This window comes from Nicotiana sylvestris, chromosome 4 (genome assembly GCF_000393655.2).
Source record: "Nicotiana sylvestris chromosome 4, ASM39365v2, whole genome shotgun sequence".
NCBI lineage: Eukaryota > Viridiplantae > Streptophyta > Magnoliopsida > Solanales > Solanaceae > Nicotiana > Nicotiana sylvestris.
The window spans coordinates 26,659,330-26,803,508 of NC_091060.1; the positions used below are offsets into that span (position 1 = coordinate 26,659,330).

Sequence of the window (144,179 nt, forward strand, 5' to 3'; positions counted from 1 at the left end):
TAAGGTCACAGTCTTGGCATGACAGTCCAAGATAGCGTGGTAAGGTGATAACCAGTCTATCCCCAATATAACATCGAAATCGACCATGTCTAAAAGCAACAATCTACACGAGTCTCAAGACCCCCAATCACCACAATACAAGAACGATGGACTCGATGAACTAAAATAGAATTACCCACCGGTGTAGACACATAAACGGGAACACTTAATGAATCACTAGGCATAACCAGATACGATGCAAAATAAGATGACACATACGAGTAGGTGGACCCTGGATCAAATAACACGGAAGCATCTCTATCACAAACCAGAATAGTACCTGTGATAACTGCATCTGAAGCCTCAACCTCGGGCCTGGCTGGAAGAGCATAACATCGGGGTTGGGCCCCACCACCCTAGGCTCCATCTCTGGGACGGCCTGCAGCTGGCTGGTCTCCACCTTTAGCGGTTTGAGCTCCACCTCTAAATCCTCTACCTCCACCTCTAGCACATCTACCCCCACCCCTAGCTGGAAGGGCAGTCTATGGAACACCTGGTGCCTGGACCATATCACGGAAACCCTGCTGCTGCGACTGAGTACCCACCAACCTCGGACAAGTCCTCCTAATATGACCATACTCAACACACTCAAAACATCCACCTGAGTGTTATGGCTGGGGAAACTGAGACTGACCCTGGCGACCCGAATGACCACCCCGAAAACTCTGGAGCGGTGGTGCACTGATTGGAGTTGGTGGTGCACTGTAGGACTGCTGATCGGAATATCGCATCTGCAGACCACGACTACCTGAAGCACCGTGAGAGACCTGAAGAGCTGATTGAAAGGGCCTAGGAGGATGGCCTCTACCATATGAATCCCTGCCTCCAGACGAGGCACCACTAAATCTACCTGAATGACGGGGCATTTTATCCGACCCATGACCACCTCCTTACGACAGGACCATCTCCACTTTACGGGCCACATTGGCTGTCTCCTGAAAAGTGATCTCACTCCCAGCCTCCCTAGCCATCTAAAGGCGAATCGGCTGAATAAGACAATCAATAAACCTTTTCACCCTCTCTCTCTCTCTCTCTCGGTAGGAAGTATGACAAGAGCATGACGAGCTAAGTCGATGAACCTGGTCTCATACTTGGTAACCGTCATTGAACCCTGTTGGAGGCGCTCAAACTGCCTCCAATAAGCCTATCGTTGAGTAATGGGGAGAAACTTCTCCAGAAATAGCTGTGTGAACTGCTCCCAAGTCAAGGCTGGTGATCCGGCTGGTCTAGCTAAGCAATAATCCCTCCACCAAGTCTTGGCGGATCCAGACAAGCGAAATGTAGCAAAATAGACCCCATTGGTCTCAAAAATACCCATGTTCCTAAGAACCTCGTGGTAGCAGTCTAGATAATCCTGGGGATCCTCAGTAGATGCACCGCTGAGAGTGGAAGTGAAGAGCTTGGTGAACCTATCCAGCCTCCACAAAGCATCGGCAGACATAGCCGCTCCATCACCGGTCTGAGCTACCACACCCGGCTGAACTGCTCCAACTGGCTGAACCACTAGAGTTTGAATCCGAGGAGCTACCTGCTCCGGAGTGCGAGTAGCACATGTCCGAGCCCCTTCTCCAGCCTGAGAGATGGCTGGTGCTACAGGAAGTAGGCCCGCTCGAGTAACACTCTCCATAAGGCCCACTAATCGGACAAGAGCATCCTGAAGGACTGAGGTAGCAATAAACCCCTTTGGGACCTGAGCTGGGCCCACCGGAGCTGCTGGGGCCGGAACCTTGTCATCAAAGTCAACCTGAAGCTCCGCTACTGGGGCTGCTACTTGGGGTTGAGATCTACCCCTACCTCGGCCTCTGGCACGGCCTCGCCCTCTGGCACGGCCTCGCCCTCTGCCCCTCGTGGGAGCTACTGCTGAGCGGTAGATGAGGAAGTGCGTGTTCTCTCCATCTGCGAAAGAACATAGTAGAAGTTCAATTAGCATTGAGAAACAAAACCGCACGACGAGAAAGAAAAAATGTGAAGTTTTCCTAACTCTATAGCCTCTGGGGGTAAATACAGACATCTCCATACTGATCCCTCAGACTCTACTGAGCTTGTCCGTGAATTGTGAGACCTATGTAACCTAGAGCTCCGATACCAACTTGTCACGACCCGGAATTTCCACCCTCGAGAGTCGTGATGGTCCCTACTCGTAGAAGCTAGGCAAGCCACGAACTTAGAAATCTTTAACTCTTCTGTTCTAATCCTTTTTGCAACTTATATTAACAAGTGATGAACATCTAAATGACAGCGAATACGAGATTTAAGCGGAAGTCTTAAATAAATATAAAACCAAAATGTTTCAAAAGTCAACACATGGCTCTACCCAAAAAATAGTGTCACGATATCCACGGACTACTAAGAGTACTACATACAACAGTTTGAAGGAAGAATAACACTGTTTGTCTCAGATACATGAGATAACAGAACAAAATAAAAGATAGAGAAGACATTGGGCCTGTGGATGCCTGCAAGGCTACCTCGGTGTCTCGGTGGACTGAAGGCTAGCTCCCCTAATGTTGCTGACCAAGTGTCGCTCTTGTATCTGCACATAAGTGCAAAGTGTAGCACCAGTACAACAGACCCTATGTGCCGATAAGTGTCTGGCCTAACCCCGGTGAGGTAGTGACAAGGCTAGGACCAGGCTCCAGATAAACCTATGCAGTTATATAATATACAACAGAAATATAAACAGGTAATAACAGTTTAAAAGGGAGGGGAAAACATGCTTCGGGGAAACATATCAATTCTATCAGAAACTTAATAAAGTATGAAAGAACACTCGATATATACAATCAATACAATGACAATACTGTTGCGGCGCGCAACCCAATCCCTTATCATTTAACATTGTTGCGGCGCGCAACCCGATCCACATATATAATTGTTGCGGCGTGCAACCCGATCCAATATAATATCTGTTGCGGTATACAACCTGATCCAATATAATATCTGTTGCGGCGCGCAACTCGATCTAATATATTATCTGTTGCGACGTGCAACCCGATCCACATATATAACTGTTACGGCGTGCAACCCGATCCAATATAATATCTGTTGAGGCGTGCAACCTGTTCCAAATATACAGTCAACAATAATCATAGTTAACCGTCCTGGCAAGGGATCAACAATAGACTACACTATCTCGGTAAGGGAACTCAATAGTACAAGTATATACGTCCCGGCAAAAGAGAAACAACCATAACCAAACTTGTTTCAACATCTAACTATCTCAACTATAACTCAACTAGTTTCAACATCTAACTACCTCAGCTATAACTAAACTTGTTACAACACCTAACTACCCAGCTATAACCAAACTTGTTACAATACCTAACACGAAGAATCATCAACCTAAGCGTCCGTAATATCAATTAAGAACACAATGCAAGGGAACCTCAACTCAATAATAGCCCGACAAGGGGCAACATAATGATCTCTTCTCTTTCTCACTTTTACTTCACAATTCACTTCACAACTCGAGCCAATGCTCTAGAGTTTTGATTATCACTTATACTTTCACAATTCGTTATACAACTGGAAGCAACGCTCCTCAATGTTCATAGGTCACAATTCTTTCCACAACTTTACACAACAAATAGAAATCTTCGCCAAGGCATGAATAATACAACGAGATCATGAAAATCACAATATAAGACTCACGGTCATGCTTGACACCAACGCATAGATACTCGTCACCATGCCTATACGTCATACTCAAAAAGAAACAAATAGCAAATATGACACAACTCCTAATCCCTCAAGCAAAGGTTAGACCAAACACTTACCTCGATGCCACGAACACAACTCAAGGTTCAATTATAGCTTTACCCCTTGATTCCACCGCCAACTCGCTCGTATCTAGTCACAAATTACATAATTACATCAATAAACGCTAAATGAATCAACATCAATGCATGAAAATGAGTTTTTCAAAGTTTTACCCTAAAAGTCAAAAATCACCCCTAGACCCACATGGTCAAAACCCGAGGTTCGAACCAAAATCCGATTACCCATTCCCCCACGAACTCAAATATATGATTTGTTTTGAAATCGGACCTCAAATCGAGGTCCAAATCCCTAATTTTTGGAAAACCTAGGTTCTATCCAAAACACCCAATTTCCCCCATGAAAATCTTTGATTTTAAGTTGAAATCATGTTAAAAGATGTTAATGATTGAATGAAACTAGTTAAAAATGACTTACAATTGATTTGGAGAAGAAAGGCTGTTTGAAAAATCGGCTCTTATATTTTTTTGGGGTTTTGAAAAATAAAAAATAACTGAAAAGTCCGTTTAAATATACTCCTCTCAGACCCTTCCGCGGACCGCATAAAAAAGACTGCGACCGCGGAGCTCCACCGCGGACCTCAAGAACTCGAACGCGGCCGCGAAGGCTTGGCCTTGCTCACCGCAGACCACACAAATCCCACCGCGGTCGCGGAGTCCCCACTGCGGCCGTGAAGCTTCCACTGCGGACCGCGAGACCTGGCTTAGAGACCTACAACTTTTCTGAATCTGCAACTTTTTCCTAAGTGTAAAAACATCCCGAAACTCACCCGAGCCCTCGAGGCTCCAAACAAAATGTTATACTAACTCAAAAACATCATATGGACTTACTCGTGTAATCAAATCTTCAAAATAACCTCATGAACATCAAATTAAATCTCGAGATCAATGAAATTTTCTCAAAACCATTAATTTTGTAATTTAAGTCCGAATCACGTCATGTGACATTTGTTTTTCACCAAATTCCACAAAAATATCTTAAATCATATATAAGACATGTATCGGGTGACGGAACCAAAATACGGGCCCGATACCATCATGTTCTAATCAAATTTCATTTTAAATTTCTTTAAATAATTCTAGAAAACAATTTCCTTTAATAATTCATTTCTCGGGCTTGGGACCTCGGAATTCGATTCCGAGCATACGCCCTAGTCCTATATTATCCTACGGACCCTCCAGAACCATCAAATCACGGGTTCGGATCCGTTTACCCAAAACATTGACCGGAGTAATTAGCTCATTTTATAATCAAAACTTATCGTTTTTCACAGATTATCATATTTAAGCTTTCCGGATACACGCCCGAATTGCGCACGCAAATTGATCTCTAAATGAGGTTTTCAAGGCCTGAGAATACGGAAATTTCATTTTAAAACAAGTGCTGACCTTTTGGGTCTTCACAGTGTATGAACTCCAGCATATTATGTTGGACCAGTATACTTTGCTGACTCCAATATAATATACTGGAGGCTGGAGCACCGGTGCTCCAAACTCTAGTACATTATACTGGACAATTATACTTGCTGGAACTCCAGTATATTATGCTGGAGTTCTAGCGTACTTATGCTGGAACCCCATCATATTATGCTGGAGTTCTAGCATACTTATCCTGGAACTCCAGTATAATATACTGGCGTATTTTCCGGGTTTTGAACAGTGTTTTCGCTCAGATTTATCTTTACATGAAAAGTGGCTAAATTTCGATTACTTTTGAAACTGGGCTATTTTTGAACAACTAGTTGTAAATCTGACTATTTTCGAATTTCTCCCAAATATTTCTATATTTTTTAAAGAAAATTTAATATAAAGTCTTAAAAATATATATATAAATTATATATTTATATGTCGGCTTGGTTCGGATTTTTTAACTCAATATAATACAAATCAACTCAAACGAAACATAATCAGATTTTTTAATCGGGTTGGTTTGATTTTTCGATTTGGTGCGATTTTTCGGTTCGGCTTGTATCCCTACTCTAATGTATATATATAAAATGCATCACTCCCTATAAATGATAGCCATGTTAAGCATGTAAAATACACATCAAAACCGACAAAATTCACAACAAATGCTAGAGCAGGTTTTAAAATGCTCTATTTTGTCTCTAGCTAAAAATTAAAATCTCATTATTAGCATATTGAGAGTTAATTTTTATATAGAAATACCCTAGAAAAGTTATTTTTTTTGTTTTTTTCACGACCCGGATTTTCCACCCTTGAGAGTCGTGATGACGCCTACTAATGAAAGCTAGGCAAGCCAAACGTTTGAACAATTTACATGTTTTCCCATTTTTAACCCTTTAACAATTATGAAACAATAGCTTATAAACAGCGGAATTTAAACAAGCGGAAGAAACGATAAAACTATTTGAATATATCCAATACAACTTCTTAAACAAAGACTACCCAGAAATGGTGTCACAACTTCACAGACGGTCTAGGAATACTACAAACAAAGTCTGAAAGATAAACAATACATTATTTCTGAAATACGTAAATGAAACATGATGAAGGGATAGAGGGTGACGCTAGGGCCTTCGAACGCCTGCAGGACTACCTTGGATCTTCGTACAGACTGAAGGCAGTCACCCAAGCTAAGGTCTAAAAGCTGTTGCTCTGGGATCTGCACAGAGTGCAGAGTGTAGTATCAGCATAACCGACCCCATGTGCTGGTAAGTACCTAGCCTAACCTCGGCGAAGTAGTAACGAGGCTAGGACTAGATTACCAACTAAACCTGTGCAATTAAATCATATACAGTGAAAAAGAAGAACAGTAATATACAGTTAAGTATGGAAGGGGGAAACATGCTGCGGGGAAACATCAATTAAGAATAGAAAAACAACGGGTAAATACAAGGAACACCATGTCTTAATTATCAATAAGAATCAGGAATCAAACAAGTGCACGACATCACCCTTTGTGCTTTTAGTCTCGTCCTCACCAAAAAAATAATATAAATTGCACGGCATCACCCTTCGTGCTTTTACTCTTGTCCTCACCATAAAATCAATATAATCAGCACATAATTGTACATTATGCGGCACGACATCACCCTTCGTGCTTTACACTCTTCCTCACAAAATCATACATCGGATCACCCTTCGTGCTTTGACACTCTCTCACCAAAATAATATACGGTATACCCTTCGTGCTTTAACACTCTTCCTCATCCAAACAACAGTCACAAGCAATAAGGCAAGGAAATAAGTAAGATTGCAATAAAATCCCGGTAAGTGAACAATAGTTCAACAATTAAATCCCAGCAAGGGAGACAATATAATAATTCTCTTCTCTTTTTCACTTTTACTTCACAACTCACTTCACAACTTGAGCCAATGCTCTATAAAGTTCAAATGCCAATTATGCTTCCACAAATCATTATACAACTTGAGCCAACGCTCTTCGATGAATAATACAAGACTCACGGGCATGTTTGACATCAACGCATAGATACTCGTCACCATGCCTATACATCGTACTCAACAAATATCACATAGCAAATAGGACTCGACTCCTAATCCCTCAAGCTAAGGTTAGACAAAACACTTACCTCGATGCTACAAACATAATTCAAGTCTCAACTATCGCTTTACCTCTTGATTTCACCACCAATTCGCTCATATCTAGCCACAAGTTAGTTAATCATATCAATAAACGCTAAATGAATCAATTCTAATGCATGAAAATAAGTTTTCTAAAGTTTTTTCCTAAAAAGTCAAAAATGCCCTCGGGCCCACATGGTCAAAATCGAGGTTTGAACCAAAACCCGATTACCCATTCCCCTACGAACCCAAATGTATAATTTGTTTTGAAATCAGACCTCAAATCGAGGTCCAAATCCCAAAATTTGAAAAACTTAGGTTCTACCCAAAACACCCAATTTTCCCCATGAAAACCTTTGATTTTGAGTTGAAATCATGTGAAAAGATGTTAAAGATTGAAGAAAACGAGTTAGAAACGTCTTACAATCGATTTGCAGAAGAAATTTTCTTTGGAAAATCGCCCAAGAGAGTTTATGTTTTGAGAAGATATGAAAAATGGCTGAAAATGCGTCTAAGTGTTAATTAACTGGTTTCAAATGTCGCAATTGAGACCAGGGTTCGCAATTGCGATGTAACACCCCAGACTTTAGACAGAGTCCCACATCAGCAAAACAAACGAGGGATGCTGGGTATATAAGTTAACAAGCCTTAGGCCCTAGTAACGCGTTTTAAATCCGTGAGGGCCTAGGCCTAGAGCGGACAATATCACTAGCGAGCTGGGCTGTTACAGATGGTATTAGAGCCACTCTTGTATCAGCCATGCCGATGGTGGGTCAGAGTTCAACTGAGTTTAGGCAAATCCTGGTTAGGCGGGGCAAACCTCAGTGTTGAGTTTAGGCGAATCCCATGTTGTGGGGCAAACCTCAGCGAGGACGCTGAGTCCATAAGATGGGGTGTATGTAACACCCCAAACTTTAGACAGAGTCTTACATCGACAAAACACAAGAGGGATGTTGGGTATATAAGTTAACAAGCCTTAGGCCCTAGTGACACGTTTTAAATCCGTGAGGGCCTAGGCCCAGAGCGGACAATATCACTAGCGGGCTGGGCTGTTACATGCGAACCCCTCAGAAATCTGTTGTTGTCGCATTTGGACCAAGTATCGCAATTGCGAAGTCGCTTTTGCGACCAAAGGGAATTCCAGGCCACTTCGCAAATGCGATGGGCCCTTCGCATTTGCGACACCGCTTTTGCGATGACCACGTCGCATTTGTGACCCGAGGTATACCAAGTCTCTTTGCATTTGCGATAAATTTTCTCGCATTTGGAGCCAGGCATCGCAAATGCGAAGCCTGCAGACCTGCAACATACCAGCAAATTCCTAAGTTAAAATTCCACCCCGTGGCCTATCCAAAACTCACCCGAGCCCTCAGGGCTCCAAACCAAACATGCACACCAACCTAAAAACATCATACGAACTTGCTCGCACATTCAAATCACCAAAATAACATCAACAACTATGAATTTAGCATCAAAATCATGAAATCACTTAAGAACATCAAAATTTCCAATTTTCTCAAATAAGGTCTGATTCACGTCATTTCAAGTCCGTTTCTTATCAAATTTCACAGACTCAACTTAAATCACATATAAGACCTGTACCGGGTTCCGAAACTAGAATACGGGCCCGATACCATCAAATTTCGAACACATTTCATTTCTAAAAATTCATAAATATTCCAAAAAATATTTTTCTTTAAAAATTCATTTTTCGGGCTTGGGACCTCGGAATTCGATTCTGGGCATATGCCCAAGTCCCATATTTTTTTACGGACCCTCCAGGACCGTCAAATCACGAGTCTGGGTCCGTCTACCCAAAATATTGACCAAAGTCAACTTAAATTCAATTTTAAAGGCCAAATTAACATTTTCATTATATTTTCACATAAAACGTTCCGGATATACGCACGGTCCGTGCACGCAAATCGAAGTGAGGAAAAAAGAGGCTTCTAAGGCCTCGGAACGCAGAATTTATTTTTAAAACAAGTAGGTCATCATAGTTTTAGGACAACAAAGTCAGAAAATACCCATTTTTTTTAATTTTTTTTAATTTGTACCCACTTTTTAAACAACTTCAGCCCCCTTTCTCCTATTGTGCCACAACTGCTGAACATTCTGCTTCTTCAGTAGATATTAGAGGCAATTGGATCAATGAAGCAGTATTTGATTCTTTTGTGTGTAGAACTGAGAGTGTTGAAGCAATTGTCCGTGAAGCGGGTGGGAATGTGTGAAAAATGTGAGGGAAATCTATGTTGCATTACTAGTTTACTGTTAAATGAAATGATATTTTCTATGCATCTGTTACTATAGCTCAAAATAACAATCATACTTAGCATTCAAAAAATTGCTCAACTCACATTCTTGGTTTTCTAGAAACTGAAACTGATCAACTGGGGAGACGACGTTGTCTTAAAACTTTCATTTTTTATAAAAACTTCAGCACTAAATAAGCTGAAGTTTTTACAAATGAACTAAATAACTTCAGCATTTTTGCTGAAATTTTTTAAAAAGCTTATCCAGGACAAAAACACTTCAGCTTATTTAGTGCTGAAGTTTTTATAAATGAACTAAATAACTTCAGCATCTTCTGCTGAAGTTTTTGAAAAAGCTTAATAACAAAACTAATGAATCCAGGACAACAAACTTCAGCTTATTTAGTGTAATTACAAATAAAAATTTCAGCAAATAGAGAACAAAACTTCAGCTATTATGCTTAAGTTCAGCAATTACAAACAAAAACTTCAGCAAATAGAGAACAAAACTTCAGCTACTATGCTTAAATTCAGCAATTACAAACAAAAACTTCAGCACACTTGGTTCAGCACACTTGCTACTTCAGGCCCGTCTACTAGAATGCTGAAGTTTTGCATGATTGTCTTTGCTACTTCAACCTGTATGCTGAAGTTATGCGAAAAATCGGGTACGTTTGCAATTTTTTTTACAAAGCGGGCACAAATTAAAATGTGACCCAAAAAGCGGGTATAGATACAAATCCCGCAGCAAAGTCACCCAACTATTGGCTTTTGACTCAAAAATAAAAAGCCCATATTGACATGCCATGTCATATTAAAATAATAATTTTAATAATAAAATCCATTTATTTTTTTTCGAAAAAAAAAAGAGACGAGGTGTATTTTTCTGCAACCCATTTCAGAAAATTTATATGCAGGCAAGTAAGATAAAGTTCACTTTTTACGAAGTTGAGCACTGTATTTTAAATTAATGTTAGTATCAAAGAACCTATTCCTTTTGTTTTTTTTTTTTTAAATTTCACTTTTTTATATTTTCTCGAACGAATGTATATATGTGCAAAAAAAAATTATGTACATCATTGGAAAAAAAGTTTTAAATTAATGTTTGTCGTTTCTACTGGCCAAATTATTAATGTTTCCTCTTTCCCCGATTTAATCACATAATTTTAGGTTGCAATTCCCTTTTTATTATTAAAAATATGATTTTAATATGACATGATATGTTAAATATGTGGTTTTTATTTTTTTGAGTCAGAGGACAATAATTGGGTGATTTTATTGTCCTACAACGAACAAACTTTGATAGGACTTCTTTAAAATGAGTAACCATCCAGGGAATTAACTCGCATATTCATTAAATAACCTCTCTTTACTCTCGCAAATTCTGAATTCTCTTCTTTGTTTTTGCATTATTTTCTAACAAATAAAAAATAAGTGTGATTTGCTGCCATCTTATGAAGTTTGCTGAACCTTGGCGTTTGAAGTACCGTTACACGGCCAGTGAGATTAATCCTTTCTTTCCTAGAAGGAAACAATTCTAAATCTTGAATATCATGGGGGGATTAAGTTCTTTAAGGAAACACTATAAAATTAGTGAGCTCAGATTTAGTCTCACTTTCTTCTACATTTCTATTTCTATTTTGCTTAACGGTACAAAAAAATAATAATAATTGCAGGACATGCAGGCCTGCCATGGAGCATCTCTCCATAACTCCATTGAGAAAAGTGAACAATAGAATTTGAGCAAATAAGGGGATGAAACTGTACACAAAATATCACATGCTTACAAAAGCAAAGAGTGTTAGAACCATTTTTGTTTTAATTTCAAGTACGTATCATCGTTTAACTTACCCACTATAATATTAAATTCACAAAATCATTTTTTTTATCATATTACAGTAACTAACAGCTGACCACCAAAGGATGTGGTGCAGTGGATGAGACTGTTCTTCCCTTGACCAGAGGTCTCGAGTTCGAGCCCTGGGTATGTAAAAATCCTTGATAGGGAGCGCTTCCCCCGAATGAGGTCTCGAGTTCGGGCTTCAATACGGGTACCGAACACTGGGTGGGAAACAAAAAAATAACTAACAGCTTATTTGGATGGTTGTTACCTATTATATTGTATCATATTGTTACTTTATTAAATACAATGTGTGTTTTGATTGTTACTTAAATTTTATTGTATCATATCGTCAAATCCATCATTATGTAACGACAAAAAGTGTCACTTTATGGAATGATAAATTTGGTGTGGTGGCGTTGTTCCTTGTTTTTTTTGTTTTCTCTCATCTTGGTCCTCCTTATTATTAAATAATCATATTTTATCAATTACCGTATTTTTTATATAATAATTCTACTATGTATTGTATTTTTTCTTAGTAATGTTGCAAGTTTATTCTTCATATTGTTGGCACGTGATATTATAAAATGACGGCAAACAATACAATCTATTGAAACATGTATTCATCAAACAATACAATATAATACAATACAATGTAATATAATACGATACATTATGAAATGACATTAACAACAATCCAAACAAGTTGTAAAGGTTGTTTGTCAAAAGATAAAAATGACTATAAATGTTAAATCACGCCATTGAAGCATGAGATTTGAGCTACTGGATGTATCGAAGAAGAAGAAGAGGAGAAAGTTGGTTCTAGAAGGGAACCCTCAAATTGTATTAGAAAGACTACTGAATCATTTACAAAGCTAATCTATATATACTACACAATTTGAAAGCTAATTAACTTAACCTATTGGCTATTAACTAACTAAGCTAACATTACATAGCTGTCATCCTATGCCTTGCTCACCCACTAAGCTGTGAGATTCATAGTTATCACCAGCTATTATCTTCTTCATCTCAACACCCGTCCCCTTCAAGCTAGGTGTTATAAAAATGTTCAAAACAGCTAGCGTGGACAGTAAATGATAATGTTGCATGCTGACAAGTCCTTTGGTCAATATGTCTGCTTCTTGATCTTCTGTTGGGACATATACAGGATGGATCAATCCTTCTTGTACATTTTCCCTTATAAAATGACAGTCTATCTCTATTTGCTTGGGTGTGCTCATGAAATACTGGATTGTGTTGGACTTTAAGCCATTGGGCTTTAAAAGAGAAGAAGTGTGAATTGGAAATGGAAGAAAATAAAATGGAGGGAAAATGAAAATTTGAAGAAGTGAACTTTTGTCTTGCACTTTGTCCCTCATTGGTGAGGGACAATCACATTTATGTTCTTATATATAGATTCACTTCTTAAAGCTCTTAAAAGGAGTTGAAGAAAATGAACCCTCGCGCCGTCGTCGTCGCTCGCTCGGCTCGGCTTTGGATTTGGATTTGGATTTGTCAAATGATCGATCGAGAAAAATAGTGACTCTAAATCAAGTCCTTCATGTTCCAGAAATTCGCAAGAATCTTGTGTCTACCTCACTTCTTGTCAAGAATGGATTCAAATGTATTTTTATTTCTAATAGTGTTGTACTTAGTAAGAACGATGTATATGTAGGAAAATGTTACCTAAATGAGGGCCTTTTTAAGCTAAATGTAATAGCAGTTCCTATCAATAAAGTGAATGTTTCTTCTTACTTACTTGAGTCAAACACTTTATGGCATTCGCGTTTAGGTCACGTAAACTTCAAAACATTGCGGAAGATGATAAATCTAGAAGTATTGCCAAAATTTGATTGCATTAATTCCAAATGTCAAATATGTGTGGAATCAAAGTATGCTAAGCATCCTTATAAGTCCGTTGAAAGGAATTCAAGTCCTTTAGACTTAATTCACACAGATATTTGCGACATGAAGTCAACACCATCTCGCGGTGGGAAAAAGTATTTTATTACTTTTATTGACGATAGCACGAGATACTGCTATGTTTATTTACTTAATAGTAAAGATGAGGCAATTAATGCTTTCAAGCAATACAAGAGTGAAGTTGAAACGCAACTAAACAAAAAGATCAAAATGATAAGAAGTGATAGGGGTGGCGAATATGAATCTCCTTTTGAAGAAATTTGTTTGGAAAATGGCATTATTCACCAAACAACTGCCCCTTACTCTCCACAATCTAATGGAATTGCGGAGAGGAAGAATCGAACATTGAAGGAGATGATGAATGCATTGCTAATAAGTTCTGGCTTACCACCGAACTTGTGGGGGGAAGCTATACTTACAGCTAACCGGATAATCAATCGTGTACCTCATAGTAAAACACAGTCCATTCCTTATGAAAAGTGGAAAGGAAGGAAGCCTAGCTTGAAATACTTCAAAGTGTGGGGGTGTTTAGCTAAGGTACAAGTTCCTAAACCTAAAAGGGTTAAGATAGGTCCAAAAACGGTTGATTGTGTGTTTATTGGATATGTAACCAATAGCAAGGCATATCGTTTTCTGGTTCATAAATCAGAAAATCCTGAGATTCACATTAATACGATAATAGAATCAGATAATGCTGAATTCTTTGAAACTATTTATCCGTATAAAAAGGAAAGTGAAGTGACCTGCCAAAAGTCAAAACGACCTCGGGAGGAAATAACAGATGGTATGCCTAATGAAGAAAATCCAAGAAGAAGTAAACGTCAAAGGATATCTACTTCATTCGGTCAAGATTTTCTGACTTTTCTGTTAGAAAATAAGCCTCGTACCTTCAAGGAAGCAATGTCTTCCTCAGAAGCACAATATTGGAAAGAAGCTGTCAATAGTAAAATAGAATCCATATTGAGCAACCATACCTGGGAATTGGTTGATCTTCCTCCAGGTAACAAAACATTGGGTTCTAAATGGATTTTCAAGAAGAAAATGAAGAACGATGGTACTATTGATAAATACAAGGCAAGACTTGTTGTCAAAGGATTTAGACAACGAGAAGGTCTTGACTATTTTGACACATACTCGCTGGTAACAAGAATTACATCTATTCGGATGCTAATAGCGTTAGTCGCCTTGTATGATCTTCAAATCCATCAAATGGATGTAAAAACAGCCTTCTTAAATGGTGATCTTGAGGAAGAAATTTACATGAACCAACCTGAGGGGTTTGTGGTTCCGGGAAAAGAAAAGAAGGTGTGTAGACTTGTTAAATCTCTTTATGGACTAAAACAAGCACCCAAGCAATGGCATGCGAAATTTGACCAAACAATGTTGTCAAATGGTTTTAAGATTAATGAATGTGATAAATGTGTTTACATTAAGAACGTTCAAAATCATATAGTCATTGTTTGCTTATATGTTGATGATATGATAATAATGAGCAAAGACATTGCCGACATTCAAGCTACTAAGTGTATGCTTGCTAGTAAGTTTGATATGAAAGACTTAGGAGTTGCCGATGTAATTCTAGGAATTAAAATCCAGAGGACTCCTCAAGGTCTAGCTTTGTCTCAATCACATTACGTGAAAATGGTACTTGAAAAATTCAAACACTTGGAATTTAGAAGTGCAAGGACTCCAATTGACTTAAACCATCATCTTATGAAGAATAAAGGCGAAAGTACGTCTCAATTGGAGTATGCTCGTGTGTTGGGAAGTCTAATGTACATCATGAACTGTACACGACCCGATATAGCTTGTGCAATAAGTAAACTTAGTCGATTCACAAGTAATCCCAACAAGCATCACTGGGTGGCTATGAAACGAGTTCTGGGATATTTGGAGTATACCCAAGACTACGCTTTGTACTACAATAAATATCCTGCGGTTATTGAAGGATATAGTGATGCTAATTGGATAACCGGCTCATCAGAAACAAAGTCCACAAGTGGATATGTGTTTACTGTTGGTGGAGGAGCAGTATCTTGGAAGTCTTCCAAACAGACATGTATTGCTCGCTCTACAATGGAATCAGAGTTTATAGCATTGGATAAAGCCGGTGAAGAAGCTGAATGGCTTCGGAATTTTTTAGAAGACATTCTGTTCTGGCCGAAACCTGTGGCTCCTATTTGCATACATTGCGATAGTGAGGCTGCAATAGGACGGGCAGAGAGCGTTATGTATAACGGAAAGTCTCGTCATATACGACGAAGACATAATACCGTTAGACAACTACTTTCTAGTGAAATTATCACTATTGATTATGTAAGATCAAAGGATAATGTTGCGGATCCACTTACAAAAGGCTTAACTAGAGAGGGAGTTGAGAAATCATCTAAGGGAATGGGACTATGGCCGAGGACAAGCCAACATGGCGGTAACTCTACCTAGAATTTTGGTTGTTCCGAGATCTAGGTTCAAGGATCTCAAACAAAGTTATGATTGACATGTTCAACATTGTCAAAATAAAAACTTTGGTCCATTCTCGTGATGAAGACAATGTTCAGTAACAAGGATAGAACTTTACACGTTCTTTAATGATTACCTAAGTTTGATGAGGTATTTATCAAATAGTGTCAATCTAAAGGATTACACGTTTAGGAATCACCTATGTAAGTGTGAAGTAGAAGTCGCTTCAATGAGAATTCTGTAAGGCCAATTCTCTACGCACTTATGAAACCAGGCGGTGTTCATGGCTAAAACGAACACAACAATGAGAACCAAAAGACGGTTAAGGGTTGGTTGTGTGACATATGGTTGCCTAGGTATACACTAAAGTTCGACGGTTCAAAGATATCAAATCTACCGATTGACCGAGTATATCCGACATATGTTCACTACGAAAAGTTCAAAGGGAAACCTACTTATCCATATGCAATTAATCCTTACTTGCAAAATCACATAACTTTCATCTATGATCTTTCTTGATACAGCCATTCTCATTCATGTGGGGGATTGTTGGACTTTAAGCCATTGGGCTTTAAAAGAGAAGAAGTGTGAATTGGAAATGGAAGAAAATAAAATGGAGGGAAAATGAAAATTTGAAGAAGTGAACTTTTGTCTTGCACTTTGTCCCTCATTGGTGAGGGACAATCACATTTATGTGCTTATATATAGATTCACTTCTTAAAGCTCTTAAAAGGAGTTGAAGAGAATGAACCCTCGCGCCGTGGTCGTCGCTCGCTCGGCTCGGCTCGGCTTTGGATTTGGATTTGGAAAAATGATCGATCGATAAGATTATTTTTGGACAAAATTTATTTAATTATTTAATAATTAATTAAATGCCAAATCACTGCTGAACGTTCAGAGGGCCTCGCTGGCCGCGGTTCTGCCGCGACCGCGGTAGAATCGCGGCAGTCAGATTCAGAGAGGCTCTTTGGCTGCGGGTCGGCCGCGATCGCAGTAGAACCGCGGCAGGCCGCGTATTTTCTGAAAAGGCACCTTTCCAGACACATCTTCTGATATTTGCCTATAAATTCTGAGGCAATGTTGCATCTTCCATATACGAAAAACACTCTAGAAGTTCTTTCTTTCTGAATATACTGCATCTTAATTCGCAGTCTCTCTCTCTCAAATTTGTAAGTGTGTTTTTGCTCCGTTCTTTGAGTTCGTTGGTATCCTGCAGTTTGTATTGCCACTGTTGCAGGAAGGTTTATTCCGTTTTATCCTGGGAGGATTTAATCCATTACCTTGGCAACGTGTGAGGGGGTTAAAATTCCTTAAGGACGCACAAGAAAATTGTGGACTCGGAATATTTCTAATTCTTTACTATTTTATATATTTCTTTATTCTTCTAACATTTTTCTGATTTTTTGTTTCAACTCAGTGACGATCACAGATTGTTGGCTATTTGCATTGTTGTCTTGCTATCTATGAAGAGCTGAATTGGAGTAGCAACTGCAATTCCTAGCTCTTTGAACACTCCTAATAACCGGATCAATTCAGAAACTGTCAATGCCATGCTTTTATATTCTGACTCTACTGAACTTCTTGCAACTGTATTCTTTTTCTTTGATTTCCATGATATCAATGAGTCACCAAACTTCACCAAATACCCTGTAACAGATTTCCTTGAGTTTGGACAACTGGCCCAGTCTGCATCACTGTATGCTTTCAAGGTCATGTCACCATTTGCACTCATTAGAACGCCTAGCCCTGGCTCACTTTTAATGTGCCTTACCAATTTGTATGCTGCTTCTAGATGAGATCTCTTAGGTGTTTGCGCCTTGTCAGTGTTAAGTAAAGAAGCTTTCCTATGAGCCTTTGATACCCTTTCACATTGTAACGACTAAATTTCGCTCCTGAAAAATAATAATCAAGACAAGAAATATAGCGACAAATATTATATTCAATTTCAAGTGATGGGGTTACAATCTCTAAAATATCTCTAAATCTAAAGAGATATAGTCCTCTGATTCTTCTCCTCACGGATGATGGTTCAAGAGCTTGAAAGCTTGATTTTGAACTTGACGGATTTCAGATTTGTATTACGTCACGAACAATTTGGAGCTCGTCACGAACCAGGATTTGATGTTGGGTTATCACGAACGGAAGATTTGAAGCCGCCTGCCTATGACTTGAGTTCGCCTTTGGAATTTGACCACAGACGGCGATTGCAGATATGGATGAAGACCTTGATGCTATTCTTCAGAGCTTCTTTAGCCTTTCCTTCTGCTTACTTGTTTGTCTCTTAGCCTTCTCCTTTGACCCTTTTATATAGGTGTGAGGTGGAGTAGTCTCCAAGAAAACCCTAGTAGATTATTGGGCTTGAGGCTTATGGGCCGACCCATTTGATAGAAGACCAATTGACGGGCTAGCCCAATAATATATTGGACCTTTATTTAAATCAATTTAATTGGATTTAAATAATAAACCCATTTATAACAGTCCACGTTACTTAATTGGACCAATATATATTTAATTTGTGGTAAAATTCAAATTTCTTATGGATTTAAATTTAATAAAATTTTAATTATCTATAGATACCCCCTACTTCAAGGCTTGGCGAAAGTCGAAAACGAGGCTTGAAGTATCCTCGGAAGAAAGTAACTATTTTTTCCGTGAGTGAACTTTCAAGTACTCCTGAGAGTTACTCCTTCAATATAGGCATGTTGTCATATATACCTGTGTCTTAGATTCTACTAACAAAAATCAATTGTCACGTGACTTCGAGATTTGTATGTAATCAACTTGACTTTTGTCCTCTCACAATATGGTATTGATCCCAATTTAAAAAAGTCAATAAGTAGCCTTTAATGAACTTCATATCCCATTCTTTCCAAAAAATTCAAGTCAACTAGGAAATTTCCTTTTATACAAGGAATCCTTCGTCTTCTTGGAAAAGAAAATACAAGACCTTGTTCTTTTTTTTTTTCCTTTTGAATTAGCTCCTTTTTTAACAAGCAACCCAATTCCATGAGTAACCAAATAAGGAAAAGCTCAGCATCTTTTTCTCTATAAATTCAGCAGTGGGTCTTGCGTTTACTTTGCATCAACGGTCTTCTAAATTCAAAAGGAGAAGACTTATTTTGAGTTTTTTTTGACTCCTTTGTCGACATCACTGCCATCATTTCGGCTAATATGTAAACTGATGTTTATGGCTGATTTATATTTTTACCTTTCTTCTTTTTCTTTTCACAACTTTGGCTTAATTTCTTTTTTTTTTCTCAGTAGTTTCCAACTTTATGCGTTTGTGTAAAGAATCCGCATCTTGGTGTAGGAGCATCGAAATCACGAGCGGTTTGCGGCTACAGAAACTAGACTCGGAGTACTACAACATATCAAAAATTTGGATTTAAATTCGTATTGTATCATCCCAGGTGAGCTTTGTAATCTTGGTTCAAGTTCTGTCACGCTCAACATTTCAGTTTTGCACGTCTTAACCAAAAAAATCATATCTTGGTGTAGGAATGCCGAAATCACGAGCGGTTTGCGGTGACAGAAACTAAACTTCCGGAGCTACTACATAGGTAAAAATCATAATCAGAATATACTGATATATTCCTAGATGTTTTCTCGAATTTAGGCAACGTATTATGACATGCTGCCCCATTCTGTCTTGCTATTTTTTTTTTCATAGATTCTTCCCCCTTTTTTTTTTCGCAGACTCTCGGAGCAGCACATAGGGCTATGAATTCCATCAGCAAGGATGCGTTTCATCGACCATGATACACCATACCCACACCTTGAGATTATTAGCGACAAGCAGAATCCGCGCGCCCAAGTTCTAACTTTAAAAGTTCATCCTCCGGTGATAGGTGCTTTCCCGCTCGCTAGAAAGTCGTTTGACGCCTCCCTTGATCTTGCGGAATGGTCGACTAGAGAGACGAAGTATGCATTGGATAGATTTTTGGGCAAAGCAACCAATATGAAGGTCCTACTTTTGAAGTCCTCCACCCATCAAAAGGTCGCGTCTGCTAGTCCTCTTCATCGTGATTACGATGGACGTCTCGCCACTTGGAGTGTTCCTCCTTCCGGCTTTGGTGAAGTTCGCTATACGTCCAAATATTGGGAGTGGGTAGAAGATGTTCTTGTCCGCAACAAGTTGACTCTGGACGGCATCAAGGTCTATGATGCCATCTTTGCTTCGTTGTTCACATATGACTACAATGAGAATGTCCTCCGTGCCTTTTGTGAGCTTTGGCGTCCATCTACCAACACAATTTCTACCTCCATTGGTGAACTCTCCATCTCTTTGTGGGATTTGCGAGCAATCGGAGGCCTTCCGGTGCATGGGTCTTTCTACGACGAAGTTATCCCCTCGGCTAAGGAGTTGACACAAGAAGACGATCAAGGAAAACCTTTCCTCCCAAGAAGTTGTCTGCACCTGTTCTCGGCATTCTACAAACTCACGAAGGATGATGTCCACGAGGTCTCCATTTGTGATTAGGTGGAGTTTTGGTTTCGAGGCCCGAGTAGGTATGCCAAGCCTCCGCAAAAGTCATCAAGGAATCGGACTACAAGGCTGAAGTTGAATCATAATCCTTCTGGGAATATTGACGCGAGCTTCCTACCACGAACCGATGAGGAGAATGCCCCCTTTATTGAGCTTGGCGTGGAGGAGTCACTTAGAGCTGAGACTTATTTTGCGGCTTTCCTTGCATGTTGGCTTTGCAAATTTATGCTCCCCAATAAGAAGATCAACTACATTCGTGCTAGTGTCTTCAAAATCGCGAGTCTGATGGCTCATGGAGAGAAGTTTTCCTTGCCGGTTCCCATCCTTGCAAGTACTTATCATGGCTTGAAGGAGGTCTCCACTTCCCATGATTTGGGTGCCTGCAAAGCACTCTTTCCTATTCATTACGTATATGGATGGATAGGAGCATATTTTGACACCTACTATCGTATTAAGCGTCCACAACGAGGTCCGCAAATGTGCAAGGTTTCTGGCGAGAAGATGGCCAAGCATTTTGACCTTAGTAATGCCCGTGAGTTGTTTCAACAAGTTAGTGCGCGACAACTTCACCATTTGGCTATGCTACAAGGGAGGGAATTGCATCTTACCGATCGTGACGAACAATCGAATTCTTGGAGTGACTTTTTTATAAGTCTTCGCTCAAGCTTCATCACCCTTAGGCATGACGACATTCATATTGTGGAATCTTATAGCCTGCATAGGTTTAGTCGTCAATTCGGCTTTTGTCAAGATGTTCCTGGCAACCTCATAGAGCGACCCTATAACGGCTCACTGAGAATGTTAGTGCAATTTTGGGACTCCTGTGTTTGTCTTGGAGGTTCATCAAAGGTTATTGTCCTTACGCGTCCATCAGAAGAGGGACCTCTAATGACTCGTGAGTATGCAGATTGGTGGTCAGCTCATCGAGTGCACTCTTCCCGACAAAGTACTCATATCATTTTGAAAGTTCCAAGGAAAGATGATATTCCTTTACCCTCCAAAGATGATCAACATCAAAAGAACACTCACGAAGGGTCTTCCAAGTCCGAGTTAAGATCGAAAGATCCTTCGCCAAGCACCAAGGTCTTACCCAAGTCTACCCCTTCGACGGGCGGGGAAGCCCATGTGGACAAAGGAGCTAAACATGTTTTGTTGACTTCCAAGACAACTACTGCCACTGTAAAGGTGATGAATAATCCTTGCAAAAGGAAAGCGCCTCCTACTTCACCAAACAAAAATATTGCGAAGACAACGAACGTCGTGCCAACAAACAAGGAAAGGACTCGAGCTTCTGCTTTGCCCAATGAGATTTTGAATGTTAGTGCCACTTCCAGTTCGAACGAGAGTGATGTTAGTCAAGACATACATTGGAATCGTTCAAAGAAGAAGGCTAAGGACACGAGCCATAGTGAATTTGCTGACTTGGATGCTCTTAGTATCGATACTGGATTTTTCGTAGAGGGTGACCCTAGTTCAATGATGTTGTTGTCTGAACTGGAGAAACGAGTAAATATTATTTCCTTCAAATTTACTCCCTTTTTTTAACACTAAAGTTTGCTGTTTTTTTTTTTTTGTAGTTGGGCGTCAATGAGTTGTATGATGACGTACTTGGTGAAGACACGATGGAAGACTGTGTTACAAGCCCAAATTCCCTCGGTGTGGCCACAAAAAGTCCTCACACTTTATTTGATGGTGTTGAACATCATGCTGCAAACAATGCTCCGTCGACAGATTTGAGTCTACCCAAAGAGCCGCACCTCGTTCTTCCAGAAGATGTTGTGCTTTCCAAGCCAGCCATGACGAGTAAGATGGAGGTTGCCGCAAGTCAAGCAAAACGTCTAAAAACCTTCGAGCCTACTCCATGGTCGTTGCATCTTGATGCTCCAAACTTTAAGCCACAAGAGACTATTTCCCGTATTAAACTTTCTTTTGTTACCACAATGTGGCATATCTTGTGTGAATGGATCGAAGAGTTTTCTCTTGATTCTCTAGATAGCTTCACAAAGTTGGAGGAAAGTATTGCTTTGAGTCTTGAGGAAATTAAGAAAGAAAACTTATTGATACTTATACCTTAGAGGCTCTTGTTGAGGCTTTTTTCAAGACGTACGCAGATTACGATGCTTTAAGATCGTCCAAGATGACTAAAGAATTTCACCAAGAGTCACTTTCTGATGCACGACGACGCCTCGATGATGCAACACAGGAATATGAAAAAGTGAGCGAGTCCGTAGAAAAACTTCAAGCCAGTCTTGCGAATGTTGAACAACAACTAGCTTCCTTGGCCTCCAGAAAGAAGAAAATCGTCGCACTCTTGGACAAACAACAGATGAAGTTGGCTAAAAGTCAAGAGAACGTTGACGTTACCGAAGGGGAGATTTATACCATTGAAGCCAATCATCCATTATCTGACGATGAAGCAGAGAAATTATCCCTCCTGAAAGGGGCAGTTGAGACAAACCGCCAGCAAATCCTTAGCTTCAAACCTTTTTCATGATTTTAGAGTTTTTTTTTCTCTTTTTTTTTTCTTAGGATTCTCGACTTGCGATTTTTTTATAACTAATATCATGTAATGGAGTACTTATGTCTGGAGCAATAAAAGTATCTTTATTTTATTTTTTTTAATATGTGATATTTCTCTTTGAGACCTGGATTCCCTCTGTTACTCCCAATTATTTCCTTCTTAAATTTCAGCATATGTCTTGTATGTTGGTTTTGTTGTTTCGCGAAAAAGAATTCATATTTGCTGTAGGAGACTTCAAATCATAGGCCGCTTGCTTCTACTAAAACTAGACTCATAGGACTGAAATATATCAAAAAATTAGCACGAATCTCCTTTTGTATCGGTTGGAATTAATCTTCAAAGTCGATCTACACGTCTGGCCCGTGTTTAGCTCACAGCTTTGCGCACTCTGTGCAAAATAAATCACATCTTGAGATAGGAGCATCCAAATCACAAGCCTTTTGTGATGTGACAAAATAGACTCAGAGATCTAAAACTCGTATAAATTTCGTAACAGAACTCTTTTCGGACTGTGAACAGAAAATTCACGAAGTCGACTTAACTGCAGTGAATTTTCAGATTTGCGTACCTTCGGCGAAAATAATTGTATCTTGAGCTTGGAGTGTCAGAATTGCAATCCGTCTGTACCGTTAGAAAGAAGGCCCAGAGATCTAAAACTCATATAAATTTCATAACAGAACTCTTTTTGGAATGTGAACAGAAAATTTACGAAGTCGACTCAACTGCAGTGAATTTTCAGATTTGCATACCTTCGGCGAAAATAATTGTATCTTGAGCTTCGAGTGTCGGAATTGCAATCCGTCCGTGCCGTTAGAAAGCAAACTCAGAGACCTGAAGTATCTATGGATTTCATGGAAGAACTTTTTTGGTCTACCAATAGAAAATTCGCAAAGTTGACGCGACTGCAGTGAACTTCCAGATTCGCATGCATATAGGAGTCTTTGCGGCATAAGACCTTCTGGATTAGTCAAAGTTCCAGATCATGTATTCCACACTTTTTTTGAAGCTTATGCGACTGAACTTAGAATAAAACTCTAAGCTGCCTACGTACCTTGGTGAAGAGGATCAAGTCATAACGTAGTTCAAAATAGGTGAGTTTTTTTTTTGGTGTCTTAACTTTTGCCGAGGCCGCCTCTTTCGAGGTTTTCGACCTAGTGGACTCCTTTTTTTTTGGGTGCCGTTCGCAGTTTAGGCTCATGCGAGCCAGGAGCATTGCAATATGCAGTTTAGATTCTTGTGTCAAGGAGCGTAGCAGCATGCAGTTTAGGCTCGTGCAGTTTAGGCTCGTGCGTCGAGGAGCGTTTATCCTTCAAGGATAGTACCTCTTCAAAAATTTCCCATTGATAGGGCCAATTCTCATGCCATCTGCATCAACTAACTTGTAAGCTCCACTTGAATAGGCTTCTTGCACAACATATGGACCATCCCACTTTGAAGTGAATTTACCCCCAGATTTGCGAGAGGTGATAATAGGTCTTCTTACTGCAAGAACTTGATGGCCAACTTGGAAGGACCTCAAGCGAACCTTTTTGTTGAAAGCACGAGAAAGTCGAGCTTGATAACATTCAAGACTTTGTTGAGCTTCTAGCCTTTTTTCATCAAGGGATTCAAGTTCTTCAAGGCGTAGGCGAGCGTTTTCTTCCTCAATAAGACCTTCTTGGACAGCGAGTCGCAAGGACGGTATTTGACGCTCAACAGGAAGAACTCCTTCGACTCCATAAACAAGAGAATAAGGAGTTGCTTGTGTCGACGTGCGATGAGTCGTACGATATGCCCACAAAGCTTCTTCCATTCTGTCATGCCAATCTCTTTTAGACTTGGAGACGACCTTCTTTAACAAGTTGCAAAGCGTCTTGTTAAATGCTTCGGCTAGTCCATTTGCAGCAGCATAATACATTGACGAATTACGTTGCTTGAAGCCAAAAAGTTCACAGATCTTGATCATCAATTTGTTATCGAACGGTTTGCCATTATCTGTGATTATATAACTAGGAATGCCGAAATGATATATGATGTTCACTCGAATGAAGTTTGCAACATTCTCTTTCTTCACTTCCTTGAGAGCAACGGCCTCTGCCCATTTTGAGAAATAATCAGTTGCGGCCAAGATGTATAGATGTCCTCCAGAAGATTTTGGAAGTGGTCCAACAATATCTAATCCCCAAGCATCAAATGGTCACGATGCAACGGTAGGGTGTAACATTTCAGGAGGTTGGTGCATAAAATTTGCGTGAAACTGGCAAGCCTTGCATCTCCGAGCATAATCTAAGCAATCTTTCACCATTGTCGGCCAATAGTAACCCATCCTCTTAATGTGGAAGTGGAGCTTCGGCCCGGATTGATGTGATCCACAAACTCCAGAGTGTGCCTCTTGCATAGCTTGAGTTGCTTCATCTTCCCCTAAACAACGTAAGAGAACTCCCTCAAATGATCTTCGATACAAAGTGTCTTTGTAGTAAAGGAAGCGAGGGGCACGCCAACGAATTTCGGTCTTTCTTATTGGATCTTCTGGAAGTATCCCATAACATAAGTAGTCAATCATGGTTTGTCGCCAATCAACCTTCACAGCTTCAGCGACGGCTACCAAACACTCGAGCTTGCTTTCTTCATCCTCGTTCTCATCTGGCGGTACTATCCATTTTTGGCAGATAGTGATTTGTTTTTGGCCGAGCAGAGTCAATGTTGAAGCTAAAGTAGCTAGGGCGTCAGCCTTCTTATTTTCCTTCCTTGGCACATGCTGAAGAGTTACATTGCCAATCCATCCAATCAATTTCTGTGCATAATCATAATAACGACGCAATTCTAGCTTTTTGACCTCGTAGCTACCTAGCAATTGATTGATCACTAACTCAGAGTCTCCAAAAATATGTAATTGGAGTTGTCTCATATCAATGGCCATCTCAAGCCCAAGTATGAGTGCTTGATATTCCGCAACGTTGTTGGTGCAATGTTGTGTTAAGGTGAAGGAATATGGCAAGACTTCCCCTTGAGAAGTGACAAACACAACACCTGCACCAGCTCCCTCACAATGTGCGGCACCATCAAAATACATTTTCCACGGTGGTTTCACTTCGATGACCATCGCATCCTCATCAGGTAGTTCATCAGTCAACTTCCAATCATCAAGAATTGGATGATCTGCCAAGAAATCTGCCAAAGCTTGTCCTTTCACAGCTTTTTGTGGGATATACACAATCTCGAATTGTTGAAATTGGAGATACCACCTTGCTAATCGATCATTGAGGACGGGTTTTGACATAACAAACTTGATCGGGTTCGCCCTTGAGATGAGAGCCTTTTGAATTGCGAAAACCAATGCCAAACATAACTTTTCGATCGGAGAATACTTTAGCTCATTTGGGGTCATCATCCTACTCAAGTAGTAGAGGTAATTTTCTTTCGTTTCACCATTTTCCTGGGCCAAAAGGGCTCCTACTGACCTTTCTTGGGCTGCAATCTATAGAATCAATGGCTTTCCTGGTATAGGGGCTGCCAGAACTGGAGGTTTCATCAAGTAGGATTTGATGCTTTGGAATGCATTGCTACAAGCTTGGTCCCAATCAAAAGGTATACCCTTCTTCATGAGCCGGCTAAAAGGTTGGCACTTCCCTGCTAGATTTGAGATGAATCTTCTAAGGTACGCCAATTTTCCTTGTAGACTTTTCAGTTCATGTATATTTTTGGGCTCGGGCATCTTCAAGATGGCGTCAACTTTGGCTTGATCTATCTCAATCCCTCGATGTCGAACAATGAAGCCAAGGAATTTTCCAGAAGTAACTCCAAAGGCACATTTCAACGGGTTCATTCTGAGTTGATATCTCCGGAGTTGTTCGAACACCATTCTTAAGTCTTGTAAGTGGTCTCCTCTCTTTCTTGATTTCACCACTAAATCATCCACATAGCATTCCACATTCTTGTGGAGGATGTCGTCAAAGATATTCTACATTGCCCTTTGATATGTGGCGCCAACATTCTTCAAGCCAAAAAGCATTACTTTGTAGCAATAAATGCCTTTAGGAGTGCGAAACGCAGTAAGCTCTTCATCTTTTGGTGCCATACGTATTTGATAGTAGCCAGATGATCCATCCATGAAAGACATCGCCTCGTATCCGGTGGTGGCATCAATCATAAGCTCTGGAATGGGGAGCGAAAATTCATCCTTAGGGCATGCATTATTGAGGTCTCTAAAATCGACACAAACTCGAATTTGGCCATTCTTCTTCTTCACAGGAACAATGCTTGAAATCCATGAAGGATATTTAACCTCCCGAATGAAACCAGCTTCGATGAGTTTATTGACCTCGGCTTCGATTGATGGGATCAATTCTGGCCTGAAGCGTCTTTGGGCTTGCTTAACAGGACGAGCTCCTTTCTTGACTGCGAGATGATGAACTGCTACCTTAGGATCTAAACCAGGCATCTCTTTGTAGCTCCAAGCAAAGACATCTCTATATTCTTTGAGTAGCTCCACATAAGTGTTTTCTTCATCTGTGGTTAATTGGGCACTTACATAGGTGGGCTTGGAGTCTTCTGCAGTGCCAAGGTTGACTTCTTTCAATGCATCAACAGTCATTTTAATTCCTTCTTCTAGTTCCGCAGGAGCATCCTCGACATCTTCGTCTTTTTGAGGATCACCATCATTAAAAGATATATGGCCACACCAAGAGGCATTTCCCAAATATTCGTCAAATTTCCTTAGGGATGAAGTGTATTGCTCCTCATTCGCAGTAATGTGATATGAAGATCCTACACTTTCTTCATCTTCGTCATGCTCTCTAGTGTGGACCACTGTGCGAGTCTTCACTTTGAGTACCTCTCCGCATGAAATCAAAAGTTCTGATTGTCGCCTCATTCTGGAAGGGACCAGGCTTTGACACTCTTTGGAGATACTTTAGACTCTAGATGGCAAAGGTCTTCTTATTTTTTCATGATTTCTTTGGGACTTGTTCTTCTTCCTTTTCAATGGCCCCAACCTCTCAAATACAGAAGTTCTTGTAGTTGGTTCTCCAAGTCGATCAAAGACAGAAGTCCTTTTATTAGGATAAGCAGGTTCATCTTCCGTCGTGATATAGTTAATATTTGCTCTTCTAATGGATATGCGAACTGGTGGGAGTTATTTGTAACCTAGACCCTCGCGTGATTGCTTCACCGCACGCTCATTATCCTTCATCGTGTTTGCTTTCCTAGTAGCTTCAGGTGGGAGCTTCCCTAACTTAGATGGTTCATTGGGATCATATCCAGCCTTTGCGAACAACCTGTAAGCATTCAGATCAAAACCTTCATTTGTGCGTTTCGTAGGGAGTGCCTTATTTTGAGGCATGTTAGGGGCCACAAAATTTTCCAGTAGCTTTGAAGATAACTTTATGGTATCAATCTGCTTGATAGGAAGGGTTAATTCTCTTAGTGCACCTTTTTGGAGGCTTGATGATTCTCCTTCATCTTTCTTCACTTTTGGGACGTAACGAAATAAATGAGCTATTTTCATGCCTTTGGCCTTCGTGATGTCATGAACTTTTACTCCCTTCATGATGTGGTTCTTCAAGTAGAACTTTGTATCAGCGAAGTATGCCTCGGCTTCATAGAACGGCTTGTCATCAGCAACTATCTTATTTTCGACTCCATCTTTATTATATTTCAAACATTGGTAGTAAGTTGATGGGACAACTTTGTTCTTGTGTATCCACGGCCTGCCAAGCAACAAATTGTATGAAGTCTTTATATCGATCACATGCATCCATGCAGTTGATTGCATATCTCCCATGGCGATTTCCAGCTTGATAGCTCCTACGGCCCTTTGTCCTCTTTGATTGAATCCTTGAATCATCAGTCGGCTTTCAGAAAGTTCTTCAGTTGAGATGCCGAGTTCTTTCATTATGCGAATGGGAAGAATGTTAACTACAGATCCGTCATCTATCAAGATTCTGTTTATCCTCCTCTAGAGCACATAACCCACCATAAACAAAGGGCGATTGTGTGGTGTCTCACTAAGTAGGAGATCGTCTTTAGTGAAGGTGATTTTTGTATTACAGACATCGGCTTCTTGGAAGGAGGACTCAACAAGACTATTAGACAATGATGATAAGAGTGTTGACTTGACTTCATTCTTTTCCTCTTCTTCTTTATCAGCATTACAGCACAAGGCCTCGTCATTATCGTCAGAAATCCTCGTGCGAAACCAACTCGGCAAAAATTCTCCCAAAGTCACCGGGTGGCGTGGCTTTTGGTGATGGTGTGTCTCTATCTCCTCCTTATTTAGGTTCTTAATAATTTGTAGCTTCTTTAGTCTTCTCACCATCTTATTCCTCGTAGGTTGCTTCGTTGATCCTTTTTGTAGACTCAATTTACGGCGTCTTCGACGAGTCACCAGGGTCCATCCTTCTTCATCAGGTTGGTCAACTCGGACTTTGTCATCCTCCAACAATTCTTCATCTTCATTCCCTTCACAGGTGCATATCTCAATCGGATCTAATGAGCCAAAGGTAATGGACACATGGTTTGTGCTTGCTTTTTCGACTTCGAGCTCGATCTTCTTTTGACGAGCCAAATCCATAACTTTGTCCTTGAAAACAAAGCACTTCTCAAGAGGGTGACCTACAAGCCGATGGTATTTGTAGTAATTCGGGTCATTGCTTTTTCCAGCTTCATCTGGTCGCTTCATCTCTGTCAGCTCAATAAGCTTTAACTCGAGGAGTTCTTCAAATATTGCAGGCACATCGGAGTCTAGAAATGGGTACTCCTTTTCTTGCATCTCTTTGAGAGTCAACTTCCGATTTGCATTGTCTTGAGAGGAAGTTGTTTTTATACTCTATCTCTTGCTCGCCTTGGTAGTAAACTTCAAAGGAGAGGCATTGACGTTCATGGATTCTTTGCTTTCATTTTTGGGTACGAACTTGCTCCATTTATTGACTTCTTGCTTATCTCTTCCCTTACGAGGTTCGTAGATGGGCAGCCCTTTGTTTCCCGCAGAAGCCATGCTCAACTCCATATCATGAGCACGATTGGCAAGTTCTTCAAATGTCCTGGGCTTAATTCCTTGCAAGATGTAACGAAGTCCCCAATGCATGGATGCACATCTCTATGCCAGAAGCTTCGCTTAACCTATCTTTGCAGTTAAGGGTTGCATTCCTCCATCGATTGATAAAGTCAATAACTGGTTCATCTTTTCGTTGGCAAGTGTTTGTAAGTTCCACCATGCTCACAGTATGCCTTGTGCTATAAAAGCGATTAAGAAACTCTTACTCCAATTGGTCCCAACTATCAATGGATCCAGCCTCGAGATTGGTGTACCAATCAAAAGCATTCCCCTTAGTAAGCGGACGAACTGCTTGACAAGGTAATCTCCATAAGTCCCTGCATTGTTGCATGTCTCAACAAAGTGCGCAACATGTTGCTTTGGATTTCCCTTGCCGTCGAACTATTGAAATTTGGGAGGTTGATAGCCATCAGGCATCTTTAGGCTATCGATTCTTGCAGTATACGGTATTGCGTACGTGAGAGAAGACTTTGAAGCGACCTAATACTTATCCTTGATAGTTCCCATAATGAATTCCTTCAATTGTTCTATGGGAATTGATCCTTCAGAGGAGACATGAAGTTCTTTGGCGGATGACCCTTGTTTTGTTGGAGGATCAGCCTTCTCGCGGACTTCAGGAAGCTTTCCAGGTGCATGACTTGATTCTCCATCCATCATGCTTTCAACTATGCCTGTCAATTTTGCGATATGGACATCTTGATCTTGAGCATACTTTGTTAACCCATCAATCGCCTTTGTCAGGTTTGAAAGTTGCTCCTCCATTGTCGAAGTGTTAGTCATCATTGCCTCCATGATTATTGCAAATGATGAAGAATAACCGAGACCTTCCCACGGATTGAACTCAGTTTGGAACATGTCATGTGGTGACATTGGCATAGAGACAACACATAAGACTTTATCATCAGGTTGGGTAAGTTGACCCTTGGTATTGTATAAAGTAAGTTGAGCAGGAGCTTTCTCCACAACTTCTGCAATATTATCCCATCTCTCTGACTTGCTAGCAGAGGACCTTTCTTCTTCGAATGATGAAGATCTCAAACAATGCATTGGTGCAGACGACACTTAGAGTGCTTATTGCCCCAAGACGCTCGCCTTGCTCCGGGTGATTGGCCCAAGACTCCCTATAGTAACGTTCAGGATACTTTCAACGTTAGAAGAAAACTTGGAGTCAGCAACTTCGATCTTCTTTGAAGCCATCTTAGTGATCTTGAATGTTGAGAAGAGATGAGAGATAGAGATTGTCCCACTGGGCGTGCCAAAATTTGTAACGACTAAATTTCGCTCCTGAAAAATAATAATCAAGACAAGAAATATAGCGACAAATATTATATTCAATTTCAAGTGATGGGGTTACAATCTTTAAAATATCTCTAAATCTAAAGAGATATAGTCCTCTGATTCTTCTCCTCATGGATGGTAGTTCAAGAGCTTGAAAGCTTGATTTTAAACTTGACGGATTTCAGATTTGTAGTACGTCACGAACAATTTGGAGCTCGTCACGAACCAGGATTTGATGGCTATGGGTACATATTTAGAAATCTAATAAAAATCACAGCTTTATTAATTGAAATTATTTTCTCTTGCATTGTGTGATGTAATCAAGTCGTCGTTGGCTAGATTGAGTCGAGCGGAGGCGAATTTGTAAAGGTAAAAGGCTAAATTGGGTGTTGAGTTAGCCGAATTGAGGTAAGTGTTTTGCCTAACTTTGTTGAGGGAATTTTTTCTCCTATTTGTCATTGTTTGCTACATCCGAGGGTGATACATATATGAGGTGATGAGCGTATATGTATGTGCTAGGGTAATCATGCTCGGGGTGTGGATTATGTTACAATTGTATTTGTAAAATTATGTGACCTTCCTGCTTCATGCCTTACTTGACTCTTAGATACTAAGAACATCGTATTAAATGTTAGAAATCAAGACTTGGCTTATTATAATTTAATCAAATTTGACGGAATTCTGAAAATACATTGATGTGTCTAATTCGGTCACATATATGTTTAATCATTAATACATTGCTACAACCGATCTTCTTGAGATACTAGATTTTATACTTGTGTTGTGGATCATTTGTAGGGTTCGTGGAAGTATTTGAATAATACGGTTCTTGAGGGTTTATTGAATCATTGTTGTCTTAGAAAGTTGTGATTGGGATTTATTTGGAATATCCGTTAAAACACTCTCCTTGATGTTATTTATGCTTCCTGCCTTGTTTGTCATTGATATACATATGCTTGGTAAAGAAGAGTGTAAAGCACGAAGGGTGATGTCGTGCCATTGTATATACATTATCATGTGAAGGAGAGTGTAAAGCACGAAGGGCGATGCCATGCCATATTATTGAGAGTAAAAGTACGTAGGGTGATGTCGTGCCACATTATTGAGAGTAAAAGCACGAAGGGTGATGTCGTGCCATGTCATTTGAGAGTTAAAGCACGAAGGGTGATGCCATGTCATTTCATTTATATTATTATGCTTTTATTAACGTGAGATCATAGCACGATGGGTGTTTCCGTACAGGTAAGGACTAGGGACATGCATTATGATGTGATATATGTTCCCCGTGTATACGTTTATGCCTTTACCTTAAGTTGTTATTGTCGTACTTATAGATCTTGTGTGACTTGTTGTTATTGTCCTGTACTTGATCTCTATTTCAATTTTTGTTGTGTTGCCCATGTCCTCTACTTGTTTAACTTGCAAATACCATGTCTACTTCTTGCTGCTATAATCATGCCTATGCTGTATGTATTCGATTACACTTTAGTACAAGCCCTTTTTCTCAGTACATTCATACCTCTACTTGTTAACTTGTAAAGATTATGTGTTTCATTCTTATTTGCTATACCTATATTTAGGCCTTCATCATGCTAGTTAGTTGAAGTTGATATCCTTATTTCCAATTGCTTTCATCACTCACATGCGTTCCGCCTAGTCTTTTTACTGTTGCCCATATAGTTATCCTCGTTCATTATTGTTACTTGCATATTTCCTACCTTGTGATTTTTGTTATGGTACTTTTGTCATCTGGTTGGTTCTGTTATACGTATATTGGGTGAGGATGAGATAAAAGCACGAAGGGTATTGTCGTGTAATTGACTTGATATATGAGTGCATTTCTTATGCTATGAGAGTTATGAAGTGACTTTTGTGATTTATCGGCTTCATTCTAAGGATTGCTCGTGGTATTTGAAGATGCCAAATTGTGATCTTCGTTAACACTCGGTTATTGTTTTGCATATCCATTTCATGTATTCTTCTCTATTATATCGTGGTATAGTTCTATTACTGATTTACGGTGCAAGTTTTATCAGAAAGTATCTTTTAACTAAAAAGCCTCGTCACTACTTCGACGAGGTTAGACAAGATACTTACCAGTACATGGGGTCGGTTGTACCGATACTACACTTATGTACATTGCGTACAGATTTTTAGAGCGGAGCTGCTGGTGTTGTCGGGTGTTGACTCTGAAGATGTTCGTGCATTCCGGATATAACTGCCGCTTGTCCTTGGTAGCTTAGGTTTTTCTAATTTATTATGTAAATTTCAATCAGACCGTGTAATTTTTATACCAGATTTGTGAATTCCAATTCTTAAAAGCTCATGAGTCGTACTACCAGTTATTGGGTAAATTTATAAATGTTCAGATAATTCTTTACTATTTTTCTATAATTTCTTTTGGATTATATTTTCTGTTAGTTGGCTTACCTAGAAGATCGAGTTAGGCGCTATCACGACTAGTGGTTTTTGGGTCATGACAGATTAACAGCAGCCAAGGCAATGACTGCCCTTACTGTAACCATTTTTACCACTGGAGAGAAGGTCTCCTAATAATCTAGACCCTCTTGCTGGCTATAGCCCTTGGAAACCAGCCTATCTTTGAACATTTCAACCTACCTATTTGATTTGTATTTTATCTTGTACACCTATCTACACCCAATGGGAACTTTCCCTTTAGGTATGTCAACTACCTTGCAGGTATTATTTAGAGCAAAAGCATCAACCTCTACCTTCATAGCCTCAACCCATCTAGGATCCTTTATAGCCTCCACATAAGATGTAGGTTCTTCCCCTGATATAGCAGCTAGGAAGGACTTATACCTTTTTGAGATGGAACTGTAATTTAGGTAACTGGACAAAGGATATACACAGTTTAAGGAAGAACTTCTTGTGCCTGGGAAAACATAATCTTTCAACCATGTTGGTTGTAGTTCATGTTCTGCAATGGATTGTTGGACTTCAGAGGCTTGATCAGCATCTGCTACTGCTCATTCTCATTAGTCTGCTCAACCTGTGGCAGATGTTGACTTTCAAGTGATAATACAAGTATGTTGGACGTACTTTTTATGCAGTCACCTCCTCTGCATGTTGAGTCTCCACATGAGTATGAATAGTTTGATGGACTGTCCGATCATGGACTGTCTGATCATCATGCAATTCCAAAAACAAGGGAGAGTTTGTAGTTCTCTTCATAGATTGAAAAGGAAAGATGTCTTCCCTGAAGGTCACATCTTTGTTCACAAAAAACTTCTTCCCCTTGAGATCATTTAGCTTGTAACGCTTCTGTGATTCTGAGTATCTCATATGAATTGCAGCTATTGCTCTTGGTGAAGACTTATCAACCTTCTCTATGATTGTAGCATAACACAAACAACCCATGGTCCTTAGATGCAACAAACTTGGCTTTGCCTTATAAAAAAACTTCATATGGGATTTTCCACTTAAGACTGAGGAGGGTACTCTATTGATGAGGTAGACTACTGTTAGTACACAATCTCCCCAGAAATACAATGGGACGCTTCCCTAAAACTTTAAGGCCCTTGCAACTTCTAAAATGTGTCTGTGTCTCCTTTCCACCACTCCATTTTGTTGTGGAGTGTGTGGACAACTGTTCTGATGGATGACACCACAGCTTGCTAAGAAATCTTTACATTCTGTGCTAAAAAAAATTTGCACCATTATCAATTCTTAGCATCTTAACATCCTTTCCAAATTGCACATGCACTAATTTACAAAATGATCTCAACAAGACAATGGTGTCACTTTTCAATTTCATCAGAAATACCCAAATCATCTTTGAGTGATCATCTACAAGTGTTAGAAAGTACCTATTTCCATTATATGTAGGAACTTTATATGGTCCCCAAATATCTACATGTACTAAGTGAAAAATCTCTGCAGCTCTACTGTTACTAAGAGTAAATGGTTTCCTTGTTTGTCTAGCCAATGGACATACAATACATCTTTCAAAACTACAACTTGATAGCTCCTTATTTTTCAAAAAATTCAACTTCTTCATGACCACTGCAGGTATGTGTCCAAGCCTTTTATGCCAGGTGAATATATCAGTCTTCATTTCTGTTGCGAGACAAGTTCTAATTCTTTGTGCTTTCTTATTCCTGTCAATCTTCCCTGGGATCAAGATATAAAGGCCATATCTATACTTACCAATCCCTTTCACCCTCCCAGTGTACAGGTCCTGGAACACACAGACTGTTAGAAAAAGTTCACTGAGCACTGCAACTCCCTTGTTAATTTTGAAACTGACAAAAAGTTATACTTAAACTCAGGCACACACAACACATCATAGACTGTATCATTTCCTGTGAGGTTGTAACTACCCTGATAGGTGACAGGGATAGACCTACTATTTGGAAGGTGTACATTACCTCTCTTATATCCAGGTAAATTGACCATATTATGCAACAAATTATGATTTGAAGTCATATGATTAGTTGCACCAGTATCTACAATCCAAAGATCTCTGCAATTTTCAAAAAATTGTGAAGCATAATTACCTGCCATGTTAGCCATGTGATCCTCTGACTTCTCCTTGTTCAAAAATCTCATTATCTGCCCATATTGCTCTTCAGTAAAGAAATTAGCCATTCCTTGATGTCTTTCAGCTTTACTTTTGAACACAACATTTTCTTGCCCATGATTGTTGTCACTTACCACGCATTTTCTTGTCTGTATTGCTGATTTCTCTTTCCATTAAAGCCCGATGGATATCCATGTACCTTATAACAAGTTTCTTTGGTATGACCCTTGAATCAACAATACTCACAATACAGATTGGTAAATTTCTTAAATTTTCCTGGATTTTCCTTGGTACTCATGAATGTTATGGAATCATTTATATCACTTGCCAAATTAACTTGTGAATTAGACAAACAGACCTTCCTCTGATTTTCCTCATTTATTAACATTGCAAAAGCAAGACTTACCGAGGGTGATGGAGATTGCAGTAAAATTTGACTCCTAATAGCTCCATAACTCATTTAGTCCCATTAAAAATTGAAAAAGCTTTTGTTGATCTAGATGTTCAATAAAGTCTTTTGTCCTAGCAGTAACAGGAAGTGAAGGAATTAAGGATCCATATTCATCCCATAGAGATTTCAGCCTAGAATGATAAACAGAAATGCTAGAAGTACCTTGAGAAATTGTGGTTATCTCTCGCTGAAGGTTATAGACTCTAGAACCGTTAACTTTGTTGAAACGATCCTCTAAATTTAGCCAGACTTCATGAGCATTATCAGCATAAACGATACCAGTATTCAATTCTAGTAAAACAGTGTTTATGATCCATGTTAGGACTGCTGCATTGACTCGCTCCCAGTCCTCTTCTAAATCCTCAGTGAATTGACATTTCGTACAAGTTCCGTCAATGAATCTTAGCTTTCACTTTGCTCGCAATGCAATCACCATCGCTTTGCTCCAAACTGAAAAATTCTTTGTTCCTTTCAGCTGAATTGAGAGGATTACATTACTATGATTATCTGACCACTGTAGAAATAATGGATGTCTAGGGTTATCAATGTCTAGCGTCGCCATTGTTGAACTTCAAAACTTCTGAAAAATAATTGACTGCCTTCGATTTGAACGAAATCAGTTTCTCCAAGCTCAGAGGGTAAGAAATCAAATTGAGCTCTAATTGATCCACTCAAGATCTGATACCATGTTAACTCACGCCATTGAAGTGTGAGATTTGAGCTACTGGATTTATCGAAGAAGAAGAGGAGAAAGTCGGTTCTAGAAGGGAGCCCTCAATTGTATTAGAAAGACTACTGAATCATTTACAAATCTAATCTATATATACTACATAATTTGGAAGCTAATTAACTTGACCTATTGGCTAACATTACATAGCTGTCATCCTATGCCTTGCTCGCCCATTAAGCTGTGAGATTCACCAGTTGTTATCTTCTTCATCTCAACAATAATATATGAAATTGGTCATGTGAGAGGTTACTTGGTACTTTCCAAAGCCAATAAAATCATTTAAGTATACTTTTTTCTCAATTTTTGGCTTTTCTTCCTATATCTTCCATTTATTACGTGCCATATTGAAAACCCAAAAGACATGACTCTTCATTAAAGATCATGATTTCATATCACATACAAACATTTATGTGTTATATTAAAATAGCCAAAAGGCATGAGTATTCATTAAACATTATAATTTCATATCAATTACAAATTTTTTCACCTCCCCTAACTTCTCCTATTTCGATCCTATAAATTCACCTTTTTTGGGTCTATTTTTCAACTTATGTAGGGTGGACCGGTGGGGTAATTCTGCCTTGGCTGTTCATGTCCCAAAAATTTGCCTACTAATTTCTGTAAAAATTGCACGGGACGTCCTATTTGGTCGCCCCCATTTAACCTATACCCATTTTTTTAAAAACTTTTAACTTGTACCCACTTTTAAAATAACTTTAGCCCCTTTCTCCTCCTTCTCCTCCTCCTTCGTTTTCTTTTTCTTCTGAAATAAATAGCTGAAATATGCAAACAAGCAATTGACTGAGTTGTCAAGCAAGAGGACGACCATCCCGTATGCCATATTTGATTTTCCTTTGCCTTTTTAAATATTAATTCTTCTACTGTCTTCCTATAAATCTGAAGCTTTTCTGCTTCGACGTTATCTTCTCTATTGAACTGGATGAAACAGTAATCTATTAGTAGTGACTAATACATGAATCGGTATGCGAGGATTATTTAGTATTTTGTTTAATATATTACAGATTGTATACATTATAAATTAGTATACAATACATAATTTTAAAATTTAAACAAAATATTACAACACAAAAACTTCAGCTCTAGAGCTGAAGTTTCCCAGTTACAACACAAAAACTTCAGCTCTAGAGCAAGCAAGAGGACGACCATCTCGTATGCCATATTTGATTTTCCTTTGCCTTTTTAAATATTAATTCTTGTACTGTCTTCCTATAAATCTGAAGCTTTTCTGCTTCGACGTTATCTTCTCTATTTGAACTGGAAGAAACAGTAATCCATTAGTAATGACTAATACATGAATTGGTATGCAAGGATTAGTTAATATTTTGTTTGATATATTACAGATTGTATATATTATAAATTAGTATACAATACATAATTTTAAAATTTAAACAAAATATTACAACACAAAAACTTCAGCTTTAAAGCGGAAGTTTCCCAGTTACAATACAAAAATTTCAGCTCTGGAGCTGAAGTTTTCCAGTTACAACACAAAAACTTCAGCTCTAGAGCTAAAGTTCGCCAGTTACAAAACAAAAACTTCAGCTCTAGAGCTGAACTTCAGGCCCGGCTACTAGAATGCTGAAGTTTTGCATGATTGTCTTTGCTACTTCAGCCCTGTGTGCTGAAGTTATGCGGAAAAGCGGGTACGGTTGCAATTTTTTTTGCAAAGTCGGCACAAGTTAAAATGTGGCACAAAAAGCGGGTATAGATGCAAATGTACCCTAATTTCTTTGTTCGCCCCATGTTTTTTCGTACTTATTTTTCTTTACATCTAAAGAAGTCAAACCAGTGAGTAAGTCACTATAGGCTTTATGAAAGATTAATCTTTACTCTTGAAATGGTCAAATTAACCGTGAAATACCTAGTAAAAATTACTCAGTAGAGTAACAACTATCAAAGGCAGAGCTATGATTTCAAATTTATAGGTTTGAGATTCTAATCCTTTTGAGTTACTGGGGTTATATTTGTACATAATTAATGAATTTTAAAAAATAATTACAATGTTTGAACCAAAGCTACTGGATTCGGCTGAAACTCATAGCCGGCAGTTGGCTACGCCCCCGACACCTATATATACATAATATTTTGGATAACGAAAGATGGATTCCTTTAATTCCTTACTTTTCCTCCCATCTCTCCTAGATTTGGCTTTCTCTTTTTAAAATTATGTTATTTTTGTTTTCGGTTTATAATTGACAAAATTCATTAAATCCTGGGAGATATACTTAGTTATATTATTCATTGTGTGGTAAAAATATTCTTAAGAATAATCTCCTTGACGTTCCTCAAGCTAAAAAAAATATAAAATATCTTGTAAATTTGGACTCTTGAATCCGTAGGAGCTTGTCATGTGACCTGCAATTCTTTCATTGTTGTTCGCTACTGTGAAATTAAAACATTTAATGAAACAAAAGTTTTTTTTATTTTATATTTCATTCGTTAGAATGATTACAACGCAGAGAGGGGTTGATTTGAAATTTTTATTGTACTGGACGACCTATATGCAATAAGTTCTTTTTTTATAGATATTTGTAATTATTTTTGTTTTAGATATTGTCAGATAAAATTTTTATTCGATAATTTTTTACTTTTATTTTTTAACATAAAATTTACAGAATGACAAAGCTTTAATCAACGAATTATTTGTGATACAAAAATAAATTGCAACAACAATATAATTGTTTGCAATAAATTAGCGCAGAAAAAGAAATTGCAATCACAAACAATTATAAAGAAAAAAGGATTCTATTGATGAACATTGTAGGTTATGACTCTGTTTATCCCTTGATTCTTCCCTCCGATTTATTCTACGTGATTCGAGGGCCTTAACGGCATATTTCTCGAACGTATGAGCAAGACATATTTGACATGTCTTTGATCTCTTAATGAATATTCCAAGAGTTTCATGGAATTTCAGAGATCTCATATTTGATCTTTTTGTGCATATTCCGAGAGTTTATGGAGTTGCTGAGATCCTCTTTGAAGGACATATGTAGCCTTATTTATAGGCATGAATTAGGGTTTGAGTGGAGTAGCCACCAAGTAACTCTAATAGACTCCTAATATTTCAAGAATTGTCTTGAATTCAGGATTTATCTTGATCTGCTAAAATTTCAGTGTCTACAAATGCCCCCTACTTTAAGGTTTATCGAGGTGTAGGCTTGCTGATACTTGAAGACGAGACTTGAAGTACCCGACCATCACAATAGATAATCTTAAAACTTGTAGTTTTCGATTTGCAAGAGGAAGAGATGAAGGGCAGAACTAGTCCCACTCGGCGTACCAATTTGTTTGCAATAAATTAGGACAGAAAAAGAAATTGCAATCACAAACAACAACAACAAAGAAAAAAGGATTTTATTGATAAACATTGTAGGTTACAACTCTGTTTATCCCTTGATTCTTTCTTCCGATTTATTCTACGTGATTCAAGGGTCTTAGCGGCATATTTCTCGAACGTAGAACTTTAAGCAAGACATATTTGACATGTTTTTGATCTCTTAATGAATATTCCAAGAGTTTCATGGAATTTCGGATATCTCATATTTGAACTTTTTGTACATATTTCGAGAGTTTATGGAATTGCTGAGATCCTCTTTGAAGGACATATGTAGCCTTATTTATAGGCATGAATTAGGGTTTGGGTGGAGTAGCCACCAAGTAGCCCTAATAGACTCCTAATATTTCAAGAGTTGTCTTGAATTTAAGATTTATCTTGATCTGCTAAAATTTCAGTGTCTACAATAATTATGAAGAAACATAATTTTATTGATAAAATGATGCGGCTACAATTCTGTTTGTTCCCTTAATTCTTCTATCCTGATTATCTCCGTGATTCGAGGGCTAGAGCAGTGTATTTCTCGAACGTAGGATGATGCGGGCTTTAATGGATTTGTTTGATATCCATGAAGTATGTTGTGGATCTTCTTGAAGTATTTGATTATCAAGAATTATCCGGCCACTTCTTGATCTCTTTGTGAATATCCCGTGAGTTTATGGGATTTTCGAGATGATATCCATTTTTGAGATGCCTTTGTTAAGGGAACGTGTAACCCTTTTTATATGTGTGACTTAGGGTTAGGGTAGAGTAGCCACCAAGATAGAGTTTCGGTAGAGTAGCCTCCAAGAAACCCTAATAGACTCTTAGAATTTTAAGAGTCGTCTTGTAGTATCTTGAATTTAGGATTTAGCTTGATCCGTTAAAATTTTGATGTCTACAAATGCCCCTACTTCAAGGTTTGTCGGGGTGTAGGCTTGTCAAAACTTGAAGACGAGACTTGAAGTACCCGATTATCGCAACAGATAATTTTGGAAGTTGTAGTTTTCGATTTAGAGGAGGAAGAGATGAAGGGCAGAACTGGTCCCACTAGGCGTGTCAATTTGTTATCAACGGATTATTTGTGATACAAAAATAAATTACAACCACAATATAAATATGAAAAAATATAGTTTTATTGATAAAATGGCGGGTTCAATTCTGTTTGTTTCCTTGATTCTTCTCTCCTGATTATCTCTGTGATTCGAGGGCTAGAGCAGTGTATTTCTCGAGCATAGGATGATGCAGGCTTTCATGGATCATGAAGTGTGTTGTGAATCTTCTTGAAGTATTTGATTATCAAGAATTATCCGGCCACTTCTTGATCTCTTTGCGAATATCCCGTGAGTTTATACGATTTTCGAGATGATCTTTATTTTTGAGATGCCTTTGTTAAGGGAACGTGTAACCCTTTTTATATGAGTGACTTAGGGTTAGGGTAGAGTAGTCTCCTAAAATTTTAAGAGTCATCTTGTAGTATCTTGAATTTAGGATTTAGCTTGATCTGTTAAAATATCGATAAGTATACCTAGTAATGTATCATAGCTGGACATCAAAATTTTGACTTTCTAATTATTGTATTTATTGGATAATTCACACATACTTCACTCATTTTAATGGGTGTAACAAATAATTTTCTTATTTTGCCATTAGTAATGGATGGAATTTCGTGATTATATATGAAATTAACTTCAACTTTGTTCAATAAGGCAATATTTACTTTTATCAAAAAAAAAATATTCTAAAACAATTACAACTAGTCTATTAGGTATTGAACACGTTATTTGGGTTGGGTTGGTCCTTAAATAAAACAAGTTTTCGAAATAATATTTACTTTTATAAAAAAAAATATTCTACACAATTACAACTAGTCCATTAGGTATTGGAGAGGTTATTTGGGTTGTTTTGGTCCTTAAATAAAACAAGTTTTCGAAATAATTTTTTTTAACAAAATCAAAATTGCAGCAATTAGACATCAATTCGAATTCTTGGAAATAAAAAAACATCAATTGGAATTAACGCCGGAAAAAAAGAAGTTCAAATTAACGAGCTCTCGAGGTTTTCTCTGCTCTTTTCATCAGTTAACCACCGTAGCCGCCGCCATCACCGTAACCGTCGAGCCTTCTGCACCGGTAATTTGTCTCTGTCTGTGCGCTTTTTCACAGTCACTAGAATTTTTACTTATATCAAGGAGATTGAACAGTTTATATATAATCAAAGGATTTCATTTTTATTCCATTAGCACAATACAATTTTGCAACGAAGAAGATTTAATTGACACTATCACTACTTGTGGCTATAGATGAAATGGATGTGAAATTGTGAATGGAATGGTACAGAAAACTGAATATAGAGGATATGTGATAATAGGCAATATAGTTGTTATTTACACCATAATTGTCCATGTTTTGTTGTTGTTTTATAATGTAAGTTGTCAATAAAATGCTTTAATTAATGATATTTGGTTTCACAGGGAATATAAGATGTGAGGAAGCAACATGAAGTGTTTAGAGGCAATAACGTGAAGAAAACACCCACTCAAGAAGTACTCAAACACAAAAGAGCAAAAAGAGAAGGAACGCGGAGACAAAAAGGCCCAACATACTCACCGCGGTTGCCACCGCGGTCCGTACGGCGGTTGGAGACAGTGTTCTCCGCGGCGGCATGTTCACAATCCAGAAATTTAAGGGGCCAAAGTGTCAATTCGGGAAAACTTTTGTAAAACCTTTATAAGATGTAGGAAACTCGCCCAAGAGAAATGGGGGCTAATTTTGAGATTATTTTTGCAAGAAGAACAAGTGTGAGAGATCACCCAAAACATCATAGTTCTTATTCTCTTCTATTTTTCTTGCAATTTTCCATTATGAATATTTTCATAGTTTATTCTTACGTTGTCATGAGTAGCTAAATACTTTAATCTAAGGTTTTGGTGAAACCCGTTGGGGATGACTTGGTCTTTATATTAATATAGTTTGAATTGGTTGTTAATCTCTATTTGTTCATCTACGTTTTGATTGTGGTTAGTTGAAAGGGCACTCAATTATCTGTTCCTATTTATTATGTATCTTCTTGAGAGAGAGTGAATATTTAGGTAGTTGTTTGAACAATATCACTCCCGGAGTATAGACGAGAGTCATAACCGAGGGTTTAGAGATTGGATTAGAGATAACGATACCTCGGGTGCAATCTAAAAGAACGGCAATGTGAATCTAGCTAGCATAGCTTGAGAGAGTGCGTCTAGTAAATTTTCATAATTGCTTGAGAGAGATTTATAATAGCCGGAGAGTTCTTGATTGATAGAGACAATTAAGGCATCGCTATAAGAAACGTACAACTAAGGAAATCACCAACGAGGGAAACCATTACCTTAGACCTTATTCCAACTGTTTACACATCAAGCATAGTTAATTTTCAGCTGTTAATTATTTTCAGACTTTAGTTGTTAGAAGTATCATCAATTGTGAATTACAAAGTTTGGGGAAAATTGATTTTGTGAATTTAGTAAATCAGTCAAAAGTAATTGATAGGTTAATTCTCTGTGGTTCGACTCTGGGCGGAATTACTCAGATTATATTTGCTACGTCCGTGTGTGTCTTTGCATAAGGCATAGTTTGGCGTTATCAAATTTTTGGCGTCGTTGCCGGGGAATTAACGGTGTTATCAATTACAATTGAGAGAAGTACAAAAATTCTAAGTGTAGTCAGTTTTCTCTATACCCAATCTTTTCATTGAAATTCTAACGTTTGAACTCTTGTGGAAAGCAGGTGTATGCCTAGAAGTTCTTCGAGGACTAGAGAACTGCCAGAAGGACTCTCAGACCCCGAGAAAACATTCAGGGCATTGAACCGTGCCAACAAAAGACTTCAACAATCTCAACAATAACACCAACTCGAATTTGACAAGGGTGACGTAGATAACGTCAACGGAAACGTCAGGAATGAGCCAGCTGACTTAAATGTCAGAAGGGTGGCACCTATTGTCACCAACAACATGTTGCATCTGCTGCAGAATAAAGGACTATTCTCCGGGACACACATTGAAGACCCGCAACAACACTTGAAGAATTTTCTGTCAATTTGTATGATCCAAAGGCAGCCAAATGCAACTCCGGAAGCTATCAAGCTACTACTGTTTCCATTCTCGGTAACCGGGAAAGCTCAAACTTGGCTAAATTTGCTCCATATCAACTCTATTACCACCTAGGAGGAATTAGTCAAGCAGTTCCTGAACAAGTTCTATCCGCCTAACAAGACTACAAAACAGATTGATGACATATTGCAGTATAGGCAGCAGCCCTCTGAGTCCTTGCAAGAAACTTGGGAAAGATTTAAAGGGATGTTAGTGAAGTGTCCTCACCATGGCATTCCAGACTAGATGCTCGGCCAGAGATTCTACATGGGGCTAGCTGACAATTTGAAAGCAAATGTGGATGTGTTAGCTGGAGGTGCATTTTTAAGTAAAACATTCACTGGGTGCAAAATCCTTCTCGATAAGATGTCACAAAATTCGGGGTGGAGGACTAGAGGTACAACACTTTCACCCATAGTGCATTCAGTTCCTCTTGACCCAAATAATTCGCATGTAGAGAACATGGCCACACTCATGACCCAGATGAGCATATTGACAAAGAAGATTGATGAGATGGGTACAAAACAGGTGCACATTGTTGATACAACAAATGGGGGACTGTGTACACCTTGTATTAATCAGTCTTATGTGTGTTCATAGAGCGGAGAAGGTGAAAATCAAGGGGAAAGGGAAGATATGAATTATGTCAACAACTATGGGGGTCAGAGGTAAGGAGCACAGCAGTGGAGACCGCAGCAAAATCAACAATACAGGCCTAATATGCAGCAGCCTGGGGGTATGCACCCTTAAAACCAATTGGTGCTAGTACCCTATTAGAAACCACATGGCTATCCACAGCAAAATCAGCAACAATTGACATACCAACCACCCCCTCAGCAGCAAGATAACAACATGGTGGAAATCAGGGGTATGCTTCAGCAACTCATTGGGACAAATAATAAAGAGCAGGAAAAATTGGTAGTGCATGATTCAGCCATAAAGAATATTGAAACGTAGTTGGGTCAGCTGTCTATGGCTTTGAACAACCATCCTCAGGGAACTTTGCTTGCAGACACAAACATAAACCCCAAGGACCAAAACCCGAATCAACTGATGGCAGTAAGTCTCCGGAATGGGAGAGATTTAGACAGAGAGCAGGAAATTGCACAAGCCAGCAAAGATACTACACCAGCCACTCCAGTTCAATTAGAGGTGGAGGAACCAACAGAACTTACTGAAGTGGTGGTTGAGCAGAGTTAGGAGGAAAAAGGCAAAGAAAAGATGAATGAGCAAGTTGCAGAACAGGTGGCACCTCTTGTGCCAGAAAATTCTAACAGAGAGAAGCTAGCAAGCAATGCACAAAGGGTGATACATGCACCCTTCCCTCAGAGACTGGTCAAACAAAAGAAGGCAGACCAATATAAGAAGTTCATGGAGATGCTGCGTCAAATTCAGTTGAATATTCCTTTGATGGATGCCTTGAGGGAGATGCCCGGTTATGCTAAGATGATGAAAGATCTAATGTCACGGAAGTTTGATTTTCAGGATCTATCCACTGTAGCTTTGACACAGACCTGCAGTGTAGTGGTGGTAAAATCGATGGCTCAAAAGATGTCGGACCCAGATAGCTTCACTATTCTATGCACAATTGGAAGTTATGCCTTTGCAAAGGCGTTGTGTGATTTGGGAGCCAGCATAAATCTAATGCCGCTGGATGTGTACACCAAACTGGGCATTGGTAGAGCTAGGCCAACTTCGATGCTGCTACAGCTGGCTGACCACACAGTGAAGAGGCCCATTGGTACTCTTGATGATGTGTTGGTACAAGTGGGGAAATTCGTGTTCCCTGTAGACTTTGTTATCTTGGATTGTCAGGTGGATGAGGAGATACCCCTTATTTTAGGGAGATCATTTTTAGCCACGGGGAAAGCACTGATCGACTGTGAAACTAGGGAATTAAAAATGAGATTGAACGATGAAGAAGTCATATTCAATGTTCAGCAATCTATGAGGAGACCTAGTGAATATGCTAATTGCTCTCTAGTGGAAGCAGTGGATGTAATCCTGCAAGAAGATGATATGACCCTAACTGTAAAAGATCCATTGGAGGCATGTCTGACGAATTTAGAAGAAATGGTGAAGGGTTAACTGAATGGGTCATGGCACTGGAAGGCCGAGGATTTTGGTCAAGGGAACCTCAGTTCGAGTCCCTTGAGCTAGAAAAAAGGGCCACTCCTCCAGCAAAGCCATCAATAGAGGAACCGCCCAAGTTGGAACTGAAGCCACTCCCAGATCACCTCAGGCATGTGTTCTTAGGCCCTGATTCGACCTTGCTTGTTATCATATCATCTGGTTTGTTAGATGTGCAGGTAGAACGGCTCGTACAGGTATTACAGGAAAACAAGACTGACATTGGCTGGACCATGGCAGACATAAAGGGTATCAGCCCAGCCTTCTGTATGCATAAGATTCTCCTGAAAGAGGGGCACAAACGTTCCAGGGAACACCAGCGAAGGCTGAACCCAAACATGAAAGAGGTTGTAAAGAAAGAAGTAATCAAATGGTTACATATGGGAATCATCTTCCCCATCTCTGATAGTAATTGGGTCAGCCCTGTCCAATGTGTGTCGAAAAAGAGGGGAATGACTGTTGTAAAAAATGAGAACAATGAGTTGATCTCAACTCGTACAGTCACGGGGTGGCGTATCTGCGTGGATTACAGAAAATTGAACACAGCCACCAGAAGGACCATTTCCCCCTACCTTTCATTGACCAAATGTTGGACAGGCTGGCTGGGCGATCGCACTTCTGTTTCTTGTATGGATATTCGGGGTACAATAAGATATCAATAGCCCCCAAAGATAGAGAGAAAGCGTCTTTCACCTGTCCGTATGGCATCTTTGCCTTTCGGAGAATGCCTTTTGGGCTTTGCAATGCACCCGCAACTTTTCAACGGTGCATGTTAGCCATCTTCACAGACATGGTGGAGGATATTATGGAGGTCTTTATGGATGATTTCTCCGTGGTGGGAGATTCATTCGAAAACTGTCTTCACAACTTAAGGAGAGTGCTTAAAAGATGTGTGGAGACAAACTTAGTGCTAAACTGGGAGAAGTGCCATTTTATGGTACAAGAAGGTATAGTCCTGGGGCATCGAGTGTCCAGTAAAGGAATTGAGGTCGACCATGCTAAGGTTGACGTGATTGAGAAGTTACCAACGCCCACTTCAGTCAAGGCGGTGAGAAGTTTTCTTGGACACGCTGGATTCTACCGGCGTTTCATAAAAGATTTTTCCAAAATTGCTAACCCATTATGCAAACTCCTTGAAAAGGATCAGCCCTGTGTGTTTTCTAATGATTACAGGTTGGCATTTGAGGAACTAAAGAAGAGATTGATCACTGCACCCATCATTGTTGCACCCAACTGGGAGCAACCATTTGAGCTCATATGTGATGTCAGCGACTATGCTATAGGAGCAGTCTTAGGGTAGCGAAAAGATAAGCTGATGCACCCGATTTACTACGCAAGCAGAATGCTAAGGGGTGCACAACTCAATTACACAGTGACAGAGAAAGAGATGTTGGCGGTGGTGTTTGCGTTTGACAAGTTCCGATCATATCTGATTGGTTCCAAGGTAATTGTATACACTGACCATGCAGCACTCAAGTACCTAATTGAGAAAAAGGAGTCTAAGCCGTGCCTGATTCGTTGGGTGCTACTGTTGCAAAAATTTGACCTCGAAATTCATGACCGTAAGGGCACAGAAAATCAAGTCGTTGATCATCTATCTCTACTTGAAGGAGCTGAAAACTCAGTCGAGGTCGAAGAGATCCTGGAAACCTTTCCAGACGAGCAGTTGCTCGCAGCCAGTCTTGAGAAAGCGCCATGGTGTGCAGATTTTGCAAACTACCTGGCCTGCGGTATTGTTCCCTATGACCTTTCATCTATCCAAAAGAAAAAGTTTTATCGTGATTGCCACATGTATTATTAGGACGAGCCTTATTTGTTTAGAATCCGTGTTGATAATATGATCCGGAGGTGTGTCCCCGAGATAGAACAATCTTCTATTTTGCAGGCTTGTCACGCATCAACATATGGAGGACATTTTGGAGGAGCCAGGACAGCTGCAAAACTGCTAGAGGCCGGGTTCTTTTGGCCAACAGTGTTTAGAGATGCACACCTATGGGTGAAGGGCTGCGACGAATGTCAGCGAACTGGGAACATTTCCCGTCGCCATGAGATGCCCATGAACCCGATTCAAGAGGTAGAGGTGTTTGATGTTTGGGGGATTGACTTCATGGGCCCCTTCGTCATCTCATTTGGCAATAAATACATACTTGTTGTTGTGGATTACGTGTCTAAATGGGTGGAAGCTGCAGCGTTTCCCACTAATGATGCAAGAGTGGTGATAGGTTTTGTGAAAAAGAATATATTCACCCGATTTGGGATAACAAGAGCGATCATCAGTGATGGAGGCACTCACTTCTGTAACAGAGCCTTCGAGAAATTGCTTGCAAAGTATGATATACGCCACAAGGTAGCTACCCCTTACCATCCACAAACCAGTGGGCAGATTGAAGTGTCCAGCGGGGAGATAAAAAGTGTACTAACCAAGATGGTGAATGCCACACGAACTGATTGGGCAAAGAAGCTTGATGACGCACTCTAGGCCTATAGAACTGCGTTCAAAACACCAATAGGTATGTCACCATACAAGTTGGTATTTGGGAAGGCCTGTCACCTGCCTGTGGAGCTAGAACATCGAGCTGGTGGGCACTGAAACAATTGAACATGGATCCCAAAGTAGTTGGACAAAATCGACTGACAGAGTTGCATGAGCTGGAAGAATTTAGATATCAAGCCTTTGAAAGCATGAGGCTCTACGAGGCAAGAATGAAGAAGATGCATGATAAGCACATTGTGGACAGAAATTTCAAACCCGGTGACAAGGTATTATTGTATAATTCAAGACTGAGATTGTTTCCGGGTAAGTTAAAGTCCCGATGGTCAGGACCATTTAGAGTGGTGCAAATGTTCGCAAGTGGAGCTGTCGAGATTGATTCAGAAGATGGGACAAACAAGTTCTCAGTAAATGGGCAAAGGTTGAAACATTACCTTGGAATAGCTGAAGAAAAAGGGAATACAGTGGTGATCAATTGGAAAGAACCCCAGTACACGAATGAGGAGTGAAGGCTCAACCACTTGCGTCGTGCCGCGACGTTAAATCAGGCATTGCGTGGGAGGCAACCCATGAATGTGTTGTAAGTGTGGTATGTAACTTCGTGTAAAAAAAAATTGCCAGTCGTGATCGCGGCCAGGACCGCGAGTGGACCGCGACGAGGACCGCGGAAATCACTGAACGTTCAATTTTTCACCGCGGTGAGGGTCGGACCACGGTAACGATCGCGGGGGACTCTGTCCCAGACCGCAACATCGACCGCGATGACGTCTGCTGATATTTTAATTTTTTTTTCTTTTTTCCCACTCTTTTTTTCAATTTTAAAACCCTTCCCTATATCAAAATAAACAATCCCCCCCCCCTAAAATCCCCATTTCCCCCTCTCTCTCTCTCTCTAAACCATAACCCTCCCCTCCATACTCTCTTCTTCTTCTTCCTCCTTCACAACACCCTTCATCTTATTCCCCCCAAGGTATGTTTCCAACCCCCCTTCTCCTTTCCTTCTATTGTTTTTGTTGCATTATGCTAGTTCATGTTGTTCTAATGTAGTGTTAGTGATAGGATTTTGTTTTGTTTTGTTCTTCTTCTTCTTTTTAGTGTAATTTCATTTTTAGCATATGTCTGGTGAAGGGGCTGTGTTTTGAATGTTTGGAATGGTGTTGTTGGTGGGTGATAGTTAACAAAAAGTGTGGAATGTGTGGGTGTAGTAGATAGTTGAATTGGGGAAGTTTTCTTGATTCCCTTGGGGCCATGAATATGAAGAAAATGCCTTGCCCACAATGTATTTGAGAAATTGCCTCAATGGTGATATAAGGAGATGTTGTGACATGGTTGTGGTGAAGTCTGAGTAACCACCCATAGTCACACATTTTAGGCTCATCCTAATACCCGTTTCTCTATTTTGACAGGTATTATGAGTTCAGCCCGTAAGAGATGAAACACTGGGTCCTCTGCTAGTGGCCTAGGAGGCTCCTCACGAGCTAGGGGCCAAACCAGTGCACCACGGTTTGATAGCACTCGGTTCGTCTCTGTAGAAGCAGAGGCAAGGTACAATCAGAAACTTGCCAAGAAGTTACTCCATGAGGTCCATATCGACAGGAAGGCTTTGGTGAAGGAATGCCCCAATATGTTTGATGAGCTACGGAGGTGTCAGCTGGACATCTTCTTTGAGGCTCCCGAGGAAGCAAATATTCAGCTAGTGAGGGAATTCTATGCAAACCTGCCAGAACACGAGGACAAGGTTGTGACTGTGCACAACATCCCGGTTAATGCTGCTATAGAGGTCATCTGCAGAGTGTATCGCCTCCCCGCATTCACAGGTGATGATCATTACATCATGGCTAGTCACCCGATGGTTGACTGGGACAGAATTCTAGAGGTCATCTGTATACCTGGCAGACAACCCAAATGGGTAGCACAACCGACGACTCTGCAATCCAAGTCTCTTACTTGGGAGGCCAAATGTTGGCTCACTGTCATCACTACTCGGTTGCTACCATCCAGCAATACCACCGATGTAAATGGGCTACGGGCCGCTATGATCTACTGCTTCATGACTCACCAAAGGGTTTGATGTCGCCCAAGTCCTCTCTGAAGAAATGTTCATCCGATCGCCCGAACTAAGCAAAGGCCACTACTTCCCTTCGCTTGTCACCCGTCTATGCCGCCTTGCTAATGTTCCTGAGAACTCCCGAGTTGATGGGAAATTACCTATAAAAACCCTTTTCCGGGCAAGAAAAATTGGGCAAGAAGGACGAGAGCCAGTACGACGCAATGATGACTCGTCTGATGAGTTTGAGGATGATTCTGATGCTGCTGCAGCTGCTGAGATCACAGCCCTTCCTAGAGGGGATGAGGCAGGATCGTCATAGCCATGCCGGAGCACTCGGATGGATGCTTTGGAGCGAGAAATGACTGGACTGCGGACCTCCGTCACTAACTTGGGGTCCCGCATGGATGTTGTGGCTGACCGACAAGTGAAGTCGGAAAAGAAATTCATGGGTTGGTTGAGAGCACTGGGTCGCGCCTGTAACGTGAACCCAGACACAGTTTCAGATCAAGAGTGACCCTTCAGGGAAGTTTCTTTACCTCACTGCTTTTTATATTGTCAAGCCATGGGGACATGTCTTAATTTTAAGTGTGGGGTGGGGGAAACTTCGTTGTATGTTGTACTTGTGAATATTATCTGTTTGTTTTTGTTTTGTGTTAGTTGCTTTAGAAATAGAGTAACAGTTTTTTTTAGGAAGTTAAAATAGAAGCGACTTGTCCCGACGATGGATCTCTCTCGGCGGGGTTCTTGAGGGACTAAGTCGAGAAAAAAAATTGAAATATAAATACTCTTCCTAATGACGGATTCTTTAGACAAATTTTCTTGAGGGAAGCTAGTCTATAGAAAACACCAAAAGATTGTTTTATTTCTTAGGTAGCGTAGTAACTCCCCCTTGGTTTTTCTTTAGGCCACGGTTCTTTTCCAAGGGTTTAGCTTGAACCGAGTATAGGTAGATTTTTTTGTTTTAGGTTAGGATTAATGGGTGACGAGCTTAAAATTGAAGAAGAAAAACCCTTAGCGTTCTTACACCCGAACACGATAGACGCTAGAGTGTAGCGCTTAGCTTCAAGGGTTGAATCTTGTTTAAGTGCCTTAAAAATTGTATGTTTGTACCTAACTTGAACACTCAAAAGAGAATGTTTTGATAAACTAATCCGGAGTGAGTCATGTGCCATGTGGGTGTGCGTATCATTGTATTCCATGTTGTACATTTGATGCCTAGAACTTGCCCTGTGTGTTTGCAAAGCGAAATAGTAGCTTCATTCGGTTTTAGAAGTGATATATGCATTTCTTTGTTGAGCCAGACATATAAAGTGAACCCACCTGAATGCATTACATCTTAGTTAACCCCGTTGAGCCTATAAGCCTGGTTTTTTGGCAACCACAATGTGAACCTTAACCACTTATTTGAATAGCCTGCTGTTTGAACCAATTTTCCTCCCTCTCACTAAGCACTAGATTGGTATTGAGATTATGTGGAAACAAAAGTGTGGGGTGGTGGTTTGGTTTTTGAAGTGGAACCATGGAAATAGAGAAAAGGTGCAGAATGTGAAGCGTAAAAAGAAAAGCACCACGAAAAAAGAAAAAAAAGTTCATATATATTTTGTAGTGATTAATAAGTGGTACCTTGTACAAATTGCACCTAATGTATGGGGATGTTTAAATAAATGTGGTGGAGTGTTGGCTTACAAAATGATAATTTTTAAATTCAACGTAATTGTATTAAAAGTGCTTAGGGAGGTTAGCCACTATATCCAAATGTATCCTACCCGTCCCTTAACCTACATTACAACCAAATAAAGTCCTATTAATCTTAGACTGAGTGGGGCTCGATTAGTCAAGTACTACACTAGGGGCAAGCCTATGGTGCATCTTTGTGGCATGTGAATGTTCTTTTTGGAGAGTGAGCGAATTCTGTCTATTTGAGTTCCTAATTGTTATCACTATCATTATATATAGGGAACTACTCTCTTGTGTGATGTGAGGGCATGTGATTCACAAAGGAAAGGTGCATCTTGACTGTTGTGTAGAGTGGTTTAAGTAAGTGCAAATGTTACAGGGTACGAAAAACTTGATTCTTGAGGTAAAGGCTGTTCACTACTAGGTGTAACTCTTGTGAAATGTTCATGGCGTGAGTCGTTGAGGGAAAAGCATAGGGAATGACTTTTTATGGAGTGTGGTGAATTGCTCGAGGACTAGCAATAATTTAAGTGTGGAGTGTTGATAATAGGCTATATAGTTGTTATTTACACCATAATTGCCCATGATTTGTTGTTGTTTTATAATGTAAGTTGCCAATAAAATACTTTAATTAATGCTATTTGGTTTCACAGGGAATATAAGATGTGAGGAAGCAACATGAAGTGTTTAGAGGCAATAACGTGAAGAAAACACCCACTCAAGAAGTACCCAAACACAAAAGAGCAAAAAGAGAAGGAACGCGGAGACAAAAAGGCCCAGCATACTCATCGCGGTTGCCACCGCGGTCCGTACGGCGGTTGGAGTCAGTGTTCTCCGCGGTCAGCGCCGCGGCCGCGGCCGCACGTTCACAATCCAGAAATTTAAGGGGCCAAAGTGTCAATTCGGGAAAACTTTTGTAAAACCTTTATAAGATGTAGGAAACTCGCCCAAGAGAAATGAGGGCTTATTTTGAGATTATTTTTGCAAGAAGAACAAGTGTGAGAGATCACCCAAAACATCATAGTTCTTATTCTCTTCTATTTCTCTTGCAATTTTCCATTATGAATATTTTCGTAGTTTATTCTTATGTTGTCATGAGTAGCTAAATACTTTAATCTAAGATTTTGGTGAAACCCGTTGGGGATGACTTGGTTGTTATATTAATATAGTTTGAATTGGTTGTTAATCTCTATTTGTTCATCTACGTTTTGATTGTGGTTAGTTGAAAGGGCCCTCAATTATCCATTCCTATTTATTATGTATCTTCTTGAGAGAGAATGCATATTTAGGTAGTTGTTTGAACAACATCACTCCCGAAGTATAGACGAGAGTCATAATCGAGAGTTTAGAGATTGAATTAGAGATAACGATACCTCGGGTGAAATATAAAAGAACGGTAATGTGAATCTAGCTAGCGTAGCTTGAGAGAGTGCGTCTAGTAAATTATCATAATTGCTTGAGAGAGATTTATGATAGCCGGAGAGTTCTTGATTGATAGAGACAACTAAGGCATCGCTATAAGAAACGTACAACCAAGGAAATCACCAACGGGGGAAACCATTACCTTAGACCTTATTCCAACTGTTTACACATCAAGCATAGTTAATTTTCAGCTGTTAATTATTTTCAGACTTTAGTTGTTAGAAATATCATCAATTGTGAATTACAAAGTTTGGGGAAAATTGATTCTGTGAATTTAGTAAATCAGTCAAAAGTAATTGATAGGTTAATTCTCTGTGGTTCGACTCTGGGCGGAATTACTCAGATTATATTTGCTACGTCCGTGTGTGTCTTTGTATAAGGCATAGTTTGGCGTTATCAATATGCTTCCAATTCCAACTACTTAGGAATTTAGGTGTAGTAGATTATTCTATTTAATAATTAGTCTTAACCAGATGACACACTGATCCCAATTATGATATGGCTGTTAAAACTATCAGCAAAACATCATCATTTGTGTTGTACACAAGGGCGGCTCCATAAAATTAGTGGCCTAAAGCCAAATTTTAATAAGAGGCCTTATACTTTTTTATTAGTACGTATATACACATATATGCAACAAAAAAAATATCTTGCCATTTTTTCATACTTGTTATTTATAGTATACATTCATAAATGACATAAAGTCTTTAATTTCACATAGTAATATTATTATTTATATTAGAAAAGAAAAATTTAAACAAATGAGATGTTAGACATGTATTTGCAATATGTTACCTTTGATATTGGCGTGAAAAATATATTTACTAATATGAAGATTTAAGTAGTTTAATTTTAAAGTTTTAAAAATATTTTTATTGTTTAAGAGTAGACACCTTTCTTTCTTTTTTACAACTTTTTTATTTTTTCCTACAAACATTAATATTGTCTAATTTGAAATAAAATTATAAAATCCATTATTAAAAATTTTGGGGGACCTAAATCAAGGCTTTACTAGGCTCATACTAGAGCCACTTATCCATCCCTGACATTCTCAATCAAATTTATAGAGTCTCACTTAAGATAAAGCAATGACAAGAGCATTAAAGGCAGTAAGTGTGTCATTCAGTTACCAAATGTGAATGAAGCTGATTGAACAGTACGTTTATGGCGATGCAGTAACCTGTAAATAATTGTTGATTGTCAATGAGGGGCGGCTCAACAAAACTGGTGGCCTAGACCAAAATATATTAAAAAGACCCTGAAACGTCTTTTATAAAATCCATATAATATTGAGACACAAAAAAACCTACATGACATTGATAAAGTGGTGAGAGCGCAACTCATGTGTATGAGTTAGGAGCGCGTCATATGGTATCGAGTTCTTCCCTTAAGTGAAAATGGTAAAGTGTGAGCTCATTATTCATTATGTTTTGAACCTTGCCACATTTGCCTCGGGGATTTCTTATTTAAAAAAGATGAGACACAAAAGAACTTGCTTTCTGGTGTGTGGATCAATCAAATGTGACAAAAAGGAATAGTTAATTTAGAGAATTTGAGTTGAAATTAGAAAGTAAAATCGTAAGAACCATGAAAAAGGACTATACATAAAGAAAGAAAAATAAAATTAATGAGAAGGTAAACATATTATTTAATTTAGTGAGAAAAATTTATCCAATTAACTCACTCAATATTACGCCTACCAAATGTTAAAAATTATTAAAATTTGAAATCTTTTATTAATAATTATATAAATATAAATATTTATTTTGGGGACTTAATTATTAGGCCCCTTGCCTTACCCTAGAGCCGCCTTGTTTGTACATGCCTGACTAAGATGAGATAAAGCAGTCAGAGTAGCTCGTTATGCTGTCTTTCTATCGCTATTGCTCTCTTTAATCACGTAGAAAGTTGTTTGGGAAATTGGCAGGAATGGGAGCTGAGGATAATACAGTGGAGCAGACTCATTCTGAAACGACATCTGAAACTATTGAAGCGTTGCTTGAGGTACATCAAGTTAGATTCTATGTTTGTTTTATGTTAACCATGATGTAGCAGTAATCTTGATTTACAAATTGAGTGAAAAATAGCATAACGAACTCTGGTGGTTATAGAAGTCTGCCTAACTCCAAACTTGTTAGAATTCTAAATCAATCTGCACTCAAGTGGTGCAAAATTTTTTGCTTGATTTAATGCCCTTAATCTCTCTATCGCTTGTTCTGCATTAACAGGCTGCGAGATATGATGATTTAGATGATGTCACGAGCTTAGCATCTTCTGGTGTTTCTCTTGATTCAAAGGATTCAGAGGGCCGTACAGGTTATAGTTTCTAAATGACTTATTTGATGATTTGGTAGTTACCCTATTAAATAATAGCACTCCCCATGCTTCCCAAATGCCTTATTTGATTATTCCATGGTTATTCGAGTTGAGATCATCTCTATTATCGGCGGCAAGACGCAAATGACATGTTTCCCGATGACAAAGTTTGGTTTCCGGTGAGGTTATGCTTATATGAGCAAAAGGTACAATTTTTCCTTACAATTGGTGTATGGACAATATAAAATCAAGATCTACTTCTTATCATAGTATCATAGCCTGACTCATTCAAATTCTTGGTTTACTTGATGTTGGACTCCCATATTATATTGTCCATGCACTAGATGTCCGGTCATCTTTTTTCTTAAAAGACCAAAAGACAAGATTGCAATACCTTCAATAATTAATAGCATCATGTTGTCGCAACCAAAACAAAACTGGAAGCCATATCTAACACTTCCCTCAAATTCTATCATCAAGATATAAAGTGCCTATGGTCCTTGTTTCTGCACGACTACATTTAATAATTCAGCCCTCTCAAATTAGTAAATAAGGAGCCAATCTTCATACTTAATGACAAAAATAAGCTGAATGTACTTATTTTTAAGACACGCTTGAGATGCCTTGCAGGTTCGCATTGTTGTAGGCTCCCGTGCTCTAAATTGCTTAGCCCTTTCGACGACTTGTTAAGGGTGCTATGTGATAGTAGGCTATGACTCCATTTACCCCGAATTGGCCTTATTAGAGTAGGAGATACTTCAAAATGATTAGCTGATTTGGACTCTTTTCGACCTTTCTGAGACCTCAATGAAACTACCAACAATGACTTGGATTGATGATGCAACAGACAAAGGACATTGTTGGTAGTTCCATTGCAGAAGATAAGCTAATCATTTTGAAGGATCTTCTACTCCGCTAAAGGCTAATCCATATGGGGTGAATGGAGCCAATAGCCTACCATCACATGACACTCTTAACGAGTCGTCTGGAAACCCGATAGTCTCATCAATTAGAGTCTTGGAGCCTACAACAATAACCCACAAGGCATTTCAAGCAGTGATTACATTTTGCTTGTTTTTCTCATTAAATGAGGAAGCAAACTCCTCATCTACTAATTTTGAAGGGCTGAATTATTTAATATTGAACATTGGCACTTTCTATTCGGATGATAAAATTTGTTGGAAGTGTCATTTTGTTAATGTTAGTGATTTTGCATTTTTTATGGCCTTGTTTAACCTTTTCTTTTAGGTAACTATATGATAGAATGTGGCTTTCCAGTTTTGTTTTGGCCGTAATAACATTGTGCTATTGATTATTGGAGGTATTGCTATCTTCTCTTTTAGTTTTGTTATAAAACAGAACTGAACATCTGGTGCGTGGATAACATAACATGGGGGTCAACATCAAGTAAATCAAGAATTCAGATGGGTCTGATTTTAATACCATGATAACAACTAGGCCTAACTCCACCTCAAAAGCTAGCTAATGAGGTGAGGATTACCTAAGACGATATAAGCAGATGTGGGACAAACTCAATACTTCCTAGCTCACTCAGGATTGGATATTTGGTGCGTGAAAAAAAACTTAGAATTGGATAAAGTAATTCTAACCAAAAAACTGGAGTGGTATTTGAAGGTGAACACCAGATTAAAGTGTCTTACTAGTCAATGTAACCCATTTAAGATGACCAATTCCAGAGAGGATATTTTGTTTTGGGACATCCTCCAGATGGTAACATTTTTCAGAACTTGTCAATTATGCAAAATTGTTTAAAGGGAATCAACCAACTTGAATAGTCTTCCCTCCTTATATGAAGCGTATGAGCATGCTTCTAAAAGCTAAACTCACATGAAGCACTTAGAAAAATCAAAAATCGCCAGCCCACACCAGCACAATATTTGGATTTTAGTCACGGTTTTCTTGTTTCATGAGGATACGGTAAGTAAAAGGAAAGTTGATAGCACCATCAGGAAAGTATGGAAGATGATACATGCAACTATTTTTTGGAGCATTTGGAATGAGAGAAACAACACGTGTTTTGATGGAGTATCAACTTCTTCCCATAAACTCAAGGCTAGATGCCTCATGTATTTGTATAGCCGGGCTTATCTATCCCCTATAGACTCTCCTGATAGTTTTTTGAATTTTGTTAGCTCCCTAGTACTAGTATAAACATTTGTAAGGAGCTAACAGTTGCTACACTCTTTTGTAATTTATGCATCTTCTTGATGCCATCGATGAAACCAATTACTTCATTAAAAAAAGGGTCTGTAGGTGGGGATGGAGTTGTTTGAACTTCTTTGTTAATAGCACTTCTTTGTTAACAACAATTCTTTTATCTTATATAAGCTAAAGAATTCTTTGTATCTTATATAAGTTAAGGCATTCCTTCCAACTTATACACTAAATTACCAACTTTGTTGCTTCTTGCTAATTAGATCTCCTTCTTGCTGTTAATGTAGTTTTTTAATCAGCCATGTATTCTAATTTGTAGCTAATGGGAAACTGGTTTTATTGTCATCTACAAAACAAAAAATTTGAACATGGCAAAAATTCATTTTTACTTCAAAAACTTGTTAAATTACCGTTCAACCATTTATCATACTTTAATTGTGATTCTTTGGTGATACATGTGAAGAATCCTCTTAAAACATATATTTGGAAGTAGCAAAAACTTTCATGTTTCTTTTTTATATTGGTAGAAATTATGGATAAACCATTAAGTTAGTTTAACTCTCCGAACATATCCGTAGTTAACCCTTTATTATTTTGTCCTTAATCCATCTTCCATACTTCCTTTTTATTTGTGGACGCTGCATGTCGTTCTGCATGTCTTGATAAACAGGTAGACGCAGCTCCCCCACCACAGTAGGCTGCCTAGTTCAGTGGTTAGTGGTTATTGGCGAGATCCCTTTTCCGGACTTGTCGTGGTCTTGATATGCACTTTTGTTATAGACAAGTTCCTTTTACCCATTATGTCTACTAGTCTCAGGGTACACGCTTTGCGCGTGTACCCCATACTTTTTAAGAATCACGTAAATATTAGACTATGTATTGAGTTATATAAGATTATAAAATGAAATTCAAAGAAAAATTCCTAAAAATAATGGATATTGTTCTCATTAATTAGCTCAATAAATGAAAAAATTATGTCTCACGAAAGTTTTTAGATGCCTAATTGTAATTTAAGGGGACATATGTCGGAATATTTTTATTTTTTTTGATGACCGAGAAATCCGTCTGGGGCCGATTGGACCAATTGCAGCCTTCGAAATTCGGTGGATAGTGGGCCCGCCCCTCTACCCTTCTCCACTTAAATACCAGGCTTTGCTTTGCATGGTGTGAGGGCTTGAACCTGTGACCTAAGACACAAATCGACCACCCTTTGCTTTCGGAATATTTTACAAAAATTATATTGTTCATATGACTTGAAAATAAAAAAATAAAAATACTTTTAGCATGATTTTTAAATATTTATCAAACAATACAAATAAAAAATCAAATATTTTTGTCTTTTAAAGATTGGGAATGAAAAGATCGGCCATACACGCACCTCTTAAAAATATTAGTACTGACAATATTAGTAGCACGTACTTAGACTTTTTCCTATCATATATATGTTTATATATTTTATTTGTATTTTATAGAGTTGTTTGTATTTTGCCGATGATGATTTAGTTGTATTGCATTAATGATAAATGCCGATGATGATTTGGTTGTATTGCATTAACGACTATACTATTGCCTAAAAGAAAAATAAAAAGTTATTTTTATTGTAAAGAAAACTTAGATATTAGATCTTTTAGTGTTCGTAGAATAATATGAAATAGTACTATTTTAAAATAAAAGGGATCATTTCCTTATTTGAAGTAAAATCTCAATTGAATTTACACTCTTAAATATCAGGACCTAATTCAATAAGGAAACATATAATAACCAAAATTTAATTGATTTCAAAGTTCTAAATATTAGAAAAATAACTTAAATTACGATTTTGTTCATTGTAAAATTAAATTTTAAAGGGTAAAGAAGGTGAATGACATTTCGCTAAGGGCCTTCGTGCTTTTAATATAGTATAGATATAGATAACAAAAATGCATACCAAGACCACAACAAGTCCGAAGAAGGGATCTCGCCAATAACCACTGAACTGGGCAACCTACTGTGGTTGGGAAGCTGTGTTTACCTGTCTATCAGGACCTGCAGCACGACATGCAGCATCCACAAATAAAAAGGACGTCGGTACGAATAAAGTACCGAGCATGTTAGGCAGAAAAGCATAAATAAGAACAATAATGCAAGCATGGATAGAGAATATACAACCTCTTACATCTGAGCGCCTCTGAGGGCAACTGACATGAAATGCATGATACATACATTTATATATATACATATACTTTTAAAAACATACGCCTCTATGGGCTTCATCATCATCATATCGTACATAGGCTCAGTAGAAACGTACCCTGCCACGTGGAGCTCGGTAAAACCCAACCGATCAGTGGTTGCACAATAGGTGTCATACCCGGCCTACTATAGCGCGACTCGGTAGAGTAAAATAGGTACATATATATAATGCATGGTGGACTCATTGGAATCACATTCTGAACCTTTCGGAGTGACGTAAGGTTGGTAACCTCCGTACACGTTATTAGGACTAACTTTTCGTCATGGATCTTATAAGATTCAGGAAGTACCAACAACATTGATAACATAAGAATAAGAGAAGTGACATCAACATCAATCGTTCCATAAGAAGGGAAACAATGTAAATACTGCTAGCTTCTAAGAGTGGAGTATCTTTGGAAGCTCGTTCATTACATTATGTACAATAGGAGTCGTGCAAAAGAAGGAAAGGGATAGCCTCACATATCTTGTATATACTTCCCAACCTCAAGGTATGCAAATGTCACGACTCCTTAGTCTACAATAAGAGAAATGATACTATCGTTATCGTTTAAGCGTCATAACTATTATATATCGATCGCAGCCTATTTTACGATGAAACGGACAACACCTCCCCTATTTATATGATTTCCCACAAGTTAAAACAATCACCAAACAACCCAAACAACATCAATAATAGTCATACAAAACCTCCCAAAACAGTCCACCAACCAACAACATTACTAACAAGTGTTTCGATATATATCACACAAGTTCTAGCTTCAACTTCTTAGCCGTAACTTGGATAATCTTAAATACATGTAGACTAAGAGGTTCCTTACCTTTAAACAGATAGAACAACTCCAATTTGACCTTAATTCACCACGAAATATCCTTCCAATGTTGCCACAAGAACAAGGAATCGAAACTAGCAATCAATTCGGGGTTTTCGGTACTAGAATCACTTTGGAAGACTTGAAATCACCTAGAGTGGATATTTAAAACTTGAGAGAATATTTTACAGAACTTAAACCACTTAAAACAACCTCCCACAAGAGCTGGAACCACCCAAAATCAGCAACAATAAGAAGAACAAAAAACTTACTAGCTCTACAGGATTCCCGACACTTAATTTGTGTTGTTTGCCCTTTGTTTGGGTCTTGGATCATGAGAGAACCTTGAGAGAGAGAGTTTTTAGGTGTCTAGGATCTGAAGAGAGTGAAAAAGAATGAGTTAAAACGGGCTTAAGGCATCTCATATATATATCAATATATCTCAATCGCCCATGTGGATCCTATAGAGAGCTGCTTGCGCAGTCTCGCGAAAACGTGAATATCTCTCTCTGATGTCGTATTGACGAACGGTTTAATGCGTTGGAAACTAGACTCATAGATCTTCAATTTGGTAGGTAGATCACCCCGTAATTCTAAGTAAATTGGGAGAAAAGCTTAGTACCATTTGACCTAAAGTTTAAGTAAAATTATGAACGTAAGTTGCGACAACTTTTGTTTCATAACTCGTCTTACTTCAAGACTTATGATATAGATATTATATGATTCAAATACCTTAAAACACGACCTCCTGAGCATATTAAGCACCTCTAGTTTTACCCGAAATACGGGTTACAATATCCTTGATTCGTTTAACTTCTAATACTTATTAACCACTCTTATACACTCTTGTATCATTTAAGACCGATAGGATTAACTTCTTATCATCTCAAAGATAATGTCTTCTCGGATTTACGTCGACTAACTTATGGGAGGAGATGTAGATCACCAGTTGGATGGTTCGAGGTTGGTGAAACAGAATTATATGGGCCAGATTTGATTGCCATTGAAAAGGTAAAGGTGATACAAGAACGGCTGAGGATGGCGCAAAACAGGCAAAAGCCTTATTCCGATGTCCGACATAGTGATCTGGAGTTTGAGGTTGGTGATTGGTTTTTCCGGAGGATCTCACCGATGAAGGGTGTTATGCGTTTTGGGAAGAAGGGTAAGCTGAGTTCGTGGTATATCGGGCCGTACAAGATTCTTCGATGAATTGGACAAGTTGCTTATGAGTTAGAATTGTCATCCGAATTGGAATTTGTCTACCCGGTATTCCATGTATCTATGTTGAGGAAATGTATTGGAGACCTTTCTCCGGTCGCCCCTATCAAAGATGTACAAGTTACGGAGGATCTATCATATGAAGAAGTGTCGGCGGCTATATTAGATCGACAAGTTCGCAAGCTGAGAACAAAGGATGTAGCTTCCGTCAAAGTATTGTGGAGGAACAAGAATACAGAAGAAATGACATGGGAAACAGAAGAGGAGATGAAGTCTAAATACCCTTACCTATTCCAGATTGAAGACAACGAAGATGCCCCGGGAACGCAGGACGCAATGGAAGCTTAAACAGCTTTATGGGGTAAGCAATAGCCTGAGAATACTCTTCCTTAATACAAAATGGGGATATGCAGACAATGTACATATCCATGATGCTTTATATAGCCCTGTGAGGCCATAGGTTGGGTTTAACTGCTTGCAAGTTTGGCTAGTGTCCATTTTATAGGGGAAACTCGGCCGGAAATTTCCGTCGGAATCCACGATGAGTTAGACTCCCCCATAAACCCTAACATTCGAAGACGAATGTTCCTAAGGGGGAGGGTGTTACAATCCATATTCGCGTACTTTAGATCACGGCGTAAGTTAGTCGACGTAAATTCGAGAAGAAATTATCTTTGAGATGATAAGAAGTTAATCTCATTGGTCTTAAATGATACAAGGGTGTATAAAAGTGGTTAACAAGTATTAGAAGTTAAACGAATCAAGTATGTAGTAACCCGTAATTTCGGGTAAAACTAGAGGTGCCTAATATTCTCAGGAGGTCGTGTTTTAAGGTATTTAAATCATATAATATCCGTATCATAAGTCTTGAAGTCAAACGAGTTATGAAACAAAAGTTGTCGCAACTTACGTTCATAATTTTACTTAAACTTTAGGTCAAATGTTACTAAGCTTTTCTCCCAATTTGCTTGGAATTACGGGGTGATCTACCCACCAAATTGAAGATCTATGAGTTTAGTTTTCAACGCATTAAACCGTTCATCGATACTACGTCAGAGTAGAGAAATTCACGTTTTCGCTAGACTGCGCAAGCAACTCTTTATGGGACCCACATAGGCAGTTGATATATATATATGCCTTGAGCCCGTTTTAATTCATTCTTTCACACTCTCTTCAGACACTAGACACCTAAAAACACTCTATCAAGGTTCTCTCATGATCCAAGACCCAAACAAAGGGCAAACAACACAAATCAAGTGTCGGGAATCCCATGGCGCTAGTAAGTTTCTTGTTCTTGTTGTTGCCGATTTTTGTGTGGTTCCAGCTCATGTGGGATGTTGTTTTAAGTGGTTTAAGTTCTGTAAAATACTCTCTCTCAATTTTTCAATATCAATCCTAGGTGATTTCAAGTCTTCTAAAGTGATTCTAGTGCCGAAAAACCCAAATTGATTGCTAGTTTCGCTTCCTTGTTCTTGTTGCAGCATTGAAAGGATATTTCGTTGCCTTGTTGTATAGTCTCTCATGGCAGCTTGTCAGCTCGTACCTTATATATAGCTTCATGACAGCCTTGTCGGCCCATGTTATATATGTTCATGCCATTATCTATCATTGTTACTTGTTCATGATTCATGTTGATCTTGTCGGCCCTTATAGATAATAAGAAATGTTAGATAAATGTCACAATGGTTCAACAACTGGAATTCCATGTTGCGAGATCAAGTTTTCTTGTTCTTTGTAAGCGAAAAGACCAATAACCAACTGGTTTAACTTCTAACCAAGTTGAAGCCCCTAATTAGATTTTGAATTTTGAGATCCCACCCTTTTGAGTAGCTATTACATTCATATGCGAAGTCTGGTACGGGCTCGCAACTATTATAAATTGGTGTAACATGATACTGTTGTACAAGCTGTCTAATTTAATAGAAGATGAGTTCCAAATAAAGAGATTTAATTTGGTGTGCCTAACTCAACTTCAAAAAGCTAGCTCATGAGGTGAGAATTGCCTAAAACAATATAAGGACACAAAGTTCATATTCCCACAATCATGTCAGATAACCCCGCCACTCGCCCAGGCCTTCAACTGGAGCGTGGACAACATAATATGTGGGTCCAACATCGGGTAAATCAAGAATTAGGATGGGTCTGATACCATGATAAGAAATCTACTTGGGCTTAATTCAATCCCAGAAGCTAGCTCATGATTGTCCAAGATCATATAAGAAGACCAAATACATAAAATCGATTGGGACCACTTAACATTTGAGTTAAATTTTTTAAAATGATAGTGGTATTCGGGCCAGTTTGTGCATAGCTCGGCTATTCTATTGGCTACCTATTACCTCTCACCACTAAGGTACCGGGTAACTTTAACCCTCAAGTTTTAGGCCGTGGAAAAGAAAGCACTAGGAGTTTTTCTTGTCTTTGTTGCAATTTGAAAACCTAACTATCCTTAGTTTCCACCCACTCATTGATCGGTAGGGCACACCTTGTGTTCCGGTTGAGTTGAATATCTACCATACCTAAGGTCCTAAGTCTTGAACTACATATTTTGCCAGAACTAATTGATTAGTAATATGAAGAATTTTAATGTGGTTGAGTAGGGTATCTTCCCATACCTGAAGTCCTAAGTTTTGATATAGTTTCTTATATGACTTGCTAAACTAACTACTTGCTTTGGCTACTTAATTTTTGCAGCACTTCATATGGCTTCGGCGAATGGGCATTATGGCATTGTAGAATATCTTATTCGTAATGGAGCGGTGAGTGGACCAGGCCTCTTATTTGCATTATTACATTACATAGGTGGACATGTCTACTAGTTACATCCTTGTTGATCTGATTTAGTGGTGTCTCTCTTTAATGAATAATCATTGTTCTCCATATATAGGAATTGCATACCTTGAAAAAACTATGATGTCACTTGACTGCATTTCTCGTTGGGCAGGATTTAGTTTTTAAAAATTTGAGCCAGACATTAGGGACTATTTTTTGTATCAAAATTTAGTCTCTTTGGAGTGGAGCTTCAACTTCTCTTATTCTTTGATATGTTTCGATACAATTGAGTGATGAAACATGATTAGTCTAATTCTTGGTTGCAGGATGTCAATGCTTCCAATGTGGAGAAAAATACACCTCTTCATTGGGCTTGCTTAAACGGACATATTGAGGTAACTTTTGCATTACTCTTGGATTATAAGTCCCTATTCCCTAGCATCCCTTAATTTATATGATGTCTTGTTAGGTAGCGAAGAGTTTAATCCTTGCTGGAGCAAGTGTCTCAGCCTTAAATAGGTGATGTATTTCTAACTTAAAGGGCTAACAGATTTTCAGATCAAGTAAGCTTTTGCTTGTGATTTCCTCTCTTTGCTGAGTTCATTGTGCTGTCAGTTTAGTCATGAGAGGACTCCTATCGACGAGGCAGTTAGCAGGGGTAAAATGAACATCATCGATGCCATCAACGAGGCAGTAGCCCAACTTGAACTAACTGGCACCACGGTATCATAAGAAGTCAGAATTATTTGACATCCGAGGATGCAAACGTCTTGGTGGTGGTTACTTTGTTCAGTGTTTTCTAATAACTTAAAATAGCCTTCCTACAAGTATTATGTAACGTTTGAACTTCAAATGTTCTCCCATGTCATATTTGGTGACAAGTTGACAATATCAAATGATGCATACTCTAATAGTGTAGTATCAATAGCCTCACCTTTTATCGAGTTATTTCTGCAAAGATAGCGTTTCTTTAATCAGTTCGGCAGTTGAGGTGAATCCTTGACAACTATCATTGGATTGTGAGCTATATAGCATAACTTGTTCCTAATTCATGTCCCAGTTAGTAATTTAAACTTTTCTGTTTGGTTCATTGAGAATGGTCATCTTCTCAAACATTGGAAACCAACAATAGGCAGGTTTCTTCAAGTGGACAAGTTTGAGCAATGATTTGATGAATGACAAAAGGCTACGGGAGAAGATGATAAACATATTAGCAATTATGGTAGTGGCAGTATGGCTTAATATTTAAGGACTCTCATTGAAAATTTTAAACCTCCCTCAGAGGCGGATTCAAAATTTAAATTGAATGAGTTCAGTTTTGTTGGTCCTCACTGGTGAATTCATTGCATATTTTGAATTATGGTCCATATTTATTGAGATTTTAGTGTTTTTTCACATATATTTATGCTCAAGGTAAATAACGCAGTCGACCTCCTTAGCCATGTATATTGACAATGCTACAATTTGCATTCACTTACTTATTTGGTCATCTGTGTCATTTGGACAACTTCTTGAATTCTAATTTATCTGGATGTAACATTTTAGGCTTCATTAATCTGGTGTTGTGGTTTGTATGTAGATAACAAGTCACCACTCACAAAACTGGTAATTTCAGAGGGATTGCAGAGTTCACTGCATGAATTCAGTGCAAAAAATAATTGTTTTTGGTATTGGAGCAAAAGAATTAACAAAGCAGAATGATGATAGAGGAAGAATAATCTTTTGACTTTCTTTTCTAGTTTCTGTGCTGTGAAAAAACACCCTGATCAGTTGGCCTCTCTGTGAAATAGAACCAAAATGGCCTGTAAATAACTTGAATGTAATGTTTTATCATCAAAATTGAAATGAAAAAAAAGGGCAGCCCGGTGCACTAAGCTCCCCCTATGCGCAGGGTTCGGGGAAGGGCCGGACCACAAGGGTCTATTGTACGCAGTCTTACCCTGCATTTCTGCAAGAGGTTGTTTCCACGGTTCAACCCGTGATTTCCTGATCATATGGCAACAACTTTACCGGTTACGCTAAGACTCCCTTCTCGAAATTGAAATGACTTATCAACAAACCTTTTTGGTAGCAAAAAGCAGCAGGAAATGGAATATCATCAGTAAAGAAATTTCAGCAAGTATATGGATGCAGGATTTGCAGTATTCTTGTTTCATAGATACTTGGGGCTCAACTACAAGAATAGCTTTACATAACAGGAAAATACATGAAGAGTACTATAAATCGCGAAATCCCCCCCACCCCACCCCACATCTATACATGGTTGTTGGTGACAATGGTATATAGTTTCCAAAGGTTGATGAGATAGTAATTTTTTTCTTTGTGATACTATGAGCATGAGGTCACAATTCAACAAGTAATTCTACAGTTTGAGGAGTGACTCACTGCTTTAAAATGGGCAAATCTCTGTTAGTTCTTGCACCAACACAATGTAGTTTTTCCATTGTCAAATCACTTTATATAATACACCATACAGTTGGTATCTACAAACGGAAAACAACTCATGTTGCACCAAAACTTTCTTGCATCCATTTTGCTTGAATTTGCAGTCCTGCATCCCTCAGAGAATTCAAAGCTGATCTATGAAGTCTCCCATCTAACTTTGTGCCTTCTCTCTTCATATTTTGCAAAAGACCAATCAACTCATCAACTCTATTCATTTTAGAGAAAACACCAACCATAATCCCAGCCATTGCCCTATCAATTTTTCCGCCGTTTAGTGTAAATTCTTGGTAATATGTCAAGCACTTGTCAAATTCTCTTGCCCTGCTATAAGCACTTATAATGCTTGTGTAACTTACCCTATCTGGAAAAATTTTCCTTCTCTTCATCTCCTTCCATATTTTTTCCACTTGCCTTAAGTTAAGAACTTTTCCATGAATGTCCAAAAGTGCATTGTATACCCACACATTTGGTTGACATCCTCTTTCTTTCATTTTTGCAACAAGTTTCATTGCATCTTTAGGTCTACCTGTTTTTCCATACATTGCAATCATGCTAGAATAAGCCACTACACATTTATCAAACCCCTTTTGCTCCATCTCAGAAAATACCATTTCTGCATTAGAATACAATCCAAGCCTACAATATAAGTTCAATACTGAAGCATATGTTACTTGACCTGGTTCACAGCCTTGTGAACAAATATCTTCATACACTTTAACTGCAGATTTCAGACCTCTTTTTCTTGAAAAGCCATTCACTATTGCACAAAATATGCAATCAGAGACTCGGATTTTTACCCGAGCCATCACTGCAACAACATCAAGAGTCTTTTCCATCAACCCCTCTTCAATATACATCAATACTAGTTTCAAGAACAAAGCTGGATCCCTCAGCATTCTCTTGCCTTCAGCTTCTTCTAAAAGTTCCTCAGCCATTTTCACTTCACAAATGCTCGCGAATCCACATATAAGTATGGAATAAAATGAATGATCCTCTTGAATTCCCTTCTTGTTCATGTCTCTAAAGTACTCCAAAGCCTCAAAAGCGCGCCCCGATTTCCCTAATGACTCACACAGATTCTTGTAAATTTGTGCATAATAAGGTGTGGACACTACTTTCTTGCTCTCAAATTCTTGAAAAAGTGCCACAACTTTGTCACAATGCCCCATTTTTAAATGTGCTTCCATTATACTACAATAACAGCCAGGGTCTAATACAAGTCCAGCAGATCTCATTCTTTCATACAAAACAACACTGCTGCTATACATATGCAACTTATTGTAGCCTTTCATAGCAGAATCAAAGGCCAAAACAGAAAGTTCTTGATCATAAAGTATAAACACTTCAAGCAAATTATTTACAATCTTGAATTTTCTTGCTTTTATGCAGCTAGTAATCAATTTACAGCATGTTGAACTATCAGGCAATATTTGAGAACTTCTCAAATCTTCACACAATGAAATAATTGAACCCCATTTATTTGAATACACCAAATACCTGATAAGAAGCTTTAGTGTTGATTTTTCAGGTCTAAAATCTGTATTTTCCTTGGCTTTTTCATAGTAATCATATCCAATTCCTTGAGTTTGAGGATCTTTAAGTAAACTGCATATTAAACCATTCAAATCCTTGGAATCAGTCAAACAAGTAGAAGTAGTAGTACCATTTGTGGTAGTTGTTGTATAATCTTGAAGTTCTAAATCCAATTCTATTATTTTGGAATTTTTTGAGGGTATTTTTTGGCTTTTTTCTTCTAGGACAGGAGATGAACAGCTAGAGGATTTAGCAACCAGAGTTCTTGAATTAAAGTAAATATTTGAGAGGAAAGGTAGAGTTTTACAAGAATAGCATATTTTTGGTTTCAAAATTCTGTTTTTACAGTTAATACAAGGTGGAAATGACCAGTCTGAAGATTTGGCTATAGCCATTGAAGAAGAATTGAACTGAAAAAGAGAAATGAGTAGAGATCTTTGTATTTGCATTATGTACGTAGGAAAATTGTAAAAACATTATCAGTTCCAGATTGTGCCATGCATGTGGCTTGTACTGACCACTTGTTGTTTGACACGTGTGTGGTTATGGACTTTAGACTTATCACCGTAGATTTCAGCCACATAATTTTTGTATATGCAAAATGAAAATCAAGCTGCAAATATTGTTGAATTTAGCCAGGTCAATGGCGTGGGTACACAGTAAATATTAAATAACCTCCTGTTTATGTTAAATTAAGCAATTTAATCTTAATAATTAAAACTAAATGAAGACACAAACACACACACACACACACACTATATATATATATATATATATATATATATATATATATATATATATATATATATATACACACAACAAACACTTATCTTATTTTTATTTAGTTGATGTAAATAATTAAATATTGAGTGCGAGTAAGTTTTAACTTGGGAGACTACCTCTATTGCACTTGAATAAGGATTGGAAAGTAGTCCAACTAGTCACACTTACATCATAATGGAGATTTACTTCAAATATTTGCCGATGAAATTTTTAAAAAATTTAATCACCTGGAATCATATAAATTTTGACTTTTAGCGAATCGCACAATAAATTTTCAATAAATTTCTTGTTGATTGTTCCGTCCCTAAACTTTATGTTAGGGAACTGTATTTATTTTTATTCATGATTGCTCATCTTGAGTCTCTATACTATGTTACATCAAATAGGAGTGAAGGAATAGATATTGACCTAATCATCAAATTAATATAAGTCATCTTGACTAGCCAATGTAGCATATATTCATTTTAGGAATTGGACAAACGCCAATTTATAATAAAACTTTTTGTTTTTTTATAATTGTGGTGTCCAGCTTGCACGCACCTCGACTAATTCCACGGGATACCTGCTCCACCAAGGCTTGGATAGATGGGGATAAATCACCTAGTATTTTTGCCTCCGCTAGAATTTTGAACCTGAGACTTCATGGTTCTCACCCGCTTTATTGATCACTAGATCACACCCTTAGATGTTATTTAAAAACTTTTTTTTAATGATATTGTACAAATGAATGGAATATTATATCTCACCCTTAGATGCTATTTAAAAACTTTTTTTTAATGATATTGTACAAATGAATGGAATATTATATCTCACAATGAGAACAAAATGTAAAAGTTAAGTTTTGAAGTGCAATTCAAATAAAAGGTGCATTTAAATAATATATAGAATCATATGTATCCGAACTCCCCCTTTCATCATATGCATGGTGATTTAATGTGGTAAAGAAAACCTTTAATTTGTCGGAGAACTAAAAATTAATTGTACTTGGAATTTGATATAAAAACTTGATAACTTGGAAAGATTAGATGCATTATTATCATCATATGTCGCTAAACATAACAAATAATAACATTTCACACTAACTAAAAAAGCTTGAACAAGATTGTTACAACTTTGTTGACGTGACCATAAAAGGAGATAATATTTTTATTTATTAACTAGGGACAATATTAAAACCTTCTTCAGATTAGGTTTCACAACGCTAACCTCCCATGTAACTTTACAATATTACATTTGCCTCCTTATCTCAATTTTTGTGTATCAACACTATATATCAGTGACGGGACCATGAAACATATGTAGATGTAAAGCTTGATGCTCAAGTTATCCCCAAGAGAACAAGTGTCAAGTATCTCGGGTCTATTATCTGGCCCGGTGCTGTTGACGGACAAAATGACAGTCAAGTTCAATGTGCTTAGTATGCTCGTGAAAAATCGGGTTTTTGGCAATATGGATCGCCGCCTGGTTGTCAGAATGAAGAGGAATGGGCAAAACCAGCGGAATCAAGAGGTCATCGAGGAGATGGACCAACTAGGTGAGCTCAGCCACGACACGACGCATGGAGCGGTACTCAACTTCAGCGAAAGATAGCGAGACTGATAGTTGCTTCTTAGATTTTCAAGAAATGGGACAACCACCAAGGCTAACAAAGAAGCCACTAATAGAGCGGCGCGAATCAGGGCAAGAACCCCAATCGGAATCACAGAAGGCAAGCAAATCCAAAGAAGGATAAGGAGACATGAACAGACCAAGACCAGGGTCCAAAAGCAAATAGCGTAGACAGTGATGAGCAGCTTGGAGATGAAGATCACGAGGAGCCTGCATAAATTGGCTTAAATGCTGAACGATAAAAGAAAGATCAGGACATGTATGCGTCAAAAAATTGAGTTTGCCCAGAAGTCAGACGGTATAAAGTAGGATCAGAAAGGGGAATCCCATGGCCAGCATGCAACTTGATAGAAGGATCCAACGAGGAACTGGCCAGCGACAAATTAAGACACCCAAACTCCTCCAAAAGGTCGAGTAAATTTTCGTTGACCGAGAATGATGCCAGAATCCTCACGAAGGACTTCCATGCCCAGAAAAAAAGTTAAGTTTCCTAGGTCCTTAATCTTGAATTCACTGTGTAAGAAGGCTTTTAAGTCATGTAATTCTTCAACATAGTTCCCCGTAAGCAAGATGTCATCAACGTAAACAGCCACCAAAGAGATAGAGAGACCGGACCTTTTGTAGAATAGGGAATAGTCGTTCATAGAATGAGTAAACCCTTTAAAGTTCAGAGCTGCAGTTAAACGAGCATACAACTGGCGAGAAGCCTGGCGTGTATTATATAGAGACTTCTTAAGTCGGCAAATAATATTAGGAGCAGCAGGTGTAAGGCCTGCCGGAAATTTCATATAGACCTCTTCATGGAGGTCACCATGAAGAAACACATTGTTCACATCTAACTGAAAGAGTTCCCAATTCTTTTTGACTGCCAAAGCTAGGATGCAACGTATGGTGGTCATTTTGACCACCGGAGAGAAGGTTTCTGTAAAATCAACGCCTTCCCTCTGTATATCACCACGAATCACAAAAGAGCCTTCATTCGATCCACACTCCCATCAGATTTCAATTTAACCTTATAGACCCACTTAGATGGTAGGGCCTTTCTATCAAGGGGCAAAGGAACCACCTCCCAAGTATCATTGAGCAACAAAACATCAAGTTCTTTGGCCATAGCTTCTTGCCAACTAGGGTGCATAGCTGCCTGGGAATAACTAGACGGTTCTTGGATATGGGTAGAGAATTAAGCAACTTCTTATTAGAGGAAAATAAATCATTGAAAGAAAATTGCAAAGGGGAAATAGGGGAAAGAAAACAAAAAGTAGAAACAACATCTAAATGCACAGCATTACATACATAATCAGCTAAGTAGGAGGGAGTTTTGCGATCCCTGAAAGACCTGCGCAAAGCAGTCTGTAGAGAGTCAAGAGAATAGGAAGAAGCATTAGAAAAAGGAGAGGGACTAGGTAACAAGAGAGGAAGATGAACCAGAAGAAGAGAAGATAGGAGGGGAACTAGGTGAAGGAGAGGAAGAAGGAATAGAAGAGGACTGAGGAGGAGAACTAGGAGTAGTAGTAGGAGACTGAGAAGCAGAAGGGACAGAAGTAGAAAGAATAGGTATAGGGGGAGAAGGATAACTAGGGGAGACTGAGATATGAGGTGTAGTACTAGGAAACAAAGGTGAAGATTCAGTGTTTAAGATAGAGAATGGAAAAATTTTCTAATGAATAACAACATTTCTGGAGACAAAGATGTGATTGGTAATTAGGTTTAAGAGTTTGTAACCAAGAAAAACACAAGCATCAGCTCTAGGATCAAGTTTCCCTCTATGGTGAGACAAAGTAGAAGTAAAGCATAGGCAGCCAAAATATTTTAGAAAAGTGTAATCAGGAGGCTTGTGAAATAAAATTTCATAAGGTGTTTTATAGTGAAGAAGCTTGGTAGGAAATCTGTTGATGAGAAAAGTAGCAGTAAGTAGACATTCTCCCCAATAACAGATAGGCACTTTAGAATGAAACAAGAGAGCTCTAAAGGTTTCTAGCAAATGTTTGTGTTTTCTTTCAACAATACCATTCTGTTGAGGAGTTCCTACACAAGAGGTTTGGTGTATAATCCTTTTAGAAAGAAAATAAGATGTGACTGCAGTGCTGCTACCTAGTTCAAAGGCATTATCAGATCTAATTTTATTGACTTTGGTGTCAAATTGTCTCTCTACCATAGAAATAAATGATTGTAACACAGTAAAGCCATTGCTTTTAGTGCCTAGGAGAAAAGTCCATGTGCCTCTACTATAGTCATCCACTATAGAAAGAAAAAAATCTGAAACCATCATGAGTAGGGACTTTATATGGTCCCAAGTATCTATGTTGATTAGCTCAAACACATGAGAGGTATAACTGGTGCTATTGGAAAAAGGTAACTTGTGTTGCTGGGCCATAGGGCAAATAGAACAAGAGAAAGGATTATCACTGGAACATTGTTGTTTACAAATGGGAATATATCTCATGGTAGATATAGGTAAATGACCCAACCTTACATGCCAAAGATTATCACATGAAGCAGTAGAACTAGACATAGAAGAATGTAAAATATCAAACTTGGACAAAGTGTTACAACTATGTTTAATAGCTGAAGTTTTATTATCTATGTGCAGGGAATCAGCAGGAAGATGAACAGAATGCAAAAGGTAGAGCCCAGCCTCGATTTCACCAAGAACCAGAGGCTTCCTCAAGGAAAGGCCCTGCAAGAAACAGGTAAAATCACTGAAGGTAAGAATAGGATGAAACCGATCACATAATCGATGAACAGAAATAAAGTACTGCCCACATAAAGTACTGTTTGTAGAGTTAATAAAGAGTAAACTGTCACTTGTCCTGCATGAGTGACTCCAACTCTCTGGGAATTAGGTAGAGTAACATTGATAGGACTAGATAAAGTAATGACATTGGACATAATGGTGAAATTAAAGCTCGTGTGCTCGGAAGCTCCCAAGTCAATGATCCAAAAGTGGTTCTTAGAAGATGTAGAAGGATGAGTAAGAATAAGTAGGAATGTACCAGCACAATTGGCAACAACACTAGCCTCAAAAATAGGAGCTTTTTGGCCAATTTTAACTTGTAGCTCCATCAGTTGTGTAAGTTGTCCCTGATTTATACCAATAGTAGCTTCAGTCTCGGAGATGTTGGTTTGAAACTGCCCAGGTCCTTCATCTGAAAATACTGCATTCCCTTGAATTGAATATTGAAACTTGTTCTGTCTATTAGAGTTTTTGAATGTCCGTGGATAACCATGCAACTTGAAATATTTATCAATGGTATGTCCTTCCTTCTTGCAGTAGTTACAAAATAGAGTCTTCCTATATTCCTGATTGTTCTTGGAAGGCTGTGTTCCTACCATATTACCTCAATAAGTATTTGGATTTCCATATCTCTGTTTGTTCTGATTAAAATTCTGCCCAGGTACAGCAAAAGAACTGGATTCAGTGGGATATTGAGCCATGTTTTGGATGCTCCTCTACCTTTCCTCTTGAAGAAGAAGGTAATATGCTCTATCAATTGTTTTGAGTGTTGCATCATCATTATGTTTCCTGTCACTCCAGTATATGTTTCATTTAAACCCATCAAAAATTGCACCAACTTCTGTCTTTCCTCAAGTGCAAAATTCTTCTCAGTTGCTCCACATTTACAATCAATACACATACACATTGTCCTAGCCTCCCCCCCCCTCAAGTTAACCGATGTGTCACTAAGCCTAACTTGAACAGATTTCGTTCAAAGGCTGATTTGGCAAATGGTCTGGTGAGTGTATCAGCTAGTTGGTCAGCAGAATGAACATGAACGACTTGAACCACCTTTTGTTCAATATGGTTGCGCACAAAGTGAAAATCCACCTCAACATGCTTCATGCGACTATGAAGACCCTAATTCTCACTTAGGTAAGTGACACTAATGTTGTCACAATAGATTGTAGGGGTGTCACTGACTGGAAGCTTCATCTCAAGTAATAGGTTTCGCACCCACAACAGCTCGGCAAGAGCATTGGCAACAACTCTATGTTCAGCTTCAGTTGATGAGCGAGCTATATTTTTCTGCTTTTTTGAAGACCAATTGATATAATTTCGACCAAGAAACAAAATATAGCAAGATGTGGAAGATCTGTCAGTGAGATCTCTAGCCCAGTCGGCATCAGAATACATATGCAGATTAAAATCAAGATTTGAGGACACACGTAGGCCAAACTGGATAGTACCACGAAGATACCTAAGAACACGTTTCACAACTTTCCAATGTAGGTCTGATGGCGATTGCATAAACTAGGACAGTTTGTTAAGCGCATAGGAAATGTCTGGCCTTGTAAAAGATAGATATTGAAGTCTGCCTAGTACTCGGAGATAGTGAGTTGCATCTGTAAGTTGAGCCCCATCATTGAGGTTGAGTAACTCAGAGTTACTCATTGGTGTTTTAGCACTTTTGCAATCAGACATCAATTCTATAATTTCATTGACATAATTTGCTTGAGAGAGGATAATGTCATCAGAACTTGGAATCACCTCAACACCAAGAAAACAGTAAAGGTTTTCCAAATCTTTAATTGAAAAGCGAGAGGCAAGAGAAGCTATAAACTCATTCACAGTAATAAGGTTGCTGCCGATGACGATGATGTCGTCAACATAAACCAGATGAACATGAAACTAGTGTTGTTGATCCTAATGAATAAGGAGTTATCAGATTCAGTCTTGATAAATCCCATGTAGAGAAGATGGCCTTTGAGTGAATTGTACCAAGCCCGAGGCGCGTGCTTCAGGCCATAAATTTCCTTGCGCAACTTATAAATATGAGTCAGATTATTGTCACAAACAAAACCCGGAGGTTACATCATGTAAACCTCCTCTTCAAGGTCATCTTGAAGAAAGGCATTGTTGACGTCGAGCCGGCGAAGAGGCCAATGAAACCGGAGGGCAACATCAAGGATGATTCGGATAGTTGTGGGTTTGACTACCAGACTGAAAGCCGAGTGAAAATCAACACCCGGCCTCTGAGTAAATCCTTTGGCAACCAATCTCGCTTTGTAGCGATCAACCGACCCGTCTGCTTGTTTTTTTTAATCCTGAAAAGCCACTTACAAGAAACAACATTTTTAGAAGGATCATTTGGAACGAGTTCTCAAGTACGGTTAGTCGGTAAAGCACCAAATTCTGATTTTTTAGCTTTTCTCCACTCAGGGTGTTTCTCGGCTTGTTTAAAGGATGTGGTACAAGTGAGGTTTCTAAGTGGGCGAGGTAGTCAAAAATTCTGTTGTTGGTTTCTGATATTATTCTGAGAGCGAGTGATTATGCGATTGGGAAGGGACGGGCAGTGGGGTACAATAGGTTCGACTGGTAGTGCCGCTAGGTTGTTGCTGGTTCGAACAGAGGTAGCAGGGGGATGAGCCATGTTTTTGGGTTGGGGTGTTCTACGATGATATACTACGAGTGGTGGAGAGGTTTGTAATGGTTTGGATGTAGAATTCGGTGAATTTATAGGGTTGTTGAGGGGTGGTGGGTGAAGAAGTTGGAAATGGACAATTAGACTCTCCTAGGCAGTGGGAATTATAGAAAAAGGAGGAGATTGAAGCATACCTTGAGTAGAAGTGTGTGGAGAGCCGAAATCCGCTTCTGCCACTGCCGCATCGGAGATGGATAACTGTAAAGGGGTTTCTGTTGGGTTAGGAGGAGAAGTCTTCGTGGGGGATTAGATTCTACAACTACTGAATTAGGAGGATTCTCAGTGGGTATTTTAATCGAATGGGGCAACTCTGCAATAATGGAAATATTAGGGATGGGGGTAGGTGAATTAACAATTCTAATATTTGCCCATTCCAAGTGAGTTGTTTTAATTGCAATATTAGAGAATAAATTTTTGAATGGAAAATTATTCTCAACAAATTACACATCTCGCGATAAATAAATTTTTTGACGAGATTGGATCAAAGCACCGGTGGCAGTGATGGGTCAAGGAAAAACCAAGATAAATACATGGGATGAATTTTGGTTCAAATTTATTTTTGGAGTATGATTTGAGCCATGGATAACATAAACATACAAAAATTCGCAGGGAAGCATAGTCATGTGCCTTGCCAAATAATTTTTCAAATGGAGAATTATTATTTAAAAGTATTGTGGGTAGTCGATTAATTAAATAAACCGCATAGTGACATGCGAAGGACCAAAAATGTGATGGAAGAGACGCCTCATGTAAGATAGTTCTTGCAGTTTCAATAGTGTGGCAATGTTTGCGCTCAGCAAGAGCAACTCTTTGAGGTGTATAGGGTGGGGTGGAAAGATATTCAATACCCTAAAGTGAAAGATAAGTGTCAAGACTTTTATACTCTTCTCCACATCAGTATAAAGCGATAAAATTTTGGTATCGAAATATTTTTCTATCAAATGATGGAATACTTGAAAAATGTCTCTAACTTCAGATTTTATTTAAGTGTGTACAGCCAAGTGTATCTTGTGTATTGATCAATAAAAATACAGTAATATAATTTTTTATCAAGAGATAACACAGGAGAGGGACCCATAAATCACTAAAAATAATTTGAAGAGCCTTAGAGCTTTCTAGAGTTAATTTGTGAAACGGGTGCCGATGGACTTTATTGGACAAACAATAATTTCAATAAAGAAACTTGTCTCTCTCAACAAACGAGAGCGAGAATTTATTCAAGACATATGTAAGAACTCTAGAGTACGGATGACCCAGTCTTTGGTGCCAAGTGGTAAGGAAAATTGCAGTGGTAGATATGTGAGCTTGTGGATGTGAAGTGGACCACTCATACAGTCCATTTTTTATCCGACCGTGCGCCAATGGTGTCTGCATTTTCAGATCCTTCACAAGAAAAGAGAAAGAAAAGAATTCAAGAGACGTTAGATTGTCCTGATAGAATTTGGAAACAGAAATAAGATTGTGTTTAATAGCCGGAGCACAAAGAGTGTGAGTTAGCTTAAAAACATTATTTGATGCATTTAACTGAGTAGAATCGATATGTGAGATGGAATTTTGTTACCATCACCCATGGAGACATCCTCGTTTCTGTGGTACGGTTGTAGGTTGTGAGGTTCAGTGGTGATATGGTGTGTGGCACCAAAGTTGACTATTCACGGGTCAGCAATGGTGTTGAAGCCTATGATATAATTGGCTTTGGCCTCAAAGTGATTGTATGACTTGGATCGACACACATTTATAACATGGCCAATCTTGTTGCATAATTGACAACGAATAACACTTGTTGTGTTATTGTGTGAGGGTTGCCACTAGATGGATGTATTGGAACGGTTGTTCTATCGCCATGGTTGAGAGTTGTTGTTGTAGGATTGACGACGGTTGTTGCGATTGTTGGAATTGTTGTTCGATTTGTTGTGAGTGGCAACCGCTGCTGTGATAGGATTGTGGGTTTTCTTAGCTTCCTCGTGACGAATATAGAGCTCATGGTCAAGCAGTTTTTCATATAGTTCTTCATAGGTGATTGTGGTGTCACGTACTCGTATGTCAGCCGAGATCTCACGAAACTCAGGGCCAAGTCCACTTAGGATTTTGACGATAAGTTCAGAGTTAGTGACCGGGGCACCTACTGTGGCAAGTTCATCTGAAAGGGACCGAATACGCTGAGGGTACTCGGTAATGGGAATGGTGTCTTTAGTGATTCGTGCATGCTGATCACAAAGACTGAAGATCCGAGTTTGGGACTTGTTTGCATAAGCAGTGTGCAAGGAGTCCCAAGCCTGTTTGGATATGTTGGCAGCAGCAACCGTTGAGGCAATTGTAGGCTCAACAGACGCCATAAGGGCATTCTGGATAAGTTGATCCTGGCGGAACCAAAGTGTATACACAGGGTTGGGGGTTGTGTTGGACAAAAAGTAGTGCTCGGGGTGGAAATAAGAGTAGAACATCTTGGTGACCATAGAGGTCATGGCCGTGCATAAGCATGGAGAACTGAGTTTCCAAGTGGCAAAATTGTGACTGCCACTAAGTTTGATTGGTAGTTGAAAAGCGGGGTTGAATTGAACTATGGTTGTAGTACCAGTGGTGTTGTCGTCATTGACAACTCTGGGAGTGGTTCGATCTTTCGTCGTTGGAGAAGAAAAAATATAGGAATCTTGCTCATTAGAGTTGTATAGGCTCAAATACCATATGAACAATTAAAGATATGATAGAAAACTGTATTTTTATTGAATGTCAAGCTAAGTTTAAATACAAGTCTTCCTCAGAGTACTCCTAGAATCAGGAGACTTATTCAAATCAAAACACTATCAAAAGTTAACTAACTAAATGATAAATATGATCTGGAAGGATAAATCTAAATCTATATCTAATCTAAGGATAAGCATCAAAGATAAGAATTAATCCTAAAAGATAACAACGGATAACAACTTTTGTTCCAATACTGCTTTTGGTTGAAAACACCATAGGCTTCTCCAATAGATATACTAAAGAGATTCCTGCACAAAATTTACAGCTTTAGATGAAGCTTTCATAAAGAAAGTCAAGTAGTGCTATGGAAAAAGCATTCGATGGACAACAAATAATTGTTGAGCTCCACAAGATGAAATCCCAACATCATGTTGACTGTTGGTTTAGGAGAAATAACATGGAAGGTATATATTATAGTTATATTACATATTTCAAATAAGGAAAGATTTTATACCAGGTAAAAAAATTTAATTGAATTCAACTCCTAAATATTTAGGACTTCTTATATTGTTCAAACAAGGATAGCTTTAAAACCAAAATATTAGTTTATTTTAAAGTCAAAATTCTTATAAAAATAATTAAATGCTAATTTTGTCTAATATAATCTAGTTTTTGAAAGGTAAAAAGAGGTTGTTCAATTAATTTACTTGTTGCTAGAAGTCCTTCCATTTGAAGCAGTAATGCTATCTTTTCCACTTAAACTTTTTGTGTGGAATATATTGAAATATCTAAAAGGTTCTTAGTGTGCATATTAAAAATGTCTAAAAGCTTATTAGTTTGTTGTACTTATTTGTATTAAAAGTATGAAAATATAATAATTCAAAAGGTGTTAGTCCATAGTAATATAGCTGATAATATTTGTATATTATAGAACAAATATAAATACTCTTGGCCAGAGGCGGACCGAGCATTTGAGCAAGACGGGATCACCATTATATGCTAATTAATAGCGATAAAATTTGACGGACAACTTTTTAAAAACTCAATGATTATGATGACTTATCATCCAAGTACAAATAAAAAGAAGTTCTAAAGAAATAAAAAGCATCGAACAAAGAAAGATTTCTTCGCAAATAGGTGCTATGGAAAGGAAAAGTACTTGATTTAAGACTGTTTCAAACTTTAAAATTTCTAGCTTTTTCTCAATTAAAAAAAGTATCTATGATCAAAAGGGTGTTCAAACTTCAAATATTATCAGAAAAACTTACTAAAGAAATCAAGATTAAGGGTGTGCTAATAGTCAAAGAACATAAGAAAAGCCTCAAACTCTTAATTAGATATCATTACCGAGTTAGAGTTGACGGATATCCGCTACTTTGTCAAAGTGATTGTTGAAGAAAGTTGTGGCAGAAGGATTTGTATTTTTCTACTTCTAAAGCGCGATAAATTGCAATTTGAGGCTTTTAATTTTAAGGGAGGGATTTGAAAAGGAATAAAATTAAGTAAGTTGACTATTATATATTAAAATTAAACTATAATTGAATTCAAAAAAAGATAAAAGTAAAAAGTGAAGAAGTTTGGTATTAAATACAAATTAGTTGACTTCAAAAGAGGTATAATAAAAAGGTGAGGAGAAAGTGGTGAAAATGGGATTGGAACCCACGACCTCTAGCAAAACTGAAAATTTAAGCACCCCAAAAAACCACTCCTCCACCCTGCCTCTTTGTGGCTAGGGGCACACGAAAATTATTTAAGGAGTCCTAGCTGTATGTAGAAATATATATAAGATATTTACAGGATTTTTGTCGAGGCTAACGGGTCCCATAACTATCAACTTAGGTCCACCTCTGCTCTTGGCTAAAAAAAATAGTAAAGTAAAATCTAAATATATTGTGTTTTTTCCCTTGCCTGTTTCACATCTCCACTCTTAATATTGTAGATTGTAATGTCCTAAAATATAGGACTTCCAACGTATTTCGTTTAAATAAAGAAGTTTTTGAATAATAAAATATATAGTTGTTGTCAAAATTATTTTCAAGATCTAAATGTTAGAAAAATAATCATATGATAGTTTTGTCCAATATGAAATTAATTTTTAAGGGTAACAAAAACGAATGACATTTCGCTAAAGGCCTTCGTGCTTTTAATATAAATATAGATATTGCTTCGGACGTATCCGAAGGTCCCCCTTCCATTTTCGAACTCTAATAATTTATAATTTGCTTTTTCTCTCTCTTTAAACTAGTCTCTTTAGAGCGGTAAAATTGTATTTAAGGGTATATTATTTCAAAAAAACATTTTCCTTTCCACGCAAACTTTAAAATAAGCATCAATAACATTATATGCATTCTTATCATCCTATGTCTAGAGCTGTCAAAACGAGCTAGCCCAGCCCAATTCAGCCCAAGTCTCGTGGACTTTTAAATTTGGTGGGCTAGGCCGGACCGACCCTTCATCTATATGAGCCTTAAAATGGACAGTTCAGCCCAGCCCTAAGAGGGCCGCGGGCTAGGGCGGGTCGGCTCTTCAATTTCTTTAGAAAAAAATATTTCTTTAAATATTTTTTCGTAACATAATCTCTTAATTATATGAACAGCTTCTGTTTATTTAGAGTGTACAAGAATCTTGATATTTGACAAGGAATCTCGTAATTGAAATGCAAATTCTCTTTATCTCTAGCTCTTCTTTTTTTAGCGTTACATGAATATTTTTTTAGTACTTTTCTTTCACTTTCCTTAGGTTCACGAATTGCTTCGATAAGTTTATATGTTAAGGTTTTATAATTTAGGTTTAACATTATTTGTTGATTTCATCATTATAGTCCATAAAGTTTTTAAAATTCATGAAATTTGTTAGTGTTGTCAATTTTTTTTTTTTTGGTATTAAAACTTGACCTTTTACTATACTAAAGAGCAATTTAATAATTAATAATATATTAAAGTAATCAAACTAATCATTGGCCACTTAAAGTAATATTTTCTTTTGAAAAAAATTATTATTGACCACTTAAAACTTTCGTAGTTCGTTGTTAATTAAGCAAAAGAAAAACTAATCTTGTCATACTACATGCATATCAAAAATATAAATTCTAGTTGATATGGAAGGATAAATGAGCAATCTAAGTTTGGAAAATAGGGATTATAGTTAATATTTTTTTTTAGTTTTTATTTTTTTTAAATATTTAAGTTTGAATTTAATTAATTTTTGGCCCACGGGCCGCCCCAGGCCCAGCCTCGGTCAAGCCTCAAGGGCCAGCGGGCTGACTTAGGCCGGGCTTATAAGTCTCACTTTTAAGTGAGCTAAAACAATCTTAACCCAGCCCTACCCAAATAGCGGGTTGGGTTGGGCTGGCTCACGGGGCCAAGCCCATTTTAACGGCTCTACCTATGTCACTAGACAAAGCAAATAATAATATGTTAAAATGGCATGGCGTAGCCATTTTTACGGTTGGCTATCAAAAAATAGCCACCAATCTAAATGTAATCGATTTCTAGCCATTTTAACTTAAAATACATTGGTAAATGACATAATTGCCCTTGACCTTTTAACATACTGTTTAGTTACTTTTTATCGCCTTTCTCTTTATTTTTACAGCAGTGTACGGAGTTCGCTTTCGTGAGAGAACACTTTTCTTCGAATCTTGTCTGGGTTAGGTCCAATTTTCTTCAAATTATGGGTGAGTTTTGGTTTTACGATAATGTATTTGAATTTTTGTTGTTATTGTTGGTTCTTTAGGTTTAAGTTTGATTTCCGTACCGTTAGGGTTTAATATTTGTTGTATTTTAACTTTTACGTTTTTTTCTTTATTCAATAGTTTGTCTTATTTCTGGTAATTTTGTCACTCTATTATTAGTTTTATGTTGTAATCGTTGTGTAATTTGTTTTTATAAGCTTTTCAAAAAAAATTCTAGTCTTTGTATATTAGGGTTAATTTTCAAGTATTTTCATGCTTCATCTGCATTTTAGATTTCTCCAGTTCTTGTTAAATATGGTTTAGTATTTTATACGGGAAATCTGTATTCTAAAGGCTTGTTTCCCAGTTTTTTATACTGTGTGGTTTTTTATTATGTTTTTTGTTTATTAAATTTACTAAAATTTTGTCCAGTATATTATACTGGAAGTCTGTCATGTGAATGTTTGGTTCTAGTATGTTATACCGGATGAATATTATAATATAGTTGAGTTTTGTTTCATTCCAATATATTTTACGGGACGTCTGCTGTGTGTAAGCTTTTTCTCCAATATATTATACTGGATGAGTGTAGACATGTGATTTTTGACCCTCCCCGAGAATTTTCACATTTTTAGCGTAAATATTTAATTTAGGCCTAATATAGCTATTTCAACTATTTTTGACTTCTTTACTTTATTTTCGTCACAAAAATGAAAAATTACAAAAAAAAAAGGATATATAAATTTTAGTTCATGTATTTCTCATAAACTCTAAAAATACAAAAATAGTACTTTATATTTTTATCTCTATATAAAAACGAAAATTACAAAAAATAATTTCATTAATATTTTGTAGTCTTTTTAATTCTTAAAAATACAAAAATAGTACTTTATATTTTTATCTCTATATAAAAACGAAAATTACAAAAAAAAATAGTTTCATTAATGTTTTGTAGTCATTTTAATCTTGAAAAATATCCAAAAATAGTTTTGTTTTAATTATCACTCTCACTTTAATAGTTATTTTGTTTACGTGGGACTAATTAAATATGATCGTGTTTTTATTCTCGGTTGCGGGGAAAGAATAACATTTGGATTCAAAAGATCCATTTTTAGGCCCAATTTTTGGACCTATCCCAAAACATTTTCAGTCGAGACACACATGAAAACACACGCTAACACATGCCAACACATGCTAACACATGCCAACACATGCCGACACATGCTAACACATGCCAACACATGCTAGCACATGAACACACACACTCTCTACACTTTACAACTCACACTCCACAAACACACAAAAAACAACACACAAATGGGATGAAAAGCAAAATAAAATGACAACCATGTCTCCATTTTCGGCCACCCCAAAAAGAGCCATAAAATCCCCTCAAATCCATCACCAAAGGGAGAAAAAAGAGGATAGAAAGTTAGCCTCTAGAGCTAAAAAGAGGGCGGTATACATTCTGTATACACTGGATATACAGTAAATATACATAGGATATACACGATATACATTCTGCATACAAGGAATATACAGCGGCAGAAAGAACTAAAAATGGCGTAGACCCCCTCATTCTTGAGAATTCTCTGCCACACAAACACTCATAAATATGGAGAACAATCTCACACCATAAGACTGGAGAGCTATATCCATTTTTCACTTTGATTAGATTTTACTTCAAGAGGAAGAAAAATCGAAACAATACCGGAGTTGCAATGAGATGCTCGTGTTTGGCCAAGAGGTTCCGATCCCGTTCGTAGTCCGATCCGCAATTCCGAGTATATTGCTCGTTGTTTCTATTGTTGCTGTTTCGTTGATATTCCATTCAGTTTCTCATTTCTGTTGCTTACTTGTACCTCCGAACAAAGGCTAAATATAAAGAAAACTTCTTTTAAGGTCGGTTTCTTCCTTATCCTTTATGTTATTGTTTTAATTATTTGTGAAGATTTGGTTTATACTTTTATGAAATATATCATGTTTACTTTGCTTTTTTCTTATTATTTGGGTTTAATTGCTCGTGTTTGCAATGTCCTCATAGATTGATATTGAATTACTTTTGAGTAATGTTGTTAGAATGATTTTGTTGTTGGGTATTTCTTGTTTGGGATTGATCACAAAGTTGACTGTGATTAAAGCTTTGATGACATAGGCCAGGAGGGAATAATCTGATTTGAGGCCTGATTTAAAGATTGCAATATATAGTTTAACATGGTACAATCCGACTCATTTATCAATTAGGATATTGCTTTTATTATTAGAGACAAGAGGTAGAGTAGAAATCGTAGTCACTTTAGGATCGACCTTTAATAAAATGAGACGAGCCTCGCCAAATAAAATGCATAAATTGTGGGACCCTCAATAGATGGTTATTTTAAATGCTTAGATTTCGGGACATGCCGTTTAGAGAATTTTGCGGCCTTCCCAAAATAATAACGCATTAGTATCTTTAGACGCGTATTTAATAATGTTATCTCCCTAAACTCGGGTGCACATTTATGTGACCCAAATCCAAATCTTAACGGAGTCGAAATTTGTCAACAACCACGGGTGCATTGATTGCGACGTAGTTCGAGACGTGTTTTCACGACGTTGCAATTCCTTTAAAAAATAATAATAAAGCGGTAAATAATTAAAATTGCACTATAGTCTTGAACATGTATTAAAATCAGATATTTTAGTCATTACAACAATTTAAGCGACCGTGCTAGAACCACGGGATCCGGGGGTGCCTAACACCTTCCCTCGGGTCAACAGAATTCCTTACTTAGAATTTCTGGTTCGCAAACTTCATTTGGAAAGTCGAATATTTTCCTCGAATTGGGATTCAAGATAAACCGGTGACTTGGGACACCAAAAGCCGCCTATGAATGTTCATGAATTGTTCTTCTCTTTTGCTTTGAAATTTATCGTAAAGCATGATTTATAGAAGCTGAGATGGAGGGAAACCATATTAAAAAGAAAATTACTTCCAATCATACAGAATTACCCAAGCATTTTACGAACAGATTGTCTCTAGCCTATTACCTCTAACCATTGGCAAGCACGAAACGAGGTATTAATTAATACTAATAAGACAAATGGAAACAGTAGGGTAACAAATCATGATTCCCTTTTATATATTTTGAATTCGTAAAAAAAAGTTGAGCCACAGGTAAAAACATTCTAGCTACAGATAATGAGATCCAAAAACAAACCAGCTGCTCTAAAATCAAGCATACCATTTTAATCCTAACGGAGAAGACACAATAAATATCCGAAAGGAAAAAAAAGAAAAGCAATTCATGTACCTTAAGATGCAGTGGGCCAATGAATCAAATTAATCAATATGCAGACAACAATACCAAACGGATCCATCAGGGAATAAACATGAATCGATATTAACGTAGACCATATCCAATTTTGCGTTGAAACTAAAACTAAAATCAACAAAACCATACCATGAACAACAGAAAACATCAGAGAACAAACTCCACCATGTATACACGAACAAATTTCAGCAAATTCATAGCACATGGATGCCTGAACAACATTTACATTTCGAGATTGAGATAAATGCCTCTAAACATCATTCGAGACAAACTTGAATAGCCAAAGAAAGGCGAGAGGAAAGCTGTAGCTTAGCAAAACAGAACCACCGAAGAACAACTCACACAACTGAACCTCAAACTTAAATTTTAAGTCCAAACAATTGAAACAAACAGACCTGGACCATTGAAAAAATCACTTAACGCGAAACTAACACGAGTTCAAGCTGGTCTTTAGCTAAATCAGTAGCATACATCAACAAAACCTAAAACTGAAAAGAAGAACCCAGAGAATATAGTCCTATTCTGGAAGAATGACAGGATGAAAGGAAATAGACATATCAAACAGTGCTTATGGAACTCGTCTCGAGCTTATACGAGCAAACTGAACCCAAACACTTACAACAAGCTCTATAGAACCCATTACTGAACTATGGATCATTTGAACAATAATAAGTTTCTTTATCAAATAGCTAATCAAACTGATTCTAACAGCAAATGACGTGTTTCAGTAACTCAAACGACCAAGAATCAAATCTGACTTTGATCAAACGCATTTGTCAAACGATCAGATTCGTACCAGTATTGCAGGGCAGACAATTTCAGAGTTCAATTCATATATAAACTAAACTAAACAGAACCAGAATAAACATGAACACATTGTTCATTTGAAGTCGACGACACTTGATTCAGAATATTCTTCAAGCTTGAATAACCGTCAAGACATGTAGGGAATGAAAGACGACTATTCAAATCGACTTCTACTAATTGAAAATACTCAAATACATCATACTACTGAGAATGAATTCATTCAACACGAGATTCGATCCCAGCACAAACAGAGCACTCGAGACAGAAACACATAGTTCAAAGCACTAAAACAAAACAGAATCGCAAGAACAGAGAGATGAAGATTCTGAAATTTCGAACTTCTTTTGATAATAGAATCGAAGGACATTACACGATTTCGACTCCAAACTTTCAGCAGTAAAATAACAGAAGGTTCGAAACACAGCCAAATCAGTAGCAAAGGCGAGCAACAATCAGAAGTTTAGACAGCGACGAACTCAGCAATTCTCAAACGAGCTCCATTTGTAAACCAACTCCATCACACGCACGATTAAACCAGAGACGATATGCGAAGAAATCGAAACTCTTTTTTTTTATTTTTGTTTCATTTTGTTTTTACTCTAACGAAGAGAAATAGAAATCTGGGATCGTTTCTGTATTTTCTGGGATTGAAACTAAAAGAAAGTCCAAAACAACGAGGGTTCGGTATCAATCAAACAAAACGCCGAGAATCAGAAAAACAAAATAGAAATTAGAAATCAAACCTCCGAACTTTTTTTTCCCCCTCAAAGAATCGGATTAAGCCCTTTTATGAAACGAATCCCTGATGAATGTGGGGATCGGATTGAACGAAATCAATCCAATGCCTCACATTCATCCAACGAATCGTCTCTAGGACCTTCCAATCGCGTGCCTCCTCTCAAAATCGAGCGAGTGAACAGAAATGAATCTTGGCCTCAGAAAATCCGTTAGCAACAGTAAGAGGATAGGTAGAGGGACGCGTGGGTTAGGCCTTGATGCTCACTCGCGTGAATTTTGACGATTTATTGGGACGGATTTGAGGCCTGACTCACGTGTTCTTCAAAGAAGAAGAACAGTCACGGAGGGGTGGGTTTTGGGATTAAGGGTCTGTGGGTTTGACTGATGGACGGGTCGGGTCATGGGCCAGGAGGGGTGATTTGGGCTGGGGTTGGAATGGGTATTGATTTTGGGCTGGGATCCGTTTGGGTTGGGGGGTTTTAAGAACGGAATTGGCCCAGATTTTGGGTCTTTTTAAGACCACATATTCTACTCTTATTTTCTTTTCTCTTTTATTTCTTTTTTCTCATTTTTAAATTTTTTTATAATTTTTTCTAATTTTTATAAAGATGTAAAACTAACATGAAATCCTAATTATTTCAAAACAAAGACTAATTAATTCCTAAAATTGTTTAAAAAAACTATTTCATGACAAATTCACAATAAAAATCATTAAAATGCAAAAGTGAACTAATTTTGTGATTTTTCATGTTTTGTTTAAACAAATTAACCCTTAATTGATACTAAAATATAAAACTAAAACCTAAATGCAAAATGCATATTTTTGTATTTTATATAAACTAAAATGCGACAATTATCAAGGAAATGACACCGAAATGCACAAAAATTGTAAAAATAAAGAAAAATTATTTTGTTGGAATTTTTTGGGAATTATTCATATATAGGGCAAAAATCACGTGCTCACACATAGGAGACGCACTTCCTAAATTAAGATTTCATGCATAGGAGACACACTTCCTAGTTTAAAATCATTAAAGTTTTACCCATATGAGACGCACTTCCTAAGTTTATTTTTACCCCTAGGACACGCACTTCCTAAGTTTATTTTTACCCATAGGAGATGCACTTCCTAAGTTTATTTTCATGCATAGGAGACGCACTTCCTAAATTAAGATTTCATGCATAGGAGACGCACTTCCTAGTTTAAAATCATTAAAGTTTTACCCATAGGAGACGCACTTCCTAAGTTTATTTTTACCCCTAGGACACGCACTTCCTAAATTAAGATTTCCTTCATAGACGCACTTCCTAGTTTAAAATCATTAAAGTTTCACCCATAGGAGACGCACTTCCTAAGTTTATTTTACCCATAGGAGACACACTTCCTAAGTTTATCTTTACCCCTAGGAGACGCACTTCCTAAGTTTATTTTTACCCATAGGAGACGCACTTCCTAAGTTTATTTTACCCCTAGGAGACGCACTTCCTAAATTTATCTTTCCCCTAGGAGACGCACTTCCTAAGTTTATTTTACCCCTAGGAGACGCACTTTCTAAGTTTATATTTCCCCTAGGAGACGCACTTCCTAAGTTTATTTTACCCATAGGAGACACACTTCCTAAGTTTATCTTTATCCCTAGGAGACGCACTTCCTGAGTTTATTTTTACCCATAGGAGACGCACTTCCTAAGTTTATTTTACCCCTAGGAGACGCACTTCCTAAGTTTATCTTTCCCCTAGGAGACGCACTTCCTAAGTTTATCTTTACCCCTAGGAGACGCACTTCCTAAGTTTATTTTTACCCATAGGAGATGCACTTCCTAAAAGTTTGTTTTCATTATAGGAGACACACTTCCTAAATCAATAGTTTAGTCATAGGAGACGCACTTCCTAGTTTTAGTCACTGAAGTTTTCACCCCCAGGAGACACACTTCTTAGTCTTGGTCATTTAAATTCACCCCTAGGAGACGCACTTCCTAGTTTGTTTCATTTAGGTTCTATTTTAGCAGACGCATTTGGTAGTCAAAGTTTTTTGGTTTTACTCGTAGGAGACGCACATCCTAGTCTAGTCTTTAGTTTACGCTTATCATTGCATCAGTAGTATCAGTGGCTTACAATTTTGCTAATGACTCACAAATCTTCCTAGTGCAAACAAGTGTAGGAAATTTTGTTTGTTTTGGTTGTAGGATGCCGCCCTGAGAGCGGAGGGTTACAACAAAAAATCCCAGCATTCAATCCAAGTTAGAAGTAGCAGAAGCTCGCCTCAAGAATTCGAGTCGACAGAATTTAGTCACAATAAAGAAAAATATAGAAAAAAAGAAGAAGAGAAAGGCGAGAAGTCAATCAAAAAATGCAGAAGTTGATGAAAGATGGGGTTGCTCAAGACATGGCCAAGGTCACAAGCATTGCAAGGCTGGTCCTGATCCGGAGAGCCGAAGAAAGAAGAACGAGTTGGCACCTGCAGCTAACGAGCGTCAAGGTTCAAATGTAAAGTCTGCATGAAGCACCATTCAAGACTCGAGACCAAGGTTCAGAGGACTTATAGATAGGAATTTTGTAATTAGTAGCTGATAGGCTTAGTTAGTTTTTTTTTTCATTTTGATTTTGATGTAATAACAAGACCACGGACCGGAACCCCGACGGAACGGCACCTCGATCGGCTCTTCACTTCGGTACACTCCATATTCTCACTCACTTCCGAACTACACGTGGCCTGATTCCTTTATAGCCAAGGATATGTAGGCAGCTCTGATACCAGGGCTCGGTCACATTCCCTTCCTTTTCTTTAGTTTTAGTCTCTCTGAATAAGGGTCGGGTCAAAACATGTCTAGTCGTTCTTTGTCGGAAAACTTTTCGTGTTTCCAGTCAAAGAGGGGCAGCTGTAGACGTGTGATTTTTGACCCTCCCCGAGAATTTTCACATTTTTAGCGTAAATATTTAATTTAGGCCTAATATAGTTATTTCAACTATTTTTGACTTCTTTACTTTATTTTCGTCACAAAAATGAAAAATTACAAAAAAAGGATATATAAATTTTAGTTCATGTATTTCTCATAAACTCTAAAAATACAAAAATAGTACTTTATATTTTTATCTCTATATAAAAACGAAAATTACAAAAAATAATTTCATTAATATTTTGTAGTCTTTTTAATCCTTAAAAATACAAAAATAGTACTTTATATTTTTATCTCTATATAAAAACGAAAATTACAAAAAAAAATAGTTTCATTAATGTTTTGTAGTCATTTTAATCTTGAAAAATATCCAAAAATAGTTTTATTTTAGTTATCACTCTCAGTTTAATAGTTATATTGTTTACGTGGGACTAATTAAATAGGATCGTGTTTTTATTCTCGGTTGCGGGGAAAGAATAACATTTGGATTCAAAAGATCCATTTTTAGGCCCAATTTTCGGACCTAGCCCAAAACATTTTCAGTCGAGACACACATGAAAACACACGCTAACACATGCCAACACATGCCAACACATGGCAACACATGCCAACACATGCTAACACATGCCAACACATGCTAGCACATGAACACACACTCTCTCTACACTTTACAACTCACACTCCACAAACACACAAAAAACAACACACAAAAGGGATGAAAAGCAAAAAAAAAGTGTCAGCCATGTCTCCATTTTCGGCCACCCCAAAAAGAGCCATAAAATCCCCTCAAATCCATCACCAAAGGGAGAAAAAAGAGGATAGAAAGTTAGCCTCTAGAGCTAAAAAGAGGGCGGTATACATTCTGTATACACTTAATATACAGTAAATATACACACGATATACATTCTGCATACAAGGAATATACAACGGCAGAAAGAACTAAAAATGGCGTAGACCCCCTCATTCTTGAGAATTCTCTTCCACACAAACACTCATAAATATGGAGAACAATCTCACACCATAAGACTGGAGAGCTATATCCATTTTTTCACTTTGATTAGATTTTACTTCAAGAGGAAGAAAAATCGAAACAAAACCGGAGTTGCAATGAGATGCTCGTGTTTGGCCAAGAGGTTCCGATCCCGTTCGTAGTCCGATCTGCGATTTTGAGTATATTGCTCGTTGTTTCTTTTGTTGCTGTTTCGTTGATATTCCATTCAGTTTCTCATTTCTGTTGCTTACTTGTACCTCCGAACAAAGTCTAAATATAAAGAAAGCTTCTTTTAAGGTCGGTTTCTTCCTTATCCTTTATGTTATTGTTTTAATTATTTGTGAAGATTTGGTTTATACTTTCATGAAATATATCATGTTTACTTTGCCTTTTTCTTATTATTTGGGTTTAATTGCTCGTGTTTGCAATGTCCTCATAGATTGATATTGAATTACTTTTGAGTAATGTTGTTAGAATGATTTTGTTGTTGGGTATTTCTTGTTTGGGATTGATAACAAAGTTGACTGTGATTAAAGCTTTGATGACATAGGCCATGAGGGAATAATCTGATTTGAGGCCTGATTTAAAGATTGCAATATATAGTTTAACATGGTACAATCCGACTCATTTATCAATTAGGATATTGCTTTTATTATTAGAGACAAGAGGTAGAGTAGAAATCGTAGTCACTTTAGGATCGGCCTTTAATAAAATGAGACGAGCCTCGCCAAATAAAATGCATAAATTGCGGGGCCCTCAATAGATGGTTATTTTAAATGCTTAGATTTCGGGACATGCCGTTTAGCGAATTTTGCGGCCTTCCCAAAATAATAACGCGTTAGTATCTTTAGGCACGGAGTCAAAATGTGTCAACATCCACGGGTGCATTGATTGCGACGTAGTTCGAGACGCGTTTTCATGACGTTGCAATTCCTTTAAAAAATAATAATAAAGCGGTAAATAATTAAAATTGCACTATAGTCTTGAATGTCACACCTCCTTTTTCCGCGCCCGATGGGCGCAGGGGAGTTTTTTCCAATTAAAGGACAATCGAAACGGGATTTATTTATTTATTTCAGAGTCGCCACTTGGGAGATTTAGGGTGTCCCAAGTCACCAATTTTAATCCCGAATCGAGGAAAAGAATGACTCCATATTACAGTCTGCGTACCAGAAATCTAGATAAGGAATTCTGTTAACCCGGGAGAAGGTGTTAGGCATTCCCGAGTTCCGTGGTTCTAGCACGGTCGCTCAACTGTTATATTTGGCTTATTTATCTGATTTTTAATACAATATGAACTTATGTGCAAATTTATCTTTTAACCGCTTTACTATTATTGTTTTTAAAAGAAATGTGAACATCATTTAAAACACGTCTTTGGACTACGTCACATGAAATGCACCCATAATCCGGAACACATTTTATTTGATGTTTTGGGATCGGATTTGGGTCGCATGAAATGCACACCCGAGCTTAAGAAAGTAAATTATTAAACACGCGCCTAAAGAGACTATCGCGTTATTATTTTGGGAAGGCCACGAAATTCACTAAGCGGCCCTCCTGAATTCTAAGTAATTTAAAACAAGTATTTACTGAGGGCCCCGCAATTTGTATTTTTATTCGGCGAGGCTCATCTCATTCTTATTTTTAAAAGAATTTGCAACGTCATGGAAATACATCTCGGCCACGCCACAATCAATGCGCCCGTGACTAGAGACACATTTCGACTCCGTTGAGATTTGGATTTGGGTCACATAAATGTGCACCCGAGTTTAAGGAGGTAAGATTTATTAAGGCGCGTCCTAAAGAGTCTAACGTATTGTTATTTTTAGGAGGGTTGTGAGATTTGCTAAACAACCCGTCCTGGAACCTAAATGCTTCGATAATATACATTTAAACGAGGGCCCCGCATCTGTGCGTTTTGTTTATTTTCATCGAGGCTCATCTCGTTCTTATTTTTTAAAAGGATATCCTATAACGACTACGTTTCTTGTCGTGTTTGTCTTTTATCAATTGAAGACAATAGATAGTCCTAATTAATTAAATGCTTGCAAGTTGTTTGTAATGACATTCAGAAAAGCGGAAAAAAAAATCAGAAATGAGGCTGCATATACAGTCAGCCGAACAAATAATCATGGGCCCAAATCCAGCCCATGCGTGATAGGCCAGACCTGGGCCTCTGCTTGTTCGATGCGGGCCTACTTGGTTTGCTTCGATTTGGGCTCGACCTTCATGAGGTTGAGGCCCTGAACTGGTTCTTTGTTCTATAAATGAGTTTATCAATTTATATGTGACAATTTGACAAAAGAGGAAAGTACTTTAATTAAAGTGGATAGTTTCCCTATTTGACCTACGTAGAGAATATACTACATCATCAGACTAAGTTTAAAATACAACTTATTGCAATGAGAATATTTTCACCTAACAGCATACATATATGACTAACATTCACTTACCTACATTGATATACTAAGCATGTAGGCTACTTCTATTATCCAAACGAAAATGTAACTACTATATACTACATGACATTTAATACAACAGTCCATATGTATATAAAAGCAATCTGCAGGTCCTCTCTTTTGCATTCATGTTCAAACTTTCGAGTTACATTGGTAGTGTAATTGTGTACCTGGTATAGAGGACAAAGAAGAAAGGAATGATCAGCTGGGCAGTATGCAGTAAACACAGCAACAACAGGTACACAGCAACAGCACAGCAACAAACCAACAACCAAATGTTTTCCACAATCCACGAACAACCAACAATAATTCTCAGAACAAAAGAAACCAGCAAATGGTCGAGTGCCAAACCAGTAATTCCAGACGAAGAGTAATGAAACACCAGAAGTAAAAGAGTGTTCAATGCAGCAAATACCAACAGTTCAGCAACCAACAAACAACCCAGTCAATGCAGACGACAGAACTTGGCCAAGGCAACTTGACCAATATGAATTCTTATTCAACTTTCAGATGGTGTTTGGTTACAATCTATTTGGAAACTAACTATGTTTTTCAGCTTTCTTTAAACTCAGTAAACCTTTCTTCAGACTTAAAGATTCCAGCCACAAGACTCAAAATTCTTCCCTTTTCTGAAGACTAAAAGTCCAGCCTAAGACTCAAAAACTCTCTTTTAAGTTCTCAAATGGCCTATTTATAAGCGAAATGTCCAAGTGCAGCTAAGCTGCCTGCCCTGCCAATTGGCAGAATGCCCATACCCTTTAAGCCCATGCCTAAGCATCTTTGGTGCCAGCCCCTTTGTTCCCCACGCCTGGTCTTTGTTTAATCAAGAATTATGGGCTCATTTTATTTATTCATTTTAAGCCCCATACTCTTATGTCTTGCTCCCCATTAGTATTAGTTTAATCTTAATTAGTACCCTACTTGTCAGCTTCATTTAAACTAACCTTTTCTGCCTTTTTCAAACCCCAGAATACCCCTGCTTAACCTTGATTATTACTGCCCTGCCTATTGCAGCATCAGGGCATTTTTGAACTGATGAAAGTTCAAATTCAAGACTGCCTGGACTGAACCTTTTCAGTCAGTTTCACAATGCAAACAAACCATTTCAAACAATGCTGGGGCATTCAGTCAATGGCAAGGTTCAATTAGTCATGCGACATTATTAGCTCATTCGATTCATTAGTTATAGAAAACTGATCGACGACATTTATCGAGTCGACTATACTAATTATAACAGGTAATAATCAATCGTTCAAATAAACAACACATACAGGGACCTAAAGGGCTTCGGACAACTTGGTCAGTCACTAGGAACCTATATAAGTTTATTCATGCGACGACTATACTAATCGGACATGCTTATCATAGGATACATTTAAATCATACACAGAAACCAATCGACCAAATAAAAGGTCTTTACAGAGATGAAAGAATTTAAGAAACTATCAGAAAGTAACAAACAATCAACACAAAGCATGCTAATGACTTAATCAGCAGTTGATATAAACGAAAAGGGAAAGAAAAACTTACCGACAAAGTTTGAAATCAAAATGGACCCCAAGTCAGACTCAACTTCGAACTCTTGAGGCCGAACAAACTTTAATCAGGGTGTTCTCACATGAGAACACCTTGATTAAGGTCTATTAGACCTCAAACCCTTGTCGAAAACCGGCCGGATTCCCCAGGTGCATGTGTTCTAAGGTCTGGATTTCCAGATCTGATTTTTAGGGAGTTGCGGGTAGATTCGGACCAAACCAAGCTTGGTTTGGTCACGAGGAAGGTCAGGGGGGTGTCTGGTACGAAGATGGGGTAACTTGGCATAGGTCCGGGTTCGACTCAAATCTTCAAATGAAGATTCGAGACGAACGAAAGTGATTCGAGGCAAATGGATAGTAGATCCATGTTCAGGAGAGTGAGGGGGTCTTAGGGTGTTCAGGAGGTGGTCACCGGCGTTCGTGCCGCCGGCTTTAATGGCGAAGGAGACTAGGGCGGCTGCTAGGGTTCGGGGGGTTTCAGGTTTGAGTTTGGGGACGATGAAGGGTGGGGTTGGTATAGGGGGTGCGGGGTACGATAGGAGGCTTATATACGGGGAGGCTGATTGGATCTGAGCCGTTAGATCAGATGATCTCAACGGCTTAGATCTGATACTGAGAAATGAGACGGGGTCGTTTGGTAGTTAAACGGGGTCGTTTGGTTTAAGTGAGGGGTTGGGTCGGATTGGTTATTGGGTCGGGTTTGAACACGGGTTGCTGAAAATGATCCTGGACCGTTGGATTGGATTGATTGGAACGGCTGAGATGGATTGGCCTGAAACGGTGTCGTTTCAGGAGGTGTCTGGGCAACCGGATTTGGACTGGGCCTGAGTGCTGGTTGGGCCAGTTATTTTGTTTAATTTTTGGCCCAAACCGATTTCCTTCACTTTTGTTTTCTAATTTCATTTTTTTCTTTTAAAACAAAAAATAAAAATAAAAATAATAAATAACGAAATTAAAACTAAACAACAATGCAACATTTTAACACAATTACCACAAAATTATTTAAGTAAGTTAAAAACCTAGAACAAACGATGCACACATATATATCTATTTTTTGAATTTTCTTTTACTGACCGAATTATGGTTTAATCATCCTGACATACATATTTTGTTTGTTAATGATTAAATGCAAAAATGGACAGATCCACAAATGACTAACAACACATGTCACGAAAACTCAAACATTTGTACAGCGAAACCATTTGTTACTATTTTTATTTTCTTTTGGAGCGATTGCTCGTAAAGCAAAAATCACGTGCTTACATTGAACATGTATTAAAATCAGATATTTTAGTCATTACAACAATTTAAGCGACCGTGCTAGAACCACGGGATCCGGGGGTGCCTAACACTTTCCCTCGGGTCAACAGAATTCCTTACTTAGAATTTCTGGTTCGCAGACTTCATTTGGAAAGACGAATATTTTCCTCGAATTAGGATTCAAGATAAACCGGTGACTTGGGACACCAAAAGCCAAACCTATCCCAAGTGGCGACTCTGAAATAAATAAACAAATCCCATTTCGAATATTGTCACTTAAATTGGAAAAACTTCCTTGTGCGTTTATCCCTGGGGGTGAGCGCGCCAAAAGGAGGTGTGACAATGAGTTCTGTTTAGACTAAAATTTTATTTTGTTTGTCATTACTTTTTTTGAATGATTATTTGTCTTTTTTTTTAATTATGCTCTTTGCTCCAGTATATAATACTTGAGTTTTGTTTGATTTCAGTATTTTCTAAATGAAGTGTGCCATCTTTGTACGGAAAAATCTGTCTTCTGAAGGCTTGTTTCCAAGTTTTTTATACTGTGTGATTTTTGATTATGTTTTTTGTTTATTAAATTTAGTAAAATTTTGTCCAGTATATTATGCCGGAAGTCTGTCATGTGAATGTTTGTCATCCAGTATGTTATACTGGATGAATATTATAATATAGTTGAGTTTTATTTGTGTCCAGTATATTTTACAGGGATCTGATGTGTGTAAGCTTTTTCTCCAGTATGTTATATTCGATGAGTTCTGTTTAGACTAAAATTTTATTTTATTTGTCATTACTTTTTTTGAGTGATTATTTGTCTTCTTTTTTTTATTATGCTCTTTGGTCCGGTATATAATACTTGAGTTTTGTTTGATTTCAGTATCTTTTAATGGAAGTCTGCCGTCTTTAAGCTTCTTGTCCAGTACTTATGGTTAATTTTTCAAGTTTTTTTTTTCCTTCAACTGTATTATATATTTCTCCATTTCTTGTTAAACATAAAATCCAGAACATTTTGCTGGACTTCATATTTTTCATGTAGTATATTATATGGGAAATCTGTCTTCTGAAGGCTTGATTCCTAGTTTTTTATACTGTGTGATTTTTTATTATGTTTTTGTTTATTAAATTTAGTAAAATTTTGTCCAGTATATTATACTGGAAGTTTATCATGTGAATGTTTGTCTTCCACTATGTTATACTTGATGAATATTATAATATAGTTGAGTTTTGTTTGATTTCAGTGTTTTTTAAATGAAGTGTGCCATCTTTAAGCTTATTGCCAGTATGTTAAGGCTTGCGATTCTGTTTATACTGTGTAATTTTTTATTATGTTTTTTGTTTGTTGAATTTAGTAAAATTTTATCCAGTATATTATACTAGAAGTTTGTGCTCTATATCTTTGTCTTCCAGTATATTATACTGGATAATTATTATAATATAGTTGAGTTTTGTTTGATTCCAGTATATTTTACAGGAAGTCTGTCGTGTGTAAGCTTTTTCTCTAGTATGTTATACTGGATGATTATTATACTATGCTTTTTGATTATGTTTCTTCTATATACCCCAGTATTTGTTTCTGGAGTTTCATATCTTCTAAATTATTGTGATCCAGTATATTATGCTGGAATACTGCAATCTGTAGATTTTGTTGTCCTGTTCATTTTACTGGATGAGTTCTGTTTATAATTTATTTCTCATATATATACTGGATTCTGATTGTGTTTACTTATCTAATTTGTAATATATTTTTCCATGATTTTATAGAAATTGAATCTTCAAGTAGGATATTGAAGGTACGCATTTCTGAAATGTTGAAGTTTTTATCTTAAAATTATATGAAATGTTGCTTACATGCGTTGTATTTTGATTTTAGGAGGGAGATAGATTATATGAATTTACCTAGCGGTTTCCTGTTGATTGTTATTGGAAAGGCGATCGGAATTTTAAGCAAACTATTTCGTCGTTTTTGTGTGGAACTCAAATAGATCAATTAAAGAACGGTGTATTTGGAAATATTTTAGAATTAAATGAGGTGGGTTACTCTGGAAAATTGACTCACTGTATGTTGCTTTCTCAAGTTTTTTACAATATAATCTACTGGTTTGAATTACAGATATTTCCAATATAATCTACTGGAAATTTCTGACTTTTACATATTAAATTAAGAAAAATGCAGTATTTTATACTGCTGTTTTTTCTTATACCATTTTTAGTAATTTTTTATAGTAGTTTGAATGAAAGATACTTCGGTATAATACATTGGAGTTTTATGAGTTTTGTATATTAATACAAAAAGCTCCGACGTATTATACTTGTGTTTTGTTCATTTTTGGAATCAAGCACTGTAAAACCATTTTATGAGATATTTCTAGTATAATATGCTAGAAGTATCTCAGCTTTAGATATTAATTTAGAAAGGTCCAGCAAATTATACTGGCGTTATGTTCTGTGGGATTTTATATTATTTTTTGTGGTTTTGAACAATGTAGATTTTATTAGTTACGATCTAAATTACAGAAAAGAAGATATATAACACAATTAAGCACAGATTAACGCATTGAGAAAATTAGACATTAACAGAGATTAAAGCATTAAAATCAAATTAGAAAATTCGAAGAATCAGAAGAATCACTCAATTATTTTAGTGATACTTTGAATTTTCTGGTTTGAATTACAAAGAGAAGAATAGTAGAGTATCACAATTAAATCTGTGATCGTAGAAGAAATTCAAACTAGAGAAATTCAAATAATCAGAAAAATAATTGAGAGAGCTTACTTCAATTTGCAGATTGACGCCACAAGATTGTGCTAAAGAAGAACATGAGGTCAAGTCGCGTAAATTTAATAAACAGAGTAGGGATATTTTAGTCAACAAATTGTTACCGTTCTAACTTAGCGGCTAAATATCGTTGACCTTTGATTATGTGGCTAAATTTGATTGACCAGGCGTAAAAGTGGCTATTTATAAATTTTTCGCTAATAATATTTCACAATAACTAAGAAAAACTTGAAAAAGATTGTCACAACTTTGTTAACCTGACCATAAAAGGAGATAATATATTTATTTATTAAATAGGGATAATTTTAAAACCTTCTTCAGTTTACGTTTCACAACACTAACCTCCCATGTAATTGATAATATTACTTTTGCCTCCTTGTTTCAATTTTTGTATAATGCAAACTAATTATATCTTGAGCAATTTGCTCTTCCTGATATTACTCTATTGTGATTAAGTAAGTTCAACTGAACTTTTTTAAAAACAACGCTATGCTTATCAAAATCTATGTCCATCACTGCAAAAGGAAGCGACGTGTGTAACTCTAGCTTCTAAAAGCTAATGAGAGTTAATATATACGCATTATTTTTAAACATTATTAATTTCTGTATATTAATTATATGGATTCCCCATTTGCTCAATCAATAATCTAAATAATAGAATTATAATGAAGATTTTCATCAAATTAGTAACTTGTTCACAATCAGTATATTAATCTTCAGGGGAATAATGCCATCTCCAACCTTGCCCCCATCCCCTATAATAAAGGAAATATTTGGGGGAATTTAGCTCCAACCCTCCCCCATTTTTGTCCCCAAAATGGAGAATGAATAGTGTTCCCTCAAATATGGGGTACACTATTCATCTCCCCCATTACTATTCATTACTTTTTTATTATTATTTTATTATTTAATCTTTTAATTTATCTCTTTATATATACTTAATTATGTTTATGTAATGTATTTATAATATTAATATTATATCTTAACTTTGGTGTATAATTTTGATAAATTAATTTTCGTGCATTTATTATTTTTATGTAAAAATGGCAGTAGATGAAAATCAACGATTTCAAGAATTTTTATTTCGACATAGAAGAATTAAGGACAAAGATGTTAATTTTGCACGTCGTAATGCATTAATAGATCATTTATGGGAGAATACTAGAGGTTGAAGTTGAATATTTATCTAGTATTTCGAATGAATTTTATCGTTATGTAATATGTATTTAATTAATCTTGTATCACAATGATTTCACTTTTATTTGAATTATTAGTTAATCTATAATAATTGCTTACAAATGATATTATTTAAAATTTTATGGAATTATTTTAATTATGGAAATAACAAATTAATAAAAATAAAAGATGGAATTTGTTTAATGGAAATTAAAAAATGAAATTGAAATGAAAGATAATAATATAATATAGAAGAGAGAGAAGAATATAAAAAAGTTTGAAGAAAAAAATGAGGGAATGGTTGGTGTAAATTGTCCCAAAAATAAGAAAATCCCCATTTTAGGGAACAAAAATGGGGTAAAGATTGGAGATGACCTAATATTATGATCCAGGGCTATTTTTAGTACTTGTGAGAGGACTTGGAGTTGTGCCCCAACACTGGTAGTGTTTGGAAGTCCCTTTATGGATCCCAATAACACCCAATCACCCATTGAAATAGGTTTAGTTATCCGTTACAATAAGTGATACTATCTCTGTTTTAGTTTGTGTGATATTTTTTTTGGTTCGTTCAAAAAAGAATGATTTCTTTCTAAATTTAAAAAGAATTTAGCTTAAACCTCCAATTCTATCCTTAATGAGAAGCTTTTATAGCCACACAAATATTCTGGACTCTTTGTGACATTTTTAGGACCACAAATTTTAAAAGTATTCATTTTCTCTTAAACTGCGCCTAGTAAAACATGTTCACATAAATTTGAGCGGCACCGGTAACTTAAAATCCACTTTTATATGCATATATGCCGCGCACGTGTACCCGCTAGTGGGTCCCACCAATATCCTACTAAACTCCCCGAGACCAATACTTTGACCTGCCGGCTTTGGTTCGGATACTGATAAGGAAACATCGGAAATTAGGTTCGGAGATCTTCAAATCAGACTCTCAGGCTCGGCTTTCTGTTAAGGTTTGTATAGTCGTTAATCAAAATCCCATCTTCAAATTCAACAGCTTCTCCGCCGTCGGCTCCACCCAAAGGGCCGGCGCCGGCCGCTTGCTGAGTCTATCACTCAGCGTTTAGTTTAAATATGTATATATATTGAACAATTTTAACTTTATATGTAGAGTTTGAGCAGAAGGCGGTAGTGTGCTTAATCTGGAGGCATTTTAGTTGCTGTAGACTGGTGAGTTGATAGGGAAAATGGGAGCTAGGGTTCCTTTACAGCACTACGATATGAGGTCGGCGGCTGATTCGTACATTGAAACCTCATTGCATGATCTCAATACGGAGGGTATTGGTGGCGGAGGTGGTGCTGGTGGTGAAGATGTTGATCGCGGAGGAGGTGATGTAACCGAGGATAGCATGGACAATGGCGAAGACTCCACAGCTGTTGTGAGTGTGCCTTTTGAGTTTCAATTTTCAGTTTTAAATAATTTATCATGTGTTGTTAATTTGTTATTTCAGTTTCTTGTAAATGTGCACGTTTGAAGGCCTTAGGATGTGGTCTAGTTGTTAATAAAGTGGGAGGAGAATAATTAGGTCTCGGGTTCAAATCCGGGAAAAAACTAATTTTTCCTATCTGCCTAACCTTGGCGGGCAGAGTTACCCGGTGCTTGTACTGGTGGGAGGTAGCAGTACCCGGTGTAATAATCGAGGTGTGTGCAAGCTGGCCCGGACACCATCCATAAAAAATATTCGGTTTGCAATTATCCTATTTGGTGAGGCTGACGAGGATATCTAGTTCCACTCCATCATACCTTTATCAATTTATTAATTTGACTAGTGACAACAACTATGCCTCGACCGCAAGCTAGTGAGGGTCAGTTGTATGAATCCTCGCTATCCACGTCTCATGTAGAACTGTTTTCTTCCAATATCCAATAATTTAGATTCTCTAACACTGGAAATTTTGTCTATATTTGCTACTAGCATACAAACCTCTAATAAGATCAAATGATTTGTAGCGAAGATTGTACTTAGTAAGCGTGGCCTACATGGATAGGCGTTTATCTGAGCTAATTGGTATCACTTATATGAAAATATATGGATCTTTTTCTTCCACTGAGGCTGTATTCCTTTTAGGTCTGCATGGATGCCAAGATAGTTTAGGTCTTTCAAGACAACGTTCTTCCATGTGATTTGGGATTCATTTTTTTGTTTTTAATGGCATTGGCATTCTGTTTAAATGTGCCAAATTATCGGAGTAAGCAAGTATTCTAATATGGCATGTGCCATGCGTGTGATAAAGTCATTTTATATTCATTAGTCTTCTTCTTTGTTCTTGTATTTAGCGAAGAAAAAAGGCAATAGAACAGTGGCTCGTTCATTCCTCTCAACTCACCGACTCTCTTCAGAATTCTTCTAGAACATTCCTCCATTGAAGCCCTTGGTAATTCCTTGCATTATAGCATGGTATCAGAGCGGCGTTCCTGGATCGCACCGCGTTAGATCTCTGATTTCTCTCCTCGCATTTCTGTCCTTGATTAATCGAAATTTGTTGAAGCTCGTCAAAATTTGTCGATGTCAGATACTGATTCGTCAATGTCGGAGATGGCGACAATTGACCATAATCATCCGTTGTATATTGGACCTTTTGATACTCCTAGCTCAGTTGTGGTGCCTGTAAAGATCACAGGCTCGGAGAATTACGGGCTATGGAGTAGGTCGATGAGAATTGCACTTTTGGGGAAGAAGAAATTAGGTTTTGTTACTGGCACTTGCAGCAGGAATGCATATGAAAGAGAACCGTTGGAGCAGTGGGAGACTTGCAATGCCATTGTTCTCTCATGGATCATGAACAGTGTGGCACCAGAACTTCTAGGTGGAGTCATGTATGCGTCTGATGCACACCTGCCTGTAAAGATCACAAACTTGGAGAATTACGGGCTATGGAGTAGGTCGATGAGAATTGCACTTTTGGGGAAGAAGAAATTAGGTTTTGTTACTGGCACTTGCAGCAAGAATGCATATGAAAGAGAACCGTTGGAGCAGTGGGAGACTTGTAATGCCATTGTTCTCTCATGGATCATGACCAGTGCGTCACCAGAACTTCTAGGTGGAGTCATGTATGCGTCTGATGCACACCTCGTGTGGGAAGACTTGCGAGAAAGGTTCAATAAGGTAAATCGTGTTAGGATCTTTTAATTACATCGTGAAAATGCCACATTATCTCAAGGAAATAGTTCTGTTTCAATATATTTTTCAAAATTAAAAGGAGCTATGGCATGAATATGATGTTTTGGTTCCTAACTGCTGTGAAAAATCGAAAGATCATGCAGAAAATCTGCATCAACAAAGAGTTATGCAATTTTTGTCTGGTTTGAATGATTCATATGACCAAGCTAGAAGGCAAATCCTCAGGAAAACAAATGCACCTAGCCTAAATCAAGCTTATGCCATGGTTATTCAAGATGAAAGTCAACAGAAAATAGGAGTGAAAGCAGTAACTACTGATAAAATAGAGCCACTAGCTATGCAAGCAGGAAGAGGGAGAGGGAGAAGGAGAGGGAGAGGAGGAGGAAGGAGAAGAGGAAGGAGACAATACCTTCAATGTGAGTTCTGTCATTTAAAAGGACATACTAAGGAGAATTGTTACAAGATCATTCGATACCCTGCTGATTTTGTTAAAAGAAGATATGGTGAAAGAGTAAGGACTCAAGGAGATTGGCAGCAAAATCGTGGCACTGGGAATCAGAATGGTTGAAATGGCACTAATACTGGTAAACCTGAATGGAATAATCCTAATGCTGGCAAGCACAGTGGCAATGGTGCTGGTAAGCTAGGTGGTTGGAGAAGAGAACCCATGGCTATGATCAATAGTGCAGATGTAAGTGCATCATCTATGCAGGATATAGGAGAAAGCTCATCTAGAGCTGCTGAGAACAAGGGATATCATTACTTCACCAATCATCAATACAATCAAATTCTGAGTCTATTGAACAGGGAATCTGGGGAGCATCAATCAAATATGGCAGGTACATGTGAAGTTAATTGTCTGATGAGCAGCTTTACACAGAAATCACAGGAGAAGGAATGGTTGTAGATTCAGGTGTTACCCATCACATTACTTCTGATTTAGAATTACTATCAGATATTAAGTGTACAAGGAAAACTGATAGAGATAGGGTGCATCTTCCTACGGGAGAATAGGCTGATATGACTTGTATTGGTAGTACAACCTTATTAGATAAGAGAAAAATTAGAGATGTGCTTTATGTTCCCAACTTCAAGTTTAATCTACTCTCAGTAGCAAAGCTAACAAAGGAGCTGAAATGTAATGCCAACTTCTTTCCTGGTTTTTGTGTGTTTCAGGATCTTTGGAATGGCAAGGTGAAGGGGATTGGTAAAGAAAGAGGAAGCTTAAATGTGCTTAGAGGACTGGCTAGCAGAATAAAAGCACTTAATGTTGTAAGCAGGACAACCAAAGATTCATGTGAAGTATGGCACAATAGGCTAGGTCACCCATCCTTATCAGTAACGAAGCATGTAGTAGGTTTACATAATAAAGACAACAAGATGTTACAGGACAATTGTTTGATATGTCCACTTGCAAAGCAGACTAGGTTGAAGTTTCCATTAAGCAATTCTAGAGCAAAGGCAGTGTTTCATCTTGTACATATGGACCTATGGGGGCCTTATAAAATTGCTACATTTGATAAGAAACAATACTTCTTAACAATCGTGGATGATTACTCTAGATATACATGGGTGTTCTTTTTGCAGCTAAAATCTGAAGCAGTAGTGGCTTTAAAACAGTTCATTTCCATGGTTCAAAACCAGTTTGGTATCGTGATTAAAATGATAAGATCAGATAATGGATCTGAATTTTTTAATGTGCAATGTTCAGAGTTGTTAACAGGTCTTGGTATAATTCACCAAAGCAGATGCCCTTATACTCCACAGCAGAATGGCATAGTGGAGAGAAGGCACAGATATATACTTGATACTGCAAGGGCTTTGAAATTTCAGGGAGTAATTCCAATTAGATACTGGGGAATGTGTGTTAAAACAGCAGTATACCTGATTAATAGATGCCATCCAGTGTTCTAGGGGGCAAAACTCCATATGAATTGTTATACCATAAGAAGGCTAATATTGCACATTTGAAAGTTGTGGGCTGTTTGTGTTATGCAACAAATTTGTTCAAGGCAGACAAGTTTGCTGAGAGGGCCAAAGCAGCCATTCTCATGGGATATTTTGAAACACAGAAGGGTTATATCCTGCTTGATTTAGCCACAAAGCAGTGCTTTAGAAGTAGAGATGTTATCTTCAAGGAATCAGAGTTTCCATTTGCTAAGAAAGATGAGAACAATTCATTGCATGCACTGGAATATGTAGAGGTAGGATCATTGCATTTCACACCTCTGCATACATAGCCAGGCAGCAGCATGTATGATAGAAATGTCTCAACATCAACAGAAGAAGATATGGGTGTGCATGACAATAGACAGAGTGATCTGCAGGAAAATCTACCTGTCCTACGGGAGATAAATACTGATGGTATGCAGGAAGTTTCTCTAGATGTGGAGGATATGGACATTGCAGAGGTTCATGCAGGTATACAAAGTGATGGACATCATGAAGGTACAGTTTCAAGCAATAGGCAGGAAGATGAAGGTGACAGGAACTTAAAACCTGACAGAAAATCCACAAGACTAGTTAAGGAGCCAATGTGGATGAAGGATTATGTAACAACAAAGAAGACCACAGGCTGTACTTTTCCCATTTCAAACTACCTGACCTATGATCAGACCAGTACAAGCTATCAATGCTACTTGGCCAAGTTTTCTCAACTAACAGAACCACAGACATTCAAGGAAGCAGTGAATGACAACAGGTGGATAGAAGCTATGAAGCAAGAAGTAAAAGCATTAGAAGATAATAACACATGGGAGATAGTGAACTTACCAGCAAGCAAAACACTGTTGGATCTAAATGGGTGTACAAGATCAAGCTCAAGGCAAATGGAGAAGTGGAGAGATTTAAGCCAAGGTTGGTTGCAAAATGATACAGCCAAAGGGAAGATTTAGATTATCATGATACATTCTCACCAGTGACAAAAATGGTCACCGTGAGATCTGTTATTTCATTGGCTGCATCAAGAGGTTGGAATTTCTTTCAAATGGATGTTTATAATGCATTCTTACGAGGAGGTTTAAATGAGGAAGTGTACATGGAGTTGCATGAGGGTTTCAGAAGGCAAGGAGAGCAGAAGGTATGCAAATTGTTCAAATCCCTATATGGACTTAAGCAGGCCTCACGACAGTGGAATATCAAGTTGACTGAAGCTCTATTGAGGGCAGGTTTTGTGCAGAGTCATCATGACTACTCATTATTTACATTGAGAAGTCAAGAGGGAATAGTGATCATTTTGGTATATGTAGATGATCTCCTCATCACAAGCAGCAGTTCAGTCTTAATCAAAAAAGCTAAAGTTATACTGCATCAAAGTTTCAAGGTGAAGGATCTAAGAGAGCTCAAATACTTCCAAGGAATTGAAATTTTGAGATCAAGGAATGGAGTGTTACTGAATCAAAGTAAGTATATTCTGGAATTAATCTCAGAAATGGGGTTAAGTGGAGCTAAACCTGCAAGTACACCATTGGAAGTGAATTCAAAGTTGACCTCAATGGAGTATGATCAGGCAAATGGAGTTACAGGAGATCCACCTCTGCAGCATATTAGTGCCTATCAAAGACTGGTGGGGAGGCTTCTGTATGTCACCATCACTAGGCCATACATCAATTATGCAGTGCAGGAATTAAGTCAGTTTATGCAAACACCAAAGAGGTTCCACTGGGATGCTGCTTTAAGGGTTGTAAGATACTTGAAAAATGCTCCAGGACAAGGAATTTTGATGAGGTCTGATTATGCAGAAACACTCACTTGTTGGTGTGACTCTGAATGGGCTACAATGTCTAAACACTAAGAGATGTCTAAACACTAAGAGATGTCTAAACACTAGGAGATCAGTCACTGACTATGTTATAAAGTTTGGAGGTTCAATGATCTCTTGGAAGTCGAAGAAACAACAGTCTGTTTCAAGGAGTTCAGCAAAGGCAGAGTACAGAAGCATGGCAGCCAGCATTGCTGAAGTATCCTGGTTACTTGGTTTATTCAAGGAGTTGGGTGTGAGTATAGCCCAACTAGTTACAGTCTTCAGTGATAGCAAATCAGCTATTTAACTTGCAGCAAATCCTGTGCTTCACGAAAGAACTAAGCATATAGAGATCGATTGCCGTTTCATTCGAGACAAAATCAAGGAAGGAACGGTTAAAGCAGTGCATGTCAACACTAAGGAGCAGTAAGCAGATATACTGAGTAAGGCATTAGGGATTGCTCAGCATGTTCACTTACTTGGCAAGCTTGGAGTGTTCAACGTCTTGCACCCTCCAGCTTGAGGGGGCATATTGTAATATGGCATGTGCCATGCGTGTGATAGAGTCAGTTAGGTTGTTAGGATTAGTTAAAGTTGTTAATGTAAGTTAAGGGTGGATTAGTCATTTTATATTCATTAGTCATCCTCTTCTTTGTTCTTGTATATAACGAAGAAAAAAGGCAATAGAACAGTGGCTTGTTCATTCCTCTCAACTTACCGACTCTCTTCAGAATTCTTCTAGAACATTCCTCCATTGAAGCCCTTGGTTATTCTTTGCATTTTAGCAGCAAGCTTCTGTATTGGTCAGACTAAACATTGTTTTTTGATGGTAATAACTGACTTTTTCACTTCGGAAGCCTATACCAGTGCCTTGAGGCCCAAGTGTACATATTCTCATATTATTCATGAACTCTAATGCTTTTTCAGGAGTGTCTCCATGAATCCTTCAGAAACTCATTACCACTTCACAGTATAGTGGTGGAGGAAGATCGCACTAGCATTGAGAATAGTGGATCTTCAGGGGGTTCCTACAATATCGTTACTGTTGATGGTAATTGGGGATTTTATGTTATAGTTGATAGCTAAATGGATGAAAGAAACTAGATGGCCGTTATTTTTATATTTGCTAATTCCAGTTTTCATGGACCAGATATTTCACCAATTGAAACAGCAAGGACAAGATTTTTGGACATTATCGTAGATCATTTCATAAGGCCGCATGTAGTTGAAGTTGTCGATTCAGAGGCCGACTTTGCAGCTCAATCTTCGCAAGATAAAATGAGCAAGAGGAAGTCCAGAGAAATCTGTTATGAAGGTGATGCTGCATATGTTTTGCCCTTGATGTATGTGGCTAACATGTATGAGACATTGGTTAATGAAGTGAATGTAAGGCTCTCTTCTTTAAATGGCATTCGTGAAAAAACCATAGGAGTGGCCCTTGAAGCAGCTGGTGGTTTATACAGAAAGCTTGCAAAAAAATTTCCTAGGAAAGGTATGATATCCAAGGTTCCAAAATTGCATGTAGACGCTTAAAGTTGATCTTAGCCTTTCCCATTATATGACATTTTTCCTCCCATTTGAGCCATTTTGCTGTGGTATATCTGATTTCTCATTGGAATTGCAGAAGGCTAATTTTACTGTTGGGCGTGACAGCTTCCATATTTGGCTAGTCTATGCTTCCATTGTTGCTTTTCTACATGTTGCTGCCCCTTCATCCATGTGAGCATATGAGAGGATAGAGAGGGCAAAAAGATGAATGGGAAGAAAATAATCAGAAAATAGATTCTTTTTCTATGTAGAAACATGAAGCTATGAGGAATCTTGGATCACCAGAAGCATCTAGTTTAGCACTTCAACTTCTAGTTTTTGTATCTACTCATTGTGTTTCCCTTTTTGTGGTTACATCTATCATTATTTCCGGAGAAATATGAGATAATGAAAATGTTGTTTCCTGATAAAGATTGAACTGCAAAAGATACTGATTCCTGTTATCGTCATTTCATTTTCTTACTTTGCTGTTATTAACATATAGGACCTTGTGTATTTAAAAGACGGGAGCTGGCTACATCTTTTGAAACAAGGGCAAGGTTTCCTGAATTAGTGATACAGGAGGAGAAGCGTGTTCGTTTTGTTGTGGTTAATGGTTTAGCCATTGTGGAGAAACCAACAAGTTTACATATTGATGATGCAGAATGGTATGTCAAACTCTCCATCTTAAATATGGAAGTTGCATGAATCTTGAATCTGTCATTGTTACCTAGAATTCTGGTTTTCTGTTATTAGCTCTGTTGGCATGAGATAATAGATCCATCTTGCTATACTGTATGTCTGTGTCCTCTTCTCTTTATCTTGGCAGTACTGCCATCTGTTCTAGACAATATACATTCCACAGTGACTTATATTCTGAGTTAGTAAATATGCCGTGTGCCAAATCCAAGTGAAAGAAATTTGTCTTATAATTTTCTAGAGAAGATTTCTGGGTGTACTAGATGATATGGAAATTTTGCTCTGGAAAGTAGCAGAAGAAATGCTGCTTGTGCAAAGTTAATTTTGACTAACTCAGACGACGATCTCTTCTTTGGTGCAATTTGCACTTCTCTAGATTGTCATATTTGAAGTCCAATATCTCAAATTTATTCAAATCCTGGGAATTATGCAGATTTAGAAGTTCATTTTGTGCAATTTTCTTCAGTTTCTGCGATTATGAAACTTTACTAGAGGACTATGGTTGAATGTGATTGTCTTGCAAACCGATATTTGACGAAATTTCCCATGATTAGTCAAAAAGTGTTGGTTTGGTAGGCTTATAACACCTGATCCAGTTTAGATTGCACATGAAGTCCAGTGTTCTGGAGGCATCATTCTAACTCGCTCCGCATTGTTCTCCTTGTATTTCCTTGTGGTGCGTCCTATTTAGCCTCGTTTATAGAATTCTTTATTCCACCATGAATAGATAGTGCCTTAATATTTTCTTTCTCCATTTTCTAACTATAACATTTTTGCTCCTTTTAGACATATGTCATTTTTTTAAGGGTTAAGGTATTTTATTGGTTGTAACACCAAGTGCTGCTCTTACGACAGTATTATCCTATTATAAATTTTTTGAAATGAATATCCTTTTATAATCTTAACAAGGGACAAAAGATTATTAAATATTTGATCTTTTTGGATTGCATGATTTGATGTCCTTTCTTGTTTTCTTCAGTTAAGACACTCTCAGGATTGTAAAAGCATGCACTATTTGGCATTTTATCAACTTTTTCCTTCAATGGTCCAATTAGCTTTAAGTAGCTTTTCCCCATGTGATGTTTGTTTCAAATCTAGCAGTTTGTTTCAAATTTAGCTAACTGCAGTTGACTTTGTTACCGTTCTCTTACTGCAATGATTATGTAAGTGGACCTCAAAGACAATACGGGAATAAGATAGAAAATCTAGACGTTAATCATTTTTATGTACTTTTTGTCAGTTAGGGACATCTTGTCCTACTATGGTGTATTGTTCATTTTCTTTAAATGAATCATTGATTCTCATAAAACGAAGTATGATGGTGGAAGTCCATGTTTTAGTTCATAAAATATCAGAATTTCAAATTGATCCATGTTCCTATTCGTTTAGGTTCAAAAGAATGACGGGCCGAAATGAAGTTGCAATATCCCCCCGAGACTATAAATTCTATGCTCCAAGACACAAGTATAGACGTGCGTCAAACCCAATTTCCAACATCACTGGTTTGTCAGTAAGTTTTGATGATCCTGTATTTATCATACGTATCCTTTTTCCTATTATTGCAGTTCCGAATATTGAATGGAAAGTTTTTCTGCTCATGTCTATCAGGCGTTTACCAGTACAGACAACGATTCTTCATTATCTGCCGGTCAAAGTTACCGCTCCGTTAGTGAAGTAAGCTTTTTCTCTTATCCACTGTGTTAATTGATTTGAACATTGTTCGTCTGGTAATTAGAACACGCGTAACACATCTATGCTATATATTGGAGAATAGTTAAGAAGAAACAGATTTTCTTCTCTAGTTGCATACAGGTTGCTTGTAATTTTATTTAATAGGAGTATTTGCTACTGAAGCGCCAATGTTAACAATTAAGTACACATTTGAAACTCCTTCTGTTAGGTGTATTACTGCCTTTTGGTTCTCACTTCTGCTTACCTCTTTTAGCAGTGTGCTGGTTTTGATTGAACCTCTCTTTTTAGCTTCGGGTTATGCTATTAGGACTTGTATGTCTCTGTTTATATGCTTATCGGCATATACATTTCTATTTCTTACAATTAATAGGATGGCCCCTCTTCTATAAACTAGAGCTTCAAGACGGAAGAAATGATAGCAAGTGTTTTACTTTATTGTGCCCTTGTGTCATGGTTGAGTGAATTAAAGAGCAGCCAGAAGCACACCCAAGACATATATGGACTTGCTTTGACGCATCAGTTTCTCTGAACAGAAAAGCTCACTAAGAATATCTAAGTAAATCTCCAAGTCCAAAACTGATTGGATGAGTTGATTCATGAATTGCCAAAAGTATTAATGGAATGCACAGACACAATGAATGCTTCTTAGATGGCTTTCAAATTTCTGGTTGCTGTTTTTCCGCAAGGTCCACTTTGCTACCTCAGATGTTTTGTTTTCCTTCAAATTTCATTCTAATTCTTGTCTTTTTGGAATTTTTGGATAAGTTTTAAGCTTTATTTATGTTTCTTAATTTCAGGAATACCTGTAGAACCCCAAAAAATCCTACAAGAAACTATAAATTACTCTCACATCATTATTAATTAGCACAAAGAACCACTTTTTGTTCTTCTTTGCTTCTTTTGTGCTCTAAATCGCTCAGCAAACTGCTGATTAAACAAATATATAGGTTGTCAGGGAACTTAGTACTGTTCGTCTCCTAAACCTGGATAGCTTTATATCCTTCTACTAAAAACTGCACGGAAATTAACATTAGCAGTTCCTAGGGCCTAGGCTGAAACTTTGTCTAGCATTACAGACCTAACAGGTTGAAGAACTACCATGCTTGTCCCGCTAGGTCCAAATGGACTAGATTCAATGGTGAAGCCAATATTTGTTGGGAACTGATTTTTTAGAGACTCCACAAGTTCAGCTCCAGTGGATAAATAGGCAACAAACTTTGCTCATTGGGATTCATTTTGCAGTATGAGTTACTTGATAGGACCTAAACAGATATCAGTGCCTACTATACTGTGCTTTTGTTGCCCGTGTTGCCCAATGCTGCATGAGATGCTTCTTCAGTGCTTTAGTTTACCTTTAAAACAATGCAGATGTTTATATATCTATGTTTGTTGATTCATACTCGTTTTGTTCAACTACTTTTCTGCCGCAGGAGAGTCAGCAGACTACCCCGAAGCAGCATATGCAACCTCTGTCCCATCAGGCTCAATTTCATCCTCTTCAGCAGAGCCACCACCAGCACCACATCAACCAAAGCCAACATATAGCCCACTTCTCTCACAATCAGCAATGTGGCCCTCAGTCACACTTGCCTGAAATTGCTCAGCCTCAGCAGTCCCCTACCATTTCTCCACACATGGCTTGTTTACAACAATTTGGCAATGTAGGAGGGCGCATGCATATAATGGTGAGAGATCTCTTTATTTTGATTTTCCTAGATTCAAGGTCAAAGCACCACTGCGTCATATACTTTAGTTTCATGCCTACTTATAAAAAGAACATTAGCTTCATGCCTACTTATAAATATAAAAAACTTTAGCTTCATGCCTCTACTAATCATGCAAAGTATTGGTTGATCTTGTTTTGAAATCTTTATCTAATTGACTACACAAAAATATTTTGTTGTTGGCTTGAGGAAAAGCACCATACATTCAATTTTTTCGGACTGTTACTGCGATTTGTTATCTCTAAAGATCTAATTTATCATCAGGAGGAGAAGTGGTTTCTTTCAATCCTTTATTTGCTCTATTCTTATATCAATAACACCGACTTAATAACCTATTCAACCATATTGATAATGCAGCCTACAAGTCCTGCGAAGTTTTGCGATGAATGTGGTACTCCCTACTTGAGAGAAACCTCTAAGTTCTGCTCAGAATGTGGTACAAAGAGGTTAGGGATTTGATGTGACCTCATCAAGTCTCCCAATGTGAACTGTACATTACAATAACAATTACACCTTAGCCCCAAACAAGTTGAGCACGGCTATACGGATTCTCACTGACTATGCTAATATAAATTGTACATTACTTGTAAATATGTATACATTCCTGCGCTATATTCCTTCTCTCTCTCTCTCTCTCTCGTTTCTTTGTTATTTATTTATTTGTGGGAGAAAATGGGGTTCTTTTTGTTGGGGGTTAGATGGGTATGCTTTGGCTGTTTCCCTAGGAAAATAAATTTTCCCCTGATTTATTCCTCATCCTCATCAGAGGCTCCATTGTCAATATCAATGTGCAGAATTATAACTGCACAAAAACTTAACTTATGGAGGCTTCACCACTACACAAAATTATCAGAGAACTGTGCTATTGCATAAACTTTATAATGGATGAAAATTAGTGTATGCCTGAACACGTAATTACTTGTAAATTATAATGCATTCTTATTGTTGTTCTTTTTAAGATGGACCTAGTTGTGAATCTTTCATTTTTCTATTGACTTATGTCTGTGAGGATGAAACACTTGAAAAATTAGTTTTGAGGGGGTAAAGTGTAGCCTTTCAAAGGGCAAGAAAGCAAACTCACTCTAATTATAGAAATTATGGTATACAGTTATACACACCTTATTGACATCATAATTCTCTTGCCAGTTAAACACTTTGGGAAAAAATCCTGTCTGATTATATAACTCAATAAATGTATTTTACATTAAATAAATTCTTTTAACTAGAAGAATGGTTTGCTCAGTAGCTCAAAATAACTATTTCTGTAATTAAGCATGGGTAATGTAATTAAATCTGTAATACTAACTATATCAAGTGAAATAATTTAACCAATGGAAGCTAATTAATGTTGCAGAGTTTGAGTCACCAATAAGGGTTTTGATGGAGTGGTAAGTATTCCTTTATCCTTAAACAGAGGTTTCGGGCTTGAGCCTTGGGTATGAAGTCACCTTTGTTAGGGAGCGCTTTACCCCCGATGTGGGACTGTAAGCACGTGATTTTTGCCCTATATGAGAATTACTCCCAAAAAATTCAAAAATAAAATGATTTTTCTTTGGTGTACAATTTTGTGATATTTTGAAGAATTATTTGTATTTGTCTGTGCGTGTTTATTCGCTAAATTAATAAAAAATACAAAAATATGTCGCATTTTGCATGTAGGATTTAATTCTACAATTGTTAGTAATTAAAATTGTTTTACAAAAATTAAAAATTACAAAAATAGGCATCGTTTGCATTTTTAGCATTTAATGTCCAAATATACAATTTTATGCTTAATTAATACTTAATTGTGCGTTAATTGTTATTGGGAGTTAATTTGCGCCTTTATAACTTAATTTAGTTCTTAATAATAGTTTAAGTATTTTTATAATTTAGTTTTAGAAAAATAAAAGAAGAAAAGAGAGCGAAAATATAAAGAAAGTCGGAATTGGGCCTCTTCTTCAATTTCAAGCTATAGGCCCAAAAAATGGCCCAATCTTCCCTACGACCCAGTCCATTTCGAACTGGGTCGACCCAGTCCATTAACCCAACACCCCTTCTTCATTTTTGTCCACCACAAAACAAAACAAAAAAAAAAAAGTGAATTATCACTATTAATAGTTTTATTTTTTGTTTTTTTATATATATAAAAAAATCCGAAAATATTTTATTTTATTTATTATTTTTATTTAAAAAAAAAAAATATATATATATATAGTAATTTCGGAAATGATTTTAAAAAAATAAAAAATAAAAAAATAAAAAAATGTAAAAGAATGTAGAAAATTTAAAAAAAAAAGTAAAAAGTTTTAAAAAATTTAAAAGTAAAAGAAGGTTGGAATTAAAAAATAAATATAAAGATATCTGAAAATTTAAAAAATTTAAAGTAATTGAAAGTAGCATTTTTAAAAGAAAAAGAAAAGATAGTGGTTTATTTTTTAAAGAAAAGTTAAATAAAGTGAGATTCTCTTTTAAAAAAATAAAAAGTGGGATTTTAAATAAGATAAAGTAATTAAAGTTGGAATTTTAAAAATAAAAGTAAATAAAGGTGGGATTTCTTTTTCTAAAAAAATAAAAGCAATTTGTAAGTGGGATTTCTTTTAATTAAAAAAATAATAAAATAATAAAAAACAAATCTGAAAATTTCGAAAATTTTGCTATAAATAGAAGAGAAAATTTAGGAAGAAGTGTGGAAAAAAAGAGAGGAAAAACTAGATAGAGAGAAGAAAAAAAGAGGGGGCGGAGTGAGAAGTATACACCCGATATACATTCTGTATACACTGAATATACAGGGGCAGAATTCATTTTGGAGAGTTTTGAAGTTGAAAAAAAATAGTTACTGCTTCATTGCCTCGCTTAAGATCTGAAATAGTCAGAACCTTCCTGCCTTTTACTTCTTCACTATACTTGGAGTCGTTTATAGTCTCCTGGGTTTTCTGCTATTCCTACTGTACTGGTTTGCGATGTTGCTGAATCTGCTGTTGCTGTGTTATTACTGCTGCTGACTTCTCCTTCTTTTGTTCTTGTACTGCTATTTCCAGGTACACATTTGTACAATCTCGGCTTGAAGCAAAAAATGAAATATTAATCAGGCTTTGTTCCTGTTGAATTCCTCCTGTTTAGATTTGTGGTTGAATATAATTTTTCTTTCTTCGTATAAAGATGTAGTTGAATGATTAATGAATAATGAGGTTGCATATGTATACTTTCTTCATCTAATAATGTTAGTTTAAATTACGGAGAATAATTAATCTGTTTTGATATTATGGTCAATCTCATGTTCTAGTATTATTGAATAACAGAATATAAAATGAAAGCAGTTTTTCTTTGTACAAACTCGATCGCAATTTTCCATTCGCATTAGCCGTAAACTAATAACTAATAAGTTACGTTTTTCAGCATGTAAATAATTAAGAGATTTTCTTTTAGTTTAGAGACGAACTTAATAGAAAATATAGTCATTGTAGGTTTATCCTGTAAAAATAAAAATGAGACGAGCCTCGCCAAATAAAACGTATAGATTGCGGGGCCCTCACAAAATGTATGGTTTAATTAGAATTCGGAAGGACCGTTTAGCGAATTTCACGGTCTTCCCCAAAATAATAACGCGATAGTCTCTTTAGGCGCGTGTTTAATATTTTACTTTCTTAAGCCTGGGTGTGCATTTCATGCGACCCGAATCCAAATCCCAAAACATCAAATAAAACGTGTTCCGGATTGTGGGTGCATTTCATGTAACGCAGTCCAAAGACGTGTTTTAAGCGATGTTCATATTTCTTTTAAAAACAATAATAATAAAGCGGTTAAAAGATAAAATTTGCACATAAGTTCATATTTGTATAAAATCAGATAATCAAGCCGAATATAACAGTTGAGCGACCGTGCTAGAACCACGGAACTCGGGAATGCCTAACACCTTCTCCCGGGTTAACAGAATTCCTTATCCGGATTTCTGGTACGCAGACTGTAATATGGAGTCATTCTTTTCCTCGATTCGGGATTAAAATTGGTGACTTGGGACACCCTAAATCTCCCAAGTGGCGACTCTGAAATAAATAAACCAATCCCGTCTCGATTGTCCTTTAATTGGAAAAACTCCCACGCACCCTCGCGGGTGCGGAAAAAGGAGGTGTGACAGCTCTGGCGACTCTGCTGGGGAACATAACCCAGAACCACTGGTTCAGGGTTCAAGAATTCGAGCTTAAAATAATTGTTATAGTTGGTTTTATTTATTATCTGATTTTTTTACATGATATATGCCCAATGTGCTAAATGACACTTTTACCGCTTTAATATTATTTGAATTATGAATATATACAACTGCTACGAAACCCCCTTCTTTCTGAGTCTTCTAAATTTATGGTGCACACGTGCGCGTGGCCCACCTTTCTGTTAAAGTCATACCAAATAAGACGAAGTTGGGACAAGTAACTAGGCCGGGTAGACTTTCGTGCTCCCGGTACGTTGCCCCCGCTTCGGCTCAAACTGTCCGTTTGGGTAAGCCAGGGCTAGATCAATATGCCTCAGGTTTTTTCACTTAGAATAACTCAGCTTCATGCCGGATCCCTAGTAGGAGCGATTGTTTGCATCACGTGCATTTGACTTTGGAGACTCAACACAGGGGTTGGGTCTGTCTAGGACAGGTGTACCAAAAAAAAATGACCATCCTGATGCATCTTACTTGCTGCTACTTGCGCATTTATTTGATCCGGATTTGTGTGTTGACTGACTTTTGAATATCATGAATAATTTTAAAATTGAAAAAAAGAAATAGCGGTTAGGGAATTGACTGTTTATTTTTGAAAAAAAAACCAATGCCCAAATACTGTCAAAACTCTGCCGAAATTTTGAGAAAATGAAAAAAAATGTCTTATTAGTTTGTTTTATTAAAACCAAAGAAAAAATAGAAAGAAAAAAAATCGTTGTTTTGTCTTATTTTTCAAAAAAATAAAAAAAAGAAATATATATATATATATATATATATATATATAAAGGAAAATAGTTTGTCTTCCCCTGAAAATGACAATGAAAAAGAGTCTTACTTTTAAAATAGTTTTTTTTATTCGTTTCTGAAAAATTCAAAATAATAAAATAAAAAGAGTCGCGTTGAAAGTGGTTTTATTATTTGTTGCAAATATATATATAAATCCAAAAAGTTTTTCTTTATTTCCAAAAATGTATATATATCTTTATTTGTTGCAAAAATATTTGTCCTGCCGAAAAGTCTAGAAAAGTTTTTTTTAGACTCCCAATTTTCAAAACAAAAAATCCAAAAATATTTTCCATTATTGACTTCTTTAAGAAAGTCTTTTTAATTATTAAAATATATATATATATATATATATAATAAAATAAAACAAATTCGAAAATATTTTCCTTCTTCTTTAAAAATTGAAAAGAAAATTCAAAATTCAAAAAAAAAATATTTTTTTTAGAAATCATTTCATTTATTAAAGGTAAAATTCCAAAAAAATATTTTCTTTCTTCTTAGAATAAGAAAGAACAAAAAAAAATCTTCCTTTTACTTTTGAAATTCTCAAAGTTTAAATCAAAAGAAAAGGAATTCTTAGAAGTCTTTCTTTCAAAAAGAAAATCAATCAAAAATTCAAAAAAAATATATATATATACTTCATTTCTTCTTTCAAAGCAGTTCTTTTACAAATTCAAAATAATAATAATTTAAAATTAGTTTACTTACTTTATTCATGACCTGCCCGAACTACGCGGGTTTGATTCTCACCGGATGTGAGATACGTAGGCAACCCTCATCGGGTCCAACCCCCTTTTTTGCTAAAATAGCCAAAAACCAATAAATAAATAAAAAACGTGTCAAAATTTTAATTTTGTCATAAATAAGTCGGGCAGTGTCCAGCCTTCCATTTGCTAAAAAAAAATAGCCAAAAAAAAATATGTCTAATTTTAATTTTGTCATAAAGAAATCGGGTGACGCTGTTTTATCAAGACATAGCCGAATGTTCCCGAAAAGGACGCCGGAAGGCTGACTTTGCATAAACAGCCACTTTTTGGGTCATGTGTAGGATTTTGGTTCAGTTGACCCACACGGCCTTAAAAAAAAAAATCTTCGTCCCCGAGGCGCTGAAGGGCCGTGTTTGCAACACCCGGTTTTTATTGTAATTTGAAAAAAAAACAAAGAGTCAACGGTTAGGTGAATACCATTTGGATTTTTGGTCAAAATAAGCCGACCCAGCTTTGACCACGTCTTAAACCGTTCTTGCCAAAATAACCCTAGAGTATCTTTCAATTATTGAAAGGCTATTTTCGTAAAAGAATGAACAAGTTTGTAAAGTGTCGTAAAATAATACTCTCCGACCTCAAAATTTGGAAGGGGCCACATTTGAAAAATAACCGTTTGGTTGTCTTTGTCAAACGGGAAAAGAAGCTGGTCGTTTATTTTTGGAGTTTGTAAATCTTTTAATTAGAATATGTGGGTTGTTTGATTTTCGAGTTTGTAGGTCATCTTCAAACCTTTGAAATCCAGTTTTGTTTAATATGAAAATTGAAAAAAAAATGATTAGTATTGTTTATCTTTTATTGGTCCGAACTACGCAAGGTCTGATTCATGCGGGGTCATGATACGTAGGCAATCTCCATAAGATTCGACCACAACAAAAAAAATGAAAAAAAGCAAAAAAAAAAAGAGAATGAAAAAGAAAAAATGGAAAAAAAAGATTGAAAAAGAAAAAGAAAAAAAATGAAAAAAAAATCGAAAAAAAAGAAAAGAAAAAAAATGTTGTTAATAATGGGGACCAACGGAGTCCATTCTAACCTGTTTCGCTTTGAATCACAAAGAAAGTTAAGGTGGTTGGTTTGTGGTAAGCCGGAAATACAAGACCCAGAAGCACACTTTGTGGGGATCAGGCATGATAACAGAAGCACTCGAATCCTATTGGGACTTGTTGACTAAGGTTGATGATATCGAAGTTGGAAATGGTCTGGACAATACTGATGCAAAGCTCAGTGGCTAAAGATGCCAATTTTGATAAAATGGGAGGACGCTCCGTTCCTTGGTTAGCAAGAGAGAAGCTGGTGGTGTCTTATTTTGTTGTCATTTCTGTTGTCCGGATTATTCTTAGGGTTGTAATCCGAATATTATCTTGTGTCAAACCTTCTTATCTTTCCATTTTTGTCGTATCAGTTTGTTTAAGTCTCGTTGATGTTGTGTTAAGATTTTATTCTGGTTGTTTTGTTTGTTTTTCTAACCATTTCGCCGGAAGTCTAATACAAAAGCCGGTCTTTTATTATTTCCAGTCATCTTTTTATTTAGTCCTTTTGTCATTTTCGTTCAATGCCGATTCTAGGGACATGACATGCGCATACAGTTTGGGCCTGGTCTATAAAGTTAATCATAAAACCCTGGGGAGGTGATCAAAGCATTTAAAGGAAATAAGAACGGTTTGAGATTATTTGAAGCCCGAGTCATATGGAACTGGGGCAAGTAAAACATAAAGAAAATCGTTAAATGCAAGATTCGCCAAATTGGCATGAGGGTCGTGCATGAGAGTGAGAGTGTCGCCCAGCAGTGCTTTAGAAATGACAAATGAAAAAGCAAGTGTTTAACATAATTGTCAAGTCCAGCACCATCGGAAGAGACTATAAATCTATGTTCAATTGTGTTGTTTGCACTTGGCATGTTTTGAAGACTGGAATGACGAAGGCATTTTATTCTGCTACCTAAACACTTTATCCTTCGTTACCCCTTTTGAGCCTTATATATTTTCTTTCATACCCCTCGTTCGGAATCAATAGCAACGACTAGGAAATACGAGCCTGGAAGGTAAAGAAAAAATCAAAAAAAAAAAATGAAAAAAAACAAAAACAAAAGAAAGTCAAATGAAAAAAGAGGAATTGGGAACTATGTTTGACCTGATTCCTCAAAGAGGATACGTAGGCGCCTCACGGCTCGGTCATGGTGTAAAAAGAAATTAAAAATAATAAATAAATAATCCCCAAGCAAGAAACTGGGGCAAGGGTTGCGCTCGTGGTAAGCAAAATTGGTTCCGAATGTTGTAATTTTTAACCCGAAATTTATTTTGTTTTTGAGCCTTTAATACCCTTTCTTTCTAGCCTATCCAAAAACCCACATTACGGTCCAAAGAAAGACCTTCTGATCAGTCTGCAAAAGATGCCAAGTCAGACAAATGAGAGTCTTACCGGTGAACATAACACTCTGTTCCACAACAGAAAGGACTCTAATCTCCAGCAGAGAGAGTCATACCGGCAACACTCCAAATCCCCAGCTGGAAAGTGATATAAATGAGAGAGTCTTATCGGTGAAAATCTTCACGGACACCATAAGGCGATGGAAGATGAGAGAAAAACCAAAATGAGAGAGACTTGATGGTGAAAACCTTTTGGGCACTACAAGTCGAATAAGATTGGGAATCAGATGGAGGATAGTCAAGGGAAGATCTTGAAAGACGATTGACGACGGAGGATAGGCCACATATGCATGTCATGACCATTAGAGTCGGTGTCTGCGTTTGATAGGTTTTTATTTATAATTTCTTTTGTTAAAGAGTCATCTTTTTCCTTTGTCTTTTATTCTGTTCCTTTTTATCTTTCTCCTTTCATAGAAATTTCCCCAGTAGAGTCTGTTTGGTCAGAACCAGTGGGAAATGACTTCAAAATAGGCCATCAGCTTTCCAAGATAAGATCTGACTAATACATCCAAGTGATATAGTCAGGAAGGAACAAGCGCGAGGCCAATGTCAAGAAAGATATCCCCAGCAAAAGGGAATTGACAAAAGGATCGACGAGTGTCAAGAGGAATATCCTTGCCGAAATCAGAGGTTATTAAAACCTCAAGGCCAAGGCCCGTGGACAAAACAAGTAGAGCAATAAGCATGATTTGGAAAATTCATGCGAGACTAAAAGGTCGGAAAAATGCAAGTCTCCAAGCCATGTCACGAAAGAAGAGGGATATCCCTAGCAGAAAAGGATTATCCCCAGCAAATAATATCATCCCCAACAAGTTGTGGAATGCAGAGCAAGGAAAGGAGAAAGGGAAAAGCCATCCCAGTGGAGTATCACAACCAACTACCACGCTTTAAGCTAACAAATTTTGTTTGAGTTAAAACAGGTAAAGAAAGTGGCATTGATGACAGAAATGCATGCCATAAGAGAGACTGTCAAACTGGGGCAGAAAATTTTCCTTTCATTTGGAAAATTTTCTGGAAGTCAGATACCCATTCGGGGTAGAATGAATATAGCACCAGTCTCAAGGGAAGTGGTCTTTGAACCAGTTTTACCCCCAGCATAACAAGTTTTAATAAAAGAAGTTGTTCCCCAGCAGACAGAACAAAGGGATGACATTTGTGCTCAGAAAAGCAAAAACCATTATCATCCCCAGCAGCTTCCAGAAGAATGATGTATCAATTTGAAGGGATAAAATTCCCCAGCATCATTATCCTCAACAACGTTATCCCAAGAAGATAACACTTTTATCCCCAGCAGTGTTGAGAGAAAATAAATTCTGAAAAAAAAAGAAAAAAAATTGAATTTGAAGGAGGGGAAGAAAGGAGACTCCCGCAGTGGTATTATCCCCAGCAAGTAAGAACAAAGCACAGCGGAGGATGAAAAATTGAAGAAGAAATCAGGCGTCCACCTGGAGAACAAGGAAGAGAAATGGAAGTATTAGCAGTCAGGCGTCCACCTGGAGAACAAGGAAGAACAGTTGAAGTATCAGCAATCAGGCATCCACCTGGAGAACAAGGAAGAACAGTTGAAATATCAGAAGTCAGGCGTCCACCTGGAGAACAAGGAAAAGCACCAAAACTGGGGCAGAAGATTTTCTGCCATTGTCGAAAATTTTCTCGGAAGAACGAGGAAATCAATTCAAGTTTTAAGAGATAGCAAGACAACACGATTCGAAGAAAAACAGTCGGAGGTAAGACAATTCTAAGATTTTGAAAATGGGATCATCCGCCCTCGAATAGGATATTGTTGGGTTCATCCGCCCTCGAATAGGATATAATGGGTTCATCCGCCCTCGAATAGGATATTTTGGGTTCATCCGCCCTCGAATAGGATATAATGGGTTCATCCGCCCTCGAATAGGATATTGTTGGGTTCATCCGCCCTCGAATAGGATATTTTGGGTTCATCCGCCCTCGAATAGGATACTTTGGGTTCGTCCGCCCTCGAATGGGATATTTCGGGTTCATCCGCCCTCGAATAGGATATTGTTGGGTTCATCCGCCCTCGAATAGGATATTGTTGGGTTCATCCGCCCTCGAATAGGATATTGTTGGGTTCATCCGCCCTCGAATAGGATATAATGGGTTCATCCGCCCTCGAATAGGATATTTTGGGTTCATCCGCCCTCGAATAGGATATAATGGGTTCATCCGCCCTCGAATAGGATATTTTGGGTTCATCCGCCCTCGAATAGGATATTTTGGGATCATCCGCCCTCGAATAGGATATTCTGGGTTCATCCGCCCTCGAATAGGATATTCTGGGTTCATCCGCCCTCGAATAGGATATTCTGGGTTCATCCGCCCTCGAATAGGATATTTTGGGTTCATCCGCCCTCGAATAGGATATTTTGGGTTCATCCGCCCTCGAATAGGATATTTGGGTTCATCCGCCCTCGAATAGGATATTTTGGGTTCATCCGCCCTCGAATAGGATATTTTGGGTTTATCCGCCCTCGAATAGGATATTTTGGGTTCATCCGCCCTCGAATAGGATTTTTGGGTTCATCCGCCCTCGAATAGGATATTTTGGGTTCATCCGCCCTCGAATAGGATATTTTGGGTTCATCCGCCCTCGAATAGGATATTTGGGTTCATCCGCCATCGAATAGGATTTTTGGGTTCATCCGCCCTCGAATAGGATATTTTGGGTTCATCCGCCCTCGAATAGGATATTTTGGGTTCATCCGCCCTCGAATAGGATATTTTGGGTTCATCCGCCCTCGAATAGGATATTTGGGTTCATCCGCCCTCGAATAGGATATTTGGGTTCATCCGCCCTCGAATAGGATATTTGGGTTCATCCGCCCTCGAATAGGATATTTGGGTTCATCCGCCCTCGAATAGGATATTTTGGGTTCATCCGCCCTCGAATAGGATATATGGGTTCATCCGCCCTCGAATAGGATATTTTGGGTTCATCCGCCCTCGAATAGGATATTTTGGGTTCATCCGCCCTCGAATAGGATTTTATTTTTTAAAGTTGTTGAAATCAGGAGCCCCCCCTGAAGAACAGAATGGCGATGTATTGGTTGAAGAGAGGAATGACATTCATTTTTAAAGTTGTTGTTGAAGTTGGGAGCCCGCCCATAGAACAGAGGCATACATTTCAGTCTTTAATTTTCAAGCATTGAACTTGGGAGCCCGCCCAGATAACAGAGGCATACATTTCAAGTCTTTAATTTTCAAGTATTAAAATTGGGAGCCCGCCCAGATAACAGAGGCATACATTTCAAAATCAAGTCAGAGGACAATAAAACAGAGGGTTACAATAGGAATCCCCAGCAGGAAACAATAAAATTCCCCGGCACCGGGAAACAGAAGGTTGCAACAAGAGGTCACAGTACAAACTCAAGTACATGTGTCAAAAGAAGTAAAGCACCGAAAGAAATGCAAGCAGACAAGGAAGCAAGGCAACAAAAACAAATTGTACTCTAGCCTAGCTTCTTGTTTTTTTAAGCACGGTGTAACAAGGAGATCGGTAAGCAGTAGTAATAGCATGCAACAACAGTAACATTGCAGTCCAACGGTAGTCCCAGCTACCAAAATTTCTCGAACTACATTGACCTGATTCCTGTTTAGCCCAGGATATGTAGGAAACCTTTGAAGCAAAGGTTCGGTCAAATCTTTTTCAAAAAAATGCTTCAACGGAGTACTCGGATGGGCAAAAATCGCTCGCTTTATCTTTGCACGAAAACCCTTCGTGTCTCCGGGCAAAGAGGGGCAGCTGTAAGCACGTGATTTTTGCCCTATATGAGAATTACTCCCAAAAAATTCAAAAATAAAATGATTTTTCTTTGGTGTACAATTTTGTGATATTTTGAAGAATTATTTGTATTTGTCTGTGCGTGTTTATTCGCTAAATTAATAAAAAATACAAAAATATGTCGCATTTTGCATGTAGGATTTAATTCTACAATTGTTAGTAATTAAAATTGTTTTACAAAAATTAAAAATTACAAAAATAGGCATCGTTTGCATTTTTAGCATTTAATGTCCAAATATACAATTTTATGCTTAATTAATACTTAATTGTGCGTTAATTGTTATTGGGAGTTAATTTGCGCCTTTATAACTTAATTTAGTTCTTAATAATAGTTTAAGTATTTTTATAATTTAGTTTTAGAAAAATAAAAGAAGAAAAGAGAGCGAAAATATAAAGAAAGTCGGAATTGGGCCTCTTCTTCAATTTCAAGCTATAGGCCCAAAAAATGGCCCAATCTTCCCTACGACCCAGTCCATTTCGAACTGGGTCGACCCAGTCCATTAACCCAACACCCCTTCTTCATTTTTGTCCACCACAAAACAAAACAAAAAAAAAAAAGTGAATTATCACTATTAATAGTTTTATTTTTTGTTTTTTTATATATATAAAAAAAATCCGAAAATATTTTATTTTATTTATTATTTTTATTTAAAAAAAAAAATATATATATATATATAGTAATTTCGGAAATGATTTTAAAAAAATAAAAAATAAAAAAATAAAAAAATGTAAAAGAATGTAGAAAATTTAAAAAAAAAAGTAAAAAGTTTTAAAAAATTTAAAAGTAAAAGAAGGTTGGAATTAAAAAATAAATATAAAGATATCTGAAAATTTAAAAAATTTAAAGTAATTGAAAGTAGCATTTTTAAAAGAAAAAGAAAAGATAGTGGTTTATTTTTTAAAGAAAAGTTAAATAAAGTGAGATTCTCTTTTAAAAAAATAAAAAGTGGGATTTTAAATAAGATAAAGTAATTAAAGTTGGAATTTTAAAAATAAAAGTAAATAAAGGTGGGATTTCTTTTTCTAAAAAAATAAAAGCAATTTGTAAGTGGGATTTCTTTTAATTAAAAAAATAATAAAATAATAAAAAACAAATCTGAAAATTTCGAAAATTTTGCTATAAATAGAAGAGAAAATTTAGGAAGAAGTGTGGAAAAAAAGAGAGGAAAAACTAGATAGAGAGAAGAAAAAAAGAGGGGGCGGAGTGAGAAGTATACACCCGATATACATTCTGTATACACTGAATATACAGGGGCAGAATTCATTTTGGAGAGTTTTGAAGTTGAAAAAAAATAGTTACTGCTTCATTGCCTCGCTTAAGATCTGAAATAGTCAGAACCTTCCTGCCTTTTACTTCTTCACTATACTTGGAGTCGTTTATAGTCTCCTGGGTTTTCTGCTATTCCTACTGTACTGGTTTGCGATGTTGCTGAATCTGCTGTTGCTGTGTTATTACTGCTGCTGACTTCTCCTTCTTTTGTTCTTGTACTGCTATTTCCAGGTACACATTTGTACAATCTCGGCTTGAAGCAAAAAATGAAATATTAATCAGGCTTTGTTCCTGTTGAATTCCTCCTGTTTAGATTTGTGGTTGAATATAATTTTTCTTTCTTCGTATAAAGATGTAGTTGAATGATTAATGAATAATGAGGTTGCATATGTATACTTTCTTCATCTAATAATGTTAGTTTAAATTACGGAGAATAATTAATCTGTTTTGATATTATGGTCAATCTCATGTTCTAGTATTATTGAATAACAGAATATAAAATGAAAGCAGTTTTTCTTTGTACAAACTCGATCGCAATTTTCCATTCGCATTAGCCGTAAACTAATAACTAATAAGTTACGTTTTTCAGCATGTAAATAATTAAGAGATTTTCTTTTAGTTTAGAGACGAACTTAATAGAAAATATAGTCATTGTAGGTTTATCCTGTAAAAATAAAAATGAGACGAGCCTCGCCAAATAAAACGTATAGATTGCGGGGCCCTCACAAAATGTATGGTTTAATTAGAATTCGGAAGGACCGTTTAGCGAATTTCACGGTCTTCCCCAAAATAATAACGCGATAGTCTCTTTAGGCGCGTGTTTAATATTTTACTTTCTTAAGCCTGGGTGTGCATTTCATGCGACCCGAATCCAAATCCCAAAACATCAAATAAAACGTGTTCCGGATTGTGGGTGCATTTCATGTAACGCAGTCCAAAGACGTGTTTTAAGCGATGTTCATATTTCTTTTAAAAACAATAATAATAAAGCGGTTAAAAGATAAAATTTGCACATAAGTTCATATTTGTATAAAATCAGATAATCAAGCCGAATATAACAGTTGAGCGACCGTGCTAGAACCACGGAACTCGGGAATGCCTAACACCTTCTCCCGGGTTAACAGAATTCCTTATCCGGATTTCTGGTACGCAGACTGTAATATGGAGTCATTCTTTTCCTCGATTCGGGATTAAAATTGGTGACTTGGGACACCCTAAATATCCCAAGTGGCGACTCTGAAATAAATAAACCAATCCCGTCTCGATTGTCCTTTAATTGGAAAAACTCCCACGCACCCTCGCGGGTGCGGAAAAAGGAGGTGTGACAGGGACTTTCCAACGTAAATCCAAATTTAGTCGGTCCTCAATACGGATATCAAACAAGTTTTTGTGGACAAGTTATTTGGATTGTCCTGATAGGAGGAATTAGTTGAGGTATACACAAACGGATATAGACACTAATGTTATAAAATAATAAGAAGACATTTTGGCTTCACCTTGTAAAAAAATTTCTTAATGAAGAATGAGAGAAAAAATAGAACGTTGAAAAAGTTAAACAACAAAACTTAAACTGAATAAGAAGAGAAGGTTTTTTTTTTTTTTTTTTTTATAATAACGGGATATTATATATAATAACTAGAAGTAGTTCTGCTTGTTACAAGTAGTTGAAAATTTTCCATGCATTGGTGAATTGTCACAAGCGATATTTTGGTTCTCTAAAGATCTAAGCATATTACAAGCCGTAGTTACTAATGTTTTTTTAAAATACTAGACTCCATTATGATTCATATACATTTCTTGCATCACCAAAAGGAGGTGGACTTGCATGGAGCTTGGGATATTCTGAAGTAAGCTGCTTATATTGCTTCTTGGTGGCGTCTTTAGCTAGTAGATGCGCCACTTGGTTGCCTTCACGAAAGTTATGTCGCAGTAGGAGGTCCTTCTGTTGGTGCATTAATAATCTGCATGCATGAACAGTATTAGAAAAAACCATATGATCATAACGTATTGCATTGAGGGCCTCTGTTGAGTCTGTTTCCAGTTCGAGGGGTAACAATTTGAATTTTGTGGCAATTTTTAGGCCTTCGTATATTGCCTGCAATTCAGTTTGTAACGGAGAAGTAGCAGTATTACATTTTTGGAAACCCATGATCTAAATGCCCAAGTGATCCCTGAAGACACCTCCTAAATCTGATAATTTTTCACTGTTATTGAATGCTCCGCCTGTGTTTAGTTTGAACCAATATTTTTGGGGTGCATGCCAGGTTATATTGATTGTAATTTTGTTCTGAAGGGGTGCACCTTTGAAGTTTAGGTAGTGGTATTCCAGAGCTTGGTTCATCGTAGTATTTAAAAGTGGAGGAAAATTGGTGTTATTGTAGTTGTTTTTATTTCTGGTAATCCAAATGCCCATGAGAGAAAAGGCATTAGGTCAGTCCATTCACTTGTACGATTTTGTGATTTGGTATTTAATTTCATTAGATTAAGAAGCCAATGATTACTTGTATTGATGTTTTGAATGTTAATATCTAGTGATCTGCATATATTCAAAATATTTGGGCATTCTAGGAATATGTGGATGATGATTGTCGCACCTCCTTTTTTCCTACACCCCGGAAAGGGTATAAGGGAGTTTTTTTCAACTTAAAGTGACAATCGAAACGAGATTTATTTATTATTAAAAATTCAGTGTCGCCACTTGGGATAATTTATGGTGTCCCAAGTCACCGGTTCAAATCCCGAATCGAGGAAAAGATTGACTCTGTTTTACAGTCCGCGAACACAAAAATCCGGGTAAGGAATTATGTTAACCCGGGAGAAGGTGTTAGGCATTTCCGGATTCCGTGGTTCTAGCACGGTCGCTCAACTGTTATAATTGGTCTATTATCTGATTTTAATACATGTTTTAGCCTATGGTTCAATTTTGACTTATTAACCGCTCTTATTCATTTTTAGGAAGATTGCAATGTCATTTAAAATATGTCTTGAACCACGTCACATAAATACGGTCCACGACACATTTTATTTAACGTTGTTGGGATTTGGATTTGTGTCGCATGAAATGCACACCCGAGTTTAGGAAGGTAATTTCAAATTACGCGCCTAAATCAACTACGCATTTTTCAACTTTGCGAGGGCCATAGAAAATTCGCTAAATGGCATGCCTCGAATTCTAAAGATTTAAAATTAATTAAATGAGGGCCATGAGTTTTGAGGTTTTATTGTGGATGGAGTGGTATAAATTGATAAGTACAAAAGGCCTAAAGAAATGGGTTAACTACATGTATATCACTGGAGCCTTTTGTTATAACATACTACAATTTAGAAAGGTGGAGTTGACATTTATGTGAAAATAACAAAAGACAGGTGCCAGCTTTGGGTTCATCTCCATATCATCTTCAAAAGACCGACTTTCGTTTTCAAATTCTAGAAGGAAACTAACAAAATTTTATAACAAAATAATGAATCTTAAATGACCATATGAGCACAAAAAATAAAAACCATGCCGAGAACTATTCGGATGAACCAGAAGGAAAAAAACAAACATGGACATACAAAAATGCATTTTAAACTTGATTATAACAAAGAACACTTAAAGTAATTAATTTATTTAACACTATGCTAAAGAGAAAGTTGTAGTATCACCACTATAACTTCTACAGTACCATTTTGAAGCAGAGGAAGTTGAATATTCACATGGTTAATTTAAGAAAATATGCAGCCAATAATATAAACTGAAGATAAGATCCTTCCACTAACGCACTCTTTTTTTTTTTACATCTTAATGTTGACAAATTGTTCAACTTCACATACTTCTTTAAATTTCAAAATATGAACATGGTGCTACATGGGCTTGAAATCTAAATGTAAACAAAACAATACCTGTTGGTTACAAGTCATGAGCCAAGAAAAATAAAAAAAAGTAAAGAAAATAAAGAAAAAAAACGAGACAGAGTCATGAACATACTAAAATAACGTTAACATTTGCAAATCTCAATTCACTCAATCAAAGAAACATCATTCATGCGAACAGATCCAATACGAAAGAAACTTTATCAAAAGAACCAAATCAATTTGCTTCTGCTTCAATAAAGATGCTCCGACATTTTTTAACTCAAGAGCTTGAAACATACCTACAAGAGAGTGAATTCAAATGAACAAAATCTGAAAGTTGTAGAGTCAATACAGCAACAACAACAAAATCTCTATCAACTCTTCTTCAAACCCAAGATTCAAGGCCCGAAATGTTGAAAAAACAATTTAATGAAACTTTTCAACCTAAATTTCTCTCCTCCCCATCTTTTTTTTTTCTTCTCTCTTCTCAAATTTTCTCTTCTATTTATAGCAAAATTTTCGAGATTTTTCAGATTTTTTTTAAAAAAAATATTTTATTATTTTTTAATTAAAATAAATCCCACTTAAAAATTGCTTTTATTTTTTTATAAAAAGAAATCCCACCTTTATTTACTTTTATTTTTTAAAGTCCAACTTTAATTACTTTTATATTATTTAAAATCCCACTTTTTTTACTTTTTAAAAGAGAATTCCACTTATTTAACTTTTCTTAAAAAAATAATCCACTTTCTTTTGCTTTTCTTTTAAAAATGCTACTTTCTTTTACTTTAAATTTTTTTAATTTTCAGATACCTTTATATTTGTTTTTTAATTTCAACTTTCTTTTACTTTTTATTTTTTTAAAATTTCCACAAAACTTTACTTTTATTTTTTTTAATTTTCTACTTTCTTTTACTTTTTAAAAGAGAATTCCACATACTTTTACTTTATTTTTTTTATTCAATACTTCCCTTTTTCTTATTTTTTAAATCACTTCTGAAAATTAAAAAAAATTAATATTTTTTCGGATTTTGTTTCGGATTTTAAAATAAAAATAAAAATAAAATAATATTAATAGTAATAATTCACCTTTTAAAATTTTGTATTTTTACCCTATAATAAAAAGTGTAACAAAGCTAAAAATTGTAGGTTAAAACCCCTAAAATATTTACATAGAAGAAGTGATAAAAAATTAAATATTATCAAAAATTAGGTGCTCACAGCTGCCCCTCTTTGTTTGGAAACATGAAGAGTTTTCAAGCAAAGATAAGGTGAGCCATGTGACTAATTTTTGAACATATTTTTATTCAAAAGGGAAGAAATAAGGATAAGAGAAAAGAGAAAGGGTGCAACCGAGTCTTGGTTTTGGACAACCTACATATTCCGGGTTATAGGGGAAACATGTCGCGTGTAGTTCAAGAAGTTTTGGTAGCTGATACTACAGAAGAGCTGTGGTTTTGCTGCTATTGCTGCTGTTTCTGCTTACTGAACTCCTTATTACACCGTGACAAAATAAAAGAAGCCAGACTAAACTATGATATACGAATTACAAGAATCCTATCTATATCTTGAACTTGCAGTTTCTGCTGCCCTGCTGACTTGTACTCTCTGAGTGAGATTCCTTTGTTGCTGACTTGAATTGCATTCTGAGATGCTTTCCCTTTGTTCTTCAAGTGGGCTCCTGATTGTTGTCTTCCTTTGAACCTTGCTGCTTCCCTTCGTTCTCCAGGTGGGCTCCTGATTACCAACACTTGCGCTGCTTTTCCTCAAAACTTGAACTGCTTCCCTTCGTTTTTTAGGTGGGTTCCTGATTGCTGAACTCCTTTGAACATTGTTGTTTCCCTTTGTTCTCCAGGTGGGCTCCTGATTGCCAATACTTGCACTGCTTTTCCTCGAAACTTGAACTGCTTCCCTTCGTTCTTCAGGTGGGCTCCTGATTACCAACACTTGACTTGCTGCTTCCCTTCGTTCTTCAGGTGGGCTCCTGATTACCAATACTTGAACTTTATTCCCTTGCTCTCCAGGTGGGCGCCTGATTGCCAAAACTTGAATTGTATTCCCTTGCTCTCTAGGTGGACGCCTGATTGCCAAAACTTGAATTGTATCCCCTTGCTCTCCAGGTGGGCACCTGATTGCCAAAACTGGAATTGTATTCCCTTGCTCTCTAGGTGGGCGCCTGATTGCCAAAACTTGAACTGTATTCCCTTGCTTTCCAGGTGGGCGCTTGATTCCTGAAACTTGAATTGTATTCCCTGTCTCTCCAGATGGGCGCCTGATTGCCAAAACTTGAATTGTATTCCCTTGCTCTCCAGGTGGGTGCCTGATTACCAAAACTTGAACTGTATTCCCTTGCTTTCTAGGTGGGCGCCTGATTGCTGAAACTTGAATTGTATTCCCTTGCTCTCCAGGTGGGCGCCTGATTGCCAAAACTTGAATTGTATTCCCTTGCTCACCAGGTGGGCGCCTGATAGCCAAAACTTGAATTGTATTCCCTTGCTCTCCAGATGGGCTCCTGATTGCTTGACTTGAACTGTCTTCTTCTTAAAACTACTTTTCTTTGACTTGTCCTCCCTTGTTTCTCCAGGCGGGTTCCTGATTGCTTGGGTATGAACTGCTTTCTATTCTTTGAAACTAGTGTTGTCCTTCCCTGCTCTTCAGATTGGCACCTGACTTCCACAAAATAGACAAAACAAAAGAAAATTTTCTACCCAGTTTAGTAGCCGGGCATATCCGTGAGTGTTAATTGAATCATGCTACCAAATATCTATAAGAATTTGAAAGCTAGATCCCATTATCCAGGAGGGTCCTGAAAACTTCTAAAAATGCCTGTTTCAAAGCTACATTATATCTTCTAAAGGTATGACTTCTGCTGAATCTTGTTATCTAAGACAGACTTAAAACTCATCCCATTATCCAGGAGGGTCCTGAAAATCAAAATCAAGTTTTATCTTAAGAGTGACATTTTTAGGGCTAAATTATACTCCCTTATAGTAGAACTTACGCTAAATCTTGTTATCTAATAGAATTCTTAAAGCTAGGTCCCATTATTCATGAGGGTCCTGAAAATTTCTAGTGAATCCTACCTCAAACATGCAAACTTCGAAGTTCCGCTTATATTCCTTTGGGGTACATTTATGCTAGATTCTGCTACTCATGATTATTTTGAATTTTAAACTAAGTCCCAATTTTCAGGAGGGTCCTGAGAACTTTGCGATCAAACATGCTTGGTACTTGCTCTTTCTTCACGTAGGATTTCTCTGAAACAAATGAAATTTTTGCCCCTATTTCAAATCAAAGAAAAATCTGGTCAGTTTAAAACGCGGTGGTTAGTTGTGGCATTTTTGCTGAAGGTGGTTCTTCCTTTGCCATGCTTTTCTTTGACTGGCTGCCTTGAGCCGGTCGAGAATTGTTTGACCTTCTGATTTATCCTTAACCCCAGGACCCTAGATGATCTGAGTGCTCTACACCCCAACCGTTGTTTTCATTTCTGACCTCTGCATCTCCCGCGACATTACTGAATCATTGCACTGATTTAACTTTTGCTTACACTCTATGTCCCACTTTTCATCACACTATCTCTGGCATGTCCGAGCCGCAGTTTGCTTTGTGCAATTTTAAAACTGGTAGTAAACTTTGAAATTCCTTCTTATTTGTTGAAACAAGGCTAACCTTGGAAGAGCTTTAGAGGAGTAAAATTAACAGCAATGAAATGCGACGATTTTGAGAATTAAGAATAAAGAAGAAAATCCAAATTTGGATGACTGTTGGAGAGAGAAAAAGAAACTTATCTGAGTGGAGTAACTGGCACCAATAATCATGGTATGTATTTTGGATTAATCAACCCAATCTATTTAACCAATCACTTTTCCAATTGTTTTATTTTGTGCTCCAAGATCTCCGCAACCCGATGATTACTTTCCGCCAGCTTACAGACCTTGTTCGGCTTGCAGTGCCATGAAGGGTTTTCACAGACAAACCTCTCTCATTTGTTCATTCCTCAATTCCTTGTCGCCTCATGGTGCCCGTGAAGGTTTTCACCAATAAGACTCTCTCATTTTTACTTTCTCTCAGCTTTTATCGCCTCATGGTGCCCACGAGGGTTTTCACCAATAAGACTCTCTCATTTTTTGATTTCTCTTGCTTAAACCGGAGTGTTGCCCCTGATATGAATCCTCTTTACTTGCTTGACTTGGCATCTCTCGAAGACTGATCGGGAAGTCTTTCTTTGGACGACAATGTGGGCTCTTTGGATATGTTTTGAAAGAAAAAGGTATCAAAAAGGCTCAAAGCAACTTAAATGGGTCAAAATTACAACTTTTGGAATCTTATCTCTTATCATAATCACAACTTCTGCCCTAGTTTCTTGCTTGGGGATTTTTGATTTTTATTTTGATATGATATGACCGAGCCGTGAGGCTGCCTACGTATCCTTAACAGGAATCAGGTCAAACGTAGTTCACATCTGAATTTCCTTGTTGTTATACTTTCTCTTTTCACTTCTTTTCTTTTCTTTTCGTTCTTGATTCCAAAAGAGGGGTATGAAAAAAAAAAATAAGGCTCAAAAGGGGGAACAAAGTATAAAGTGTTTAGATAGCAGAACAAATTGCCTTCGTCATTCCAATCTTCGAAACAATGCCAAATACAAACAATCAACAATTATACCAAAGAAATCATACATAATATCTCTTGACTGCATCAAAATTGATAGCCATGTCTATGCATTTTCCTTCGATATCTGTTAAACATAAAGCACCATTGGACAATAATCTGGTCACAATGAATGGCCCTTGCGAATTCGGGGCGAACTTGCCTTTTGCTTCAACCTGATGTGGAAGGATACGTTTCAACACTTGCTGACCCACTTCAAACTTCCAGGGACGCACCTTTTTGTTGTATGCTCTTGCCATTCTCTTTTGATATAACTGGCCATGACACACTGCTGCCAATTTTTTTTCACCAATCAAACTCAACTGCTCCAAACAGGTTTTGACCCACTCATCATCATCAATCTCAGCCTCAGCGACAATCCGAAGGGACATGATTTCAACTTCCGTAGGTATCACTGCTTCAGTTCCATATACCAACAAATAAGGAGTTGCACCTACTGAAGTACAGACAGTAGTGCGATAACCCAGCAACGCAAATGGTAATTTTTCATTCCATTGCCTGGAACCTTCTACCATTTTCTGAAGTATCTTCTTTATGTTTTTGTTGGATGCCTCGACTGCTCCATTCGCCTTGGGACGATATGGGGTGGAATTGCGATGTGTAATCTTAAACTGTTGACATACCTCTTTCATCAAATTACTGTTAAGATTAGCACCATTATCCGTGATGATCACCTTTGGGATTCCAAATCGACAGATGATATTTGAGTGGACAAAATCAACCACTGCTTTCTTGGTTACCGACTTGAAAGTTTTAGCCTCAACCCACTTGGTGAAATAATCAATGGCTACCAGAATGAACCTGTGCTCATTGGATGCTGCTGGCTCAATTGGTCCAATGACAACCATGCCCCAAGCAACAAAGGGCCATGGTGCTGACATTGTGTGCAATTCCGATGGTGGAGAATGAATCAAATCTCCGTGTATTTGGCACTGATGACATTTGCGCACAAAACTGATACAATCTCGCTCCATGGTGAGCCAATAATAACTTGCTCGGAGAATTTTCTTCGCCAACACATATCCGCTCATATGTGGTCCGCAGACTCCCGAATGTACTTCGGACATGACAACCGTAGCTTGTCTAGCATCTATGCATCTTAACAATCTAAGGTCTGGTGTTCTTTTATATAAAACTCCTCCACTGAAGAAAAATCCACTTGCCAACCGTCAAATTGTTCTCTTTTGATCCCCCGTGGCTTGTACCGGATATACCCCCATTCTGATGTACTCCTTGATATCATGAAACCACGGTTCACCATCAAGTTCTTCTTCCACCATGTTATAGTAAGCATGCTGATCTCGGACTTGAATATGTAGAGGATCAACATAAGCTTTGTTCGGATAGTGCAACATTGATGCCAAGGTAGCCAAAGCATCGACCACCTCATTATGGACCCTTGGAATATGCCTGAACTCTACTGATCGAAACTATTGACAAAGATCATGCAAACATTGTCGATATGGTATGAGCTTTAAATCCCGTGTTTCCCATTCTCCTTGAATCTGGTGGACTAGAAGATCCGAGTCTCCCAAGACCAAGACTTCCTGGACATCCATGTCTGCAGCTAGCCTTAAACCCAAAATGCATGCCTCGTACTCAGCCATATTGTTGGTATAATAGAAACGAAGTTGAGCCGTAACATGATAGTGATGCCCTGTTTCAGAAATAAGCACAACCCCTATTCCAACTCCTTTCATGTTGGCAGTCCCATTAAAGAAAAGTTTCCAACCTGGTTTTTCAATCTGCTCCAGTTCGTCGATATGCATCACCTCTTCATCGGGAAAATAAGTTCTCAATGGCTCGTACTCTTCATTGACCTGGTTCTCAGCCAAATGATCGGCCAATGCTTGGGCTTTCATCGCGGTCCGAGTCACATGGATGATGTCAAACTCCATGAGCAAAATCTGCCACTTCGCAAGTCTTCCTGTGGGCATAGGCTTTTGAAAGATATACTTCAACGGATCCAAGCGCGAAATGAGGTAAGTAGTGTAGGATGACAAATAATGTTTCAATTTCTGTGCTACCCAAGTTAGGGCGCAACATGTCCTTTCCAGGTGATTGTACTTAACCTCATAAGCCGTGAACTTCTTGCTAAGATAGTAGATGGCCTGTTCCTTCCTGCCAGTGATGTCATGCTGACCCAATACACAACCAAATGAATTTTCCAAGACTGTCAAGTAAAGAATCAAAGGTCTCCCTGGTTCTGGTGGAACCAGCACATGTGGGTTTGACAAGTATCCTTTTATCTTATCAAATGCTTCTTGACACTCATCAGTCTACTTGACCGCAGCATCCTTCTTCAGCAACTTGAAAATAGGCTCACAAGTTGTCGTGAGCTGAGCAATAAACCTGCTGATGTAGTTCAACCTCCCTAACAGATTCATCACCTCAGTCTTGTTCCTCGGAGGCGGAAATTCTTGGATAGCTTTGATCTTTGACGGGTCAACTCAATGACTCGACGGCTGACTATGAATCCCAACAATTTTCCGGATGGAACATCAAATGCGCACTTGGCAGGGTTAAGTTTGAGGTTGTACCTGCGAAGCCTCTGGAAAAATTTCCTCAAATCTCCGACGTGGTCGGCCTGCTGCTTCGACTTTATGATTACATCATCTATGTATACCTCAATCTCCTTGTGTATCATATCATGGAACACAGTAGTCATTGCCCTCATGTAAGTTGCCCCAGCGCTTTTCAAACCAAATGGCATTACTCGGTAGCAATAAGTTCCCTATGGCATGATGAATGCCGTCTTTTATGCATCTTCTTCATCCATTAAAATCTGATGATACCCTGCATAGCAATCCACAAAATATCCAATTTCACGCTTGGCGCAATTATCGATCAAAATGTGGATATTGGGTAGTGGGAAATTATCCTTTAGACTTGCTTTGTTGAGATTACGGTAATCAACGCATACTCTGATCTTGTCGTCCTTCTTTGGTACTGGCACAACATTAGCTAATCAAATGGGATATCGTGTGACCCAAATGACCTTTGCGTCCAACTGCTTGGTGATTTCTTCCTTAATCTTCACACTTATATCAGTTTTGAACTTTCTCAATTTTTGCTTGACGGGAGGGAATACCAGGTTAGTGGGTAATTTGTGGACCACCAAATCAGTGCTCAAACCTGGCATGTCGTCATATGACCATGCAATAATATCTTTGTATTCAATCAGTGCTTTGATTATCTCTTCCCTGATCTTTGGTTCAAGGTGGACACTTATTTTAGTCTCTCTGATATTATCTTCGTCCCCTAAATTGATGGCTTTTGTATCATTCAGGTTGGGTTTGGGTCTTCCTTCAAAGTGATTTAATTCCTTACTAATCTCTTCAAAAGCCTCATCCTCATCATATTCTGATTCGTCATCACACTCTACTTCTTGAATTATTATTTCAAAATCAGATTGATGTTTAAGACTGGGCTGAGGATTCCTCATGCATACCATGTCATTAGAACCCACGTAAAAAGAACTGTACAGAAAAGAAAAGAAAAACAAAAAGGAAAACCATCAGGAATGATGAAGAAAGGGAGATTGCATTTCATTGAATGATAAAAGATAACAAGGTTTTCACACTCAAACAGACTGAAAGATAACAATCTAGATTACAATCTTGGAATAACCCAAACAAACTGAAGGAAAATCAAAATAAACTACCAAAACTCCTTCCGAGTGGGGAGAGGAGTAGCCTTCCAATTGTTAAGCTTTGTTTTTGGCCCGACAAATTGCACTTCCGCATTGCTAGAACCTTCTCCAATTTCCACCATGTTTACATCGTCGAACAATTTCTCGAATTTTTCAATTAATTCCTTGTCAGGATCAATCACAGAACTTGGAATTGTTGTTACTGGGCGACTTCTGGTACCGGGCTTGACAAATGATCTGGAAAGACGTGGGACTGGCTTTGGAAGGACCCATGCCCTCTGTTTCAATTTCCTGGCTCTTTTTATGTCTGCGGCTGTGGGCTTGAATCCCAGTACAAATGTTCCCAAGTTTTTAGGTAGGGACACTGGCTGTATGATGCCCTGCAGAGATGAACCCAAACCTTTGCCTGGTACAAAACCATTCTTCAATATTTCAAAGGCCACCCTGACTGATGCGGCGATTATCTTTGGATTTGGAATGTGTTTCCCCTCTGGAACTTTCTCAACCAACATCGTGTCAAAAACTTGGTAGACCCACGGCCCCTTGTCATATTCTATTTCAATGAACGGCACAACTGCATTTCTATGAGCGCACAAATTATCTTCGTCGTGCACAACTATTTTATATCTATCCCATTCAAATTTGACCATCCGGTGTAGTGTTGATGGGACTGCTTTAGCTGCATGAATCCATGGTAGACCTAACAACATATTGTAGGAAACAGCTATGTCTAGCACCTGGAACTCTATTGTGAACTCAACTGGCCCTATTGTCAGCTCTAGCACTATATCCCCAACTGAATCTTTGCCTCCGCCATCAAATCCCCGCACGCAGATACTGTTCTTATGAATCCTCTCATCTTTTACTTTCAACTTGCTCAGAGTGGAGAGAGGGCAAATGTTCGCACTGGAACCATTATCAATCAATACCCGGGTAACCACGGAGTCCTCACATTTCACCGTAAAGTAAAGAGCTCTATTGTGCTCAGTACCTTCTACAGGAAATTCCTCGTCAGAAAAAGTGACTCTGTTCACTTCAAAGATTTTGTTGGCTATCTTTTCCAGATGATTCATTGAGATTTTACCGAGAACATGAGCCTCATTCAGGATTTTTATTAAGGCTCGACGATGCTCGTCTGAGTGGATTAACAATGTCAATATTGAAATCTGAGCAGACATCTTTTTCAATTGTTCCACGATAAAATTGTCTTGCATCTTCATCTTTCTCAAGAATTCCTCTACCTCTTCTTCAGTTACAGCTTTCTTCACTAATACTGGGTTATCTTTAGCTTTTCTTAACTCCTCGGGGGCAAAGCATCTCCTCGAATGAGTCAAACCCTGGGTCTCACAGACTTCTTCTTTAACTTCTTTCCCTTTATAAGTCACTGTCACCCAATCATAATTCCACGGAATAGCCCTGTTATTGACTATCGGTAACTGGGTTACCGGCTTGATAATGACATGATATGTGCGAGCGCCCTCCACGATTACGATAGGTTTGCTTGACACTCCTGGCACAACCACTTTCATCCTTTCTTGCTTTGCTGCAACATCACTCGAAGACCGCTTCTTAACTATTACGGATGGTTCACTACTCCTTTCGCTTGACTTGAGCACTGATTTCTCACTTGTTGATTGTTCAACTGTCTTGACCCCACTGGACCGAATCATCATGATGGTCTGTGACGGCTTCCTGGGCTCCCCTCCCTCATGCACTATTTCAATCATATTTGCCTCCTGATGGGCTGACATTGGATTCCGATTGATATTGGGTGGCTCGGGAGCTTGAACTTCAATCCGATTGTATCAATGAACTCCTGGATATCACTTTTTAGGTTCTAGCACTTCTCCGTGTCATGACCCAGAGTACCAGAACAATATTCGCAGCTTAAAGAATAATCCAGATTTTTTGGGGGAGGATTTGGCACTTTTGACTGTATCGGCCTTTGCATGTCCAGTTGTCTTAACCTGTGAAATAAACTAGTATATGACTCTCCCAATGGAGTAAAGGTTTTCTTTTTCTGCAACCTTTCATCCTTAAATGCTTGATTAGGCCGGAAACTTGGTCCAAGAGGGTTTCGGTAGGCTCGTGGTGGTAGATAAGTGTTTTGGGGAATGGGCGCACACCATTGCGCGTGGGCAGGAGGTTGGTTGTATGTTTGGGCATGGTAGACAGAAAAATGAGGTTCTGGTGGGGGTAATAGTGTTGGGGTAGATTATACTGGGTGTGGGGGTAAGTACGGTGGTGGGATCGAGGCTGATTATAGTGGTAAGATGAGCCTCTAGGTCCGAACCAAGCTCCTGAATCAATTGTCGCCACATCCTCTCTCTTCTTTTTCCCAATTATTCCTCCCGCGCCGCCCTAAATAGCCCATCCTCTCTCTTGTTTTTCCCAATTATTCCTCCTACGCCGCCCTAAATAGCCTGAGTGGTTGCCTTAATAGCCGAATAGCTCATGATTTTATTCGACTTGAGCCCTTCTTCTACCATACCCCCCATTTTCACCACTTCGTTGAAGGATTTGCCTACAGCCGATACCAGATGACTGAAATAAGTGGGCTCTAAGGCCTGAAGGAAATAATCCACCTTTTCACTTTCTTTCATCGGAGGGTCAACCCTCGCTGCTTGCTCTCTCCAACGGAAACCATACTCTCTGAAACTTTCACTGTGCTTTTTCTCAAGTTTTGTCAAGGACAGTCGATCCAAAATGACCTCGAGATTGTACTGGAAGTGACAAGCAAATGCCTGGGCTAGATCATCCCATGTGTACCATCTTCCGTGATCTTGCCGAGTATACCATTCCAACGCTGAACCACTCAAACTTTGACTGAAATATGCCATTAGAAATTCATCCTTCCCTCCAGCTCCCCTCATTTTGCTACAAAACCCTCTCAAGTGCGCTATTGGATCACCATGCCCATCGTACAAATCAAACTTGGGCATCTTAAACCCTGTCGGCAATTGCACATCTGGAAACAGACATAAGTCTTTGTAAGCCACACTTGTCACACCTCCTTTTTCGCCCGCGCCGCCTCAAAAGGGACGCGGAAGGGAGGTTTTTCCAATTAAAGGACAATCGAAATGGGATTTATTTATTTATTTCAGAGTCGCCACTTGGGAGATTTATGGTGTCCCAAGTCACCGATTGAATCCCGAATCGAGGAAAATATTGACTCTGTTTAATAGTCTGCGCGCCATAAATCCGGATAAGGAATTCTGTTAACCCGGGAGAAGGTGTTAGGCATTCCCGAGTTACGTGGTTCTAGCACGATCGCTCAACTGTCATATTCGGCTTGATTATCTGATATAATACATGTTGAACATATGTGCGAATTTTAACTTTTAACCGCTTTTATCATTATTATTATTTTAACAGAGAATTGCAACATCGTGAAAATATATCTCGAACCACGTCACATCAATGTACCCGTGGTTATCGACATATTTCGACTCTGTTGAGATTTGGATTTGGGTCACATAAATGTGCACCCGAGTTTAAGAAAATAAATTGTTAAAGGCGCGCCTAAAGCGACTAGCGTATCATTATTTTGGGTAAGGCCGTGAAATTTGCTAAACGACCGATCCCGAAGTCTATACAATTATTAACCATTTATTGAGGGCCCCACAACTTGTGCGTTTTATTGGGTGAGGCTCATCTCATTTATTTTAAAAGGATAATCCTAAATTGCCTACATTTTTTCTATTAAATTTGTCTCTAAAAAATGAAAGAGAAAAGGTCCTAATTTATTTACATGCTTACGAGTTGTTATAGTCGGGTTCCGAACGCAATTTGTTAAATCAGAATGTAAGCACAATATGGACAGCCCGTTGGCCAACGTGGACCCAGGCCCAACGTGTATGGCACAAAACTGGACCTGGGCCATCTCATTCACATGTTACTACCTAGTTACATTATACTAGGCATGCTCACAGTTTGTCAAATTAAAAAAAACTTGGCAATCTAATTTTAATCCTAAACCATTTACATGCTGAAATTAACCAACAGTATCTAGCTAAACAATATTCCTACAAGTTCCGAAACGGTCTATTCGTTTAATGAGCTAACTGTTGAATGTTTAAGAATAGTCTAAATCAGCTAACATGCTTTTTAAGACATGATAATCATCCAACAATAACGAACTAACTGGACAAAGTTACTACACCATTTATTTATTTTTAGGCAATACATAGACAGTTCGTCCACTAAGCTACTGTCAGATGTTCCATTATATATATTAAACAACTACATGATTATGATTTAGAGGAAGCTAAATAATATATATATATATACAAATAAAATTCAGAATATAACTAAGATAATTCAGAACTTCAACTCTTCATTTCATATTCATGCTTCATGTTTCAATTTACAGTAACCAGCGTGTCAGTTGTGTACCTGATATTGGAAGCAAAAGAAAAGGAAGATTAGTAGGAATGCAGTAGCATACAACAACAGCAACGCCCAGCAACAGATTTAAAAACCGAGCAGAAATCCAGCAACAACCAGTGAAGTAGTAGCAAATAACCAACCAAACTCAAAGA

The 144,179-nt window shown here is 37.6% G+C and overlaps 8 protein-coding genes across 10 annotated transcripts; 3 read left to right on the forward strand and 5 right to left on the reverse strand.

Moving 5' to 3' along the window:
- Window positions 1-24,152: 24,152 nt before the first annotated feature.
- Window positions 24,153-26,210, reverse strand: LOC138889355 (uncharacterized). Its single transcript, XM_070172651.1, has 2 exons — window positions 25,145-26,210; window positions 24,153-24,997 (listed from the first exon to the last, which is right to left on the reverse strand). Exons 1-2 carry the CDS (start codon window positions 26,208-26,210, stop codon window positions 24,153-24,155), a joined length of 1,911 nt encoding a protein of 636 aa, XP_070028752.1.
- Window positions 26,211-26,300: 90 nt separating this feature from the next.
- On the reverse strand, window positions 26,301-26,684 carry LOC138889356 (uncharacterized mitochondrial protein AtMg00860-like). The gene has a single exon (XM_070172652.1). The coding sequence runs from the start codon at window positions 26,682-26,684 to the stop codon at window positions 26,301-26,303; it is 384 nt and encodes a 127-aa protein (XP_070028753.1).
- Window positions 26,685-36,137: 9,453 nt separating this feature from the next.
- Window positions 36,138-36,710, reverse strand: LOC138889357 (uncharacterized). The gene is made up of 2 exons (XM_070172653.1): window positions 36,582-36,710; window positions 36,138-36,509 (listed from the first exon to the last, which is right to left on the reverse strand). The coding sequence occupies exons 1-2, from the start codon at window positions 36,708-36,710 to the stop codon at window positions 36,138-36,140; spliced, it is 501 nt and encodes a 166-aa protein (XP_070028754.1).
- An 8,854-nt stretch (window positions 36,711-45,564) lies between these two features.
- On the forward strand, window positions 45,565-46,431 carry LOC138889358 (uncharacterized). Its single transcript, XM_070172654.1, has one exon. The coding sequence runs from the start codon at window positions 45,565-45,567 to the stop codon at window positions 46,429-46,431; it is 867 nt and encodes a 288-aa protein (XP_070028755.1).
- Window positions 46,432-55,889: 9,458 nt separating this feature from the next.
- LOC104247197 (uncharacterized) lies at window positions 55,890-66,596 on the forward strand. 2 transcript variants are annotated; one of them, XM_009803157.2, is made up of 6 exons: window positions 55,890-56,117; window positions 56,342-56,429; window positions 65,561-65,625; window positions 65,965-66,033; window positions 66,108-66,157; window positions 66,259-66,596. In XM_009803157.2, exons 1-6 carry the CDS (start codon window positions 56,043-56,045, stop codon window positions 66,368-66,370), a joined length of 459 nt encoding a protein of 152 aa, XP_009801459.1. In that variant the 5' UTR covers window positions 55,890-56,042; the 3' UTR covers window positions 66,371-66,596. The 2 variants fall into 2 exon arrangements, with proteins under 2 accessions (XP_009801459.1, XP_070027955.1); XM_070171854.1 differs by having other exon boundaries at window positions 55,918-56,117; window positions 66,254-66,596.
- Window positions 66,597-68,026: 1,430 nt separating this feature from the next.
- LOC104247198 (pentatricopeptide repeat-containing protein At5g13770, chloroplastic) lies at window positions 68,027-70,058 on the reverse strand. The gene has a single exon (XM_009803158.2). The coding sequence runs from the start codon at window positions 70,009-70,011 to the stop codon at window positions 68,140-68,142; it is 1,872 nt and encodes a 623-aa protein (XP_009801460.2). The 5' UTR covers window positions 70,012-70,058; the 3' UTR covers window positions 68,027-68,139.
- Window positions 70,059-74,389: 4,331 nt separating this feature from the next.
- On the reverse strand, window positions 74,390-77,715 carry LOC104247199 (uncharacterized). 2 transcript variants are annotated; one of them, XR_011406718.1, is made up of 3 exons: window positions 77,562-77,715; window positions 75,001-77,050; window positions 74,390-74,684 (listed from the first exon to the last, which is right to left on the reverse strand). XR_011406718.1 is itself a non-coding variant. In XM_070171855.1 (2 exons), exons 1-2 carry the CDS (start codon window positions 75,338-75,340, stop codon window positions 74,650-74,652), a joined length of 375 nt encoding a protein of 124 aa, XP_070027956.1. In that variant the 5' UTR covers window positions 75,341-77,711; the 3' UTR covers window positions 74,390-74,649. The 2 variants fall into 2 exon arrangements, 1 of the variants encoding a protein (XP_070027956.1); XM_070171855.1 differs by having other exon boundaries at window positions 75,001-77,711.
- A 24,894-nt stretch (window positions 77,716-102,609) lies between these two features.
- Window positions 102,610-115,071, forward strand: LOC104221398 (uncharacterized protein At2g02148). The gene is made up of 9 exons (XM_009772462.2): window positions 102,610-102,700; window positions 102,859-103,126; window positions 109,539-109,662; window positions 109,762-110,103; window positions 110,644-110,806; window positions 112,227-112,347; window positions 112,446-112,511; window positions 113,960-114,214; window positions 114,611-115,071. Exons 2-9 carry the CDS (start codon window positions 102,935-102,937, stop codon window positions 114,710-114,712), a joined length of 1,365 nt encoding a protein of 454 aa, XP_009770764.1. The 5' UTR covers window positions 102,610-102,700; window positions 102,859-102,934; the 3' UTR covers window positions 114,713-115,071.
- The last annotated feature ends 29,108 nt before the right edge of the window (window positions 115,072-144,179 follow it).

Coding starts and splice junctions, on each gene's coding strand:
- LOC138889355 (XM_070172651.1), bottom strand. CDS start 26,210: ATGACCCCAAATGAGCTAAAGTATTCTCCGATCGAAAAGTTATGTTTG. Junction 24,998..25,144: donor CTTCCACATTAAGAGGATGG/GTTACTATTGGC, acceptor CTTGGGGATTAG/ATATTGTTGGACCACTTCCA.
- LOC138889356 (XM_070172652.1), bottom strand. CDS start 26,684: ATGGTGTTCGAACAACTCCGGAGATATCAACTCAGAATGAACCCGTTG.
- LOC138889357 (XM_070172653.1), bottom strand. CDS start 36,710: ATGGCGACGCTAGACATTGATAACCCTAGACATCCATTATTTCTACAG. Junction 36,510..36,581: donor CAGTTTGGAGCAAAGCGATG/GTGATTGCATTG, acceptor CAATTCACTGAG/GATTTAGAAGAGGACTGGGA.
- LOC138889358 (XM_070172654.1), top strand. CDS start 45,565: ATGAATGAGCAAGTTGCAGAACAGGTGGCACCTCTTGTGCCAGAAAAT.
- LOC104247197 (XM_009803157.2), top strand. CDS start 56,043: ATGGGAGCTGAGGATAATACAGTGGAGCAGACTCATTCTGAAACGACA. Junction 56,118..56,341: donor CTATTGAAGCGTTGCTTGAG/GTACATCAAGTT, acceptor CTGCATTAACAG/GCTGCGAGATATGATGATTT. Junction 65,626..65,964: donor ATCTTATTCGTAATGGAGCG/GTGAGTGGACCA, acceptor TCTTGGTTGCAG/GATGTCAATGCTTCCAATGT.
- LOC104247198 (XM_009803158.2), bottom strand. CDS start 70,011: ATGGCTATAGCCAAATCTTCAGACTGGTCATTTCCACCTTGTATTAAC.
- LOC104247199 (XM_070171855.1), bottom strand. CDS start 75,340: ATGGTAGGAACACAGCCTTCCAAGAACAATCAGGAATATAGGAAGACT. Junction 74,685..75,000: donor TGTTGTTGCCAATTGTGCTG/GTACATTCCTAC, acceptor TGTTTCTTGCAG/GGCCTTTCCTTGAGGAAGCC.
- LOC104221398 (XM_009772462.2), top strand. CDS start 102,935: ATGGGAGCTAGGGTTCCTTTACAGCACTACGATATGAGGTCGGCGGCT. Junction 103,127..109,538: donor GCGAAGACTCCACAGCTGTT/GTGAGTGTGCCT, acceptor ATGCTTTTTCAG/GAGTGTCTCCATGAATCCTT. Junction 110,807..112,226: donor CATATTGATGATGCAGAATG/GTATGTCAAACT, acceptor CTATTCGTTTAG/GTTCAAAAGAATGACGGGCC.